The sequence below is a fragment of the Hyaena hyaena genome, unplaced genomic scaffold, assembly GCF_003009895.1.
Source record: "Hyaena hyaena isolate Hyena2069 unplaced genomic scaffold, ASM300989v1 scaffold_169, whole genome shotgun sequence".
Classification (NCBI taxonomy): domain Eukaryota; kingdom Metazoa; phylum Chordata; class Mammalia; order Carnivora; family Hyaenidae; genus Hyaena; species Hyaena hyaena.
The window spans coordinates 324,848-469,026 of record NW_024080801.1 but is presented as its reverse complement, the minus strand read 5'-3'; the positions used below and the strand labels follow the sequence as shown (position 1 = coordinate 469,026).

The window sequence follows — 144,179 nt, the reverse complement described above, 5'->3', positions numbered from 1 at the left end:
ACCAACAAGGCCATTGGCACCCCTACCTCCGGACACACTGCTGCACCCAACACCCCAGGAAAGCCCGAAACGGTGACCTCCCAAAGAGCAGATCGTCCCAGAGAAGCCCGAAATAAAGCTTAACCCTCGGGTTCTGGGAAACACAGCCACTCCTTCTAAGAGAAAATGCTGGGGCGCCTGGGGCCTCCGTCGGTTGGACGTCTGACTTCAGCTCAGGTCAGGACCTCGCGGTTCCTGAGTTCGAGCCCCTCGTCGGGCTCTCAGCTGACAGCCTGTCAGCAGTGAGCCCGCTCTGGATCCTCTGCCGCCCCGTCTCTGCCCCTCTCCCGCTTGCGCTCTCCCAAAAATTAGTAACTATTTTTGTAATTAAGAAAAAAAAAAAAAAAACGCTTTATTGGGCCCTGTCTCCTGTGCCTGATGCCGCCTGGCTCACCGTGGAAATGCTGCCCTCGGGCGGGGAACAAGCAGGTGCTCAGCACTGAGCCCCGAGAGAAAGCAGGGTGCGGGGCAGACACTCACGCTGGCAGGCGTGGGGCTGGGGCGGCGGTGACAGCCAGCGCCCCTCGTCGAGGCCGCAGAGCAGCGGCGCGGGCAGGAAGGCATTCCGGGAGCCCGTGCGGCACAGCAGCCGACAGCGCTGGACGGCGGCCGCCCCGGGGCCCGCTGGCTCGCACAGGACCGCGCCACCAGCCACGCCCGACGAGCCGAACGGCAGCGGGCACTGGGGACCTAGAAGGAGAGACGGCCGCTGTGGGCACTACCGCACGGGGCGGGGGGCTGATTGCTCCCCTTCCCCAGCCTCCACCCCCCCGGGCGTCCCTCCCTCCCCCCGTCCCCGCAGGTGAGCCCACCTTCCCTGCTTTCACAGACTCCTGCGCGGCCCACTCACATCTCCGTGTCCAGCCTGGGTCCCCACGGCTCCTTCCCAGCTGGAAGTCCAGTCGCCAACGGGCCTTCTCCCCCCGCCCCCCCAGAGCCAGCACATGCCACCTCCTCGCCTGCGCGGCAGGTCCCCCAGCTTCACGACCCCGGCTGTCCCAAGCCAGACGTGTGGCAGCCAGTCCCATCCCCTCTGCCCCAAACCAGCGAGGGCTACAGATGACCCCATCCGACTTTTCTTTCATCTCCGTGCACTTCCTTCCTCTGGGGTCGGCCACCCGTTCCCAAACTGCTACCGGCACCAGGGTCCTCGCCTCGCAGATCAGACAACAGATCCAGTCCCCACTGTCAGCACGGGAGCTGCAGCGAAGCTGGACACGGCTCTCAACTGCCCTCAGGGCCCCTGGCCCACCGTTCCCTCTCCCCTCCTCCCCTCCTCCCCACTCCCCTTCCCCCTCCCCGTCTCCCATCCCCTCTCCCCTCTCCCCCTCCCCTCCCTTCCTCTCCTCTCATCCCCTCCTGCCCCTCTACCTTCGCAGGTCTCTCGTGAACGCCCCGTGCCCTTCCCTCTGTCTGCCCAGCTGCCTAGAGAATTCCTTTGTTCCATCCTCCACCACCATCAGCTCACCATCTCCTGCCTTCTACACCTTCTGTGCTTCCTCAGGGCGGACTTAGCGAGCTCTGAGGCCGCCTGGCGTGCACCTCCTTACTGTCGCTCATTCAAGACGCACCCTCTGCACCCCGGCCTCCCCACTGCACCGAGCCACGGGAGGAAGGAGAGTGCCCCTGCTCTGTTCTCCCAGAACACAAGCCCCAGGAATGTGTGTTAAGCAAGTGGGTGAACGAGTAAATGAAAGAACAGACACACTCAGAAGGACAATTCCCTACCCGACTAGAGTTCATCATCTGACTCCTGGGCACAGCGTTGCTGCCTGTGTGTGTCTGGTTTTAAAATCTGCAATCCCTGGGGGTGTCTGGGGGCTCAGTCGGTCAAGCGTCTGACTTCGGCTCAGGTCATGATCTCATGGTTTGTGAGTTTGAGCCCCGCATCAGGATCTGTGCTGTCAGCGCTGAGCCTGCTTCGGATCCTCCATCCTCCCCTCCTCCCCTTTCTCCCCTCCCCTTCCTCCCCCCCCCCACCCACTCCCCTGCACATGCCCTTGTGCTTGCTCTCTCTCAAAAATAAACAGTAAAAAACATTTATAATCTGTAATCCACATGTGATTCAAGGGTACATGGGGGCCTCAAAGATGGAGAATAACCCACTTTGACCTCTAGGATGCAGCCCGGACATCATTCTAATACCAGCAATGTCCTCTGGCCGAGGTTTTGCAGTCATCAGCAATGGGGGTGTCGAGCCAGCTCTCACCAAGGGCCATGTGGCTGTGGGGAAGGGGAGAGGGAGCCTGGGCCCTGGGGAGCCAGCCTGCCTGGCTCTGAACCCTGGCTCAACCATTTACCCGCTGAGCGCCCGAACTCAACGCAATTAACTTCTCTGTGACTCAATTTTCTCACCCACAAAATGGTGAGGACGGCAAGATAGCCTACCTCCTAAGGATGGTGTGAATCAAGATGAATTAAGGGACATAAAGAGCTTAGAGGAGCTGCTGGCACATGAAAAACAGTCATTAATGTGAGTCCTCATTATGAGGATGATGATTATTAACGACAAGAAGCACACATCACGGCCTGCACTGGGCATTTTAGGATGTGAACTAACCCTTCCGGAGCAAGGAAGCAGCGGTCAGCGCACTAAAGGCTGAGCTTCCTACACCCTTGAGAGCTGACGTCTGCCATGCATTTTAGAGCTTGGGAGCCCTGTCATAATCGATATTTAATTATACCTTATGCCAAATAAGCCTATGAAGTTGGCAGCCGTGGTATCTTCATCCTCCTCTGATAGATGAAGAAATGGAAGTTTGAGGAGTTAGAGACACAGAGCCAGGACTTGAGCACAGGCCCTGCGAAGCTAACCGCTACCCCCAGCAGGCAAGGGCCACACTTCCCCTGAATGTGTATTCATTTTGAGAGAGACAGAGAGAGAGCACGAGAGCAGAAGGGGCAGAGAGAGAGGGAGATGCAGAATCTGAGGCAGGCTCCAGGCTCTGAGCTGTCAGCACAGAGCCCAACGCGGGGCTCGAACCCACGGACCATGAGATCAGGACCTGAGCCGAAGTCGGACGCTGAACTGAGTGAGCCCCGCAGGCACCACCACTGCCTGGTGCTGTTCAGAGATGGGAACACACCCCCCTCCTTGCCCCCTGGCCACCGGCATGTCCTTTACAGAGCCCTCCACGCTGGGTTTTGCCTACGGATAGCTCCAAGGCCCTGGCTCTATTCTGGCTTAGGCAGAGGCCATTTCAGAGGTGGGGACATGGGGGCTCCAAGGGACCAAGTGGCCTTCCCCGGGTCACACGCCAGCGAGCAGAGCGGAAACCGGAGCCCGCCTGCACCCCACCCAACCTTGCTCACACACCCCTCTCGTAGACCACGTGTCACTGCTGCCCTGACTGCCTCCCATGAGCCAGCCTCATCCTCACTGCGACTCTGGGAGGCACCACTGTCACACCCTCATCCCACAGGAGAGGACCCTAAAGCATGGGGGACCTTAACCTTAACCTGACTGTGCTCAGTCCTTGGGGAGCCAGGCATGGCCCCCGAAACCAGGCTCCGAGCCACCAGGTGGCGAAGCTCACAGAGACTATTTGAATTCACCCTAACAACGACTCAAGAAACTGCTACAGCTCTCCCCGTCCATTTCACAGACTGGGAAACTGAGGCTCAGAGAGGTTAAGGGACTAGCCCGAGGTCCCCCAGCAAGGGGGTGGAAGAGCTGACACCCAGTCCATCTGGCTTCCCGCATCTGAGTTTCCTTGAGCACGCTCTGCCGTGCTTCAGGAGGAAGGGCCTTTACTGCTAACGCTGGCTGCCTCGCTTGCTAGCTGTGTGGCTTCGCATGTGTTCAGGGATGTCCGTGAGCCCCGGTTTTGCCATCCATAATATGGGGAGATGGGACTGTCCTTTGCATTTATCGGCATGGTTGGAAGGCAAAAACAAACTAAGGGATGTGAAAAGGCCACTCTCAGTGGGTAAACCTCTGCACCTGTGAGCTGTTGCCATGGAATCTTGCAGGCCCGTGATGAACAAGGTCTTCCCAAACCTGACAAGAGCTGTGCTTCCAGACCTATTCCTGAGGGAGACCCATCGGTCAGGTTCCGAGGTCCCAGGCAGCAAGGGCCACTGCTAGATGCCAACTGTCTTCACGGAATCTAAGGCTGACTCTGTATTTCTGCCCGAAGCTCATGGCAAGGAGCCCCACCTGTAAATGCCCATGGGGCACATGCCACGTTTCCTGCATGGTGGTAGCTGCCAAGGCCCACGGCCATGAGCGTGCCAGGGTCCTGCCTTGGAGCGGGCGCTGGACAGAGGGGCAAACCGGGGCTTGGGAGGAAATGCATGGCGTGAAAGGCACGGGCACAGCATAGAGGGGCACTAGACACCGGTAAAGAGAAGAAAGGGGTACGCTCTTCCTTCCCCCCTTCCTTTACAGGCTCCCCCTGTCTCTTTACAAATAAAAATATAAACTTACAAATACACACAAATCCATTCCTTTTATGTGTATAAACCACCAGGCCTAACTGAACGTGTCTGCAGTTCCAAAATGCTGCTTACAGACACAGAGTTTTAAAATAAAGCAGGGGCGCCTGGGCGGCTCAGTCGGTTAAGCGTCCAACTCTTGATTTCAGCTCAGGTCATGATCTCGCAGTTTCATGGGTTCGAGCCCCGCGTCGGGCTCTGTGCGCTGACCACACGGAGCCTGCTTGGGATTCTCCGTCTCTCTCCATCTCTCTCTGCCCCTTCCCTCGCTCATTCTCTCTCATTCTCTCTTCTCTCTCTCCCCCTCTCAAAATAAATAATTAAAAAATAAATAAAATGAAATAAGGCAAAAAGACAATAAGGACAGCAAAATAAAGGCAACCACAACGAAATCAGAATCATGTAATGTGAGATTTCTCCATCCCACCAGACTCAATGCCCTAATTTGCAATAAAAATTTTGCAACATCATCCTTTACTGTCCTGAAAGGGAATTCACAGATAGCCTAACCTACTTGCTTACATAAATTTAAAAATGACTCTAATGTCCTGTGACTTGAGTACACAAGAGAAAGAAAAGGTAGGGAATTGATAATCAAGTAATGTGTTTTGATACGTAACCGTGTATTTCAATATTCTAATACACAGCTATATGACACATATTTCAATATTTGATACCCAAACAATTTTTTAAACTAGAAATAAAAATAAAAATAAATACATCGACCCCTCCACACATTTCTGAAGCCTCCCAGCTGGGACGGACCCACTCCTCTGAGATCCTACCATCAGACGCCCTTCCTTTCCCATCCGGGGGTGGGGAGACCGAGGCCCAGACCCCCCAGCAGGCCAGCACCCCAGCTTCTGAGCCGCTGGCCCTGGAGAGCCCCCCACAGACCTTCCTTGACTTCGGCTCCAGGGCTGAGCACTTTTACGAAGCAGACACAAGTTTCGGCATCGTGAGAATCCACCGGAACCACAGCCCTCCAGCCCCTCCCCACCTCCCCCCCAACCCCGATCCCCAAGCTCCAGTGCCTCGAGGATCCTTCCCGGCCTGGGTAAAGGAAGAGACGAGCGGCACCCCCACCAGCCGGCCCGGGGCGGCCCCCCGGGGGCCCCAGCTTACTCTCGCAGGCTGGCTGGCTCCCGGCCACGCGGGTCCCGGGCACCTCCTCGCCCGTGTCCAGGACACACCAGCAGCTGCCCTGGGCCGGGTCGCACTGCACTGGGGCGAACCCTCCGTCCTCTGCCCTGCAGGCTGGGGCGTAGCCAGAGCTGGCTCTCCTGGGGAAGACTCCACTCGAGAGCACTTCGCAGAGGCTCGGGCCTGGACACAAAAACAAGCCAAATGGGCCCTCGGCCCACAGAGCTGCCACCACGCCCTGCCACCTGTCACGCCCACCTGCAGGGCCCTCCAGGGTCTGGGGTGCGGGACCAGGACAGGCCAAAGACTGGGCCTTGCCCAAATCCATACTCCCCACACACACACACGTACACGCGCGTGCGCGCACACACATGCACACACACGTGCATGCACACATGCACACGTACACGCACGCACGCACTACCTGCCCTCGAGAAACTTCGCATCTTGAAGGGGATTTAGCGAGTGCAGTAGGGTTAGGGTTGACAGTGATGGGGGCCACAGGCCGCATGCATGGCTGTTTGGGACCCGCAGAAAGGCACTGCGCTCAGCTCTGGAAGGAAGGCCGCGAAGGGGCCCCGGAGGGGCTGACACGCGATCCGTGTAGGGATTGCGGGGGAGGGGACAAGCAGTGCGGGTGGCTGAACCAGAACACGTGAAGGCCCAGAGGGAAGGCAGCGTTCACCTTCTGGAAAAGTCTGGCTGGAGTTTACAACACCCGGGGCCTGAGCGCGAGAGAGGAAGGAACCAGAGAAGCAAAGGAAGGTGCAGGAGGCAGATGCGCAGGGGCCGATGAGCCGCGGGGAGGACCCCAGGCCCTGAGGAGCCCGGGGGAGGCAGAGCGCATCTGCACTTCGGGGATATCATGGTGACTTCCGCAGGGAATCATGGTGCAGGGAGGAGGGGTTGGGGGTGGTGAGGGGTGAGAGTGCAGGTTTGTGCTTCCTGGTTACAAAGCCCAGCCCACTCCCTCCACGTGTGTCTTTCTCAAGAACCCATGGAAGGGAGGGCATATAGTCCCCATTTTACAGATGAGGAAACTGAGGCCTAGGGAGGGTAGAGGCTCCCCCAGCCCCATAAGCAGCAGATCGGGGACCTGTACCCAGTGCTCCGGGCGGGGGTGGGGCAGGGGGAGGCGCAGCTACTCACACGGGGTACTGCTGTTGGTGCCCGGAGGCGTGACCGCTCCAGAGGCTGGGTCCACACACCAGGGGCCGGCCTCTGACTCCTGCAGCCTGGAAAACTCTCCTGTCTGAGACAAGGCCGAGCTCGTGTCACCCCACGGAAGACACTTTTGCAGCCCACGGGTTGGCGGGCACGTGTCCAGAATGTCCCTTTCCAAAACCACTGGGGATGGTTTCACGGAACAGAGAGAGGAGAGGTGGAGAAGACCCTTTACATCCGCTCTTTGAACTGATGGGTACCATCACCCCAGGAGGCCAGCCCACAGTACTTGCGTCCTAGGGTGGGGGAAACTGAGGCTCAGAGAAGGGACACGACAGAGCAGCATAGAGAATGGCAGAGCCAGGCCGGGTCTAAACCCATCCGGCCCCAAAGCCCAGCCGCCATCCTGAACCAAGGTCCCCCCAGTTCCAGAAATGATTTTCAACAAGCGTCCCTGGGAGAAAGGGAACCTTTAGCGTCTGTCACAGAGATTAAAGGAATCCATAGGAGGCAGCTACCCGGACCTTATGTGGCCGGCCCATCTCTCCCAGACTGCCCTGGGACCACCTGGGAAGCACTGAGCAAGGCCAGGGAAGCCTCAGTTTCCCCACTGGAAAAAAAAGAGGCAGGACTAGATTGATGTTTGCACACACTCCTTCTAGGAACTCGTGACTGTAGAAAGTGTTATGTCTCCCGCGTCTGTAACAGAAAATCCTAAGGAGAAGCAGGGGTGCGGCAGGAAACCAGGGGCCCGGCGCTCCTGGCTCATGCTGTTTCCCTGAGCTGCTGCTGGCTGCTCTCATGTCACGCTCTGCTGCGCCTTGTTCGCAGGCCAGAAGTGACAGTAATAACACCCGACGTTCACGGGAACATAACCCCGAGGGCCTCCCTGTGCTAATCGCCCCCATGCTCAGGAGTGGGGAATCCCTAGGAGGCAGGGACCCTGCTGTCCCCACTCTCTGTCCCCAGAGAGACCCAGAGAAATCAGGTGATGCGCCCCTCGTTGCATGGCTTGTGAGCTCTACAGGTAAGACACAAAGCCAAGTGGAAGTTCTGAGAAAACGTTAGGCGATAAAGGCTTAAAACTGAGGGGCGCCCAGGTTAAGCGTCAGACTTCGGCTCAGGTCCTGATCTCACTGCTCATGTGTTCGAGCCCCGCGTCGGGCTCTGTGCTGACAGCTCAGAGCCTGGAGCTGCTTCAGATTCTGTGTCTCCCTCTCTCTCTGACCCTCCCCTATTTGCGCACGCTCTCTCTCTCTCAAAAAAAATAAACATTTTTTTTAAAACGGCTTAAAAATTAGAACATTCTAGTCATCAACTTAACCTTTCCTAGGGAGTTAGGTCAAAGGCACAGCCGTCCAGTTTGGGCTGTGGAAGGCGTGGGTCCCGATCCCTCGCGCTGGGGGCCTCCACAGGGTGTGGGCGGGAGATCACCTGCTCTGAGCCTGCTCAGAATCACTATTCCCTCCGTCAGAAGCTGCGGTCTCCTGCTAGCCAAGACAATAAGCTTAAGAGGCCAATTTCTCTATGAAAATCAGAAGTAACTGGGGTCCGTGTCCACCGTACCAAACAGCAGCAACAATAAAGAGTAATAATAAAGAGTAATCACTTTTGCTCAGTGATTCATAGTCTGACTTCTGCATGGCTGATTTCATCTGCCCTTCAGAAACTTCTGGGGCCTGAGCAGAGATCGCCATCACTCAACACGTAAGTGGTTAAGACTCCAGCAAGAATCCTTCCTTTGGGGGCTTTTTACATCCATTCTACAACCATCCAGCCGTGTAAAGCTGGTAATATTCTAATGCCTCCCATTTACATGCAGAAGCAGATACGGCGGCCGTACATGGTGACCATGACTTCTGGGAAAGTATGCCACCAACTCCCTATGTGCAGATTATTTTGCAAAGAGCTCTCATGGAAGATACTCCTTGGGGCCTCCAAGCAATCCTAGCACAAGGCAGGATCAAAGTGTGGCCCAGTCCCAGGATAAAATAAAGCAAACTGGAGCACAGAGAAGGTAAGTGAATTGCCCAGGGTCACACAGCCAGGGTCTGTCAGGGTAAAGACAAAAACCCAGGCTTAGAACGACCTATGAGTTTTTAACTAAAACAAGTGTACTGAACACTAGAAAAATCATCCTCGGTGTCTGGGGGAATGTTCCGGCCCCCCCTCAAACCCTCCCTGTGCTCCTGGAGCCTTACCTCTAGGCAGGTGGGGACGAACAGGTCTCTTGGAGATGGCTTTCCCTGGGACCCAGCCTGTTTCCAGCTGGAAAGCAGCCCAGTGGCCCGAGCTGCCTCACAGGTGGTGGGACCTGAGGGAGAGGAGGGGAATCTTAACAGACCGGCCGTGGGTGCCCGGGGAGGGTGGGGAGCCCCAATGGGCCTGGGGTGTCAGAGGTTTGAGCCGGGGTAGGTGGAGGTGCCCTGCACAGACAGATGGAGGTTCAGAGGAGGAGGCCACGATTCAGGGGCAGAGACCCATGCAGGGCGAGGCTGGCCTGTTGGGCAAGTGTGAGACAGTTGTCAAAACTGCAAAAGGGGATGAAAAGGCCCTGGGGGCAGGCATGAGGAAGGGGACCCTGGGCTCTTTCGCCATCGCGGGTGATTCTCTGCACCTAGGAAGCCAGGTGCACAGATCAGGATGGGCCAAGATCATGGGAATCTTCTGGGCTTGGGAATGCGGGAAAGCCCGGCCTGGCTGCCCTGGGTGGGTGGCCTGAGGGCACCGGGGTGCTGACTCACGAGCCTCCCCCAAGGTGGGGTGACAACAGCGGGCATGGCCAGCCTAGAAAAAATACAATGGCAGCTATACGCAGGGTCAGGCGGGACAGTTCCTCAGCTTCACTTACACCGGGGGGTCAGTGGGGAGCGAGCAGCCAGCGAGGCAGGGACATATTCTCCTGTCTGGTCCACACACCAGCAGTACCCTGGGGAAGAGCACAGGTCAGAGGTTCAGGACGTGCACCGATGGGCGGGGGGCCTGCTCCCAGGGTCTCACACAAAACTCTCTTCTGTGCACCCACAGCAGTGCCTGCACATCCTCCACACAATCACTCGCCCCCAATCCGCCCAGCAACCACGCACTTGACCTTCAGGATGGCAAGGCACAACTCCCACAGATGGGAAAAACCAAAGTCCAGAGGAACTAAGGCGTTTGTCACCAGCTGCCAGAAGGGCCTGGAGTCCAGCTCACTGGCCCCAGGGCCAAGCCCTTTCCTCTAAATGAATAGGAGGATGTCACCCAGTCCCCTCCCCCGGGGTGTCCATGCCCACTCTCCAGTCCTGGCCCCCTTCCCCAGGGTGTCCGTCCCCACTCACCAGTCCCGGCGTGACACTGCACAGGCTCCCAACGCCCCCATGCATCGCACTGGGGCACGTAAGGGCCGGGCCGCGGGACAGCAGACGCTCGTGAGGAATCCTCACCCTGGAGGAAGCCACGTCGTTGGTAGAAGTCAAGGGCTGGAGTCAGGAGAGAGGAGAGTGGAGAGGTGAGCCTCCACCCTGGAAAAGACTCGACGAGCCCCACACGCATTCTTGTTCCAGCATAAGGAGGCCGCCTTCCTGACGCGACAAACAGTGCCTCCCAAAATATGACAGCGGCTCCTTAAACAGGGGAGACGCACTCACCAGGTTGCCCTGCAAAAATAAGAATGTAGGGGTGCCTGGGTGGCTCAGTTGGTGAGGCATCTGACTCTTGATTTCGGCTCAGGTCATGGTCTCATGCGTTCGCGAGATCGAGCCCTGGGACGGGCTCTGCATGCCAGAGGCAGAGTGTATTTAAGAGCGCTCACTCGCTCTCACTGGCTCTCTCAAAAATAAATAAATAAATAGATAAATAAATAAATAAATAAATAAAGTAGGCTGTGGTTTGAAGCGATCTCTGCTGCCCTCTTTCAAATCACTTTCATATGGAGTCGATGAGGTAGGCGACGTGTCCTCTGGCCCATGAGACAGCAGAGCCATAGACAGCATTTATGCGACATTTCCTACATGCCAGGCACAATCCGAATGTAGGCTCCAGTTAATGGGTCCTCACAGCAACCACATCACCCCGGCTGCCCGAGACAGAACTGAGGCACAGGTGTGTTTATGCACCTCCCTCAACCTAGTGGCCAGGAAGGGGACGGAGCGGCTCTGAACGCAAGAAGTCAGGCGGTGACCCCATGCTCTTACAGTCGCTGCTCTAGCCCCTTAAAGGCTTTGTTCCGCACGAACTCGGATCTGGTCTCCCAGCAGCCCAGCTCGTCTGTGCTCTTACCCCAGGGTGTGGGGTGGGCTCAGGGGAGGGCAGGCCAGTGACTCACAGACGCTCACCTCGCCATCAGGCTGTCTCCATCCTCCCTGCTCGGCGTCCCCTGCCCTGCCTGGCTGTCCCTCACCGCGCTCTCCACTACTGGCATTCTAGACGTCATGTGTGTCTTAAGCCCGTTAGTGCAAGGATTTGTGCTTATTTGGGGCGTAGGGCTGTGTCTGCCTCATAGGAAACTCTCAAGACATATTTGTTGAAACTCAGGCAACAGCAGGAGCTGGCAAGGATGCGGAGAAAGGGGAGCCTTCTGCACAGCTGGTGGGAGTGCAGACCGGTGCAGCCGCTCTGGAGAACAGTACGGAGGCTCCTCAGGAAACTAAAAGTAGAACTATCCTATGACCCAGTAGCTGCCCTACTAGGTACGTATCCAAAGGATGCAAGAGTGCTGATTTGTAGGGACACAGGCACCCCAATGTTTACAGCAGCACTATCGACAAGAGCCAAAGTATGGAAACAGCCCAAATGTGCACTGACTGAAGAATGGATAAAGAAGATGTGTGTATACACACACACACACACACATACACACACACATACACACACGATGGATTACTACTCAGCATTCAAAAAGAATGAAATCTGGCCATTTGCAACAATGTGGATGGAACTGGAGTGTATTGTGCTAAGGGAAATAAGTCAATCAGAGAGAAAAACAAGTATGATTTCGCTCGTGGGTGGAATTTAAGAAACAAAACAGATGAACATAGGGGAAGGGAAGGAGAAATAAAATAGAGAGAAGGAGGCAAACCAGATGAGATTCTTAAATACAGAGACCAAACAGAGCTGCTGCGGGGGAGGACGGGCTAAGTGGGGGATGGGCAGTAAGGACACTGGTGGGGACGAGCACTGGGAGTTACTGTAAGAGATGAATCACTGGGTTCTACTCCTGAAGCCACTATTACACTGTATGTGAACTAACTTTAAAAAAGAAAGAAATATTTGTTGTGTGGAAAAGAAAAAAGAAAACAAGGCAGGTATGGGAAGGGGTGGGAGGGCGAGGGGGGAGAAGGGGGGTGGCGGGTGAGACGTATGCCCGCTGGCCCTGGCCTCACGGCTCCCCCTCCCCAGTGCGATTTGTCCCCAGCGCCACCTCCCTCCTGAGCAGCCCGGAACTGTCCCCACACCCTTTCTCACGGCCACCTCCTCCCCATTCCTGCTGGCGGGGTGCGGGGGTGTGGGTCACATAGGTCACCTGCTCCTCTCAGAGATGGGCTCACAGCTCACCAGGGGGACCCCAGCAGCCCACAGTCAGATCCTCTCAGGAGGCCAGGACCCCAGAAAGCAGCCTGGTGGGTGTGATGGGGCTCATGAGTCCAATGAGCCTTTGCCTAAATCCCCGCGGCCCCTCCTGGTTATCATGAGTGATCTTAGGGGTCGTAAGCTCCCCAACCTCTTTGAGCCTCAGTTTCCCAATTGATGGAATGGCTCTGATACTTTGCCAGCAGGGTAAGCATGACATTTATATCATGAGAGCCTGAGCACCAAGCTCACGCCAAGAGCGTCTGGGTGAAGGACTCCTGCGTCCCCTCCCCTCCTTGGGCCTGAGGACACTGCTGCCATGTCCTGCTGGCCCAAGACACTCTGTGACCCTTCCTCTCTTTCTGTCCTGGGCTTTCAATCCCCGGGCCGCCCAGGACAGGAGCGCTACAACACGCATAGCCTCCTCTCCTCAACAAGCGTGCGGACACCTCTTCTCAACCTGAAGGACTCGAGAAAGAAGAGCGCCCCTCCCTGCTCCCCCCTACGGATCCTTCCTCTTTTCACTACCGCCTCAGACATGCAAAACCAGAGCATGTTGCTGCGGGGGAGGGGGTGCGGACTTCCTAAACTTGATGTCTGAAGAAAGTGCCAGCACGCCATTCAATAATGGAATCTCCATGGCGCCAACTTTTCTCCTCCTCTCGCTAACCAGGGGCCACAGGCACAGGAGCATCAACCCCACGTAGCCTCCTGATTACACCAACTCTTGCCCATGGACAAAACTGGGGGGTGGGGTGGGGAGTTTCTTGCCAAAAGCAGAAATCCCCAAGTCTCTGAGGAACAGAGACAAGTGTCTGGGCAGGGAGAGGGGAGGGAGGAGAAAGAGGCGACAGAAGAGGCAGGAAGGATGGTTTAGTGACATTTACAGACTCCCGCTATCTGTCTTCATACCCCCAGGGATATGAAGTTGAATAAGATGTGGTGCCTCACCTTCCAGAAGTGGCAACCGGCGTGAGAGAGAGGCAGGAACGGATGATGGCACTTGGAGAGATTCTCACTGGGGTGCAGAGAACAAAACGCCCTGAGCCCCCACCCCCAGGAGAACCCTTAAAGGGAGAGGCAGGGGGGGCCCTGGCCTGCAGGATGGGGGGTCTCATCTTGGCACCGATGTCGTCAAGGGGAGCACGGCCTTGCTGTGGTGTGACCCAAACCCAGAAAACCCCAGATGCAGAATCCACCCAGATCATCTCACAGGGACCGGGGAGCTCGGGATGCTTGGAGTCCGGCACTGGCTGCCCCCGCCCACTCGGTGTGGGGTCAGTGAGAGACCCGGGGGAGACGTCGGACACTCCTGCCAGAGACGCCACTGGTGGTGGAGGAAGAGCAAGGGGTCCGGGACGAGACAGACGCAGGCTCTGGGCACCAGGGATCAGCTGGGCAGGGGACAGAGGCCCGGGGTCCAAACCATCCAGGCTCTGCTGGCTATTAGCTGGGTCAACTGGGGCGTGTGAACTTGGGCACAAGAGGAACCACAGACGGTGACTGCAGCCTGTTCTCACGGAACCGCTGAAGCACGACACACAGAGACCTGGCCACCTACTCAGCGCGGCGGCGCCTGGCCAGCTGTGGGGCTCAGGCAATGCTGAGCCACCGCCATGGGCTAGAGCACCATCAGCTCTCCGAGGGGCCCTGTCTGTCACGAGCAGGCAGTAAGCCATGCTCTCCCGAGGTCCTGTCACATTTAACTGAGGTCTTATGTGGAAAGTGCCAGAAAGCCACTCGTTCCTTGGTAATAAATGTTCCTCTCCTTTGTCCCCGCTGGAAGCAGAGGGAAGCTTCGGAACAGGCCCTGAGCCTTTCGGGCTGGGGCCCCTCACATTCCAGCAAGCGTGTCTGGGTGCATGGTTGGCTGCCAGCGCCCTCTGCACTATGAGGCATGGGGAGCGGCTCCCTAGGGGCTGTGCTGGTGGATTCGGGAACATACTGGACAGGTGTGCACCATTCTAAGCTTTGGCTGGTACCCAGAACCACTTTGCCTTTTCTGTCTCAGGGACCCATCAGCCTGGGAAAACCAAGGCCAAAGTTCTGAGGACTGAAGAGCAACTAACTCAAGCCCTTGCTTCCCCAAAGAGACGGACCAAGAAACCCGAAGCACACGAGACTCACTGGACTGAGCTGCCAGACGAATGGCATAATCGCCTCCGCTCAGAAACTTTTCTAAGAAAGCGTCTCGGGAGGGAGAGAGCCGAGGAAGGGAGAGCTCCTCATCAGTCAGCCGGATTCCTTTGGCCGCTAGGAAACTCTCCGCTAGAGGGAACCAAGAACTGTTGGAAGCCAAGACGATGTCTTCTGTTTCCTTAATGAACTGCAGGACGCGAAGCTTCACCTCCTCACAGGAGCCAGGACCTAGGGGAACAAAGACATCATGGCTGAATGCTTCGACCCCTGAGGCGCGTGCGCGTACACACATGCACACATAGCTGCCACAGCTGTTTCCTCCACCCAGCTCTTTTTACAGCCTGGAATGTTCCTTCAGTTTCCTCTCTACAATCTCACTCCCTCAACATTTATGGAGGACCTGTTGTGTAAGAAGGTGAGCAATAGCTAATGTCTACTCCACACCAGGCATTGTACTAAGCACATGTTCACAGATAATCCAATTTACTCTATACAACAGCCCACTAAGATACTATTCTTATTCATGTGTTACAGATGAGAAACTGAGGCATGGAGAAGTCCTATCACTTAAACTTAAAGTCATGTAGGCTCCATCCTAGCTAGCAAGTAGTTGATTCAGAATTCCCATCTAGTCAGTATGACTCTAGAACCAGAGATTGAACTAGCTGCCTCCAATGGAAGGATGGACACGGATGGATGGACAGATGAGTTGGGGAGTAGATGGATGGATGGATGGATGGATGGATGGATGGATGGATGGACAGATGGATGGATGGTTGGGGGAGTAAATGGATGGACAGATGAGTGGAGGAGTGGATGGATGGATAGATGGATGGACAGACAGACAGATGGATGGATGGGGGAGTCAATAAGTGGATGGATGGACGGGGGAGTAGATAATTGGATGGATGAATGGATGGATGGATGGATGGATGGATGGATGGATGGATGGGGGAATGGGTGGATGGATAGATATCAAAGGTTGAAGGGAGGCATAGGTCAGTAGAGAGTTACTCTTGTAAAGAGAAAAGAGCATGGCTCTCAGAGACTTCTGGATCCAAATATCAACTTGATCACTTATGAGCTGTGTAATTTTGGATGACATGGTTTGAGCTTCAGTCTTCTTCCTCAGAGGGTTTCTATAATTATTCTATGAGGTGTTCCAGCTGAAGTACTTGGCATATGCTGTTTTTAAAAATGTCACTATTAACAAAAACCACACTGGACATATTTATTTCAACCAATCACTTTGTGAACTCAACAGTGAATGTGTTCACTGGTTCTTCTGAGAGTACAGAAGCAGCAGAAACCCTTGGCTTCTGGGATTCGAAGACTTCACTGCTTTCTGTGGATGATCCTGATCAAATAATCTATTCTATCAATCCCAGGGATTGGGAATTGCTGAAGCAGAAACTCCCATTTAAAAATCTATGCTTGGTATCCATATCTTCCAGAAAAGAATGAAAACCCTATAACTAGACATGTAAGGCTTTTTTTTTTTTCTTTGACACATAAGACCTTTTAAAATCTGGCCCAAATTTACCTTCAGCTTATTCCGTTTCTCCCTCCCAAGATCCCTCCCGTCCAATACACTGACCTTCTCCCCACAACATTCCCAACAAAGCAGACCCTTTTTCAGCTGCCCTAACCTGGCACATGCTATTTCCTTGATCAGGAAGGGCCTGTCCCCCTTTCTCAGCTGGGCAAACATCCTTCACAATCCAGAAGCTGATGCCATGCAAATCTTTACCCAATTCTCCAACCAGGGAGTTAGCCTGGGTCTCTGGGCATTCTTCCTTGGTTTTCTGTGCTCAGACTTCCCCCATTTCTGTTTATCATTTACATGATGACGTGTCAGTTTCCCCTCTGACTGGTCCCTGAGCCCCTCAGAGCAGACACCACGCCTTTCTCATGTCTGCCTTCCCACCATACAGCACAGTGTATATAGTAGTTGTCCACAATTGCATATTAAATAAAGAAAGCAAAATTTCAAAGCGGCCAGAGATCATGATAGGGACAGGACCTGACCCCATGCCCCTGGAGGCAGGTGCCACCTCGCTGCTTATGGGTAGGAAGCTACTGGTCCCTTTATTACTCAGCATCCGTTGGGTTAATACAGCTATTTATGAAGGACTTTCTATGAACCAGACCAGGCACTTTACAGCAATCACCTTGCACAATTCTCATAGTGACCTTTGACGTAGTTCTTCATCCTAACTCAGGCTTCACAGATTAAAACAATGTTGTGACTATGACCCCAGAGGAGTAGGTGGTGGAAACAGGGCTCGAGACCTGGGTAGAACTAGCACCCGGGCCTTGAGGCCAGCCCTCCTCAAGCTTTAGGGAGCGTCAGAGTCCCCTGGGGGCTTGGGAAGATGCAGGCATGAATTCAACAGGTGGGGTCCAACGTTCCAAATTTCGAACAGTTCCCCAAAGTGATGCTGACGCCACTGAACCGCACCTGGGGTATCAAGGCTCGGAGCCCACTGTCGCCATACCCCTTTGATAATATGCCCTACAGACAAGAGCTTGAACGTGTGCCCCCCAAATGCATATTTCTGTGTTTGTAAAGCGAATATATGTACAACTGTGTTAATATATTAGGTATGGTTTTCGTCAGCTGTTAATAACATGTAATTACAAAACCAAAAATAGAACTTTAGACGGAAAAGAACAGACACCACATGCAGGTCGGTGCTCTAATCCTGGCTTCCCAGCAGATTCTCATGTATCCCTGGGTGGTCTCCCCTCCCCACCTCTTGGTACCCATCGCAAAGCCCAGCATATTTTCTTTCTTTTTTTTTTTTTATAAATTCCTTTTTTTTTTTTTTATAGTTTATTTATTTTTGAGACAGAGAGAGACCGAGCATGAGTGGGGGAAGGGCAGAGAGAGAGGGAGACACAGACTCCAAAGCAGGCTCCAGGCTCTGAGCTGTCAGCACAGAGCCCAAAGCAGGGTTCAAACCCACGAACCGTGAGATCATGACCTGAGCCTAAGTCGGACACTTAGCCGACTGAGTCACCCAGGTGCCCCATCATATTCTGAGCTCAGTTCTGATGCTTTGCCTGGCACTCAGGCCAAGATGGGCAAACCTAGCTACTAACGCTACAAAGTGCTTTTGGTCTCTCTCAGCAACTCAGGCTAAAAAGTTGGATCCAAAAAGGACTAACTAACTTTAGTCTTAAAGCATCTGAAATTGCAGGAATGCACCCATGCAGACCTGACCATTGGTATAGAGAATCTCAAAAACTGTGTAACACGTTTTAGACAACAGGTAAGTCGACATCTATGTGTGACTTGGGGGGGATCAGCCTGTTGCTGGGACTTGACACTTTGGTGGAGAATCCCAGTCATGAGTGTGGTGGGGGAGAGGGTCTCCCAGGTCTACTGCTCTTCCCACCACTTGTTCCTATGTCCCAACATCCTAAAAACTCACTTTCTGACATCTGGCTGATGTCAACAGCGTCCGATTAATTTTAACGTTATCCGGAAAGGTGTGGACAGTGTTGAACATTGCAGAGAATGGACTGAGAGATGTCTCTGGGCTTGAAGAGCTATACTATTACCTGTAACATTAGCAACAGCTGGATACACAGGTTTTCTTTTGATAATAACTGTTGAATCTGTCTTGTTCTTTCAAGCTGCCGGCGTGGCCACGGTGTCATAAGCCATTTTGAGTTCAGAGTCAGCCTCAGTTTGCTCCTGCCTCACACGCCACAGCTTTCCTCGAAGTCCACCCACCACAGAACTGAACATACAAACCTCCTTCAACTGCTCCCCAATGAGTCCTGTACTTAAACCCCGCAAATAAAGTAAAGGCACTTTGAAGGCAGGTGCACTTCATGAGGTCTGGAGGACTTAGCAGTGTCCGTGTAAGGAGCATCATAACACGTGTCGGTTAATCAAATGGTGTGCACCGAATTCACAAGAGGGTACTGAAGTGTTAGCCATAGTGCGCAAATGCCAGGCCACACCCGCTTGGTAGTCTTCATCTGTCCTGAGATCATGCTTTGCACACAGACGACATCCAATTAAATTTGCCATGTTGATTAAAATTATGGATCATACGAACATTTAAAAATGAACTACATTGGGGCGGCTGGGTGGCTCAGTTGCTTAAGCGTCGGACTTTGGCTCAGTTCATGATCTCACCGCTCATGAGTTCGAGCCCCGCGTCGGGCTCTGTGCTGACAGCTCGGAGCCTGGAGCTGCTTCAATTCTGTGTCTCCCTCTCTCTCTGCCCCTCCCCCACTCATGCTCTGTCTCTCTCTTTTTCAAAACTAAATAAACATTAAGAAACTGAACTACATTAACCTTGTCAGCACCCAAGTGTGTGGTTGTAGGGATATCACTTGTTTTCTGTGAGCTCTGGGTGTTCTGGTCTGAATGTCCGCGTCCCCACAAAATGGATTGTGTTGAAGCTCAAACCCCTAGGGTGATGGGACTTGAAGGTTGGGCCCTTGGGAGGTGATTAGGTTTCAAGAAGGTCATGAGGGTGGAGTCTTCTGGATGGGATTCATGTCTTTATAAAAAGAGGAAAAAATCAGAGCGCTTTCTCTCACGTGAATGCGCAGTGAGAAGGTGGTCTTCTGCAAGGCAGGAAGACACCTCTTACCGGGAACGCAATCTGCCGACCTTGATCTTGGACTTCCACCCTGCAGAATTATGGGCAATGGCTGTTGGCGAAGCCACCTAGTCTACGGTACTCCGTGCAGCGGCCAGAGCCGGCTTAAGCATCCAGGCACCTCGGGCATTGGCGGGACACGCCCCTGTCCCTATGTGACCTGCACTCCAGCTCACTCAGCACCCGCCTACCAGACATCTTTTTTATAAACGCACAAACCCAGCTCCCCACGTGGCTCAACTCACATGCTGGGACCTTGTTTGGCTCTGTCCGCGTGCTTTCCAGCTCTCGACCTGCCTCATTCACACACCAGCAGCTCCGAAGGTCAAGGTGTGCCGGAGGAGTGCTGAAGTCTGCGTAGGGCCCTGGGTATCGGCCGAGCTGGCCATTCAGGATCTGCCAGAAGACGTAGGGCTCCAGGAAGATGTTCCCTCCAGGCCGGGTCAGGTTCCCTTCTAGCACTGCCAGCGGGACGTCCTGGAAAGAAGGGTATCTCTCCAGCCCCGGGAAGATGCCCTGTTGGCCAGCCTCATACAGACTTTGGATAAAGAGATGGAAGCTTCTGGAAGCTGCTTCTCTGTAGCTTGCAATCTTCATGAGCAGCTCGGCAGGGCTCAGCTCCTGGCCACGGTCGTTCTGAGCTCCCCACCGTTCGTACCACTCGAAGGCCTGCTCCGGGGGCCCGTCGCACTGCACAGGCCTCCACTGCCCACTGGCGTCACATTGAGGGATGTAGATGCTGGAGAAGACGGGCAGCGAGCTGGAGGCAGAGCTCAGTACCCGCACGGCACTCAGGAAGGCCCGCTCGGCCTCTAACTGACAGTTGGTGGGGCCTGGGAGGAAAGAGCAAGAGGGATGTCAGGTGAAGAAGTTCCATGAGTCCGCAAGACCGACGTGCAAACCCTGACTGTCCGAGCCCCCCAGACACCTCATAGAGCCACGGAACTCCCAGCAACCTCCAATCTGTCAATAACCTCTAGCCAGAGAGCATCCCCATTCCTGAATCAGCACTGTTGAGACTAGTGTCAGTGTCACAGGAACCTATGGGGCGGCCCCTAAAAGCCCAATGAGTCTCCCTATTCGATCATGGGAATGGTTAACAGTATCGACCCGCTTGCGGACAATTTTTACGTTAGCCGGCAGTTTTCGCCATGGTGGAAGCAGCCACTTAAACAACAGAATTCGCTTTTTCCGTGATGCACTGCATCGGGGCCCCCAGAGAGAATCGGGGTTTGTCGGACGGAATGCTCAACAGACTCACATTGCTTGGGCTCTCCGAGCACACTTTCAGTTCCAGGAATGGCCTGACCCTCAGCGTCAACACAGTAACACTCGGAGTTGAAGCACTGGACAGGGAGGAACTGCCCATCGCGGGTGCAGGAAGGCACCAACAGGCTGGACCCCGCGGGCTGGCTGCCTGAGAGGGTTTGCATGCGAGCCCTTTGCTTCTCACACTCGGTGGGGCACCTGGGCCGTCCGCCTCTAACCCTGGAGCCAGAAATTTCTTTGCCGCGGGAATCCACACACCAGCACTCTCCAGCAAAGCACTGGACCTCCTCATAGTCTCCTTCCGCCGAGCACAGCGGGACGAAAAGGCCGCCCGGTGTCTGCTCACAGCCCTGGGAGCTGAGCACCATTTCCATCACGTCACCTAAGTCCCTGGCCATGTCTTCTGGCACAGAAGTAGCCTGCTGCAAGAAGAGAAGGAATTCTGGAAGCTCCAGGAGCGACGCAAGGAATGTCAGGGCATTTAGGTTCTCTTGTAAGTTGATCTCAAAGCCAAAGCTGCCCACCATCGGCCTGTCCCCAGCAGCGCCCTTCACAGAGGCCTCAGGGGGTTCCGTGGCAGGATTTGAACCTAAACCCAAGGAGAAAGCCTCAGCAGCTCCATCTGCCCCTCCGTTCTGGAAGCCTGGGAGACCAAACTGCTGGAAAAACTGACTGAAGTTAAATGTGCCTTTTGTGCCAAGGGCTCCAGACAAGTTGAACTGGCCAACGTTCACCAAAAACTTCCCTCCAAAGAGGTTTTGCTGGAGCCGCTTTGGGTCCATGGTAAACTGAAGGGCAAGGCGAGCCAGCTCCCGGGAGGGGAAAATCGCTCCGATGGCTTCTTTGAGGAGAGTTTCTGAGGCAGAAAACTGTTTACCCTGCCCTCCCACCATCGGGTGGAGAATCCCGGAGTCCACAAAGAGCTCCTTGACCACAGGCGGGCAGGATGCGGCAACTCCGGCCACTCCTGGGGAGACCTGGCTTCGCTCAGGAGCCAAGAACAAGCCGCGCCGGCTGAAGTAGCCCAAGGGCCCGAAGTGTAGTCTAGACAGGGCCTGCCTCCTCTCGGAGCCACAGGAACGGTCTTCAGCTGCACGAGACAGAGCAAACGAGAGAAATGGTTTTAACATCAACAAGTGCTCCCAGACCACCCCACAGATCCTTCTAGAAGTAAGATGTCAAACAGTTCAGTCAAGAACACCTATGTGTTGTCGCACTTTCTTGTCTAGCCTTTCATGTATTTTTTCTCTCGCCCAAGCAGGGTCTGTGGTGGCCGTTTGGAGGAGTGAATGTTCCAAATAACGTGACTTCCCTTCCCACCTTTCACGAGAGGGTGACCCCCTCACGAGGCTCGTTGGCACCGGCCCACTTTCTGGAAACCTGAGCAAACGCATGCACCAAATGTCCTGGGCTGAATGCCTCCTCAGCCCAGTACTCGCGTCCACCGAGAACCTCAGAACATGACGTCGTGTGAAAGTAGGGTCTTTGCGGGTGCTATTGGTTAAAACAAGATCACACTGGATTGGGGTGAGCCCTAAATCCAATGATGGATGTCGTCATAGGGCGGCCGCATGAAGATGGGGGCAGAATGCCAAACAAAATGCGGAAAAGAACACCAAATGCCAAAGAAAGCCAAGGTCACTGGTAGCCCCTGGAAACTGGACAGGACAAAGGTGAATCTTTCTCTAGAGATTTCAGAGGGAGTTCAGCCCCGCTAACACCTCAATTATAGACGTCTGGCCTCCAGACAGAGAGGGAATCAATTTCTACTGTTTTAAGCCACCGAGTTTGTGGTAATTTGTTACAGCAGCCTTAGGGAACCCATACACCAACACATTCCTGTTTGTTTCTATTTTTTAAACATATTTTTAATGTTTATTTATTTTTGGGAGATAGGGTATGAGGGGAGGAGGGGTAGAGAGAGGGAGACAGAATCGGAAGCAGGCTCCAGGCTCTGAACTGTCGGCACAGAACCCGACATGGGGCTCAAACCCACGAACCGTGAGATCACAACCTAAGCTGAAGTCGGTCGCTTAACTGACTGAACCACCCAGGCCTCCTATTTCCCATTTGTTTTTAATGAAATGCGTTTTTCTTTCCCAGCATTCCCTTATTGGAATTTTTAATGGATTTTAATGTTTCATCATTTGCTCTTCGTGCAGCTGCCTAATCCCTCCTTGTGCATAGGCTTGTCTAGGCTAACGAGTTGATAGTCTCTTTGAGGATAAGAACCATATTTTAAATGCCATTAGTATTTTCTATAACAGGAAATATTTTCCTATGTTGTAATCTATAACACTACAACATACTGTAGGAAATATATTTCCCACAATATAATACAGTAATGTCTACGCAGCAAACATACTTAGCATGTTTTTTCTGGGCTTCTTGACCTTTCCTTGAAAATCATTAATTAAAGGGTGATCAGCTCAGTCAACTCCCTGCTTGGTCAGGTCATTCTGTCCAAATATTCTAGGTTGACAGTAATCACATGAAGAAGCAAGACTTTAAGTTCAAATTCGAAGCGTCTCCATCACACAGGTGGAATTAAGTGAGCTGCACATTTCTCCACAAAACCATAAATCTTGGAGGTCCTTCTCCACCACCCACCCACCCCCAACTTTTTAAAATAATTCCTTTCCTTCAGCTCGCACAGATGCCAGAAAGGAAGTCGGCCAATTTCCCTCTGTAACCAGGCAACAGAGAAAGAACTGGAACATGTGGTCCGAGAGAGAAAAAACACTGGCAAGATCAGAACGCGTAACACATCCCTCAACCGGGCGTGGCCTCCTTGAATGGAAGGTATTACAGGAAGGTATGGAAGAAGTGAAGTTCACTGCTTTGCTTATTCTGTTTCCACGTGAAACGCCTGTCGCTTCCATTCATTTGTTATGCAGTGTTACCAAGGCAAAAAAAAGAAAAAAGAAAAATCAGATACTGGTTCCATGTGGCATTCATTTCCACGGAAATAGGACTGATACTCCAGAGGGGAAAAAATATAAATCTATGATGCACGCATTTGGTAACATTCTGGTTTTAATTTGGAAAACCATAGTTCTTCATTTCCACCTGGAAATTGGAGGGCACCATTCTCTCCAAGTTTTAAGACAACGACAACATAATCACAAATACCTTCAGGGCAGGGCTTGAAACATTTCTTCTCCTGCATCCTCACACCGAGCAGATTGAATACTACCAAACGCCGTGCAGAATACTCAAAATGGTGAAATCAGTGACTTAACAGGAATGACTGAATGAACATGAATGCTTATCTATTTTGAGGCAATAAAAAGACCTGCCCTCCTTCTTCACTGTTTGAGATCTTGAGGGATCCATCCAGCTCACCCAAGTGGGAAGCCTGCAAGCGCTCCTGGACTCCATTTCGCTCACCCCTAACTCCCTTCAGGATCTTACTGGTGAGATAGACTAGCCTTACTGGAGTGCCTTGTGATATTTCTCAAGTCCGCACCCTTCGCCCCAGACCACTACTTCTACTATAGTACTGGTCCCTGTACTGGGTTGAATCGTGTCTCCTCAAAACGCACATCCTTTCTGGAAACCTCCGAATGTGACCTTATTTGGAAATAGGGTCACTGGAGATGCAATTAGTAAAGGCGAGGTCATCCTAGGGTACAGTGGGCTCTTACTTTTCTATTACCGGTGTCATGGCGAGAAGAGAGGAAGCAACACAGGGAAAGACACACAGAGGGAAGACAGCCGTGTGATGACAGAGGCAGAATTTGAGGCTTCACTGCCACAGACCAAGGAAAGCCAACAACTGTCGGCAACTACCACAAGCCAGGAAAAAGGTGAGGAAGGATTCTCCCCTGGAGCCTTCAGAGGGAGCATGGTCCTGCTGACACTCTGACTTTGGACTCACTTCTAGAGTCCAGACCTCTAAGCCCCTCAATCTGTGGTCATTTACCACAGAGGCTCTGGGAAAGTCATATAGTTCCCTCACCTCTCTTCAGGACATTGCGATGGCCTTCAAATTGGTCCCGTGGCCTGCAGGCTAGTACTGCCTTCAGGCTCTCCTTCAAATGCCCACATGGTCTCTCTCACACACAGAACCCACCGTGGAACTCTCCAGCATAAAACCTCTCAGCGTCTTCACCTGGCTTCCAGGAGGGAGTCCCCAAGCCTTGGCTTCGGCATGAAAGACCTCACAGTCTCATCCCCGCCATTTTCCCCTACTCTTCACATGCAGCACCCCACACTGACCACACTACAGACTTTGGCTCAGGTCATGATCTCACGGTTCATGGGTTTGAGCCCCACATCGGGCTCTGTGCTGACAGCTCAGAGCCTGGAGCCTACTTCAGATTCTGTGTCTTGCTCTCTCTCTGCCCCTCCCCTGCTCATGCTCTGTCTCTCAAAAATAAATAAATGTTAAAAAAAATTTTTAAAAAGAAGACTGTAATCAAACTTCACCTCTTCCATGAAGCCTCCTGGAACATCTCCTCTTCATACACTTTCACAAGATCGAGTTGACCCTACCCTGCTTTGCACTGCTTCAGTTACCAGCACACACTTCTCTCATGGCACAAGTACACATAATTCTCTTTTTTCCCTTCACCCCTGAGGCCCCCAATATCCTCTGAGCTCCCTGAGGAAAGAAGCGACCGTGAGGATGAGACACATGTTGGAAGTTAATGGTAATTAATGGGTTTTCCGTCATGTTGGGCTTGAAGGGTCTCTGGGGTACATTCAGGGGGCAGCGGAATTACTGGGCTCGGGAGTAGCTGGTCTGGGGACACAGTTACAGTAATATGGCCTGACGGGGACCAAAGAGGAGGCTCACCACAAGATGGCCGCTCCCCCGACCGCCGAGTTCCATGGATCTCCTGTCCCTGGGCGTCCACACACCAGCACGGGCCTCCCCGCTGGCACTGCACCGCCTCGTAGTCCCCGTCCTGGCGGCAGCTCGGGATGTAGGGGTGCCCAAAGCTGGTCGCTGTGTAGCGCTCCACTTCACACTTGGTGGGGCCTAGGACAGAGCCAGGCAGAGGAGAGGACAGTGTGTAAACAAGGCCGCGGGGTCTCCAGCACGCACTCTGCTTGCTTGTACAACGTGCAAATCCGCGCAGCTCCTGGGTGGCTCAGCCGGTGAAGCAGCCGACTCTTGATTCCGGCTCCGATGATGAGGTGGAGCCCCGCGTCGGGCTCTGCACTGATGGTGCAGAGCCTGCTTGAGAGTCTCTCCCTCCCTCCCCCTCCCTCTCTCTCTCTCTCAAAATAAAGAAAACATAAACATAAGGGCGCCTGAGTGGCTCAGTCGGTTCAGTGCCTGACTTCGGCTCAGGTCGTGATCTCATGGTTTGGGAGTTCAAGCCCCGCGTCGGGCTCTGTGCTGACACCTGGAGCCTGTTTCCGATTCTGTGTCTCCCTCTCTCTGTCCCTCCCCCACTCATGATCCATCTCTCTCTGCCTCAAAAATAAACAAACATTAAATTTTTTTTAAATAAATAAATAAACATAAAAAAATCAATGGAACTACAGCAACTCTAAAACCCAGTGGTTTCCTCCAAGCAGAAACACGCACGGCTTCTGTCGGCTTATTACTTACATCGGAACCGGCCAGAGATGAGGAGCCGGACTGCGAGGAACCGCCTCTGCAATATTCGGTAGAGCGTGGTTTCAGCGAAGGTGGACGCAAGGTCCAGGCCAGCAAAAATAGTGTCATAAATTTCATCGAGTAAGAGTTCCAGCCCTGAGCAAAGACAGAAGTGTTTTAAGAGATGGGTTCATTCAGAACGGGAAGTCCTGACTTGCCGTCCAACCAGACCTCAGGAGGCCCACAGCCTTCCCGGCCATCAGTAGGCATCGGCCTGATCAAAGTTTTACTAGTCTCCAAAGGCAGGGCTGCCATGTGCGGTCGGGCAGGTTGTTCACTTCACAAAGGAGCGCTGCTGAGGGAAAAGCCGTCCAGTGTCCCAGTCTCCAGGGTCGGAGCTGCATCTGCCCAGAGCAGGGCGCCTCTTTCACACGGGCTCAGAGGCTCCGTACCGGCCAGCAGCTGGGCACCAGGCACCAGAGACGAGCATTTGCAAATTGTGCGGATCAGCCAGAAGCAGCCAGGCACTGCTCTTTGTGCTTGGCAGGTAACAATACTTAGGTTTTCAGGTTCGCAGGGGGCCTCTCTCCCCACTCAGGTTGCCTGAGGTGCGCCTACCTGTCTCAGCCAGTTCTCGCCCTTGACTGTCCGCACAGTGACAATACCCAGACACTTCGGGGAACTTGTTCCGGAAGGCACTGAAGGTCACGAATGCATCTGGAAACCTAAGAGAGAAGGAGACGTCTGCTCCCTGCCTCATCAAATCCTCGCGGGCTCTTCTTGCAAAACAAATACGTGTGGCCTCATCTCATCTATGGAAAAGGAACATCTGCTTTTTGTTACCACATGCCATTGGCTCCGTGTTTCTTGTGGGAAATGTGTTTCTTTTCTAAACCGGGTTTCTACCTGCCTGGCTGGACAGATGGAAATAAAGCTGTGCCCAGCTGTCACCTCCTAACTAGTCACTTCTCCCACGTATGGCATTTCACCAACTCATACCCACGCATGGGTCTCAGAGGATCAGGCAGAAAACAGGTAATGACGTCACCACGCCAGAGTCTGACTTTACTAGACTATAACTCTAGGGACTAGAAGCCAAGTTTGCTGTACACACACATGGTACACTGTAGATGATCTCATCTGGGGAGGTCAAACAACTTCAGAGCCCTTTACGACTTTTCCAGAGCCTGGAAAGAAGCCAGATTCCACCACAGGAAATGCTGAAGGACACTTCCCAGCTCCGTAGTTGGACAAAACACACAGAATCAATATGACACCACAACAGGGCTCTGCATCCCCTCTCTGGAAGTGCAGGGAAACGGTGCCCAAGCCAGATCGGACCTGGCAATTTTTATAAGGCGCCAATTGGCTGGGTTTCCCATCCTGGAAGCAAGATGAAGCGGAGGTGATATAAAACCTTATTAAAGACTTCTTCCCGTGTGCAAGGATTGAGCAACCGGAGAGGCAGTTTTCATCTTTATGCAACACCGATAGATTTGTTTTCACACCCTATAGGGTTGGTGCACCTACCTATGTCCGGAAATCTACCCTCAAACAATGAGTTAGCGAAAGCAGCAGCCCCTGCACAAACAGAGACATTGCTGCGGAATCTATTCCAGCAAAATTCTGAAGACAACCTTGATGTCCAGTGATAGGAAAATGAAGAAGTAAATTAGAGTAAATTTCCTCAATGGAGGCATGCATCACATTACATAGAGAGGATATGCTGCAAAATGGCCTGGACACACACCGCAATTACCACAACGTAAATGAATCGGGACTAGAAGGCAACGGACAACACAAGAATTGCTCGGAGCCTGAACGGGGACGCAAAAAGTATTAGCTAATTTGCATGGGAATGAATATGCAGCAAGCCTACAAAATCACTGTGGGATTATGGTTTTTTTTTCCATGTTATTGGTCTATCATTGTGTATCCATAAGCTAAATAAAAAGGGGTATTATAGTAAGTGAGTTATGCATAACAGAAGCTAAAAACTGATTCACTCAGTTTCATGGATTAGAGGTTTATGCTAAGAACTCATGAATTGAAACCTGAGATAATTCTTTTTTTTTTTTTGACATTTACTTATTATTGAGAAAGATAGAGAGAGGGAGAGACAAAGTGCAAGCAAGGGAAGGGCAGAGAGAGAGGGAGACACAGAATCTGAAACAGGCTCCAGGCTCTGAGCTAGCTCTCAGCACAGAGCACGATGTGGGGCTCGAACCCACGAACCGTGAGATCATGACTTGAGCCAAAGTGGGACACTTAACCACCTGCACCACCCAGGCGCCCCTGGGATAATTCAATTCTAAGAGAGCTAATAATAGTATAATAATCACTTCCATTCATTGCGCACTATCTTGTAAAATCTGCCAAATGTTTAATACACATTGACTTGTTTAACCCACTTTAACACTCCTAAAAGGCAGGTGGTCTTTTCTCGTGCCCATTTTAGAGGTTACGAAGGTGGAAAGTATGTTGGCCACCATCTTGAAACAGCGGTGGCAGAGAGAGTGTAAACCCAGGCCTTCGCCGCCACGTGCTGCCTATGGCCGCCAGCGGAGTGATGCACTGCGTGTTGGCTGCACCTGGCTCCTGTCGCACATTCTGGAAGGCACGCGTCTCCGTTCTGTTCTGGCGCGTTCCCCTGTGTGCACTTGCCCGAGAGCTAACAGACGCTGAGCACCTGCGTGCTGGAGAACACAAGGACGGGCCACCTGGCTGGCTCTGGGCTCTGAACCCGTAACAACACGAGACACAGGAAGCTCCAATCCCTCTAGGCCCGTGTTCTGCCGACTCACCCCAAAGGCCCACGTCAGCGCCACGACCCGGGGCCAGTGCCAGTAGCAGGAACTTTGAGCCGTCTTCATTCCACTACTTTAGGGACAAAGTCTTCCTGCTCGGGTTTCCGGTCTTAGAAGCTACCCGCCTCCTGGGCCTCCATGTGCTTTTTGCATGGACTTCACTGTCGCCATCCCCGCCTCGCATACTGGAGACCGCTGTGGCTTCAGCTGTAGGGGGTCCTCCCGGGAAGACCCCCCGCGCCACCACCTGTAATCCCTCCTTGCCAATTCTGTGTGCACTGAAAAGAGCTCAGGGTCTGGGGGTGTGTGGTCACTGCTGTTAATTACTACTAATGAAAATAATGATGGGGGACACGTACCAGACGATCCGACACTGGACCAAGCACCCTCTTCGCTTGATCTCAATCCTCACAACACTTACAAAGCCGCACTTTGCGAATGATGATGCTGGCACTCGGAGTGGTGGACAGACTGGGTTAAGATCACCCAGCGCAGGCCCAGGCCCAATGCCCAGCGGGCGCTCCAAGCCCACCGACACTCGAAGCTGGTGGGATGGGGGGGCCGCCTCTGAGACAAAGCCCAGTCCTCGGGGCACCTCGCACCGCACCCAACAGGAAGTTCGAGTTCTGCATCTTCCTCCATCTCCTTCGTTCCCAGAGTCCAATTTGATATAATCTGATTTTCGTGGCTGATCTCTGAAATGGCATCCCCGCTACAAACTTCGGACTCTCCCCCCAGCGGAGCAGGTAACACAAGGGTGGCTTCGTGGCTGCTTCGCTGTTGTCACTGGTGCTTTGGGCCTTGGCCCCACTTCCCACCTCCTGCTCACTGGATTCCCAGCCCTTCTCTGCCACCCCAGCAAACGTCCAACCACGAACACTGAACCCGAGGCTCATGGGAAAGGGAGAAAGGCATCCTAACACATGGGCCAGCTAGTTTGGAACCCGGTGTAGGGCCACAGAAGGCTCCGGAAGACGTGGGTCTTGAGTGGGATGGCAAAGCTAAGAACGATGATCTGACGAGGAGAGAATGGAGAACATGTCTGCAAGGATCTTTAGCCCGTCTCCAGCTTCAAAGCAGGGGGCAGAGGATGGCAGCGTGGGCAGAAGGAACAGCTGAGAGACTGGCAGTCGTTTGGGGGAGGAGGCACAGGTCTGGAGGAGAATCTCGGGACCCAAGCATCTCTGTCATGGACACACTGTTCCTTAAAGTGCCCTGCCCCCTCCCCTTCTGGCCCCGCGGCTGAGGAAACCGACTGTCATGTTGGCATCAGGACGTGGTCAAGTCACAGAGGACCCTCTGGCACAGGGCATCACCCCCTTTTATGAGGATCCGAGGAGCAAAGCGTCGCCCATCGTCAATAGAAGAAAAGATTGTGTTCTGAAAAACAGGTTTACTTTCATCTGGCGGAAACCAAAGGACTTAGACTGCTTTCTCTTCTTCTGGTTCTAAGACTCTCAGAGCTAAGTACACAGCACCTCATACTTGTGACAAGAACACTTTATAGAATGAAAGGTACATGCAACCTTTGCTGTGGCTCACTCGTGTATTCTACCTTTATTTGCCTCCCCTACGGTTTCCTCTCTTTTCCTTTTCTCTCCAGTTCCGGGTGCATCCGAAGAAAGGAGGAAGCAAAAATCAACACGGGACTTGAAAACCAAAAAGGGCATAATTCATCTAGTGGAAAAGGACGTGTCCCTCTTGTTAAATAAAAAGCAAAAGCTCAGAATGACCGTAAGCTCGGCGGGGAAAATTGCAGTGCAGGGGAAAGGACAGTAGGCCTGGGCTTATGCTCGCATCCAGAGTTAGAGAAACCACACAGCTGAGGCTCAGTGGAACACGGAACGTCAGGCTCTGACAGGCACCTGGTCCTGGTCGAGTACAGAGCGGCCTCCAAGCCCTGGGCTCAGGTAGCCGACCCCGCAGCTCGATCAAGTTCTCCACGCCACCCCCAGACAGGCCCTCCAGAAATCCAGCCATCCGGTAATAAATCAGCAATTCGTTTTATTTTCTCCTGTGCCGGAAGATCGCTCCTTGAAGTAGGAGCCGTGACCTAGCACGGAGGTCTCCAATGGTCAGTCTACAAGGACTTTTCCATATATTCTGGTTGTGATGCCCCTTTGCCACGCATTAAGATGTATCTGATCCGGGGCGCCTGGGTGGCTTAGTCGGTTAAGCGTCCGACTTTCGCTTAGGTCATGATCTCGCGGTTCGTGGGTTCGAGCCCTGCGTGGGGCTCTGTGCTGACTGCCAGCTCAGAGCCTGGAGCCTGTTTCGGAGTCTGTGACTCCCTCTCTCTCTGACCCTCCCCTGCTCACGCTGTCTCTCTCTCTCTCCTAGAAATAAATAAAAACATTAAAAAAAAAAAAAAAAAAAAAGATGTACCTGATCCTTCTCACTGACTAGAAGGGGTTATGTCCTTGGGTAGTCTGGCTGCTAAGGAAATTTGAGTTTGCTTAGTCACTAACAACAAGGCCTAAAAAAAAAAGTTAACTGAATTTGAGCTCGGACCACTAAGGCCTTGACAATGGCATCAGCTTTTATGACCTTTACCTACAAAGCATTTCCCTACTTAGTGATTGGATGAGGGGAATAGGAAAGGCAGGTAAGGGGAGCCTGGGTAGCTCAGTCGGTTGAGTATCCGACTTCGGCTCAGGTCATGATCTCGCAGTTCGTGGGTTCGAGCCCGTTGTTGGGCTCTATGCTGACAGCCAGCTCAGAGCCTGTTTCAGATTCTGTGTCTCCCTCTCTCTCTTACCCTCCCCTGCTCACGCTGTCTCTCTCTCTCTCTCTCAGAAATAAATTTTAAAGAAAAACATTTAAGAAAAAAGAGGAAAGGCAGGTAAGAGTCAGTGAACTAGCAAAGCTTACTCATCACCATTCGTGGTTTTTCTAAGTCACCATCAAACAGGTGTAGTTAGCCGTGGCCTTCAGGAGGGAAAAGGGCCTCTTCAAATGAGCAAGCACTACAGCCACATTCAAGCACGCGTCATTGCCCAGCACATTTAAGAACCCACAGCAGTTAGCGGACAGGCTCCCCACAGGCTCCCAGCCTCCCCTCCAGGCCCCATGCCAGCAAGTCAACTGCTTCATGTCACATCTGCACTTGACTTTCCCAAAGAAATCCTCTCAGATTCAATCTTCCAGAGTCCAACTTGTGACTTTCCTTTTCCAAACTCGTCCTCCACCATCCATCTAGAAGCCAGACCTTGGTTTGACTCCTCTCGCTCACCCTCCACCTTCAAAAAGTGCTGAAGATTCTACCTTGGAAATGTTTCCCCAGCCACCCTGTCCCTCCCCCCCCCCCACCGCGTACACATACACATACACACACACACACACACACACACACACACACGCACAGCCCCCTTCATCACGTGCTCTAGTCCACGCCTACATCATCTCTTACCTGGACCAGGGCAGGAGCGTCCAGGCTCACAGAGCTCCCCCCGCCAAGCACCCACTCTGCTCTTCCCCAGCCAGTCCATTCTATCCTAAACTCAAGATACACCGATCTCCACACCCAGGCTCAAAATTCTTGATGCAATATTGGGGACATATTATTACTAAAAAAGTTACTCCTTGCTTTTCTGAAATTCAAATATAACTGGCCGTCTTTTATTTTATCGGCAGCCTTAGGTACTAAGTCTAGACTCTCTATGCAGCCTCTGTGGCTTCTACATACAATCGTGCCCTGGCACTGCCCCGGTCAGTGAGAAATCCCTGACTACGGCTGGGCTTCCAGTAACCAACCAGCCAACCTTCCCAGGACCTTCGTAAATCGGGATTCCCCCAGAAACATGCTGGCTTACATCAGGGAAAGGATTCCATTTCGGCAGTACATTTTTTCGTGTTTGTCTGTCTGAAACAATGGATGTTTAGTCGTGAACGTTTGCATTTAACTCGACTGCCCTCTTGTGGAAGGAGCTGTGAACTGTGCCTCAAGCTGGCACACAGGCTGACTACAAGCACAGACTGCAGGCCTACTGGGCGCTATGCTCGGCAGGAAAGAGAGTCGAATCAAGGCTGTGTGGGAGAGCGAACGGAGCCAGACAGCTCTGGCGCCCACTCATTGAGCTTCCCGGGGTGAGCGCTGTCTTTCAGACTCCTCCTCTGTCCGATTATTTTTTGTAAACATTGAAGTGGGCAGAAGACTGTCAAATTGCCTGCATATAATAAGCACTCAGCTGAACTTGAACTGAGCACACACTAGTTTGCATCAACCAGTAGCAGTAATTCAGGCTGTTTGGAAATTCTTATGTGCACACAGGAAGGCCAGACTCTCTAAACCTGGGAAGGGAAACACCCTAGCTCACGTTTGCTGAAGCTGGGTGCTACGTGAGCAGTCCCTCTGGGGACATTTCACATGGGGACACTGAAGCACAGAGACGCAGAGAGGGTAAATGCTCGGGCCATGCAGCCACATGGTGGCAGAGTTCAAATGGGGGTCACAAAGGCAAATGCTTTGGGGCCAGGCAGGTGATGCGGATGGAAGAAAGGGACAGGACGCCTCGAGGGACCCGGAGCCTTGGACTGTGTGTCCATCCAAAAAGAAAAGTTCAAGGCCAGCTTCTTAGGGCCATGGGAGAATTCAGGAATTCAGACATTTGTGTATTAACGTGAAACGTAAGAAATTGCATATGGTCAACTCTTTTTACCTCCACGAGCAGAAACTGCATAGCGTTAACTTGAAACTCTCTAGTTCTTAAAATAATATGCAGTTCAAATAACACTTCTCTAGGGACGGTCCTTGTGCCCAGGCCTCTAGCCTGTGACACCCCCCCCGCCCCGCCCCAGCACAGCCTCTGGGGATTCTCTCTCTTGCAGAAGGAAAGAAACACGTTATTTTGGAAGCCAGCCACATCAAGGTTCTCCCAGAGAATTTCCATCAGTTTTCACAGCCTATCATGCTTACTGCTTTTACTCAGGACGTTTCAGTCATGTCTGAAGTCTTTGCTGGCCCTTTCCGGTGCGAAAGTAGCCATCTTGAATAACCAGAAGCTGTCTGATTATTCGGGCCAAAATCTATGCCGTATCTCTCTTTTAACATTTGTTATTTAAATCTTTAAACTTCTATATAGGTCAGGGCACCTGGGCGGCTCAGTCAGTTAAGCTTCCGACTTCGGCTCAGGTCACGATCTCAGGGTTCAGGGGTTCGAGCCCCGCATCGGGCTCTGTGCTGACAGCTCAGAGCCTGGAGCCTGCTTTGGATTCTGTGTCTCCCTCTCTCTCTGACCCTCCCCTGCTCACACTCAGTATTCTTCCCTCTCTCTCTCTCCCTCAAAAATAAACATTAAAAAATTTAAACTTATTTAACAGGCGCATATACACACACAGTTTACACAACTGCACGAATACAGTCCTATCCGTGCTTGCAACTGTGATGTCTTTTTCCCTCTTCTGCCCATTCCCTTCTCCCTACTCCTGCTTCTCCACGTCAACCTGACCAGCGACGGCCGCGAGAGCCGCCCAGCGAAGGCCGATCTGTACGATCGTCCGCGCTCGGCCAGTCCTGAACAGGCCCTGGCACCATCGGGTCATAGTACAGGCACATGAAAGGGTGTTTGCTTGTTTGTTTTCAAAAAGGAAAATCACCCAAGGGCCCTGTACCTTTTATCATATTAGCATAATCCATGCTGCAGCATCCATCCAAACTGACCGGTTTATTGCAGTGCGTTCTATCTAATGGCCACACAAACGCTGCTGGGGGTACACGCCCCTGCAGCTACCCACCCTGGGCTTCTCGGTCACCTGGGCCCCAGCTCCCTGCTACAGTGACACACAAGGCAGAAGACATCCACTGCCTACGTCTTCACTCTCAGGTCTGTATATTTCCCTGGGCTGCACGGGCGGGAACGTCCGTGTATTTTTACTGCCAATGGCTGTCGCCCGCTTGCTTTGTTAAAAATACCGTCGTCCTTCAGGCATCCAGCAGCTTCCTGCTCCCAGCAGCCTGCGCACATGACAGCCAGCGTGAGCCGTGGCAGGGGACAGGAAGAACGCCCAGCAGTGGGCCTACCCCAGGGGCCGGCTCCCTTACCTGTTGTAGCTATGAAGCAGGTCGAAAATCATCATGTCTGTGGTGTTGACAAACTTGCACTGGACGGGTAGGAAGCGCCCATCCGGAGAGCACTGAGGCGGTGACTTGTCTCCCACCCCGTGGAGGAGACGGCGGTTTCTTATCTCACAGCTCCTGGGACCTAAACATGTCAGAGGAAAAGCTGTAATTCTTACGTACGAGGCACGCCTGAGTCGCTCAGTCGGTTGGACATCTGACTTCGGCTCAGGTCATGATCTCATGGCTCGTGGGTTCGAGCCCCACATCGGGCTCTGTGCTGACAGCTCAGAGCCTGGAGCTGCTTCAGATTCTGGGTCCCCCTCTCTCTCTGCCCCTCCGTGCTTGTGCTCTGTCTCCATCTCTCTCTCTCTCTCTCTCCAGGTACAGCCTTCCTAAAATGCGCCCATTCTCTGTCCTGAGGGCCAGGTCCTCTGCCTTCTTGCTGGCAAAGTCTTGGTGACACGTGGACAGCTGAACACCCTGCGGCACGTGCGCGACGCTGGGGTCCCCGGGGACTTACATCGCGCGGGCCTCCCCGGCTGGCGGGTCCCGTACACCTCCATCCCTTCTGCATCCACGCACCGGCACTGTCCCCGCCACGGGTCGCACTGCACGGGCGCGTACTCCCCCGAGTCCCGACACCGAGGGAGGTAGGACGTGGCCGTGCCGTTCACGGAGCCGCTCAGCAGGATACGCTGCCTCTGCAGCTGGCAGAAAGACAGACCTGAGGGGGCAGAGAGCAGGGTCAGAGCTGCGCTCGGGGCTCCCTCCCTGGAGAGGGGGACGCGTCCTTCCCCCCGCCCCCCTCCACAGCCACCCGGGGGTCACCAGAGCAGGCCGCCGGCCCAGGCCCAGCGCTCCGGCCGTCCGACTTTATCCCAGGATTTCTCCCAGCATCCTGTGGACCAAGCGAGGGAAGGGCGGGCTCCACGGTGCCCCGTCAGTCAACCAGCCCCGGGCACCGCGGAGGGGAGGTGGGGACGCACTGTGTTCCCGCGGCCCTGCCCGCTCATTTGCTGCGAGGCCCTGGGGAGCCCCTTCAGCACCCCGGGTCTCTCTCCTCATCTACACGCGTGAAACACAACTGCTCTCCTCCATGTGCATGAGGAGGATTAGCGACCGTGACAATCAGCACCCCTGCTGAATACCTACTGTGTGCCCAGTGTTTTACACACGCTTTACACCCTGTGAGGCAGAGCCTACGTTCCTGAACCACAGCCCAGCGAGGGTTGGGGACCTGGCCAGGGTCGGTCAGCCGGACAGCACTGGGGAGCCAGCCTGCCCCCCGCCCCCACCTCGCAAGGCTGGCCGCGAACAACCAGCGCCCAAAACGGACGTTTCCTCCTTAAAGGAGACCTTTGGTTCCAGGCTCAGTTGCACCACGTTAAGACGACCAGCCTCGGGGCGCCTGGGCGGCTCAGTCGGTTGAGCGGCATCCAACTTCGACTCAGGTCATGATCTCATGGTTTGTGGGTTCGAGCCCCGCGTCGGGCTCTGTGCTGACAGCTCAGAGCCTGGAGCTGCTTCAGATTCTGTGACTCCCTCTCTCTCTGCCCCTCCCCTGCTCACGCTGCCTCTCTCTCTCTCTCAGAAATAAATAAAACATTAAAAAACAAAAACAAAATGACCTGCTTAAACTAGGCTGTCATCTGTTATCGGGCTTTGCTACGACATGCTTTGCGGAGGGGCGGGAAGGGCTGTGTTTCTTCCACCATTCATGATAATAATGACTTTAACAGAAGTGTTCACCTAAGTTGCAAATTTTCAAAGCAAATTTTCAAAGAAGCCGAAGCTGATGTGAGCACTAGGCGTATATGGCCTAATCCTGCCTCAAGGACCCCGTCGTCTCCTGAGCACCAGGCAGCCCACAGGCCAGAGCAGGGGCGGGTGCTGACACTTAATCGTCCCACATCCCACGGGATTTTTCACAGCAGCCGTGCAGGAAGTCGGGCCTCGGGTGCAGGACTCCTGGCCTAACTGGAAGAGGGCCACCCAGCGACCCAGAGGGAGAGTCGCCTCGTCACAGGGACCCTCGTTCTCTGGGGCAGCGCCTTCTGCACTTACAGGCCACCGGCCGCCCGGGCCGCCTGCTTCCAGGCACCTCCCTGCCGTCGGCTTCCACGCACCAGCAGGAGTGGCCGTCATCCTGGCACTGGACTGTCCTGCGGAGAGACAGGCCACCCGCAGACGGTGTTAGTGGGTCCCAAAGCCACACCCCAGCTTACCTGTCTTCTCCCTTCCCCTTCTTTCAAATTTCAATTCAATTAAATTAGGGAGAGACTGGGGGTGCCTGGCTGGCTCAGTCGGTTAAGTGTCCAACTTTGGCTCAGGTCATGGTCTCACAGTTTGTGGGGATGAGCCCTGCATCGATAGCTCAGAGCCTGGAGCCTGCTTTGGATTCTGTGTCTCCATCTCTCTCTGTCTCTCTCTCTCTGCCCCTCCCCCTCTCATGCTCTGTCTCTGTCTCTCAAAAATAAACATTAATAAAATTTTTTTTAAAAAAAAAAGAGGAGGTGCCAGGGCAGAAATCACTCCACCACCTACTCCCCACCCACACTTTTCATTAAAGCAAACAGGCTGGGACACATGGGTGACTCAGTCGGTTAAGCTTCTGACTTCAGCTCAGGTCATGATCTGATGGTTCGTGGGTTCGAGCCCCGCGTCGGGCTCTGTGCTGACAGCCAGCTCAGAGCCTGGAGCCTGCTTCGGATTCTGTGTCTCCCTCTCTCTATGACCCTCTCCTGCTCATTTTCTCTCTCTCTCTCTCCCTCTCTCTCTCAGGAATAAATAAAACATTTTTTTTTTTTTTTTTTTTAAAAGGGGTGAAAGTCTGGGCAGGAAAAGAGAAATCCTTGGTCCTGGCTGGGATGAAGCGGGAACCGGGGAGCTCAGGGGTCACATTATCCAGTGTCCCTTAGAGAGGTGAGCTCTGCCCAAGTGAGAGTGGCCACCTGCCACGTTCCTGGTGGGGGGGGGGGTCAGGTGAGGGCACAACGAGGGTCCTTACGTTCTCTTGGGGCCCCCCGGAGGGCACAGGGCTGGGGAAGTCTTACTTGTAGCTGCCGTCTTCTGCACACTGAGGAACGTGGTCTGCGCGCTTCCGGAAGGCCGTCTCCCTCTGCAGCTCGCAGGGCCGCAGCGGCTGCGCGTCCACCTGGTATTCTGGGGAAGGGAAGCAGGTGATCAGGGAGGGGTGTGCATGGGATTCCCGTGGCAAAGATGGGTCCCCTGAAGCCCGGGGGCTCTCCTGGCGACATCATCAAGAATTACACCCTACCGGGCACCGTCTCTGTGTAGGACATTAGCTCTCTTAATCCTCAACCTCTCCTGGGAGGTGGCACCTGCAATTTACCCACGTGGCCCTCACACTGTGAAAGCAACCCTCCTCGAGGTCACAGGGCTGAAAAGAGAAAGATTCAAGGTCAACCCTCGGTCTCCACGTTCCCCCAAAGCATAGTGGGGTGGCGTCCAAGTGCCAGAAAGGAGGTGTTCTGGAATTTACTAAGCCACTGGCTCTGGGCAGATCACCCTCCCTGCACAGGTTGGGAAGGCAAATTAATTAGTAACCCCGCATGTTGTGCTATCTTTTGAGAACACATGTGACCTGCAGGCACGCGCTCGGAAATCACAGCCACGTCGGGAGGCTGGTGTCACTGTCTTCCTTTTGCAATGAGGAAAGGAGAGCTTAGACTTTTCCCAGGTCCCACAGCCTCTGCTGGATCGCACACCTATTTCACCGCACTGGTGGATTTGGGTTTGGGGGGTTTCTTTTTGGTTTTTTGTTTTTTCGCCACCTGCTGATTATTTCTCAAATGCCTCACATGGATGACCTCGGCCCGAGAACAGGTAAGGGGATAAAACCAAATATCCATGCCAAGATTCAAGGATGGGGAGGCCTGAGCCACAACTGAATTGGGAAGATCTGATTTCCCACGTCCTCCCCACCAACCACCCGCTCCGTGACCTCAAGAAAGTGATTTAGTGCAGCTCTCTGAACCACTGTCTCTTCATCGGAAAACCTTCCACAGGACATGGTGCGGATTAAACGAGATCACAAATGTTCCAAGGCGCTGGGGCAGAGCCTGGCTGACCTCGGGGCTGTGGCCTGAGGGCTCCCTCCAGACCCCCAGAGGCTCCATGGCCTCCGGCTCATAACTCACCAAAGATGTTGGCCGACACCAAGCAGGCTGAGCCTAGCAGGCTGAAGACGCACAGAGCCAGGGCCATTGCTGTGGGCCCTTCCCGGGGTGAAGGGGTCGAAGCCACTGCCCGCCCTCGGCTCTGGCCAGGGAGCCTTTATAGAGCCGCTCTGGCCCCGGCCCGCCCACCCGCGGGCACTCAGGGAGCCCATGTTTTCTCTGCCTGTCACAAGGGGCTCCTCCACCTGCGCCTGCTCCTCCAAGGACACTCATGTGGCCAGTGGGGGACGGGAACCTTGTTGAGGCTCTGTGAAGCAGAACCGGGTGGCGTGACTTTGAAATTCATCTTTGCAGGTGAAGAAAGTTCGATGGTTTTCTGGGCAACAGGCTCGGGCCTCCTGGGAGCAAAGCATTTCTTTCGTCTCCTCCTCCTTCCTCCCTTCCTCCCTGCCTGACTCTCCTTTTCTTCTTCTCTCCTTCCCTTTCTCTCTCCTTCCCTCCCTCCCTTCCAGCCCCAGCCCCAGCCCCAGCCCCAGCCCAGGCCCAGCCCAGGCCCAGGCCCAGCCTAAATTGGTGGTTAAGCTCCAGGTCCCCTCTGCCAGGATGCTCTGCAGACATTTCAAATTCAACACATCCCCAGAGACAAGCTCCCCAACCCTTCCTGCGACGCCGCACCTCACTGTGCCCGTGTCTCTCTAATGGCAACCCGAGCGTTCGGCTACCTCTGCGCTCACAGCTCGGCAGCCCCCAAGCCCTCCGAGCAAACCGTCATTGCCATGCCTCGGGCCGCCGCCTCCTCGCAGCACCGCCGCCTCCTCGGGCTGCCCTGCCCTGGACCAGCCGCCGCACGGCCTCCCGCCCCGGCCCTCACCAGGCCGCTTCTCCAGCTGCAGGGCTGGGGGGCGACGGTCACTGCACAGGGCTCCTGGAGGTCAAGACCGTGGTCCGCTCCTGAAAACCACCGGCCGGGGGACGACAACTAATAATGAGACTTCGATTCTAGGCAAAGAGGATTTGCGCAGGCAGGTGTGCTGGCAGTTACCGGAAAAGGAGATAGGGGAGAAAGAACTCCCCCACCGGGCCCTGCCCCCCTCACCCAGGCCAAGTGTCACCCCTCCGTGTGGGGAGCCAGCAGCCCCTCCTGGTGACACAGAGGCGCCTCCTTATCTGCGGGGACCCCTTCCAAGACCCGGAAGGGACGGGGGGACCTGGAGACGAGACCCAGCTCTGCAGGCACTGGGTTTGCTCCTGTTCTTACACAACTCTGATCAAGTTTAGCTTCCAAATTAGGCACAGAGAGCGATTAACAACTAATGACAAAATAGAACAGTCACAGCAATAGGGTGTCATGAAAATGTGTGAGTGCGCTCTCTCCCTCTCAGAATATCTGATTGTGCTGGACTCCCCTTGCCGTGAAGATGCAGGTGACAAATGCCCAGGGGATGGGATGGAGTGAGGGGGCGGGGGGTGATGCAGCACCCTGATGCAGCGTTAGGCTGCTCCTGGCCTTCTGGAAGCACTGCTGACCTGCCCGCGGGGGCTGAACCCAGAGAGTGAAGGGTGGATGAGGGGCTACTGGGGGCCATGACCCACGCCCCGAGCCCCGGAGCTCTGGCTCCTGGAGCCCCGGGCTGAGTCACTGCCGCTGGCCACCGTCCTGCTTCGCAGGCTCTGGAACCTTGCAATGCAGGGGGTTGGGGGAGGCGTGAGGGCCCCCCAGGGCTGCAGGGGTGCTCACAGAGAGCTCAGGAGAGGTACTTGTCTCCAGTGGGTGGCAGAGCATGGAGCTGGGGCCAGCGCCGGGCTGCGGCTTCTCACCGTGACTCAGCAGCCTGCGCAGCAAGCTGAGCTGGGCGACACCCAGGGACCCACAGCAAGCTGAGCTGGGTGACACCCAGGGACCCGCAGGCCTCCGCCGTGATGCCCCCCTGGGTTCCTCTCCGACCCGCTCCCTGCTCGAGCCTAGCACGCTCAGACTGGCCCGACATTCGAACACAGAACCTGCCTCTGATCCGTCCTGCCCCGATCTTGGGTGCTTAGCGGAGATTTGGGGGAGCGGAGAAGAAATGGACTAAAGAGGAGGAAATAGCTTCACAAGGAGCGTCCTCGCCGGCTGGACCCCGAGACCTGACTTGATTGTGCACCTGCTTGGCCTCACCCACCTCCGGCCCCATTTTTCTGAAGCCCCGTGTTTCCAGCTTATCTCTCATCTCAGGCCAAAGACCCCAGGCCAAAGCACCTCCTGGTGGGAAAAGAAACTACTGCCCAGACCACCCAGCCCACGCTGAGCTCCACCCCCAACTTGAGCCTGCGCAGAAGGGCCACGGAGTGACCCCGGAGTGACCTGTAGTTCCCACTACCTCGTTGTAAGGCTAAACCCTCCACCAAAGAGGAGCACAGCGCCATTACCGTAACATGCGATGTATGTATAGGCATGTTTTTTTAAGGCGCACCCACAACCTTGTGCCCGCCCCTGCGGACAATGACAAGGCTGCCCTATCTAAACGATCATCCTAGGGGTGCCTGGCTGGCTCAGTGGGAAGAGCATGCGGCTCCTGATCTCGGGGTGGTGGGTTCGGGCCCCACGTCTCGCTGTAGAGATCACTTACAAAATAAAATCTTAACAAAGAAATAAATAATCATCCTCACCCTCAATAACAGGAACCTATTCACCCTTGCTGGGGACTCATGACTTTGGAAGCTCCCCCACCCCCTGCCCCTGGGGTCTCCTTATTTGCTGGAAATCATTCCCTTTGGGTGACCACTCCTCCTGATGTCGTCTCTAGCTGTCACTCACCAAGGAGCAAGCTCACATCAGTTCAACTACAATGTCAGATGCCACCGTTTGTGACATCCGTCAGCTGTCGCCCACCACGGGGAATTGCTTCTCAGCCGCCCCTCCCCTAAGCCACCCGCTGCCCTCTTGCTGGGTCCCAGGCCACTCCCCACCTCCCCCATACCCAGGGACTCCGAGCCACACCCCTCCTCCTGGGCTGCCATGGAAATCAGCAGAATTCCTGGAACTTGAAGTCTGCTTCTGGAAAGATGGAAGAGACATAATTTTCCCCATTTCTCTTGCGAAGCACAGCTAAAGCCCTTGGATGTTATGTGGAAAACAAACAGAAGACGACCCTGAAAGGCAGGAAGAAGACAGCCAGCTAGCAGCCTCAGGACAGAGGAACACTGTGGAAGTCAGCTCCCCAGACTTGATTCTGCCTCATCTCCCACAGACCAAGACAAGGCAGCACGAGAGATGCCAAGAAGCACGGACCTCAAAAACAACGACAACAAAAAGCCCCAAGTAAAGCTTCTTGAGCCAAAGGTCCAGAAAAGGGACAGCGTGGCAAGATGAAAATGAAAACTTTTTCACCAATACTGTCTCTCTTCTAGCAAACCTCACAGTAAACACCATGGCTCCACCTCCACCCATGCCAGCAAGGGCCAGCGGGGGACCCTAGAATCCCCCCCACCCCCCCCGCCAAACTGTAGGGAGGCTCCCCTGCCGGGATAGTGCGGGAAATGTCCCCTGGGGAGCGGGGGTGTCACCGTGGCGGGGCAGGAATGAGCCCCTGCCCTCTGTGGGGACAGTGGCTCTCAACTGTTTCTGGTCCCGTCTCCCTGCACGTCTAGATTCTCTGTAAGCATCCCATCCGGTAGCCCATCCAAGCGGCTCCCGCACTCGTACGTGCGGCTCTCCGTGTGTGGCTTTTAAGGTGAGCTCCTCAACTGTCCCTTGATCCTAGTCCTGTCTCTCTTTGGAGAAATCGAGAGCCAAGATCTCAGAGTGCAGCCTGGTCCAATCTTTTCACATCTGTTCTGATTCGGTAACAGTTAAGAGGCATTTGCCTTCTCTAGCACCGCTTTTCCCAGCAACTGTATCTGACCCCCCAGCTCTGCTTCCTGACTGATCGGCCCACTCTGGTCCTCAAAGCCCTCATGTCTATTTGAAATCTGGCCAGTTGGCCTTCTAAGAGCTCAGCCTTTCTCCCACACCATATTCTCATGTTCCCCTATCTTTCAAAGTTTGTTTTCAGTACCCCAAATGCTCCTGTGCTGATTTTATCCAAACATACTTTTTTAATGACTGCATTTCCTCCTTGATTTCCTGTGAGTCTGACTCCTAGAGACAGAGTATTTCAAGGGTGGAACTTTATTATTATTTTTTTTTAACATTTATTTTTGAGAGACAAAAACAGAGCTTGAGCAGAGGAGGGCAGAGAGAGAGGGAGACACAGAATCTGAAGCAGGCTCCAGGCTCCGAGCTGTCAGCCCAGAGCCTGATGAGGGGCTCAAACTCACGAACCGCGAGATCATGACTTGAGCCGAAGTCAGCTGCTTAACCGACTGAGCCACCCAAGCCTTCCTGAAGGGTGGAACTTTAAATTACCTGCATGTTTGTAAGAATTTCACTGAATACTATTTTTCAAACTACAAAGATAGCATATTATAATTATCTCCTCATTCTTTTCCCTTTAACATTTTTAAATTCATAAGAGATTTTAGATTTATAGAAATATTGAATAGAGAAAGTTCCCTTATACCCTCCTTCACACAGTTTCCTCTGTCACTAACATCTTGCCTTACTGTGGTGCGTTGTTACGATTATTGAACCAATATTCATACATTATTAACCAAGTCTATAGTTTGCATTAAGATGCATTCCACCTTAACTTTTTATTTTGAAATCATTTTTCAACTTAACCAGAAGTTAAAATAATGGTACAGAGTTCCCTCTCTGATTTCCCTGAATGTTAACATCCTGCACAATCATACTGCAATTGCCAAACCAAGAAACCATCATCAATATAATACTATTAACTTCAGATGTCAATGAATTTCACAAGGTTTTCCATGAATATCCTTTTTTTTGTTCTAGGATCTGATCCAGGATCTTACTTTCATTTACCTATAGAATTTTCTTAATCTCTTCCTTAGAAACTATTAAGTAATATACAAATATTGTAGGGCTCCTGAGTTTAACCATGCCACGAAATATTTAAACAATCAATTTTAGTTATAGTCATTAAACATCTGAAAATAAAATTGTAAAAAAAAAAAATCCATTGCAATACCAAGAATTAAATACTTGGAAATGAATAACAAAAAGTACAAAATCTAAACGCTGAAAACTACAAAATATTGCTGAGAAAACAGATATCCTGAATCAGTGGAGAAATACACCATACTCGTGCATCACAAGACTCCATACTGTTAAGATGGTAATTGCTCTGTAGATTCAGTGCAATTTCTGTCAAAATCCCAGCGTGTTTTTTAAAAGTTGACAATCTGATCCTAGAATTTTTACAAAGAGGCAAAAAACTTGGGACTGGCAAAAACATCTAAGAAAGAACATAATTAAGGGCACCTGGGTGGCTCAGTTGGTTGCGCATTCAACTCTTGATTTCTGCTCAGGTCATGATCTCACGTTGGGCTCTGTGCTGACAGCATGGAGCCTGCTTGGGATTCTCTCTCTATCCTTCTCTCTACACCCCTGCCCCCTATTTATAAAAGAAAGAAGATCATAATTAGAGGAATCACACTGATTCCAAACCTTACTATGAAGCTGCAGTGATCAAGACAGCGTGGTATTTGCTTAAGGATAGACATACAGAGAGATGGGAAGAAAATCCAGGGTACAGATAAATCTACATGATCATGGTCAATTGATTCTGGATAAAAAGCATGTAGGTAATTCAAAGGGAAAATATTTTCAACAAATGGTGCTGGAACAGTTGGATATCTACATGCAAATGAAAACGAGATACCACTGTACACCTGTCAGAATGGCTAAAATCCAGAACACTGGCAACACCAAATGCTGGCAAGGATGGAGAGCAACAGACTCTCATCCACTCAACTGCCTGTAGCTCTTCAGTAGGTCTATTCTTGGATTCTCTACCCTGTACTATCAGTCCAGACTTCCATCTCTTGTTCATCTCTTCACCACCTTGATGACTATGGCTTTATAATAAGCCCCTAAATCAGAAATCATCCTTCTTCATTCTTCTTTTTCAAAACTGGTTAGGCTATTCTAGGACCTTTGCAATTCCATTTGGATTCTAGAATCAGCTGGCTGATTTCTGTTTCAAAAAGTCTGTGGGGATTTTACTTGGAATTACACCAGTTCTGGGAAAACAGAGCTGTAACTATGTTGTATCTTCCTATCCATGATCATGGTATGTCTAGTTGCTTAGCTCATTTTTATTCTAGGCATTATTTTGTCATTTTCTGTGTATAGGCTCTGCATATACATGCACTCAGATTTACCCCTAAGCATTCATATTTTTGATGCCACTGAAAATGGTATTTAAAAATCTCCAGTTTCTGGGGCGCCTGGGTGGCTTAGTCGGTTAAGCGTCCGACTTTCACTTAGGTCATGATCTCGCGGTTCGTGGGTTCGAGCCCCGCGTCGGGCTTTGTGCTGACTGCCAGCTCAGAGCCTGGAGCCTGTTTCAGTCTGTGACTCCCTCTCTCTCTGACCCTCCCCTGCTCATGCTGTCTCTCTCTCTCTCTCCTAGAAATAAATAAAAACATTAAAAAAAAAATCTCCAGTTTCTGACAGTTTGTTGTTAATGTGTAGAAATATGAGTCCTGGTAGCATTTTGGTAGATTCCTTGTTTTTTTTTTTTTGTTTGTTTGTTTGTTTTTTCATGGGCAGGTCACTTGCAAATGTTTCTTTCTTCCTTTCCAAGCGGTATGCCTTTTATCTTTCTTCCTTTTATAGCTCAGTGACTTATTGCACTAGCAGGACCTCTGGGCCAGCATTGGATAGAAGTGGTGGCAGTGGACATTCTGGCCTTCCTCCTTATCTTAGGGAAGAAAGTATTCACTTACCATCATGACATTAAGGGTAATTATCTCAGAAGACGCCTTTATAGTAATGTAAATTCCCGTCTGTTCTGAGTTTTTAATCATTAATAAATGCTGAAATTTAGGAAATTCTTTTGCTTAGCTTATTGAGACGAACAGATTTTCAGTTTGATGGTGTATTACATTGATTTTTTAAAATATTAAACCAAATTTACTTCAAATCCAAATTCCTGTGGAATACTCAACATGATCTTGATATATTATCCTTACCATAGGTCATTGGCTTCACATTGCTAAAATTTTGTTGAAGACTTTTGTGTCCATTCAAGAAGGACCATGTATTGGTCTATAATTTCTTCTCCTGTTGATGTCTTTTCCTGGTCTGGCATGAGGTCAAAGTTGATCTCCAAAAGTAACTGCTCCTTTCTTCTCTGTTTTCTGTCTGTTCCTTGTGCAAAATTGAGATTTCCTCCTTACATGTTTCATAGAATTCACATTCAGGCTGGAGTTCTGAGGGAACATTTTTAATAACAAACTCAATGTGTTTAATTTCGAGTCACGTTTGGTAATCTGTCTTTTGAGGAACTTTTCCATTTCACAGTCAAATGTATTGGCATATCGTTTTTCATAATATCCCTTTTTAAAAATTGTTGGCCACATAGTAACATTCCCTCTTCCATTCTAATTTTTATCAGTATCCACAGGAGTTAACCAATTTTATTAGTTATACCGCTCAAAGAATCATTTTGGTTTATACTGTTTCACGATTGTTTGCACATTTAGTACGTCATTGATTTCAGCATATTTCCATTTGTTTTGTTTCTCTAGTTTTCAAATCTTAGAACTGTGATTTTGTACTATTTTCTATTTCCAATGTGTAAGATTAAGATACAATCGAGAAATATTAGCTTTAGGTGTACACAATTTGGTATCTGTATATATTGTTAAGCGATCACAATAGGTCTAGTTAAAATCCATGTTACCTTTCTTTTTAATACAAGCATTTCAAACTGCACATTTCCCTCTACTATTGCTTGAGCTGCAGCCCACAAATTTTAGCATGTCGGTTTACTTTTCATTCAATTAAAAATATCTGCTAATTTTACTTGTAATTGTTCTCTTTGACTCATGGTTATTTACAAGTATGTTGATAATTTCCAAACATTTGGGGGGTGGGGCGTGGGTGGTTTCCAGAGATCCAAAATTGACTTCCAGTTTAATCCCATCATTGTCAGAGAAGATATTAGGATTTCCATTGTTTTAAATGTTTTGAGACCCATTTTACAGCCTAGTATACTGTCCATCCTTCTGAGTATTCCATATGAACTTGAAAAGGAAATTTCTACTCTCATGTTGTTGGGTCAAACATTCTGTGTCAATTAGATCAAACTGAACATTCACATTTGTTCATGTCTTATGTCCTGATTTTCTACTTATTCTATCCATTGGTGTTAAAGGAGGGTTGAAATCTTAACTATAATTGTAGATTTTTCCATTTTCTATTCAGTAATATTAGTGTTTGCTGTATTTTGATACTCTATCAAAATACATCCTATAAATACACTTTTATTATAATTTACTATTCTGTGTGTGTGTGTACAAAACACCTGTAAGAAGACCTATAAGTAGATATGTAAGTATAAAGGAAGATAACATTCTATTGGGAAGCGAAATGGAAAGGCAAAAAAGAGAATATAAATATACCTGTAAGTTCCCAGTGTCAAGGAAGAGCTTGTGTTTTGAAAATAGATGTTGGTATATAGAACAATTGCTTTATTGCATTTAAAAATAACAGGTTGATTTCAACATGCCAATGTTTACAAATTGGAAATCACACCCTTTGCAACTGTTTACACTTAAAATGGCAGAATCAAAGCTCCACCACCCATAGCAGTGTCCTCAGTTGTGCACATATTGGCTCCCTGCCCCTCCCCCAACACACACTTCCCTCTTCCTCACTCCAACTTCCTTGGCTGATCACTTAAATACAGTAAGTACACTTAAGTCTGGTCTTCAGATCCACTTTCAGAGGTACCCAGAGACAGAAGAACAAGGAGTGGATTATAATTTTACAGAAGTCCAAAAACCTCCAGAGACCATTTTTAAATTAATGTACATATTCTATTTATCCCAAACCCCTCCACCTACAAATCTAATTATCTTTCGTTTCTCTTTGCACTCTTTGATATCCCCCATCTCTTTGAAAAATAGGCTTTTTTAATGTTTCTATTAGCCTGTAGACTAGGACCTTACTAATTCTGTATCCAGCCACATAACCTGATGGCTGGACCACGGATGACACTCAAATTGTGACCATTACACTTCATTTTCAACTCCACTATTTAGTAAGAGCTTCTAGGTACTTTATTTGCTCCACTTAACCTCAAAGCAGTTCTGTTAGGCATTGTCCAATTTATAGACAAGGAAAGCCAAGCTCAGAGACAGCACTGCTGGCCAGCTGCCCGAGGGAACACCTGAGTGGCAGACGGCAAAGCTCACGTCTGCCCATGACCACCAGCTCACCACTCGTGGACGCTGCTCCTCAGCAGCGGGCCCAGCGCGGGGGACTGCAGGACGGGGGTGTCGGGTATGCAAGCGAGACCAGAGCTTGGACACCTGTCTGGGTTGGCAGAGACACAACAAAGGAGTATCTTCTAGAAGAGGGAAATGTTAAGAAGGCCGGACATGGAAGCTGGCAGTCTACTGGTGAGGCACTGCTGAAATGAACTTGAGATCCAGATCGCACAGAACAGATTTGGCTTGAAACAGAGTCACCAGTGGCTTCGGAGAAGGAAACTGAAACCCCCCCGCTCTGCGAGGCAGAGACCATGAGCTCTAATAGCCTGGGATTTGCGTCTGGAACCTGCCACGGAAGCCTCACCAGGCCAGGTGTCTGTGTCTGTAGGCCGCAGCTCCGCCGTCCTGAGAATATCTCGTTGGCCCCGACCACACAAGCCTGAAACTCAATCGTGCAGGCAACGCACAACGCCGGCACGAAGCAGGCACCCAGGGAGCCTCGATCCTCTGGCCTGGCGGTGGCCGTTCTCCTTAATTACGATGAGGACAAGGTTCACACTCGAGGAGCCGGAAGTAAGCCTCCACAGCAGAGGTGCTGGAAGCCGAGGGGGATGCAGAGGAAGACGGCTTCTGCTCTGAGCAGCCGGCACAGGCGGGGGTGGGACGGGTACGGGAGAGGGGGGAACCCTGCATTTCAAGGGGGGCCGGGCTTCTCTCGGTGTCATGTCATCACAGAGCGTGAAGCTGGAGGAGGTCCAGCGGACTGGAGGGAAGTGGGGTGCTTCGTTTCAGACGTGCAGACCATGCACATCGGCGAGGAAGTGAGTCAGTGAAAACAGGAAGTGTGTTAGGACAAAGGGCTTTACCTGAAATGAGGAATCGAGTCCCTTTAAGGAAACAAGAAATCAGAAGGACGGCACACAAGTACGGGGAAGCAGATCCCACTGATCAGCACCTTGCGAGGGACCCCTCCCACCGCCGCTCCCTCTGGTTTGTCTGGGTAGCGGCAAGAAAGTTACCTTTCCGAGAAACAGCCTGTCTAGTTCACTGCTTATACATAAATACGTAGATTTTTAAATCAACTCATCTGAGACCTCTCACAAGGGGCTGATTTCGCAAAAGCAAATTCATATTCTTTAACAGGGAAAGGCTCGGCCAACTCGTTGCTAGCTAGGATGTCAACCAATTGTTGATATACTCAGTCTTGAAAGGGCATGTGCATGGAAGCAATCTGACGTAGATTTACTTTAAAAATCTAACCTAAAATATTCAGACGTTCAATCCATACACATAGGAGCAAAGCCGAAACTGTGTGATCTAGGTATTGACGGGCAGCCCTCTGTCTGCTGGCTACAACAGTTAGTAGAAGCGTGTTAGTAAACGGATGTGATTACAATGCGCTAGAAGAACAAACACACATCAATTTAACTGTGGCCCCTTCCCAGGGACTGAGAGGACGGGTGTCACCAAGTACAAAGGGTCTTCTGTGTACGTGACAAGAACCTAGGCCACTCTGCTATTCTTAAGTTAAGGATGCTATTTGCTCCACTCTGGGGTGCGGGGGAGGATACAAATTCAATGTCTGGAATTTAACCACAACAGAGAGAAGATTAGAGCCATTATTTTCTTTAAAGCGAAAGAAAGACATGGTTCTCAATCTGGAAATACAGACATGAGCAAGTTTACTCCACACATGGAATACAGGCACTATTTTTTTTTTACTTTAATATGCAAATTTCAGCGAGTATCCCAGTCACCTCTACGAAAGCTCTTCACTTCCCATGAAGCTCTCTGACTGAGTTAAAGCGCACGGACCGTCTGGTATATCTGTGGGTCTTTGGCACATTTGTCAAGTTGGAAAATGTCAAAAGGCAATAAAAAGTTCAAATGACTGCTTTGCACATTCTTTTAATCGTCTTTACATCAAAATATAAGGCCACAAAAAGGCAAGCTGAAATTTCAGGATATGTGGAATAGTTTTAATAAAGGGTTTTCCATACAGTACCTTACATATAGAACAGTGTGTTTGCAAATTTAAATAATATCTGAATGTACAGTGGCATGTATTCTTATCAAAGATAAATTCAAGTTTCCTGTGTGTCAGTTCCACAATGCATTTACACCGATCGCTAGAACTGATACACAGATTGAGGCATAAAATATTCAAGTGTTATGTCATCAAAGAGCCTCCTCTTAACAGTCTTTTCTCCCCTTTTTAAAAAAGTTTCAAAACCTGTACATACATTTTTAATTTTTAAAAACAGTCTGTTAAAAGGTAACATTTCATGTTAACCACCAACTCTTATAGTCTATAGTAATAAAACTAGAGATGTGTAGATATAAATATGTGTAGACTATGTACATATATACGTTGAGTGTTTGTTTCAAACAAGCACACGCTTGCGCAAACCATCGTGTGGAGCGCGGCGGCGGCACACGACCCACGAGGGCGCTGGCTGTGACAGGGGGACCTGGGCCCGAAATCCAGCACGAGCTAACTCAGCAACTCAGAGTTGCCTTTGGTTTCAGAAATGTGTCCATTTGTGACCAAAGCTAAACGTTTTGGGTGCGCATGTATTTTTTAAAAATAAAATTCATCTTCAGAAATGAAGCTTTTCCAGTATTCCACTACCAGCAGTTAAAAAACTCCACAGCCACAAATTATTTTGACAGTTTTGTCACTCCTCATCCCAGCTGAGGTGGTTTATCTGAAGGCCAACACCAGGCACACTCGGGATCAAACTGTGCTGACGCCTGCACGCGGCGTCCGACAGCTCTCGAGGGCACGTGTGTAGTCTGTGGGACACCGCGCTGCTGAGGGGCGGACGGCCTACGTAAGACGTGGAGGAGGCCTCCCAGGGGAGTGAACGGTCCCCCCCCCGCTCAGTGTCACTGTCATTTGGCACACTGACCCTTCTGCGAGCCATTCTGTTTATAATGAGCTTAATGCCTGCAAAATAAATTCCAATTATTTGGCATTTGTGTTTAAATATGTCATCATAATGAAGGAAGAATCCCACAACTGTCTGCCTCGCAAGTGAGGCGCTCACTCTGTCAGTTTTCTGATTAAGGACATTCATCATCTAAGAGACAGCTCATGATCCTCTGAAAGTTTAAGTACTCTAAGCTTCGGTGCAGCTGGACCAACTGCAGAGAAGACAGTTCGTATAAGCGACCTTACAGAACTCTCCAGATTTTTCACTTCCTCCACAATTTTGCATTTGGCCAAATGCTGGTTCATAACATGGACCCTTCTACTAAAAATTGCCTAAACACGCCATGTTTCTTTCTACGGGTATCTCGAGCTTCATGTGAGCCACTATTCAGAAAGCCCGCCAACTCGATTTCCCCGGTATCCGTTGTATTCCACTCCACTGACCCCTGGCACGGATCACATGCTCATCTGCAGCTCGCTCATCAACTTTTTTTTTAATATAAAAGTTGTTCTTCCTCTTCCTTTCCAAGGTGCCATCCTATGGGTGTCACAAATCAGTAAATGACCAAACGACACTAAGCTTTTTAAAACTACCCACTTGGCAGTCACGTGGATAATAAGGGTTATCAACTGAAGAGACCCACATTCTCTGCAACGGTTCCTGCTGCCGTCATACAGAGCAAAGAGCTGCTATCTGCTGTACTTTGCCCATGTCGATTAGGAGCTGTCTGACGTGGCGTTTAAGCTGGGGCAGCCTTGCAAGGGGGTCCGGGGGCTCCAGCTCCCCTGTGAAATCAAGCCAGCTTTCCAGAACTGCAAGAGAGAACAGAACGAACACATCGAAATAGCAACTGGCAAGAGTCACGAAGTGGTGTAGTTGGGAGGCCGGGAAAGCGCAGACTGAGATCACGTGCCTTTCTCTAGACGGGCCCACATACCCGGCCCTGTCTGTGGGTGTCGCACCCGCTACGTCCCATGCCACACGAGTTCTAGTCTTTCTTGGTGACTTTTCTCCGTCATTATTTTAGAGAATTCTTTCCTTTACAGGTATAAACTAATTTCATTTTGAACATCTCCTTCCACTCTCTTCTGGAATGGGAAATAACAATTCCCTGTGCCTGCTGAACCTTTCTATTATTTTAGACTTAAATCATCACTACTCCATTTTCAATGAAATTTAGCTACTCTCACCATTTTTTTTTTAATCAGGGAGTTCTTCTTAACAAAGGAAAGGAGGTGGCAATTTTTCAGTGTCCTTTTCAGTCCCACTATTTTATCATTACTTTTAAAAATACGCAGGCACATTAGATAGTCTAGGCAGACCACAATTAGTTACTCTACGCTTTTTATTAATAATAAGGGACAGTGTCAAGTTGTACTATTTTTCCCTTCAAACATCTACTCGAAACATTAAAGTAACAAAAAGCTAGCTTAAACTCACTGGAGGATGCTTTTGAAATGGGTTTCCATTTCCTCTTTTCTCAGGGAAAAACAGAGCAGCAGGAGCCCTGATTTGGTGTGGGGTTAAATTTAAAGATGGGAATACAGTCTATATAGGAGGTTAGGGGAAAAAACCCAAAACACTGGATTAGGAATCAGGTCACCTTACCCTATTTTCTCAACTGTAAAATGGGGATATAATATCTTTCCTGTCTACCTAGGGTCCTGTGTGCTAAAATTAAAATATAAAAGAAAACCACTGGAAAATGTGTCTGCACACTTAAGGTTTACCTACTCGAGCTTGCGGGGTGGGGGGGTGGGGGGGTTCCTATTGTTAATTTCACTTCGTAGGTACCAAAGTGATAGCAAAGATACAAAGTGTTTTCCTCCATTATTTTAAATATGCTTACAGTCCCTAAACTGACTCCCCTACCGCCAAAAAAAAACAAAAAACAAAACAAAACAAAAAAACCAGTTCAATGAAACTAATATTCCGTATGCACTCTATATTGCACCCAGCAAATGGGCAGTGTTTAATAAATATCCAACTTTAAAAATACAACTAAGATAATATCCAGTCATACTGTCTTCAGCCTAAAAGACCCCAAATGCCGGCTGTGTTACGTGACATGGAAAGAAACAAGCGGCCCGTCGGAACGGCCACCCTCTACAGTTCCCACCCCGTGACCTAAAACTCTTCACATATCGTCTTCATAACAACAACGAACACACATGACATACTAAGGTCACTGCATTTTCGTTCGTTCTTAGAATTACCATCGACTTCTTTTTCTATGAGGTCCATCCTGCTGGTGACTTCATTCTGGACATCCTCTATGTGTGTCAGGAGATTGAGCTGCCACTGAAGATGTGAGTCGCCTGGGTCTTCAGGGCCCTTTTTATCGTTATAAACAAACACCGTATTCCTTTCAGCTGGATTCTTCTCCAAAGAACCATTGGGAAAAAAACAAAATGGGGCGAAATGTAACGTCATAATGGGAGAGAGAACACGAAACACCTCGTTACCACAATGGTTAGTGAAATCCAATCAGACTCCCAGAATATTCTTAAAGTAAGTGCTAGCATATAATTAAATTTTATCCAATGGCCCTTAGAAGGGCAGAAACGCCTGCCATATCGCTCCACAGTGCATCGCACAGGTCTACACAGGGTGGAAGTCATTCAATAAAGCAGGCTAAATAAAGGAAGTTGCTAATTATACCCTGTAACTAAAAAACCCAGCTAATTTAGACTAACCCCTTCCTCCAGTAATCTAAACGAAGGACCTAAGTGGAGTAAAGGCAGCAAGCGACAGAAAAATCATGAAAACTGGCAAAGGCCAGTTTAAAGTCTAATTACCTAGAGACTGCAATTAACTGTTGTAGTTAAATCAATGAGGCAATAGAAAGTTAAAAATCCTTTAAAAACGTAGAAAGTGCAAACTGCTTCACACACACAAAAAAATGTGAACTGAGACTCACCAGAAAGAATTCATTTCATAAAAGGGACATTAAGCTGACAAAATAATTTGCCACAAAATCCAGGAAATATAAGCTTCCCCAATTTATTTATTTACTGGGATTTCTTGATCAAAAAGGCCAGAAAAATAAAGGATTAATTTTAGTGGCACTGCTCACTGAAAATCAATGAAAAATGAAGAAACAGCATCTCTAAGACAATTCCTATGAATAGTAAAGAAGTTTAAAAATATTCAATGTACACAGAGCTATAAGAATCCAGTGTATTGCATAATGGAATTGATATGCATACACAAATATGCTACAGTTTTATAAAGAAAGGTTAGGGCGCCATCTTTTATCTGAAACACACAAAAAAGGCAGACAAATTATATTAACATACACACACCCACACGCACGCACATTCTCACACAGACATCTTCATTTGGAAAAAAATGTGGCTCATGATTTCTGGAGGCATCCAAGTATGCTTACAAAACTGAGCCTTTGGTTAGGGCAAAAGTTTACTGAATCTACAATTCTGAACTAGGAGATAACTAAATGTTCAAATGGCCGGTATTTCTTACAGAGAAGCAAAAGATGTTTTTACGCTAACCAGACACTCACTGCTAACTTGGAAATGTAAGCGTAACTGTACTGGGAATTCGGCTGTTTTATTTTATAAACTTGTCCTGCGTCCCCACCCTGTTCTCCAAGCCAAAACACATGAGCCAGTTCTACCTTTTCAGGCATCCCGTCTTCTTTCAGTGAACACTGTGAACGGTTTTTTTCCTTCACGTGGAATTCCTGTTCTTCTTCAAAACTACTAACATCGTCGTCATCTGAGCTCCCAGGGTCTGCGAGAGTTTTGCAGTCTTGACCAAAATTCTGTGGCTTTTGGTAGCTGTGCTCACTTGTTATATAAGTGCCCTCCATTTTTAGGGGCACACGAGGCGATTCTTTATGGTTCTGCACATGGTATTTCTTCTCCTCCATACTCCCTGTGTCTTGCGCTGTTATTTTTTTCTCTACCCCCACGATTCCTTGGTCTGGGTCTTTTCGCTTCCCAGAACAAGCCCAGAGATGAAGGTCGGGATGATGTTTATTCCTGCAAACAAAGTTGAAGAAAGAGCAGTTCAGGACAAACAAGTCTCGTGCCATAATGTCAGCACTTAAAACCATACGGGTGATCCTTCGCCCTCCACGCCTCTTTCACACCAAGTGTGCTGTCTCGGGCACACTGACCCCACTTCGCTGCTCAAAGACCTAGACTCGTACCCAGGGAATCAGGTTAGGAAGAGGGCAGGGACTCAAGACACAAGCAGAGGTATTCTTTGGGTTAGCCTGCCCCAGAACTTAATCCAAAGTGGCATTCTCACAACTTTACAGAATTAATACTCAGGTGGAAGAAAAGCTATGGTAGGTGTAATTCTGTTGACAGTTCACATCATCACTTGATACAGATGTACCTCTTTTTCTGATCTGCCACTGGAGTTTTTTAAACTGTATGGCATGAAAAACGTTCATGTGAGCCCATCTTAACATCTTCATTGAATCAAAAAGTGATACCTGCTCCTGATAAAAAAAAAATCCAGGCAAAGAATGTGTACGAAGCAAACACCTCACTGCGTGGCAATCGTAAAAACGTGAGCCACAACCTTTCAGCCATTTCCTACACATATACGATTACTTTTTAAATGGGTAAGCATACACCTTTGCTTTATACACAGATGGGGCTCTCGATGTGCCCTCTTCATATGTAACACATGTGGAAATCTTGCCACATTAGCACACAGACTGTTTACTCTAGTACCTGGACAGTATCGGCGTGCCACAGTCTGGACTCGCCGGCCAATTCCCCACCTACGCACATGTGTGCGTGTTCGTGTGATCTCTGCACACAAGTGGGGGGGATGTTCCGGTCAGATATGGAGCGGATGGATAATGGGTACACGTCTTAAATTTGGTAGGAGCTTCCCAAGCAGCCTCCAAAGAAGTGGTACTAACCAACCCCTCATGAGCAGTCTATAATAGTGCCTTCTGACCCCATCCTCACCAACCACGGGAGCACGTGACAGTGTGCAGCTAATTCTAGTCATGAAAATTCTGCAGTGAGTAAAACAGGAATTCTCTCATCAGAGCTGGTAAGAAAAGAGGATCATCAAGAGGCATAAACAACCTTTCAGAAGGCTCAGTAATGTTTGTGAATTAATTATTTCTAGACTAGATAAATACCCGGGGGTCAAATTAGTTTTCTTCTAATACCCAAGTATTATTTCTGAAGTTATAAATGTTAACTTTTGGGCCCTTAGTAATTTAGTATCGGAAAACACTAGAACTCTTACCCAGCAAAAGGCATGGTAGAAAGCTGGTTTTATAGTCTAACAGTCCACCAGGTGGAATCCTGAGGAGCCTAGACAGGCTACATAACCTCTATCTTTGACTCCCATCTATCAAATGAGGTAGGGTCTATTTTTCAGGCTTATTTTAAGGATGAAATAAAATCTTATATGAAAACACTGATTTCTGGCATGAATTAGACTTTTGTTTTAGACTTTCAATAAATAGCTAATGATAATAATTTCTATTTTTAGAAATATTAACATACAGAGAAGCTACAGACATGCAGCAAAACTGGTCCAGTTTAAATCCTTATTGCAAGTATGAATGCACTGAAATTCAAATTCCTATCAAGGATGACCAGGCTTTTTTTTTTAGTAATCCCTACTACACCCAACATGGGGCTCGTACTTACAACCCTGAGATCAAGAGTCACACGCTCTTCAGGGGAACCTGGGTGGCTCAGTCCTTGAGTGTCCAACTCTTGGTTTCAGCTCAGGTCATGATCTCACAGTTCAAGGGTTGGAGTCCCACATTGGGCTCCATGCGAACAGCATGGAGGCTGTTTGGGATTCTTTGTCCCTGTCTGACTCCCTCTCTGTCTGCCCCTTCCCCAGCTTGCACACAAATGCACGCTCTCTAAATAAATACACTGAGCAAAGGAGAGTCAAGATGGCAGAGAAACAGAGGAGCCGGAATTTCTCTCCTCCCTCAAACACAGCAGCATTGAGGTCAGAACGCTTGGAACCCCAGGAATGCAGGCTGCAGAGCGACAGCTTCGGGTACCAGCCTGGAGGGACAGAGGGGCGTGTCTGCGACCCGGCAGAGAGAAAACAGGCAGCGTAGGCACGGAGAGGGGAGCCCTTGATGGGGAGACAAAAGGAAGAGAAAGAGAGGCTGTGGAAGAGTGAGGCTGTGTTTGGACAGGAGAAAACCGTCTCCAGAGCACGGACAGAACGAGAGGCACGGAGAGAGCCAGCCTGCATCCTGCAAGCAGTCTTAGGAGAGAAGATGGGAGTTTTCAGGGTTGCACGACACGGTCCGCACCGGAGCCGCCCTGTGCACACCCCTGGGGGGAAGGGGAGCCAGCCTGGGCTCGGTAATGCCTGGGGGCGCGCTGGGAGAGGGCAGTCCCCTCCCTTGCGAGCTGTGGGAAGAGGGTACACAGCGTCAGGACACAAGACCCTGCGCGCCAGCCAGGGCCCCCCCTCCCCCGCCACTAGGGGGGCGGCGCCACGGGAGGGAGAGCCTGGCCACGCAGAGCGGGATCCTTCAAGATGTGGGGTTTGAGTCGCAGCCGGGCACCCGGGAGTCGCGGAGACCGTGGCGCGGGCCTAACAGGCCACCCGCACCCAAGGCACCGGGAGCACTGCCTGAGCAGTGTGGTTTGGGATGCCCGGTCCAGGGAGGGGAGACTGGGGTGTGGCCGGTTTTCTCCCCGCTCCACCAACATGGTGCCGTTTCGGGAAACAGGACGGCGGCCCCCAGTGGAGGTGGGCACCTACTCCGAACTCCACCCCTCCGTGCCTGCAAGCGCGCAACTACCTGCGTGAGAGGGACAGTGACCACACCGGGCGGCCCCTCCTCCAGAGCAGCACAGCCAGCAGTCCCAGATGGTGACACACAACTGCCCTGCAGTCTTCCATTTTCCGATTTGATTTCTGGTCAATTCTTATTATATATATATACACATAAATTCTTTTTTTTTTCTGTTCAGGTTTGTTTAATCAGGCATTTGTACTCTATTCTTTTTATACCTTTTCTGTAACTCCTTTTTCTTTATTTTCCTCTCTCTCTCTCTGGATTAAGTCTTACAGTTTCTTTGATTCTCTGCCTGGTCTTTTTTTCCCACCTTGTCATTTCTCTCTTTGCATGGGATAAGGCTTCTTCCAGCCCCTCCCCAAACTTTTCCATATTTTCCAGGGTTACTTCAACAAACAAATCAAATCACAGCTGGTGGAAGGTCCGAACCACCTCTACGAGTAGGGAGATAAAGCAACCAGAGACACGACAACAGAGAGCACACAACACACTCTAAAAACACCTCCTGGGGCGCCTGGGTGGCTCTGTCGGTTAAGCCTCCGACTTCAGTTCAGGTCATGATCTCGCAGTTCGTGGGTTCGAGCCCCGCATCGGGCTCTGTGCTGGCAGCTCAGGGCCTGGAACCTGCTTCGGATTCTGTGTCTCCCTCTCTCTCTGACCCTTCCCTGCTCACACTGTCTCCTCTCTCTCTCTCTCTCTCTCTCTCCCTCTCTCTCTCAGAAATAAATAAAACATTTAAAAAAAATTTAAAAACACCTCCTGACAGGCCCGGCCCTGGACAGTGTATGACCCCTTTTTAATATAGTAGTGCTCACAGGTGTAGTACACGTAACAAGCTATTAAACACAGAAAAGACAGAAAATTCACCAAAATGACGAAACGAAGAATTCTCCTCAAACGAAACTCCAGGAAGAAATGATAGCCAGAGAACTGCTCAAAACAGGCAGAAACAATATATGTAAACACGAATTTAGAATAACAGTCATAAGACTAATAGCTGGGCTTGCAAAGAGCATAGAATATAGCAGAGATTCGGTAGCTGCGGAGATCAAGGACCTAAGATATAGTCACGATGAATTAAGAAATGTTAAATGAGATGGAAACTAAACTAGATGCAGTGACAGCAAGGATGGAAGAAGTAGAGAGGAGAATAGGTGAAACAGAAGATAAAATTATGGAAAATGATGAAGCTGATAAATAGAGGGATAGGAAATGACTAGACCACGAAAATTAGAAACCTAAGTGATGCAGTGAAACATAGTATCTGTATCATAGGAGTTCCAGAAGAAAGAGAGAGAGAGAGAGAGAGAAAAGGGCAGAAGGTTTATTTGAACATATTATAGCTGAGAACTTCTCTCATCTGGGGAAGGAAGCAGACATCCAAGTCCAGGAGGTGCAGAGAATTGCCTTCAAAATCAACAAAAACATGTCAAAACCAGGACATATCATAGTGAACCTGAAAAATACATAGATAAAAATTCTGAAAGCAGCTAGGGACAAATGGGACTTAATCTACGAGGGTAGACACATAAGGGCAGCAGCAGACCTGTCCACTAAAACTTGGCAAGCCACAAGGGAGGGGCAGGAAATATTTAATGTGCTGAATAGGGAAAATATGCAGCCAAGAATCCTTTATCCAGCAAGGCTGTCATTCAGAATAGGAGACAGAAAAAGGCTTTCCCAGATAAACAAACACTAAAGGAGTTCATGACCACTAAACCAGCCCTGCAGGAGATACTACGGGGGACTCTGTGAGTAGAAAGCAGCAAAGACTACAAAGGACCAGAGACATCACCACAAGCACAAAACCTACAGATAACACAGTGACACTAAATCCATATCCTTCAACAGTCCCTCTGAAAGTACGTGGACTAAATGCCTCAATCAAAAGACCTAGGGTAGCAGAATGGTTAAAAAACCAAGATCCATCTACATGCTGTCTACAAGAGAGTCATTTTAGACCTAAGGACACTACAGATTGAAAGTGAGGGGATGGAGAACCATCTATCATGCTACTGGAAGTCAAAAGAAAGCTGGAGTAGCCATACTTATATCAGACAAACTAGATTCTAAACCAAAGACTTTAACAGGAGATGAAAAAGGACATTATATCATAATTACGGGGTCTATCCATCAAGAAGAGCTAACAATTATAAATGTTTATGCCCCCAACTTGATGGCACCCAAATATATTAATCAATCACAAAGAGCAAACTTATTGATAATAATACTGTAACTGTAGGTGACTTTAATACTCCACTTTTACCAACGGGCAGATCATCAAGGCTGACAATCAATAAGGAAATAATGGCCTTGAATGATATACTGGACCAGATTGTCTTGACGAATATATTCAGAACTCTTCATCCAAAAGCAGCAGAATTCACATTCTTCTTGAGAGCACATGGAACATATTCTAAAACAGATCACATACTGGGTCACAAGACAGCCCTCAACAAATATAAAAGGGCTGACATCATACCATAAGAAAAAATTTGGAAAGCCTCCAAATGCATGGAGATTAAAGAACATCCCACTAAAGAATAAATGGGTCAACCAGAAAATTAAAGAAAAAAAAAACATATGGAAGCAAATGAAAATGAAAACATGACAGTCCAAACTCTCTGGGATGCAGCGAAGGCAGTCCTAAGAGGAAAATATACTGCCACACCTATAACCAGACCTGTATCAAGAAGCAAGAAAGATCCCAAATACAGAACCTTACCTCACACCTAAGGAACTAGAAATAGAGCAGCAAAAAAAGCCCAAAGCCAGCAGAAGAGAAATAATAAAGATGAGAACAGAAATAAACATTATAGAATCCAAATATACATATAGAACAGATCCATGAATCTAAGAGCTGGTTCTTTGAAAGAATAAACAAAATTGATAAAACCCTAGCCAGACTTTTAGAAAAAGATGAGACAGGACCCAAACAGATAAAATCATAAATGAAAAGAGGAAGGATCACAATCAACACCACAGAAGTACAAACAGTTATTAGCAACTATTATGAAAAATTTGTCCACAAACTGGACAACCTGGAAGAAATGGACAAATTCTTAGACACCCACCCACTACCAAAACTCAAATGGGAAGAAATAGAAAATGTGAACAGACCCCATAACCAGTGAAGACACTGAATCGGTTACCAAAAATCTCCCAACAAATAAGAGTCCTGGGTCAGATGGCTTCCCAGGGGAATTCTACCAGACATTTATTTATTTATTTTAATTTTTTTAAAAATGTTTTTTGTTTATTTCTTAGAGAGAGAGGGAGTGTGAGTAGGAGAGGGTCAGAGAGAGAGGGAGATACAGAATCCGAAGCAGGCTCCAGGTTCTGAGCTAGCCATCAGCACAGAGTCCAATGTGGGGCTCAAAGCCACAAACCATGTGATCATGACCTGAACAGAAGGTGGAAGCTTAACCGACTACCATTATTTAAAGCAGAGTTAATGCCTATTTTTCTCAAGCTGTTCCAGAAAAATAGACATGGAAGGAAAGCTTCCAGACTCATTCTATGAAGCCAGCATTACTTGATTCCCAAACCAGACAAAAAACTCCACTAAAAAGGAGAATTACAGGCCAGTATCCCTGATGAACATGGATGCAAAAAAAAGTTCTCAATAAGATACTAGCAAATCGAATTCAACAGTATATTAAGAGAATTATTCACCACGATCAAGTGGTATTTATTACTGATCTGCAGGGCTGGTTCAATATTCACAAATCAATCAATGTGATACATCACATTAATAGAAGAAAGGATAAGAACCATATGATCCTGTGACAGATGCAGCAAAAGCATTTGACAAAATAGAGCCTCCTTTTTTAATAGAAATCCTAAAGAATGTTGAGATAGAAGGAACATACCTTAGCATCATAAAAGCCATATATGAAAGGCCCACAGCTACATCACCCTCAACGGGGAAAAACTGAGAGCTTTCCCTCTAAGATCAGGAACATGACAGGGATGTCCACTCTCACCACTGTTGTTTAACACAGTGTTGAAAGTTGCAGCATCAGTAATCAGACAACAAAATGAAATAAAAGGCATCAGAATTGCAAAGAAGAAGTCAACCTCACTTTTCACAGATGACATGATACTCTGCGTGGAAAACCTGAAAGACTCCACCAAAAAGCGATAGAACGGATCCATGAATTCAGCCGAGTCACAGGATATAAGATCAATGTACAGAAAACAGCTGCATTTCTATACACCAATTATAAAGAGAACTCAAGGAATCGATCCCATTTACACCTGCACCAAGAACCATAAAACACCTCGGAATAAACCTAACCAAAGAGGTAAAAGATCTGTATGCTCACAACTATAGAAAACTTATGAAAGAAACTGAAGAAGACACAAAGAAATGGAAAAACATTCCATGCTATGGATCGGAAGAACAAATACTGTTAAAATGTCCAAACTAGCCAAAGCCATCTACACATTCAATGCAACCCCTATCAAAATGACACCAGAATTCTTCACAGAGCTAGAACAAACAATCCTAAAATCTGCATGGAACCGGAAAAGACCCCCTAATAGCCAAAGTAATATTGAAAAAGAAAACGAAAGTTGGAGGCATCACAATTCTGGACTTCAAGCTGTATTACAATGCTGTAATCAAGACAGTATTGTACTGGCACAAAAACAGACACATAGACCAATGGAATAGATAGTGAACCCAGAAATGGACCACAAACGTATGGCTACCTAATCTTTGGCAAAGCAGGAAAGAGTATCCAGTGGAATAAAGACAGTCTTCTTTAGCAAATGGTGCTGGGAGAATTGGACAGCAACATGAAGAATGAAACTAGGCCACTTTCTTACACCATACACAAAAATAAACTCTAAGTGGATGAAAGACCTAAATGTGAGACAGGAAACCATCAAAACCCCAGAGGAGAAAACAGGCAACAACCTCTTTGACCTCAGCCGCAGCAATTTCTTACTCAACACGTCTCTGAAGGCAAGAGAAATAAAAGCTAAAATGAACTATTGGAACCTGATCAAGATGAAAAGCTTCTGCACAGCAAAGGAAGCAATCAACAAAACTAGAGGGCAGCCACCAGAATGGGAGAAGATACTTGCAAATGACATATTGCATAAACGGTTAGTATCAAAAATCTATAAAGAACTTACCAAACTCCACACTGGAAAAATAAATAATCCAGTGAAGAAATGGGCAGGAACAGGAATACACACTTTGCCAAAGAAGACATCCAGATGGCCAACAGACACATGAAAAGATGCTCAACATCGCTCATCATCAGGGAAATACAAATCAAAACCAGTGAGATATTACCTCATACCAGAGTGGCTAAAATTAACAACTCAGGAAACAACAGATGTTGGCGAGGATGTGGAGAAAGGGGAGCCCTCTTGCACTGTTACTGGAAAAGAGTATGAAGGTTTCTCAAAAAATTAAAGATGGAACTACCTACTCTACAGCCCAGCAACTGCACTAGCAGGTATTCATTGAAAAGATACAAAAGTGCTGACTCATAGGGTCACATGTACCCCAATGTTCATAGCAGCACTATCAACAACAGCCAAATTATATGTCCATCAACTGATGAATGGATAAAGAAGATGTCTCTCTCTCTCTCTCTCTCTCTCTCTCTCACACACACACACACAGGAATACTACTCAGCGATGATAAAGAATGAAATCTTGCCATTTGAAAAAACATGGATGGAACTGGATAGTATTATGCTAAGTGAAATAAGTCAGAAAAAGACAGATATGATATGTTTTCACTCATATGTGGAATTTGAGAAACTTAACAGAAGATCATGGGGGAAGGAAAGGGAATATAAGTCATAAACAGAGAGGGAGGCAAACCATAAGAGACTCTTAAGTACAGAGAACAAACGTAGGGTTGATGGGGGTGGAGGTTGGGGGGACGGGGAAAATGGGGGACAGGCACTGAGGAGGGCACTTTTTGGGATGAGCGCTGGGTGTCATACCTAAGTGATGACTCACGGGAATCTACTCCTGAAACCAAACCTACACAGTACACTGTAGGTTAGCTACCCTGACAACAGATTATTTACAAAGTCAAAAAATAATAAAGAAAAAAATAAAGTAAACTGAAACACTTTAGCAAAGGACAAAAATAGATGAAATCTGTGGCAAGATATGATGATTATTAAACTTAAGTTATGAGTATATGGGGGTCCGTTGCACTGCGCTGTGTGTGTACATTTTCATAATCACAGAAAAGTTCAATACGGATTACCTAGTAACATTAATCATAAGTAATGATAAAAATAAATAAACTAAAAAAATTTTTAAAACTACAAAGGAGTCACATCCTCTTCCAACTCAGCCCTCCTGATGCCCCTACAATTGGGCTTTTAAACAAAAGCTTGATTAGTTTAATAAGTTCGTTCCTCCCTTGAGTTTGAGCATTTGCACGGCCTTTTTATAAAGAAATCCACACCAGATTCAAGACACACAACAGAAGCAATTACAGTCAGGGCACGAGCACAGAGGACTCCCTCCCACACTGGGCAGGAGGCACACGCCGATGAGCAAGGCGCACACGCCACCGTAAAGGACCCCTGGCTTAGGGAAGGGGCACAGGCACGAGGAGACAGAGCACGGAAGTGCACGCCGACGCCAGCGTGCGGGCAGTTTGCCAGGGGCGTGTGATCAGCCCCGGCCGGGAGGGGACCGTGAAAAGGGACCTGCCAGAAAGACAGCTGAGGGCTGTCCTGGGTGTGGGTGCTTAGAGGCCGTGCCAACGGAAAGGCAGGCCTCACCGGGGGCCTCACCGGGGACGATGGTTTGGGGGAGCTGCGCGGTTTGGGGAAAACTGGGGGAGGGATGACCTGGCAACAAAACTGAGCAGGATCAGGAAGGCCTCGGTGCTTGCTGGGGAGCTCAGACTTCGCCTCCTGGGCAGCCGGGAGGCACACTGGGAGCTAACGCTCAAAGGGAGACAAGCTCGCGTTCAACTTCTATAAAGCCCACACTGGCAAGAAAGAGTAAGAAGGATGAGCTCAAAGAGTGCAAGACCGGAGCCGCCGGGAACGAAGACGTGTGACAACCGTGCAGGTGAACAGGACGGCCCGGGCTGGGGTACGAAGAGGCACAGGGGACGCACCGAACGGCGCGAAGCAATTACAGTGGCTCGGCGCCCTTGCCGCAGGAAGCTGAGGTGAAAGGTGCCTGGGCGGGGAGAAGAGGGGTGGGGAAAGGCCAAGTTTCCGGCCCAGACAGGTGAGTCAAAATGAAGACAACCGTGTGAAGAACCAGGGAATCCTCCTGTTTTTACATAAAATTCTTTTGTTTTTGAAGGAAGAATTCTAACCACGAAAACAAGGACTTCGAGAACACCCTGCTGTGACTCGGGGAGGCTCAGGCGTGGGGGTGCGTACGGGAAAGCCGGCCGGGGTGACACCACCACCTTCAGTGCCCGGCGCAGGGATGCAGTACGTGCCCTGCTGCCTTCCGAGTCAATCCCGAGGAAATTAAAACATACACTGTTACACCTACTTCCTCCTGACACCATTCCCGAAGGAGGACACAACATGAAGGGTTCAAGCGACTGCATTTCACGTTGCGCACACGGCGAGCACACGGAACAGCGGGGCAGGGCCCACCGTCTGTTGAAATACTGATCGGTATTCGCTGTCAACCATGTTTGTTCCTGAAGAGGTACTACGGCTATTCATCCAAAAGGTTATTCCTCTTTCCTTTTTTTTTTTTTTTTTTAAAGACAAAAACGTATTCAAATATCTCCTCCGGCCCCCAAACCGTGCATCTGAGCCCTGGAAAGGCTGACGACCACCCTGGGCCAGGATGCGTGCCGCCGGGGGACCCCGGCTCCGCTCACTCACTTCAGAATTCCAATCTTCAGCTGCAGCCCGTGCAGGACTTCCGTGACTCCGTACACATCAGCAAGCAGGTGGTGTGTGGAAACTATCTTTTTGGCGTTGAGATGAGAATAATTTTCTTTCAAGAACGACAGCCCGCACATTCTCCCGTTATCCAGCCAGTCCTTATCATAGCGGTATTTTGCACTCCACCTCTGACCTGCAGATGAAGGGGACACTCAATGGCCAGGGATTGCACTCACTCAGACTCCCCTCCCGCTGTCATCATTCCAATAGCATCCTGGGGTACGCAAGGTGAGCTCTAGTACTAGGAACACATTCGAAAGAAGAGCAGGACAGAGCTGAGGAGCAGGCGCCGTGAGGCGCCTCCCCACTTTCAGATTTCCTGCCCACTGAGGAGAACACAGCCCATTAAGGATGTGGCCGGGGGCTGACGATGCCTGCGAAGAACCCCGAGTGTACTGCGTTCCACGTTTTATGCATCCGTCATCTTTTTTCTAGAAAGGTCGAGAGGGCTGGAGAGAGACTAGATGGGGTGCTGTTTCTCTAACATTTGTTTCGAACTGGACGAAATACAGAGTCCTGCTTAAGTGGAGGCGGACCCCTTGCAGGATCTCACAGGGGCCTGCATAATCCTGTATTTCCGCCATCAATACTAACTCTATCCCGTTAGGTTAGTTGCTTAAGTGTCTGTGGCCCCTACCGCACTAGGAGACAGAGGCGGCATGCTTAGAACCGATCATCTGACCTCCACCAGCATGTGGCAAAGAGAAGGCACCCAGTAACTGCTGCTGAATGAATATACAGATGTCTGCACTCACGCAGGTCTGAATCATTCTGCTTCTTAATGCTCCTTTTTTTTTTTTTTAAAGGTAGATAGGAGAACAGTTTGGTAAGTTTTTATTTGACAGTATCTGTTATTTTCTGCTGGGGCAGCTGAAAGTAGGTATAAAATGCAAAACCTTGCTACTCAAAACGCCTCTGGCATGGAGGAAGGCATGGATGGGGGGGAGCAAAGGGCCCAGGTTTTCATCTCAGTTCTGTGCACACGGCCTGCTACCCTTCGAGGCCCTGCTGCCGCATCAGTAAGCTACAGGGACAGAACATGATAAACTGGGATCCCATCTACTCGAAATTAAATGCTGGAGATGCAGCACGTTCAGGAACTTTCTTAAAACCACGTCATGAGGAGTGCATGCTCCAATGCGGTCCTATTCAGAGTCACACATAAACCCATTTAGGAATCAATACACAGGGACACAGGAAGGCGCTAATTCTTCTCCAGGAAAAAGCCGTAACTCTGCCCTTCCAGTAAGGCAATAGGAAACGAGGCTAATGTTTCGGCCTAGGTAATTAACACGGAAATAAGACTCTAACAAACAGCGAAAATTATTTAAAAATGTCAACACAGAGCAGGACGCAAGTGGCAAAGTGGCAATGGTGTCCTTCGGCAGCAGGGCCACCGCGGACTCGTACCCAGGTCCCGGGGCGGCCGGGGCTCAGGCTTACCGGGAGGGTCCCTGCAGATGTAGCAGACGTACTGCTCGGGGATGCTCTCCTCCAGCAGCCCCATGCACACGCTGTGCTGCCAGCACAGGCACTCCTCACACTGCAGGGAGAGAACACAGGGCGGCGGAGTCACGGCTGGCTCTCCAGGATGAAGCCCCGCCCCCCCTCCAACCCGCCCCTCCCTTGCACTGCCCACACTTCGGGGTCTTACTCTACGTGAGGACCCGTATGCTGATTTAGGATGAATTTTATTTCTGAAACACTCAACTACTTCCAAAACTTCCTCTTGCCACAGTTATTAAAATATGCCTTGATATATGACTTAAACCACAAAAAAATCATAAAACCAGTTGTCTCATTTATTTCCCACTAGTTTTGAGGCAATTACATCTTTAAAGCTCTTAAAAATAGCCTATTAGAGTGCACTTTTTTAAAATGGCAAGTTCGTAGGAGAGCCCGTAGCAGTGATTTCTTAAAGTATTATCGGTGTGGTGCCCCTATAATTATCGGTGTGGTCCCCCTATACATTTGTAGTTTCCTTATTAGAGAAAACCTTTGAAAAGGGGGAGAAAAAAGATTACTCTTTCTTCATTCCTATAGCCAACATTTCCAAATCTCCTAAATGTCATCACAAAACATGGGCTATGTTTCTCCTTTTTCTTAAAGATACCCTCTCTACAGGGACACACCGGTGGCTTGTAACCCTTAATCCTTGCAACAAACTTGGAGAAGAGTGAAAACATTTGTTTCCGTATCTGCAGGTTGAAGGGCCACGAAGGTGACCATATAATGTACATCAGTAAAGAGGGACCCAGGCCAGGAAGAGAAGGGCTGCTGTGCTCTACCCTTCAATGCAGACACTCGCCATCCTAATGGCTTCCAAGAACGGCTTCCAGAATTTCAGCCTGGAGACCTCAAACTCAACACTAGCTCTCCCAGGTGAGAGCGCAGTCTACTTCCTCTGAGGAAGAGATTTCCCCATCATTACTACTGGGACTTCACACGTTGTGGTAAGTTAGAAACCTCTGTCTTCAGTAGGACAGTTAGTGACACACACGGAAGCCCTGATACACTCGCTGAGCGCCCGAGACAAAGGATTCGGACAGGGAAGACCGGTTACCTGGATCATGAAGCCGTTCTCCTCATCCATTTCACAAATGCATCGCACTATCTCATTAAGAGCATCATCTTCATCCTGAGATTCCTCAAAATTGGTTGAATCAAAATCCTGATTGTACTCATCCCCACTCAGAAGTAAGCTCTCTGTTGAAGAATCATCCAGGAATTCCACATCTGATAAGTCTAGAATATACACAAAAGTAAACTCAGCAGGTACTTTTCCACATTTTTGTCATCTTTCCAGATAGAAAGGAGCTAAAGGAAGTGACTATAAGCTATTAAATATTTAGGAAGGAAAGGCAAACAAATGGAAGTAGAGTATTTGTCCCTGAACAAAGAAACAAAGGATTTTTGAGCCTTAGTAATTATGCCTGACTCGGCATCTTATCTTATACACTATTACAAGTAATTTGGAAAGTATCCCCTAGTGTTGGTGCTTACACTTTATGGCCAAGGTTGATATTAACAATTTAAATATGCATAGTTTTCAAATGCTTTCACAAACATTAGTCCCTTTGATACTCCCAAGAACCATTAGTTGTAAGAACGGATTTCATTATTTGTACCACAGCCGTGGGCATTTCAGCGAAGGGAAGGAGAGTGCCTAGAATCTACTATTAGTGCTACTATTCTTAACAGTATCAGGATCATCAACCACGGCACTTAATATGCACCACACACTACACTCAGCACTTCAAACATAAGATCTATCACTTGCTTGGGAAGTGTAACCGGCTCATGGTGAAACTGACTGCGTACCAGGACTACCTGACTCCAAAGCCTGTGTTCTTAACAATTTCACCAGTATTTCTTCAACTGGGATCTTGAATTCCCCAAGGAACTTATAAAGTTTTAAAATTTCACTTTGATAAACATCTTTTAAAATAAGTAAGTATACTCTAGAAACTAAATGGGTGACCACTACACAGAATTTGACTTAAGTGCCAGATTTTAGGTTTGTATTTGTGCCAGCATTGATGTCAAAGACCACGACTTAGCTCAGGCTATTGAGCGGAAAAAAAAAAAAAAAAAAAACTGAGGCACACACAAGGAAATATTTATAACAAAGGGCAAGAAAGGATGACAGGGCACTAGAGGTTCCGCGGGAGTGTGGATGGAGATATGAGGGTGCTGAGTCATGGCGTGACACGAGGTGAGGACCTGACCACTGCGGGGGGCACCTGGTAGCCAATCAGCGGAGCACCGCAGTGACTGATGGTGCCTTGTGCCTCAGTGTCCTGGCCTCTGGTCTGTCTGCCCCGCCCCTTCACCTGCCCATTGCTCCCCTCCCTCTGTGAGGTATCAACAGGCTGTGAGAGCAAGGGCTTTGCACTACTGAATGCTCCACACCTAGTTCTTACAATGAAGCCTGGTCTATACTGGTAAGGCACTCCAGCTTCCGGAGGAGCTAAGGAAGGGAGGTCTATATAAAGAGAAAATTCTCTTCTCAGACCTTAGTCAGACCAGAAAGAAGTTGGCCCAATTTGGAAAAAAAAAAATAATCATGTTATTTATAATTTTAAATATTTCATGACATAGTGTTTCTTTTATCAGCTTCTAATCTTATTTTTTTCCCTGGCTCTGTTATTGAATGGTTTTTAATTTACAAAAAGTTGATGTGCTACAGAAAAATGTCTTCTTTAGGATCTTAGGACATCTCGGAGAAAATGAGGTCGATGGGAAACAATGGTAGAGAAATACATGAAAATTTTCAAGGAGGAATAAATCTGTTATGCATTATAAAATCCTAATAATAATATGTAGTTTTGAGAGCCTAAAGAGGACATTTCATTCATTCATAATCTTGCTAGTGTAAACCCCAGTTAGTATTTTCTCTCAGGCCTTCCTGAATGCAAGTTCATGTTTCAAAATGGCAGACTGGGGCATGAATAAACAGTTCAAATACTGTTGCAGCATGGAGGTGGCATTATATGGATGGCAATCGTAACAGAATAAATTTAAAACTATTATCATTGAAAGGAATTAGTGTAGCTCACATATCCTTTCATGGTCAAAATAACCAGGTTTTATGATGTTCGAATGGAAATTTAACATAATGGCCAGAAAACCTAGTTTGACCAATTCCCAAGCATCAAACATATGTTTGGCTGAATCCTAAGGGCAGAGTGAATGGGTCCATGGGTTGAAAGTTACAAAGGCAAGTTTCCTCTCCCACTAAAATGGCATCTGGATAACAGCTCCAAGTGAGTGTCCACAGAACCCCACTCTCTTCCAACTGCTACCCCTGGAGCTATCGCGATTTTCCCAGACATGTTCTCAAAGTGTGGATTCCAGAGCAGCGTCACTAAGAAACTCTGAGGATGAGGCCCAGAAAAGCGTTTTTAACAAGCTTTCCAGGAGGTTCTGATACCTGCTAACACCTGAGAGCCGCTGCCCGGTGACCCGCGCCCTGCAGCATCCCTTCTTCCTCACAGGTCAGGGCTCGGGCATACATGGGGCAGAAGACGCGGCAGAGCGGACAGCACACCCCCAGGCCGCTCGCTGCACCCCCTCTCAGGCGTCTAGTTCCGGCAGCACTGCCAGCCCAGACGTAACCTCCATTCCCCCATGCTCTGTGTGAAATGAGGGCTTCCAGACCCTGACAGCTCAAACGGAGGCGTTCCTGTGTGACTTCCAACCCCTGCTGCCCTGCCCCAAAGAGTCACTCAGAGACCTTCTCCACCCTTCCAGAAACCTCACTTGTGCTCTTCAAAGCACTACAGCAAAAATTACCATGTACACCTGGGGTTAAGAGCCACTGGACCAAAAAAGGAACAGGTGACTTGTGTTTGTTAGAAACGAAGGGGGGTCTTTTTCCTAATTCTGTCTCCCCTCCCCCAATATTTTAAGACTATAAATCTCTAAAGTGCTGTGTGCCTATTTTAGGAGAAAAGGAAGAAGACACTCTTCTCCAGAGTGGGCTCCAGAGCAGTCGGGTCTGGAAGAAAGCAGCTGGTCACAGTGCAGGGGGAAAGCGAGGCACCAAGTACCGACCACGCTGGGCCCTGAGCAGAAAGGAAAAGACAGGGAGTGAGCTCAGCCCTAAGTGTCCCTGTGGTTTCCCAGAAGACGAAGACCCTGTCCCTCATCCTTCATTCCCTGGCTGTAGTCCTCAAGCCACTGCCATCAGAGTCTCCACGGGAATGTCTCCCCTAGGACCGCTGAGAGCACTGGCAGGGAGGAGTCCTCAATGGCCCGCTGTCAGGGCCTTCAGGGAAACCTGCCAGACTCCAAATACGCACGTAAAAATACCCATAACCAGTACGCAGTGGACACCAAGAGTTTCTTTACCATCTGTCCTACGATTAATTACAAAGGCCATTTTACTTTATAGGAGTTTAAAAAGTAGCTCAGATTTCTAATGCTGTGATGTTCTTAGTAGTTTATGGAAGAGCTTCTGAAACAGCACACCCTGCTCACATAAGCCCTCGATAAAGTATGTTTTTATCTCAGTTCCCCAGTTAAAGATCTCAAGACTTGTTTTAAGCATAACATAGTTACACATACTTTCACCACTAAGATCAACTGACAAAATTGCCCTTGGGTACTGATATGTTGTGTTTTTCTCCGTAAACATGCTTCGCAGAGCCAGAGAACTCCCAGAAGATCGAGTTAGTGGAGAAGAGCACCTTTCCAGAAATTCTAGAGAACTGTCTTCATAGTCTGAATAGTCTGCAACATAAGATACATAAAGAAATATTAATAAAGGGTCAGGTAATCAAGAAGAGTCACTATACAAATAACGAGAGAGCCATGTTTTACTAGACATCAGATAACCATGTCCCCTTTCTCCCCTTACCCACGAACATCTAGATCGTGGTGTAGCTGATAAACTGGGTTTGGCAAGAACACCTGGGAAATACACCGGGGCAGTATTTGAATGCCAGGGAGCACCGTGTTCTAGCTGGTGCCAATCAAGTCCTGTTAACCAGTGCAGAAGTGAGAAAAGATGATCTCTACAGCTTCTCTCCATTATAATCACAGCTATGTCTGCAGTAAGGTGCGCAAGATAGAAAATTAACCTTTTTTTTTTGCAATTGTAAAGAGGTGCTCATAATGTCTAGCATGTCATTTATTACACTGACAATTCAATCAACTGATACATTTTTCAGCAGAAAACCTCTGAATGAAATTAATCCCGTCCTGTCTTCCTCAGCTTAGCAGGAGTAGTGCAGACAAGGAGAGGGAGCAGCCACCGGCAGCTTCGGGGACAGCCGGCTGTGGCAAGGGGACAGACAGACAGGGGAGGGCAGGGGCCGGGCCCTGGGGAGGCTCTGAAGTGGGGGAGCATCTGCCACAGGCGACAACCGGCCACGCGTGGGACTGTGGCTGCAGCACAGTGGAGGGAGACATGAGGCGGGAGCGGCAGGAGGTCAGGTTAAACATGTTTTTCTTTTTAGGTTTTACGCTAAATGCGGCAAAGAGAGTGTGCCCCAAGTCCGACTCCGGCTCTGAGAGCCCGCTGGAGCTGGGATGAGAGAGGGCCCAGGGAGGCCCGGGCAGGAGGCACCAGGGCCTGGTGGGGGCGGAAGGCGGAGGGCTGGAGACTGACAGACAGATGCTGAGATCTGGGACTGCAGCCGAGGGGCTGACGCAGGGTCCGAAGGGCGATTTCCAGGCTTCAACTACCAAGGGTGAAAGCAGGGCTCGGAGACGGGGCTGAAGAGTAAGACGGAGGTGGGGAAAGCAGAGCAGGAATGTGGGTTCAGAGGAGGGCTTTTTAAAGACTGGAGATCCTACACATCCTCTACAAAAGTCTAAAGGCGAGGGGAGGCGGGGTAATAAGTGTCAGCATCTTAAGAACAGAAGACAGACACTGCCTCCATTTTAGTAGAGGCAAAGGGGGAGAAAATGGGTATACGCAGCTAAGTACACAGTTGTGGGTTAAATCAGCAAGTTCTCATCCAGTGGCTTCTATTTCCTCAACCGAGTATGAGGCAAAGGTCACCTGAGGCCAGTTAGGGACTAAAAAGAGGGGGAACAGAGAGGAAGAGGTGGAGGAAAGGTCAAGGGTAGGAAAGCAAGTCCCAGGAGAAGGGCACTACCAGTGCTGGTGTGCCCTGCGTATCCGTTCGACGTTGGTGGTTGTGGCCGGTAAAACAATTGTCCCCAAAGACACCCACGTCCTAATCCCTAGAAACTGTGAATGTGGTAGGTTCTGTGTCAAAGGGCAGTTAAGGTTGCTAATCAGCTGACCTCAAAATAGGGAGATTACCCTGGATCACCTGAGTGAGCCAGTGTAATCCTAAGGGTCCCTGAGGTGAGGGAGAAAGGCAGAAGAGTCAGTGTCATAGCGATGTGAAGTGAGAAAGACTTGAGTGGCCGTTGCTGGCTTTGGAGACGGTAGGGGGACGTGAGCCACGACACGCAGCAGCCTCCGGAATCCGGGAAAGGCAAGTAAACGCTTCTCCCCAAGAGCCTCCCAAAAGGAATGTGGTTCCACCGAGGCTCACTTTGGACTTCTGACCTTCAGAGAACATCCATAAATTCCTGTTGTTTTATGTCACTGAATGGTAGACTTCTGTGACAGCAGCAGCTGGACACTAATATAGTGGTCACCATAAATATTACAGCACAGCCACATTTGGGGGGGCACCCCTTGTGTGCCAAACATGATTTTAAGTGCTCCGGACGTATTTCCTGTCTCAATCCTCGCAGCCATCCAACAGGGAAGCTACAGAGACTGGTGCCATTTTACAAGCGGAAGAGCAGAGGCAGAACAGGTTACAGAAGTTAAATCACCCCGAGTACGTGCCTCTCCACGGCGAAGCCAGCCTCGAGCCCCAGAGTCTGGCTACAGAGCCTTACTCTTAACCACAGAGTGTCACCAGTGGACTTCAACACTTAACGTATACACAAACCAGCTTGTCAGAGCAGATTCCTGGGCCTCCCCCCAGCGGGGCGGGGGCGGGGCACTCACGGTCACTGCAGATGCTGTCAGACTGCAGAGTGACCTCGGAGAGGGGCAGTGTCACTGTACCTCTCTCATGGCCTCCCGGTGACTCTACACAGCTTACCCAACGCCGGGTCACCCGGGCGCCGGCAAGGAGAGGCCACCTGCTGAATGCCAGCTGGCACTGTGTGAAGTACTTTACAACGACTCCCTTACTGAATCCTAAACATGAAACTGCACAGTAGACACTATGATTACCATTTCAGAAGTAGGGAAACGGGACGTTTAGGGCCTGAAGAAAACTCGCCAAAGGTCACGTAAGCTATCGACGCTGCCGTGGGGAAGTGAGCCCAGTGCCCTGCTTTGAAAGCTACCCTCGTACCTACTCCATGCTATGCGGCCCTCTCAGCAAAGCAGCAGCAGAGTCTACTGTTTACACTGGAGCGTAGAAACAACGGCAGAAATCTCCATTTGGTGTTACAAATAAAACACGCTGATATACAATCTCTCAGTGTGGGATCGGCAACTGAACAGAACTCGGCAGTCTACACCACACCTACATCTCGCATTCCAGTCCCTGCCGGCTGCCGTGAATAAAGGTTACCGCCTACTCCGTGGTTCTTTCAGCTGCAGCCCTCCACGTGAAGCCCCTTCCTCGATCACCCCGGCTCCTCCACACTCTAAACAGAACTTACTTTGTGTCACTGCTACCTTCCCAGCAGAGAGCCGCGCGTTGTTTCTTACTGCTCTCTCTCTGCTGACAGGCTCGCTCGCAAGCTCCGGGAAAGGAGTTAGCTTTCACTACATACTGTTCTCGATTCTCTTGGCATTTCTCATTCTAGTTCCTTTCCATCTCTATATCCCTTCGGTTTTCTCATACTTACAGATGTGTGAAAAAAAGAGAGGAAGCGACTGGCTCAGAGTGACAAAGGTAAAAATTGGCAAAGATGTCACTCTTAAATCCCAACACAGCGGTTGCTCTTATGGACAAGCAAACACTTCCTACAGAGAAGACAGCACAGCTGCCAAACAACCTCCAAGGCACAAAGAGTACTGTAACAACAGAGCCTGATGGTTAAAGTCAAACTTGACACTGAACAGACTGCCTGGGTCTGAATCTGCTTTTCACCACTTAGTAGCCACGTGAGCCTGGACAATGCTCTGCTCGGTTCACTGTTTATAAGATGGGGATGAGAGGCCCCACTGTAAAGAGTTAGTTAATGTGAAGATGAAACCAACCACTGAATACAAAATGCTTATATCATATACTTAATAGGCACCGGCAAAATAACATTCAGTGTTAAGGAAGAATTTTTAAAACTCCCTGGTGGTAGGAACTGTAGAATAAAATATGTATCATATTAGGAACCTCAAGTAGGAATGTTTTTGTTTTTGAAATAGGCTCCATGCCCAGAGTGGGGCCTGAACCTCCCCCCAAGACCCTGAGATCAGAAGTCCCATGCTCCACGGACTGAGCCATCCAGGTGCCCTGGAATAATAACGCGAGTGTTTTAAAATTAAGATGTCTTTAAAAACCCCCTATTTCCAGCTTAAAGATCACTCTTCTAATTTAATCCGGAGAAGAGTGTCACTTCCAAGGGGAATCTAAATGGCCCAGAATAAAGTGTCAAAGTGACCATCAATTGTGAGGATGTCGGTGATTACCCAACACCACACCTGCTGAGTGCAACATGTAAAAAGAGCAATACTTCTGTGCAGCTTTAAGTACTTGCCAGGATTCTATTTGCAAAGTTAAGATTTTCATTTGTAGGTCTGATTTTAATACATGAACAAGATACAAAGTTATTTTCTTTTTAGTTAAAAAATAAAAATATGTTAATATGTTTTCCAAGAGTACTTTTTAATGGTTCTATAAAGCCAGGGTTAGTGGAACACAACTGAGGGGTGCAAATTTTCTGTCCGATTTTTTCTCTCCATCTAACTAATCCCGACCAGCCTCCCCTCCTCCCAGCCGCCACTCCCTGCGTCCTCATAAACGCTCTCTCACTGCATACCCAAGGGTGGCCCACTCCTCATCTGTTCTCTGCCGGCCCCTCCCTGGAACCTTCCCCCCACTTTCTCGGGACGCTAGCACATTAAGACTGTGTGTCTGCTCGTGAGTCCCGGAGAAGACCTGTTGCTGACACGGTGTACAGGGACCTGAACAGCTGGCCCTTCCTGTCTGAGCACCTCCAATCCCCACTGCAGTGCTGAAGGCCACCAAATGCCTGCAGCCTCTGGCCATTCAGGAGTGCAGCTGGCCGAGTTCCCCGCAGTCTGTAGCGTCTCACACCTGCATCAGGATTCACCCTCACGGGAGGGCACTCCTGAATCGAATGGGTTTGTGTTTCCTGGGTTTTGTTTCTGAAGCTCCAGAATTTCCTGACTTTAAAGTTCTCTGGAGTCCCGGCCCCACAGAGCCCTATGTGAAGGGGTGGGGTGAGGGGAGCAGGAGGGGGCAGTGCTCAAGATACTCTCTGCAAAGTGGTGTCAAGCTTTTCAAGTCCACTTGATTCTGCGTCCTCCCATTTACTCTGGCAGCTTTAGAGACAGAGAGTATAGAAACATGACATCCTGTGGAAAACTCAGATACGATTTTGGGCCCAGAGGGAGAGTGAAAAGTCTGAAGAATTTGCCCTCAATTAGTCACTCTGAAATTTCCCAGTTGGCTTTATAGCTTTTTAAACTGGTTTTTAAAAGTATTTCATAAATAGGGGGAAAAAAAAAAAACAGGCATGACAAACACATCAATGACACAAAATACGTGGGTGTCCATCGTGCAGTTTCAGAGGTCATCGTCACCACCCTTGAAGGCACCTTCTGCAATTTGAACTGATGAATTTCCTTCCCCAGCTCAGAGGTTACCAAGGTCCTGAATTTCTGCTCACCATTCTCTTGCTTTTCTTTACGCTGCTGCTACTTTTTCCAAATTTATGCTTTTGCTATTTTTGCACCTCTAACATAGTTTTCACGTTACAACTTTTTGATCTTTACATACATATCACATGTTTTCTCCAATGACTTGATTTTCAGCTCCTCATTTTATTCCTGGGATTCCTGTGGATATAATTCCTTTACTTATGAAGTGATACAGATTCCAAGGAATGGATGTGTGATTTCTGATGGACTCCTGGGCCGATGCCACTGTGGCTATGGACATTCTTGTAAATGCCACCTGCTGGGTCACGTGAGCTCAGGGAGGCATTCATTGGAGACCACATGGCAGGCACAACTTGCTGACGGCTGACCGTTTCCGGAAACACAGTAGTTGTACAGTGGTCTTCAGCAATACCTGATACTGCCCACCTTGCAATTTTTGCCCAACAGCTGAGAAATAGAGTCCACTGGGTTTTAAAAATTACATTATTCCAGTTTCTCATAAAATGGGGCATCATGTTATATATTCACTTTATCATTTTAAGAGTTCCAATTCTGTGAAGCATCTGTTAACATCTTTTGCCCGTATTCATACTGGATATTTTTCTGTTTGACCTGCAAGTTTGAAATGTATTCTGATCCTTTGTTAGGTATAGGTGTTGCAATGTTTTCTTACGGTCTGTGTTGTCTTTTCACTCTCTATTTAAGGTTTTCTTTTTTTCTCTGTAAGGAAATTTTTTTTTTTAATTTTTTTCTATCTTTTGTTACCCTCCACCTATTTCTCCCATCCCCATCCCCTGCTTTTTTGACAACCAACAGTCTGTTCTCTGTATCCTTTTTCTTATTTTTTAAGATTCCACATGCAAATGTGATGACATGGTATTTGTCTCTGACTTATTTCACATAGCTTGACGCCCTCAAGGTCCATCCACATTCTTACAAAAGGCAGGATTTCCTTCTTTTCCTAATGACTGACTTGCGTGTGTGTGTGTACACCCCAACTTCTTTATCCATCATCCATCAATGGACACTTGGGTTGTTTCCATATCTTGGCTATTGTGAATAATGCTACAATAAATATGGGGGTGCAAATAACTCTCCAAATACTGTTTTTGTTTTCTTTCGACAAATAGCCTCTGGCAGAATTGCCGGACATGGTAATTCTATTTTTAATGTCTTGATGAATCTCAATTCTGTTTCCCATAGCGGCTGCACCAATTTACATTCCCACCAACAGTACACAATAGTTCCCTTCTCTCCACATTCAAATTAACACTTTTTTCTGTTTGTTTGTTTTGTCTTTTGACAACAGCCATTCTAACAGGTGTGAGGTGATACCTCATTGTGGTTTTGATTTGCATCTTTGTAATGATTAATGATGTTGAGCATCTTTTCATGCACCTTTTGGCCATCTATCTGTAGGTCTTCTTTGGGAAAATGTCTTTAGATCTTCTGTCCATTTTTTAATTGAATTGTGTTGTTGCCATTGAGTTTTATGAGTTTTCTATATATTTTGGATGTTAGCCCCTTAACAGACATATGACTTACAAATACTTTCTCCCATTCAGTTGGTTGCTTTTCATTTTGTTGATGGTTTCCTTTGCAGTGGAGAAGCTTTTCAGTAGAATGTATTTCTGCTCACTTATGTTTGCTTTTGTTGCTTTTGCTTTTGGTAGCAGATCTGAAAAATCATCACCAAGACCTATGGCAAGGGGAGTACCACCTATGCTTTCTTCTAGGGCTTTTATGGTCTCAGGTCTAATGTTCAAGTCTTTAATCCACCTCGAGTTAATTTCTGTGTTTCGTGTAAGAAAGACAGTGGTCAAGTTTCATTCTCATGCATATGGCTGTCCAGTCTTCCCAGTGCTACTTACTGAAGAAACAGCCCTTTCCCCACTGTATATTCTTGGCTCCACTGTCATAAGTTGACCATATATGTGAGAGTTTATTTCTGGGTTATTATCTCCCAGTAATTTAGGTGTCTATTTTATGCTACTACATGCTGTTTTAATTACTGTAGCTTTGTAGTATAGTTTGATATCAGAGAGTGCAATGCCTCCACCTTTGTTCTTTCTCAAGGTTGCTTTTGCTATTTGGGTTTTTTGTGGTTCCAAACAAATTTTAGGATTATTTATTCCATTTCTCTGAAAAGCATCCTTGGAATTTTGATGGGAGTTGCAATGAATCTGTAGATTGTTTGCGGTAGTATGGGCATTTTAACAAGACTGATTCTTCCAGGCCACAAGCACAGAATATCTTTCCATTTATTTGCATCTTCTTCAATTCCTTTCATTAACATCTCGTAGTTTTTTAACATACAGGTCTTTCACTTCCTTGGTTAAGTTTATTTCTAAGTATTTTATTCTTTTTGATACAGTCATAAATAGGACTGTTTTCTTGATTTCTCTTTCAGGTAGTTTGTTATTACTGTACAGAAATGCAAGATTTTTGTATAATGATTTGTATCTTGCAAATTTGCTATATTTGTTTATTAGTTCTAATGGTTTTTTGATGGAGTCTTTATAGAGTTTTCTATATGTAATATCATATCATCTGTAAACAGTGACCGTTTTATTTGTTCCTTTCCAATCTGGACACCTTTTTGTTTTTTCCTTGCCTAACTGCTCTGGCTACGACTTCCAATACGATGCTGAATAAAAGTGGCAAGAGTGGCTTTCCTTTTCTTGGTCCTGATCTTAGAGGAAAGGCTTTCATCTTCCCACCACTAAACATGATGCTAGCTGTGGGTCTGTCATATACAGCCTTTATTATGTTGAGGTATGTTCTCTCTGTATCTGCTTTGTTGAGAGCTGTTATCATAAATAAATGTTGAATACTGTCAAATGCTTTTTCTGCATCTATTGAGATAATCATATGATTTTTATCCTTTATTTTGTTAATGTGGTATATCACACGGACTTATTTGCAGATGTTGAACCATCTTTGTATCCTTAGAATAAATTCCACTTGATCACAGTGCCTTATCCATTTAGTAGATTACTGAGTTTGGTTTGCTAATATTTTGTTGATGATTTTTGCATTAGTGTTCTTCAGGGATACTGGCCTGCAATTTTTGTAAAGTATCCTTGTCTAGTTTGGTATCACCAGGGTAATGCTGGCCTCACAGATGAGTTTGAAAGAATTTCCTTCTCTTCTGTGTTTTGAAAGAGTTTGCAAGAGTTTGAGAGAAGAGTCTTGTGTTAATTCTACTTTTAATAACTGGTAGGATTTACCAGTGAGATTGTCTGGTCCTGGACTTTTCTCTTTTCGGAGGTTTTTGATTACGATTCCATCTCCTTACTAGTAGTTGCTCGATTCAAATTTTCTATTTCATTATGATTTAGTCTTGGTAGTTAGTAAGTTTCTAGGAATTTATCCATTTCTTCTAGGCTGTCCAATTTGTTGGCATACAACTGCTCATAGTAGTGCCCAACAATTCCTTAAATTTGTGCCATCACTCATAACATCTCCTGGTTCATTCTACTTATTTGATTCCGCTTTTTTCCTGGTAAGCCTAGCTAAAGGCTTATCGATTTTGTCTGCTTTTTCAAAGTACCAGTATCTCAGTTTTGCTGATCTTCTCTATTGTTTTTTTTTACTCTCTATTTCATTTATTTCTGCTCTAATCTTTATTATTTCCTTGCTTCTACTAAATTTGGGCTTTGTTTCTTCTATTTCTATTTTCTTGAGATGAACAGTTAGGTTGAGACTTTTCTTGTTCTTAAAGTAAGCATTTATCCCTAGGAACACCTATCTTACAATTGTTTTAGCTGTATCCCACAAATTTTGGTGTATTTTCATTTGTCCTGAGGCATTTTATTTCTCCTTTGATTTCTTCTTTGACCCACTGATTGTTCAGGAGTATGTGGTTTTATCTCCACACATTTGTGAAATTCCCAGTTTTCTCCATGAAATCTATTTCTACTTTCATACTATTTATCGTGATCAGAAAAGGTGGTTAGTAAAAATGACATATCAGATAAAGGGTTAATATCCAGAATCTATAAGGAACTCACCAAACTACACGCCCGAAAAACAAACAACCCAGTGAAGAAATGGGCAGAAGATATGAACAGACACTTCTCCAAAGAGGACATCCAGATGGCCAACAGACACATGAAACGATGCTCAGCATCCCTCCTCATCAGGGAAATACAAATCAAAACCACACTGAGATACCACCTCACGCCAGTCAGAGTGGCTAAAATGAGCAAATCAGAGAACTCTAGATGCTGGCGAGGATGTGGAGAAACGGGCACCCTCCTACACTGTTGGTGGGAATGTAAACTGGTACAGCCCCTCTGGAAAACAGTGTGGAGGTTCCTCAGGAAACTAACAATAGAACTCCCCTATGACCCAGCAATAGCACTGCTAGGAATTTACCCAAGGGATACAGAAATGCTGAGGCATAGGAGCACATGTACCCCAATGTTCATAGCAGCACTCTCCACAATAGCTAAAACATGGAAAGAGCCTAAGTGTCCATCAACAGATGAATGGATCAAGAAGATGTGGTTTATCTATACCATGGAATACTACATGGCAATGAGAAACAATGAAATCTGGCCATGTGTAGCAACATGGATGGACCTTGAGGGTGTTATGCTGAGCGAAATAAGTCAGGCAGAGAAGGACAAATATCATATGTTTGCACGTATAGGAGGATTAGGAGGAACTTGACGGAGGAACAAGGGGGAGAAGAAGGGCGGAAATGGTGGGGGAAAGGGAGAGAGGCAAACCATGAGAGACTCTTGAATGCTGACAAAAACTGAGGACTGATGGATGTGGGGGGGAGGGGGAATGGGCATGGAGGAGGACACTTGTGGGGATGAGCACTGAGTGTTATGTGGAAACTAATTTGACAATAAACTATTTGTAAAAAAAAAAAAAAAAAGAAAAGGTGCTTAGTAAGATTAAACCTCCTCAAATTTATCAAGAATTTCTTTTGTGGCCTAACACATGACCTAACTTGGAAAATGTTCCATGTTCATTCGAGAAGAATTTGTTATCTGCTCCTTTAGGACAGAATGTTCGAATATGTCTGTTAAGTCCATCTGATCTAACATGTCATTTAAGGCGGTTTCCATGTTGATTTTACTCTGGGTGGTCTATCCATTGATAAAAGTGGAATGTTTTTGTTTTTGTTTTTTTTTATTTCTAGGAGAGAGAGAGAGACAGCTTGAGCAGGGGAAGGTCAGAGAGAGAGGGAGATACAGACTCTGAAATTGGCTCCAGGCCCTGAGCTGGCAGTCAGCACAGAGCCCGACGCGGGGCTCGAATCCACGAACAGTGAGATCATGACCTAAGCGAAAGTCAGATGCTTAACCGACTAAGCCACCCAGGCGCCCCATAAAGTGGAATGTTAAAAATCCCCTACTATTATTGTTTTGCCGTGACTTCTCCCTTTAGATCCAGCAATATTTGCCTTCTGTATTTAGGTGCTCCTACGTAGGGTGCATAAATATTTGTGAACTTCGTATCTTCTTGTTGGACTGACCCCTTTATCACCAGGTGGCACCTATCTTTGCCTCTTATCACTGTCTGTATTCAAGTCTATTTTGTCTGATAGAAGTATAGCTTACTCCAGCTTTCTTCTGGTTTCCATTTGCATAAACTATCTTTTCACCTTCTGGGACCCCTATAATGTGAAGGTTAGTCCGTTTGATGTTGTCCCAGAGCCCCTTAATCTATTGTAACTTGTTTTCATTCTTTTTTCTTTTTGCTGCTCTAACTGGATGAGTTCCAGTGCCTTGTCTTTGAATTCATGGATTCTTTCTTCTGCTTTATCTAGTTGTCACCGAACCCCTCTCACGTGTAATCTGCCAATTTCAGTCTAGTCAAATTTTCAACCCCCTCTTTAGGATTAGCACTTTTTGTTTAGAAATCCTTCCCTACCCAAAGATCATAAAGATGTTTTCCAATACTGCCTTTCAAAGTTTTACAGTTTTGTCTTTCACACATTTCATCATTAATCATCCTGGAACTGATTTCTGGGTATGGGGTAAAGTAGGAGTCCAATTTCATTTTTCTTCACCACATGGATTATAAATGTTCTCATACCAATTATAGAAAAGCTCACCCTTTACCTGCTTATCTAAAAATGTCAGCTTTGTACGAACCAAGGTTTGATGTTTGTATATGCTTTGGATTATCCTGTCCTTCAGCAACATGTCTATTCTTTCAAAATGCCTCAGTGCCGGGGTGCCTGGGTGGCTTAGTGGGTTAAGCGTCCGACTTTCGCTTAGGTCATGATCTTGCGGTTCGTGGGTTCGAGCCCCGCGTCAGGCTCTGTGCTGGCTGCCAGCTCAGAGCCTGGAGCCTGTTTCAGTCTGTGTCTCCCTCTCTCTCTGACCCTCCCCTGCTCACGCTGTCTCTCTCTCCTAGAAATAAATAAAAATATTAAAAAAAAAAATGCCTCAGTGCCTTAAACTGTTGTGAAATAGTAATTCTTCTCTGTATTCTTCTTCAAGATTGGCTATATTATTTTTGGCACTTTACCACTGTAAGTTTTAAAATCAGCATTGAATCTGTAAATTTATTCAGCATCAAGGACAACTTCTCAATATTGAATCTAGTAACCAATGAACATGTATTATCTCCCATGTATTTAGTCCTTCTTTAATGTTTCTAAATAAAGTTTTATAATCAGCTAGTCATAACTTTTTTGCTAAGTGTGGACACACGGATGTATCAAAGGGCTTTTCTACATATATGAAGATGGTAATGTTTGTTGTCCTTCATCTGTTACTGTGGTGAATTTCACTAACAGATTTTCTAATGTCAAACCAACTGTGCATTCCAACCCTGTGTGGTCACAGGTTTTACTACATTGCTGGATTTAATTCCATAACATTCACTTGTGAGTTCTGTATCTATGTCCACAAATGAGAAACTCCTATAACTGTCCTTTCTCATACTGTTCTCTTCCGATTTTGAGCCAAGTTATTTAAATAATCTAAAATGAATTTGGAGTTGTATTTGTTTCCTAGGGCCACTCCAACAAATCACCACAAATTGGGTGGATTAGAACAACAGAAGTTTCTTCTGTCATAGTTCTGAAGGTCAGAAGTCAAAAATTCAGTGTCAACAGGACCCTTTCCCTCTGAAGTCTCTAGGGGCAAATCCTTCCTCGCCCCTTGCAGTGTCTGGTGGCTTTAATGCCCTGGCTTGGGACGGCATCACTCCGATTGCTGCCTGTGTCCTCGCATGGCCTTCTCCACTGTGGATTCCAAATCTCCCCCTCCTTTTCAAGACACTAGCCGCTGGCTCTAGGGTCCACTTGAATCCCAGACAATCTCATTCTTAATCACATTGGCAAAGGTTCTATTTCTAAATATAATCACATTCACAGGTACAAGGAGATTGGGGGCTAGACATATATTTTTAAGGGACACTATTCTACCTACTAAATGAGTGTTCTTTTTCTAAATTCTGAAATAATTTAGTTAAGTTTGGATAATCTATTCCTTTAACATTTGGTAAAATTTGGCAGCAAAACTTTTTGGGTCAGGGCTTTTTCTTTGTGGCAAGATTTTAAAATACTAATTAAATTTCCTTTCAGGTTTGAAGACTATTCAGGTTGGTACCTCTCAAGTTCATTGGCATATAGTTGTTTACATTTTCTTCGTTTTATGTCTGGAACATCTGCGGTATATCCCTTTGGTTTCTAATCTTATTTGTGCATTTTGTTTTTCTTCCATAACCAGTGTTCCCAGTGGTTGGCTGATTTTATTAGTTTGTTTTAATTAATTAATTTGGGCATTTATTTCTTCCTAAAATGTTATTTTTAGTTCACTAATTTCTACTCGAATGTTTATTATGTGCTCCTACTTTTTTTGAACTTGCTCATTTCTTACTTCTTAAGCTTAAGGCCTAGCTGACTTCTAGCCTTCTTTTCTCATATAAGGATCTTTGGCAAAACACATGCTTCGAAAAGTGCCATCTTAACCACATTCTCATGTTTTGGTACGTATTTTCATCATCTCGTAAGTTCTTAATGTCTTATCTACCTTCCTTCTGGCACTTTTCTCTGATCCATGAATTATTAAAAAATGTGTGTCATGATTTCTAGACATACGAGGTGTTTCTAGTTACCTTTCTAATACTGACTTAACTCTACGATAGTCAGAAACCGCAATCTGTGCTACCCCATCTTCAGTGTGCCAGCCTCTGCTCGGGGCTGCTTCATGCAGCCATTGTTCATACATGTTTGTGTCTGAGAAAAATCGTCTGCTCCGCAGCTGCTGAGGTCAGCATCCTTGACAGGACAGGACCGCGAGGTCACCTGTGCTGCCGCCACCTTTCTTATCCTCACAGAATGCCTCTGAGTTCTGTTCATGAATGACTCAAAAGGTACTATGAAATTATTCACTTGCAACATGTAGAAATCCTATGTCTGGGAAGATATAAAGTGAACTGAACCTTTCTCATTACATAGTCACCTCTCTCTAGAAATGATTTTTCCTTTATTGACTATTTTCTTTGACATGAATCGATCTACTCCAACTTTCTTTTGGGCTTGTATTTGCTCACATTTTATTCTGCGCTTTGTTTTTTCCCGCAACGTTGCTCTGTCCTATCCTGATACTTAGATTTGTCTCTTAAAAATATCCTTTAACTATATTTTTAAAATCAATTATGATCATCTCTCTTACTGTAATTACAGATATATTTCAATTTATGTCTATCCTTTTTGTAATTTGCATTTTTCTTTTTTTACATTTTCCTTTCTGCATCACCTTCTTTCAGATAGTTTTCTCATTACATTTCTCACTGTTACTTTGGAAATTATACCCCATGCTTCCGTTCGTTTAGTATTCGTGTTAGAAACTCTACACTGTAGATTTAAGTTGTTAAGAGTCTAAAAGCAATACATTTCTTTTCCTCTGTCAAAACAAGATTTTTAAAACACTGAAACACAAATACGCCCCTCTCAATTTAAAAGCTATTATTATTGGTACCTATTTTTGTTCCCTATCATTTTGTTTTTTCCCACAAATCAAAATGATTTATATCATCAATGTTCAGATTTATGCACGTATTTACATTTTCTTTGCTTATCATTTCTTCTGGCATCGCAAACCTTCCTCTGTCATCATTTTCCTTCAGCCTTCAAGTACAGGATCAGGAGATCCTTTAGACAGGCTATTAATTTAAAAAAAAAAAATCACTTTTTTTTTTTTAAGGCATAAAAAATGCCTTTATTTAAACCCCATTTCTGAAAGCTAATTCAAGGAATGTAATTCGAGACTGAAAAGAATTCCCTCAGTACACTGAAGCACACCTGACGGGGTATCCAGTCCACCACAATGCTGGAAATGAAAGTCTCCAATCAGCTGTGATGGCTGGTGTACAGATGGATTACTTTACAGACTACGGTGAACAGTGTTATAGATTTTCAAAACCGGCAAGACAAAGAGGATCGACAGGGACTTCTCAAGTTCTCAACAACATGAGGATCCTGTCCTATTTCCATTTTGGCAGAAGAACACAGAAAAAGGGTGGAATCTGAGAATTTTAAGAAACATGAATCCCCATTTTTGCATACTTACCATGCTGCTTGGATTTCTTTTTCTTTTTCTTTTTCTTCTTCTGTTTTGGTTTGTAGTGATCTTTGTCTTTCTTCTCTTTTCTTTCCTTATCCTTCTCTTTTCTCTTACCTATGTGACAGGAGTGAAAAGTTAACCATCATGATTGATCCCAAGTCGTTGCTCTGTGGTTAACCTAAAAGCAGCATTTATGGTTTAATCAGCTATTCCAGTCACCTGCCCAGTGGATGGATTCAATTATGGGTCTGGAACTCCTGATTAGCTTATTGGGCTCTAAGAGGGGGTCTTCATTAGCAGTGTTGAGAAATCCCAACTCCTGACACCTTGAAGTTAACACAGACAGTAGTTAAAATCTTAAATGAGTTATATACTCAGTTCCCTGATGTGGCAAGAAATAAATTCCATAATTTAAGAAAGACCTGACTGAGGAGGCTCAGCATTTCCACATAGGATTTAATGAGAAAATATATTAGATTTTTAAAAGAAGGTAATGAAATTCTTTCCTTTGGAAAAATTAAATCAATCTGTAAGTAATTCTTTCAGTCTTCCAATACCTCCCAGTGTGTACAACAATGAAGGCTAAGAACACAAAGCAAAAACGTATTTAATTAAACTGAGTTTTCCCCAAATTTTAAAATACCCCTTTTTCCAATCATATGTACTTTAAAGTAAAGAAACAGATGCTAAAGCAGTATCCTAGGGTGTTTTACTTAAAATTAATTCATCACAAATACTCAACTATTGCTCCAAATCAGAATGACGTAGTCTATAATTTATCAAACATATTTAACCCACTTTCAGGGACCCAACTCCACGTGGCTAATCTATAGAATATTTAAGACTATCATCCATTACTGTGTAACTTTTCATCATTATAGCAAAGAAGATAGAGGAGAAAGCAGAAAATTCAATAACGTTTGTATGAGGTCAGTTAAAGAAGAAAGCCTGAAAAAAATGACTATTTTAGTTCAGTGTCCATTCCCTAAGTCTCAACGGTATAAAACGGTGGCCTATTTTTAAAAAGCCATACTACAAAGATGTTCAAAAACACAAAATTCTGAGAGAAAGCCTTAGACTCCCTCAACAAAAAATACACACAATACACTGAAAATGTGTATTTAATACCCCCCATGTGTGGAGCTGAACAGCACTGATAAACACTAACACAGATGATCACGGACACCAAAAAGAGCGCTAACAGGTAAAACGCAAGGGACAGACTGTCTCCTGCCACTGCCAAGCCATCTATAGTCTTTTGCTTAAAGATTACTTTCTGTTCATACCAAATGTTGTTGAGCTTTTTTCTTCCAATTTCACTTTTTTTTCTGTTTTCGATAGTCCTGCAGGTTTAGGGGAAAAATAATGTTAAGTTTAGTCAGAAGAGGTTAAAAGTATGGGACAATATTTTACATTACAAGTGCTCACAAAACTCTACCTAACGCTCTTTTCTCCTAATGGTCTACATTGTTTTATTGCCTGAACTAGTAACAAAGAAGTGGGAGCTCTTATTCCCCAAAGCGGATGGATGAAGGAGGATTTTTGTTCCTGCGGACCACCCACATTAAAATCCTGGGTCCACCATCTGCTAACTGTTTGGCCTTGAGCAAATCATTTAATTTCTCTGTGCTTCAGTTTCCTTATCCATCAGAGTGGAATGACTATCTCACACTGTTATCAGTATTATGCAGGTCAAAATCCATAAACTGTTTAGACCAGTGTTTGAGTAATAAGTGCCTTCTCCCCCCCACCCCGTTTCTCCTCTGTGGTGGGGTAATAATTTAAGACTACATCTTTTTTAGAAATAGCACAACCATGGATCCAAATATTAAAAACGAGAGACCAATGCACTAAGCAATCAGTAAAGATCTCCTCTGACATCACAGCCTTTGGCAATCCTGATGCTGAAATGCACCCCAGTGGTAGGTCCATGGAACATTTCTGCATCTGTGATCATGAAGATATGAATGCTCTTTAGGTTATCCAAATGAAATACTAAACTTCTTAATAAAGTACACTGGTTTTCAACAAATCTGTTTAAAATTCTTAAACTAATATTTAACTTCTGCTGCCTAAAATAAACTTGTACCTTTGAACTCCATCATGAATGTATTGTTAGGTAATGATAAAAGCCAAAACAGTTATTTTACAACACATTTTTGGTCTTTCTCTAAGTGTAAAATACAGAGGCTTATTTGCACATTAAAAATACTCAACCTTAATGATTTAGGTGCTATTGATATTCCAAAATTTTTTTTAAACCAGTACACCTCAATAATAGTGTCGCTGACACATAGACATTTAGCTAAGCTTCTCAACTTAATATTCAATTGTTTCCAATGCTAATACCTTATGTGTATCTGCAGTTAATCTAAGAAAAACATTATAGTACACTTAAAATACAATTTCAGTCTATTATGCTTTAATATCACCCATTACAAAGTTTGCTGATTTTTCAAATCAGAATCAAAAAAAGCTAGCATTTTATTCACCTTACTTCAAATATTTTATACAATTTAACAACTTAATAGAAATACAAAAATACCACTCAACTTGAATTAAATGTTACTAAGACTCTAATAAGTTTTAACTTAAGTAAGAATACTGATAGTCTCTGTGACCCAAAAAAAAAAAATCTCTCATAAGAAAAGAAATGAAAGGAACATCAGCACAAAGAGAAATACGATTACGTTTCCTTATTGTCAAGAGTCTTGAACAAACCCATCACTTCCTTTAATAATTACTGTTTTTTAAACCACTAATTACTGCACCGTAAAAAGTCTATGTATTTGATGTGTTTTGCGTGAAATAACGAGACGTTTACAAGACCAACAATAAGAAAGAAGCTCACAGCGTCCTCAGTGACAGCACAGACATGCTCAGGAGCAGCACTTGATCTTGATTCTTGCCCCACAGCGCCCACCCCCCTGGGGCAGTGAATCCAGTGACTCAAAGGAAAACTGCCTTCCTGGGCCGCCCGTCCTCCCTGGGGTGTGTGGGAGCCGTCAGGTACTCAGAGGACAAGGGACCCCCCCAGGACGCGGGCCGGTAGGCCAAACAGTGCTTCCCGCAAGCCTAGCTCTACTTACACTTTCCACCTGTTCCAGTGACTCCCAAACCTTTAGATTCCCCACTGATACAATTTCAGAAGTAACACTGAGGGGTTGACGAAGGGATGTTGACATCTTACGTAAGTAAAGATATTAAAATACTCATATATGCAGTAATAATGACAAGACTTCTAAAAACACGCCTACATAGAAAAATAAAATAGACCTATTCTAGAATTCAAGAGAAGAAATTGTTTTATGACAAGTTCACTCCCTCATCCTTGCTTTCCCCGTGTGCTGGAATCTGGGAACCAAAGAATGCGGCCATCAATTTATTGAACAGTATTTTTAAACTGAATGTTTCCAACAGAACATTTTCTTCAAACACAATATGACAGGACAGTCCAATACTTAATACAAAAACCAAAAGCATGAACAAAAAAGCAGATGGGGCTGTTTAAGGAGGGGCAGGTCTCTGACCCATGCCTGCCTGCACACAGTTGAAAACCCAGCAATGGAGGTGGTTTCTCAAGCCACGTCCAGGAGGCTAAACATCTGTAATTCCTCTGGCTACAACACTGGGCTACCCGAGACTCTCCATGGAAAGCCCAGGCTCCCACAGGAGCCGTGAACATCTGGTGTGAGAGGGGAAGGAGATCGTGAAGTCCCTAGTGGTAATTTTTGTTTTGCACAATTCTGAAAAAACAAAAAAAGTTTAACCCCCCCCCCCAAAAAACACAAAAAACAGAAAACAAAACAAAACAAAAAAACGGAAAAACACTTAAAAGCAAAGTCGATGCAAGGCACTGGACTAGAACTCCTCTCTTTAAGGAGCCAGCGGGCGCCACAGCCCAGGCAAGTAGCCCACAAGTCAGAGATTCTGTGATTAGCACTGGTTCACCCCTCTGTCCGCGGAGCTTGCACATCTTATAACTCCTTAAAGCGGTTAGAGTGATTCAGTGTTTGTACACATACATTCGGTAGGTAAATGAGAAAATGAGCTAACATTTCCAGACAGTAACAAAACCAAGGCTGTACCGTAACATAAAGCTGGCTGGCTCTGTTAGATAAAGCATGCTAATAATAAAATGGAAACAAAGGCATCAGTTTTTACCAGGGTACCAATGATGTCTTTTGGCAACGTGGGCGGCAGTAGTATTTTTACCCCAGGCTAGCCATAATGTTGGCAGACTCGCCCGTAAAAGAATGTAGCAGGATGAGCTCAACCTCATTTATCTCTACCATTAAAAGTAAAATTTGGGGGCCCCTGAGTGGCTCAGTCAGTTAAGCCTCCAACTTCGGCTCGGGTCATAATCTCGCGGTGAGTTCGAGCCCCACTTTCGGCTCTGTGCTGACAGCTCAGAGCCTGGAGCTTGTGGCTGTGTCTCTCTTTCTCTCTGCTCCTCCCCTGCTGGGGCTCTCTCTCACACACTCTCTCAAAAACAAATAAACATTAAAAAAAAAAAAATAGTAAAGTGTTAACCTTTCGGAACAGGTGTACGTGACAATTTGCATAATCTCATCAATCCTTTACCAGGACTGCGAAACTCAGCAGTGTGCACACTGCTCGGACACATCAGAAATAAAAATCTAAGGCTGTTCAACTGTTTCACAGCTCATGACCAACATCCTCTGATCCTCATCATCCTCAACACCCCCAGAGTTCCACTCTGACAAAAATACCCCAGAAAATGGCTTTGACTCAAGTTCGAGTAAACAATGCTTTCTATGGAAGTTTTAAAATTCCAAGGTAACAAAATTTACTTTTATAATGAAGATGGCAACCAACCAATCAAGCAAACACGTATTTATATATATAAATTATATATATATAAATATATAAATATAAATAAATAAATATATATAAATAAATATATATATACATATTTGAGCCTACATGAAAGACTACGGAAGTCCCACAAGACTGCAAAATAGTTGAAAGAAGGTAGGAAACAAAAATGGTAAGAGAGAAAAGCGTGTGAACAACTCAGAATCTCAATGCAAGTCCAAGAGGCTCAGGAAGTTTTAATAAGAAGGGGTGCAATTAGAATATGACCTGAATTCCACTACTTCCTCCAAAAATAAAAAATTAGAGCCTTCATCATGTCACACTCGAATACCGTGACTGTGTTCAACCCTCTAATAAAGGGTCTTTCGGTAATTAACATTTAAACCACGTATTTCCTTGATTTAACTGATGAAGGTTGCCAGCTGTCTGCACACCCAGAAGATCCTCACCCTTCAACACATCTACAAATTCATCATCTTAAAAATCTGAACTCCTCTCTACCATTCACTTTTCCAGGACACTGTCTTACTACTTCGACTTTCTCAAAGTTACCTCCAAGACTTAGAAAGGAGAAGAATATTATGCCTTCCCTGCCCCCAAACTATTATGAGAAACGAGAACCACACCCCAATAGTAATTAGCAGTTATGTCTCCAAATACGATAGAAACTCTGAAAAAAAGACGAGGCTAATACTCTGGTTAGATGCAAAGCCATTTCAACCAAGGATCTCCACTTCATGTGCAATCACTACTTTGCCATTTTAGGATATATAATCTAAAATCACTCTTCATTATTAGATAGCTCTCTATACTGGTCTATGTTCCAGTCACGCTACGATTAGAATATATACATCTATACTTACTTAAAATACAAATATTATCAAAGGCACATCTGTAAATAATTTCCCCAGTGGATACAGATTACAACTTTAACATACTTTTCATACAGTCAGTTCTGCACAAAAAAACCCTCCAGATTATCAAACGACTGTGTAAGCCCTTCATCAGGAAGAATATCTCAAAGAGTCAACGGTAATTCAGAAACTTGTGAGAAAAGGGAAAAGAAAAACAAGCCTAGGGATCAAAGGGGCTTGGAAAAAAGAGTCAAAAGGCAATGGATCAGATTTGGGAAATGACAAATGTTTCAAAAACCTATAAATCTTCTTATCTGGGCGCTGATTTTCTAACACAAAATATGGAAACAAAACAGCTTCCATCTTCACTGACAAAATCAAACTAGAAAGCTGTGTATTTCATATTACATTTTTACTTTGAAAGAAGGTAAAGACAGTGATCTAAAAAGTAAGTAACTTCAATCATTTTACTTTCATATGCGTCACCCCAGAAAAGAGCAAGCTCTACTTCACACCTCATCTGACGAGCTGGTGGATAAAGTGAGTCCCGGGCAGGGGCCAGTAAGACAATCAGCCCTCACACTCTGGGCTACAGTTCAAGAAACAGTCTTAACGCCTTCCTCCAACTCTGAACTGGCTCAATTCAGACTTCCTTCATCCAACTATCTCCAGATTAATAATTTACTAGAAGAAGATGTGAAACTAGTATTTGTCTTTTTAAAACTATATACACTCTTTGGTTGAGGTTAAAATTTTATAAAACTTCCAAATAAAACAATGTAACCTTATCATATGTTACAGTATCGTAAAATTGTCTCCAAAATGTGTTACCGGCTGATTTTACACATTAGACTCCCCAAATGACACTGTAACAAAGGAATTTAAATTCGGGAGGGTCTGCCTGCAATAGGGGATTATATTTAAGGTATATACCCTTAAATTTAAGCCACGTGCTTCTTACATGTTAAATTCTATTCAAATCCTTAAGCCTGGATACTGATTCCACTAAGTATTTTCTGGGTTCAAAACCAAGAACTTCTGCCATTATATTTAGCTCTAACAATTCCTAGTTTCAATACTACTACTACTATTATTAATAATAATAAACAGGATATAAGAAAGAAGCAAGGAGAAGGAAGTAGATAAAGTGACAAAACAGGAAGCCAGTCCAGGGAGGGTGATGGTAAATGAGCTCACAAAAAAACTTTAAGCAGAAATCCTATACCCCACAGACATTACGTAAAGTATCTATGAAGAGGAATGATGTATTAAAATAATGTAATTAAACATCAGAATATCCATGCCCTCAAAGTGCAAGCCTAGCTACTGGCAAAATACATTTTTGTTTTGTCTGGTTTGGTTTTACCTGCTGCTGCTGGAGGTCCTCTTCCATCAGCTATCGCTTTGGAAGAAGGATTCGTAAGCATCTGTGTACCATCCTTTTCCGGCCTGGGACATTCGTTAGGGTAAACGGGATCTGGGGCTAGCGCTGCTGGAACTTCTGAAGCGCGACTTAAGTCAAGAGGGAGACAGGGTCCCAGCTTCTGAAGTGGCAAATGTGCAACATCGGGCACTACACAAAATAGAGGATGTAACAGAGTATTAACAGAGGTCAGCTGGTTCGGTATCAACGTGGATTAAAATGTTATCTAAGGCAAATCGCGCCCAACGTAAAGGCACTCGATACATATTTGTAAACAAAGTGCTTTTAAGTCCAAAAGGTGGAAGAAGGAAAAAGAAGCAATGTCTTAATATGCTAATCATCTTTATCTCTTTTATGTTTGGTTCTGTAGGAAATCAATATACGTTACCCTCTGGTACTGAAGACTCTTGCTGAGTTTGAGAACTGATGGAGAAAACTTTCCCATCAGTGGCTGGAGAGGGAGGAGAAACCTTTTCTACGGAATCATCAGGCATGGGCAAGGTGGCTAAGCGCTGAGATCTTCTTCTCCGCTCACTATGCTTGAAAGGTCTAGGGGGGTTCACAGGCTGTGAAGAACCTAGAAAAAGATCTTCAATGTTCACGAAGCAGATACATGCCAGGATCATCTTATAATACTTAAGGAGGTAAACGGGAAAAATTATTCAGATTCTGCCCTCTGGCGCTGTTAGGTATCCACAAGGAACGGCACGTTCCAAAAGGAATCATAGGCAGAAACTGTGCCCTCGTTCACAAGAAAGCTAACCAAAACTTCTAAGGTCTAAGGCCTATTAGAACCAAAAGAAAATAACATGGAACATTGATTTCAGGTAGTTTCCCAAGTGACAGTCTACAGTTAATTCTCTAATTGTAGATCATTGTGTTAGTTGCCATTCTTCCTTTGGGAAAATAGTCTCTGTATAGCTGAGATTTTTTAAAAACTTAAAAAAAATATAGATAGAAAGGTAGATCCCTTTTGCTACAGTACAAATCTAGAAACTCTAAGGGACAAAAAGGCAGGGGGCATAGGTGACAAAAACCTGACATGCATTGTAGAGCCAGTGCTTTACTTGCCAAAATAAAACTAACGTACATAAGTTTATCCCACCCTCACTCCCACAAATGGATTCTTAGAAACATTTTGGGCCTGATTCATTAAAAAAAATTGAACACAAACAACTTCAAGTACTTATTATAGGCAAACAATGAGGACTTTAAAATACAACACTGCTTTCGCCCTCATGTATTTTTTATTTTTTAAGTAACTAACTTGGTGGGCCAGTTAGGCGTCTTCTAGCTAAGGTGACACGAAAGGATGGAAACCTGTGGGTTTGTTTTTTTTTTTTTAAACTTGAGTTTTCTTCTTTCTACGTGGCATGAAAACATGTTGAAGAATTTAGAACAGGCAGGAATACATAGGCTAATCAACTCACGTTAACTTAGAAGGAGGAAATAAGAGTGGCTGATGCTTTGGGTATTTAAAAGTCATATTACAAAAATCAAAATAAAAAGAGACACGGTGATAATTGAAAAAAAAATGAAAGAATAAAATTCAATTGCTGTAACACTGTGGCTATAATACCAAAATACCAAACGATTTCAAAATAAAATACTTATTAATGCCACGTGACATTGTGGTGACTAACCGTGTTTCGTGGTAAGTGCCAAAATGAAGCGAAGCTGATGAGGAAACAAGGGAGTTTTTCTGTTCCCATTCTTTCTACCCATTCGTTAAAAAGAACAAAACCAAACAATGCCACGGCCTGCTCAAAAATTCAAAAATACAGTTTGGTAGAAAATATGGCAACTGAACTGGGAGAAAGAGACTGTATTTGGCTGATCAAAGTGTCTTCTCGATGCCAACATTTTTAATTGTTGTGGAAAAGATATGATATGGAAGAGTTCTGAAGATAATGTGTCCTATTCACTCACTGATCAGGATACCAGCGCACTTGCGTGAATTGCCAAAGGGAAGTTTCTTTTATCCAGAGACTTCCCAGGTCAGAGTTTCTCGAACTGTCTCTGACTTAGAACACTAAACCTACCGGAGAAACACAGCACCCACACAAGTCTTTTATACATCCAGACGCATGCTGGACGGCTATTTTTAAAAAGACTAAGTTAACTCTTGAAAGACTGGGTGACACTGAAACAGTAATAACCTTAAAAATAAGATGAGGGAAGCATTCTTCTCCCTTCCTCAGTAAGAATACACTGAAGTCTGAACTCCAAATCCCAGAACACGAATGAATCAAACCTATGGCAGGATAGAGGCAACTGGGAACAATAACTAAATCTACCCAGGAGATCAGTCTTAGGATTGGCAGAAAAATAGCCAGCGTGAGTCTTTTTGTATCCCTGTTTCGGTTTGGTTTTTTGTAATGAATCAGGCCTCTCATTGTGCTCGGATTACTATTAATTGAGGACAGTCAAACTACAGTAGAATTTGCGTTATTAAATGTACAGTCTCTGTACAGTAAATCAGTCAGAAATGTAGATGGTTTTTGCCCCTGAAATATAGTTTGAAGCCTTCCCTGTCATATCCACTTAAGTTTGAATTGTTAAAAAGCAACTTCATAAAAATACAATATAACTACAACCAAACTGTTTTTAATGTATCTTATAGGATAAGTAACTATTTTTTAAAAATCTGTGCTCACTAGTTTTATTTATCACTGAAGAAGAAAGCTGAGATACAAGCGTCAAATCCTCGACTTGTATTAACTCTGGGGAAAGTGGTGATTTAGGGGGTTTTATACACCCAGAAGAATCTCCAGATTCATGTTTGCATTTCTTGCTGCGAGCCTTCCCTGAAGACAAAGTTGAGGATAACAGTGCAGGTTTCTGAGTGTTGGCAGAACTGCTAATGTCAGCTTCATTTTTTTTCTGACTTTGAGGTTTAGGTGAAATCGCCTGAATAAATAATAAAAAATTGATATTTTTATTTTGGTTTCTTCATTTTTGTTCTTGTATTCTATTTTGATTGTTAAGCAACTTTAGTATCCAAAAACATTGTTAAGCAACATATAACATTTCTATTACAAATGAAAAACCAAAAAGAACCCCACAAATTATTAACTAAAAGTTGAATAGGCTATCTTTAAAGGGATGCTGTCAGCTTTCGGTCTAAATTTGATTTTTTAAAAAAACCACATTATTCAGAAAATTCTAGGAATAGAAAAAAAAAAAAAAAAGGCTATCGTGCCGGGCAAATATTTTCACGGTATTATACTGAAATATACCTCTTTCGAGACTGTGATTACCAACTAACTACCTTGATAACAATTAGGTAAATGAACAGCATTTCCATGGTTTGGAGCATTAGAGGAATACATTTAAGCTTCTGACTTTTAGATGTTTGGTCAAAAAACAATTTCCTTCATCAAGTTGAATGAAGAGGTCAAAGTAGACAGCTTCCCTTTAAAGAAAGATCTCAACAGGAAAACAATGACCAAATTAACGAAACATTATCTTTAACTCATTTTAGTGCTGAAAGCTAGACTTTCATAAGCATAGTGCATCATGAAATCAAAGCCACCAGCAATACAGAGTTAAAAGACTAAAAAACAATACAAAACAAGCAACAACAAAAAAAAGGAACAAAAAACCAAGGAGTAAAACCAAGTGTAAGTTAAAAACATTGGATTTAAAAACAAAATACGTCGCATTCTTAGATGAGAATTTTTACCTTCCTCCTGCCAACTGATACTTTTAAAAAAAAATTAGAACTTTTGTCAGTTCTCTCATAAAGGATATCTTTATTCATTTGGCAGTACAATTTCCTACCTACATAGAAATCTATGTGAATGTGTCCAAAGACCACAGAATAGCCACAATGGATGGGCCTACAGTCTATGGTGCTGGAAGGCCTGGGCTGTATCTCTTTCTGACACACGGATCGGAGAGCAAAATGGGAGATACGCTTTTTAAAAAATCGAGGCCAACATAGGCAGGCCTCTCTACAGAATTAAGTTGCTAACACTACGAACAACAGGCTTGTCCCCAGGAAACCTTTTTACTTCCTCATCTTTTAGGCGGGATGACCATCAGGTCAGCAGCGTGCCGTTCTCTGGAACGTGAAAGAGCATCGTCTGGGGACCATCGGGCGTGCTGCCCCCCCGCTAACATACAGGGCGCTCCAACTCTGCCGGGCATCTGCCATTAAGCAGGGCACCTGGGGGTGTGCTGGGTGGCCTGCCGGACACGCCACATAAAGGGCTGGTGTCAAGGACCCCCTTCGTTCGGTTGTCATCGTCTCTAGTCTTGAATTTACTCATTATGAATGTGTATAAGTGCGGATTAATCATTTGAAAAAGTACTCCACAAATGGAAAGGATTCCTAAACTTCTCATAAAAGGTGTTGCCAGAAAAGTAATTAGAGCCATTACTTGTAAGTAAACAATTTTATTGTTCATCTTCACATACGTGAGAGACATCACTACAGCATCCATTACTCTCAAGTTACAAAGTTATAAAACAAGATTTTAAAACTTAAATTAGTATCTTGATAAGGTGCTTAACTTCTAAACAAGGACAAATTAACATTTTTAAAAACTTACTGAATTATGCATCTAATGCAGGTTTTATCCAAAAGTAAATATAACATGACAATTCCCTAATACAATTAAATAATCTATAATTAATATCTGAGAATTGGGGTTCAAGACCACAGTCTGAATTTTTGTTTTAAGTGTAAATCCATTAGCACAGTAAGTTCTGGCTGTCGGCCTGTGATAAAACTGTCACGAGTGACATTATTTTACTCATTAAGACAACAGAGGTTAGTGACAATCGATACCTCTCCTTTAAGTCTATAGTTATAGATACCAATACTTGTAACTAAGAGTTTTATAACTCGGCTTTTTAACTTTGAAGCAGGGTAAACAGCATAAAAATTAAGAGTCTGGTTACAAAACATTTTCACAACGATTTCCATGTGAATGACAAAAATGAGGGAACGGCAGCATGTTCCTTAAGAAGCTAAAATAATTTACAAACTTTTCAGTAATGACTATTGGTCTCTTTGTTACAAAACTGGCAAGGACTCTCAAAATGACTTAATGATACGAACAGAAACAGCCGAGTTACTCGATTTTTCCTTCTTTTTTTTTATCAACTTGATTTCAGACTGTTGTTTTCTGTACTTCTCTCTGAAATGAGCCCTGCCCTCTCCACTAACTTCCAGACATAAGTAATCTTCACAATCACATTCACCGCAGCACGATTGTGCATCATGAAAGATTGACATTGTAATGAATTTTCCAGAAACATTTTATTACCCAAGTCCCTGATGTATTGCATTCTGAGAATAGCATAAACAGTGGTGAAAATACAAAATACTGTTATATATGGGACGCTGAATAGAGTCATACACAGTAAAAAAAAAAAAAACTCACTTCAAATTTGGTTGATATACTGACAGTAACGGCAAAGACTTAACCGCCTGATGATCACAGAAAATCAGAAGGGATGATTCGCTGACATATTAATCAATTTAAAAGACCATTGATTTAATACAACATTAATGGAGGCACCAAAACAATGCACTGTTATCAAATCAGGCCTAAAATAACCCTGAAAAACTCAATACAATATCAATTAAATTTGGACTCTTTTTTAAAACGCATATAGAGAAGGGCAGAAGATACTCAATTTAAAGTCTTCTTGATTAGGCTACTAATAAAGAAAAACTCAATGAATACAAAAAGGATATATTAAAACTACATTAAGGCTCAGATTTTAAAACAGGAGAACCAAGGAGATCCAGTTATGGCTATCACTGTGTCCTTAGAGTCTTACAGTGCCCCAGAAGTTAAGCCCTTAGAGAGTGTGAAAGCATGCACAGTTCATTATGTACAGGTACTGTGGGGACGTGAAGGTAGCCAAGGCAAAATCTAGCAAATGCCACCTTCACTTTTAAATTCCTCTATTAGGTGGTTTAAAGACAGACCCTTAATAGTTTTTTAAAATTCTTTTGTAGTTACTAAAATATACATCCTGCAAAAATGTATGGCTCACGGATCGGTTCATAAAACACAGAGTCAGTCTAACAACACCAATCGTTACAATATAAAAGAAACTTCTTACAAAAGAAGCTTTATTAGATGTCAAAAACCCTGTTTTAGCTCACAAATGAAAAGTACTTGCGGAAGGGTCTTTTCGTAAGCTAGTTACCTAACTAACGGTGAGCTAGCGGGAGGCTCGGACCCTGGGAGGCCTGTCCCCAGGCCTTCAAATGCTGGAGACAAGGGCGTTAGTGCTGGTCTACTGAAAACCAACACGAGCAAAGTCGGTAGTTTATCTGTATGCCTTGCAGAAGGCCGAGTTAAAAATATAGCATCAATTAATCAGCTTCCTAGTCCCATATCCAATCAAAAGGGCAATTTTCAATTACGTGGATACTATAGCTCCGTGATCATTCCAGTTGGGAACCTTGAAAAAAATCAAATGCTACCATTTCATACCTGCTCCAGCATTGGAGCCGTTTCATTGAAGTCTTCCTTTTTTTCAGCACCATCCACCCCAACAGCTTTGGATGCCAACAAACCTTGAGGAAAATTGTACAGAAATTGCTCATTAGAAAAAATACTGGCTTTCAATCTAATCAACTTCCCCCCAATGTTAGCAGTTGAAGCCCCCCATCCTTTTTAATACACAGGAAGCAAATGGTCTCAAAGGGTTACTTGACAAAAACAAGTACACCCGTTATGACGACTCAAGGGACTGAATCACAACTCGAGTTTTTTACACAATTCGTTTTCTGTAAAAAACAAAAAAAATCACTCCTAAAGATATCCTTAAAAAAACACACACATATACATTTCAACTCTATGATGTACTATCTAGAAACCTAAGGTTGGTTAGATTAATACTCATACTATGGGCTTTGTTTATACAACTAAAATACAGAGTTAATATCAAGATCTGAAAAACCCTTCCTAGAAGACTCTGTTGTTGTTCTATTACTAGCTCAACAACTACTCCCAATTTTTAACTCCACATGGATCCTTTGACCAACACTTTATGGGTTTATCCCTATGCCCCACTATACCTTATCTTCTTGCAAACGTGCCCAAAACACTGACGGATCTGCCTTATGTCAACGGGGGGAAAAGTGCAGGTCCTTCCTCCATTAGGACTGAATACTATAGCCTCATTCTACAAATGGTGAAATAATTTAGGAATCCCAGTTTTCTCCAACGTGTATCGCTAATTCTCAATTTTCAAGGACAGAATATTTTATCTACAGCACATAAATTAACCTTATAAGACAATAAACCTCTGCCTTAATGTATAAATTAAAGGCATTTACTTGGTCAAGCTTCTTTGCCACACACCTGACAAGTATTATCAGTGTAGCCAAGTTTAGAACGCTTGTGGAATACAACAAGTATGTCTTTCCTTATGACCACTGAGCACATAAAAGGTCACCAAAAATCATTTCTGCCATTTCAAACCTGGCTACATAAAACCTCTGTTTCAAAGAAAGCATGATTTAACAATCAACACCATAACAGTCAACTTACTACAGCAGTTATACCTCCTAGACTACTGAGGCTGTCTAGAGTATAGTCAATAGGAGGAAAACAGTGCCCCACAAATGCCACATGACATTGATCCATCCATGTGGCAACATCTTTGGACTTTTTCAGGTAACTATCTCGAAGATGTTAGGTAATCTAAGTAGGAATTCAAAAATTAAAGATGTATCCTTAAAGTAGTACTACAGCCAAGTGTTAACTTAGGACCAAAGCAACCTTTCCTTTATTAGAAAGTTGAATATCCAGCACCCAGAATTGTTAATTTAAAATAGAAAAGGCTGAGTGTAAAATAGTGATTTTGACAAATCAATGACTGGTATTAAAAATGTATCTGGTCCGGTTGAGACAACAATCTACATAGTTTGCACACACAATATTAAGTGTGGATTTAAATGGGGGTGGGGGGAAGCCAATACAGAAATAATTTTACAAAAAGCTTACAAACCATAAATTCAGTCCTGATTATGCTAATATCACTTCTGAACATATTTTTAGATGACTGAAACAGATGTAGCACGGTGTGCTTCCTTAACATTTAAAACCATGTTCACTAAGTTTTTCTTCTCTAGCTAATATTTTTGAGAATCACTACTACTGAAATGAAAAGAAAAATAATTAGGGAATCAAGTTCTTTTGCAGGGAAATGAGCAGAATTTCCGCTTTACTCAAACAGGACAAATATTTTGCTATTCAATCTATTAAATGTATCTTATATTTTGTTTCCTTTCATAGAGGTGGTAGAAGTACTTTTCAAATCCCGTTAATAGAGAGCAGAGATCCCAAATTACAAAAATAAGGTACTACAAATTCTAAAAGAAACAAAATAATTCAGACACTCATAAATTTAAATTAGGACATTATAGACCCAATTAATTAAAAGCATTCCCACCCAATGGTTTGTGATGGAGAAATAAAGCATTGTAATGTTGTTATAAAAAGTAATGGGGCATTTAATAAAAACTACTCAAAATTAGATTAGAAGATACAATACTTGGTATTCAGTGAATTCAAATGCCTCAAATATGATCGAGAAAATCTTTTCATACTTTATATAACATGCTATCTTACAAAAGAGGTACCAGATACAAACAAGGGGACAAAAATAAAAGTCTCTGAAAGGTCTCAGATTACTGCTGCCCCTGAAGAGTCTGTCTGAAATCTGTTCTCTTGGCCTGTGAATATTCTGGGTAAAAATGCAATATCCTTAGTGAATGGAAACAGATACAGAAGAAGTTAGTTTTACTTATTTGTAAATGCTTATTAATTATATGTCGCTAACAGGCCCACCTCCAGAAGAATGTATCTGTGATTATCTTGACAGTACACATCATGCAGCTTCAAGATGTTATGTAAATACGATAAAAGTAGAACATCAAATATTCATAAGTCCCGCCCACAAAGTTACAATTTCTCAATACTGTACTTAAGCCACAAAATCACAGTTGTCTGCCTCTGCTAATAGGAATGAACAGTACAGAGGCCAGAGAACCCTAGAATGGCAAAGGGGAGGAAGGCTGGGCTAAGTAGTTAAATCTGTGCTCTAATCACCGGGAATTCAAACAGAGGATTCAAACACAACATTCTTGCTGGGAGAAAGTACTGAATATTCTTGAAATTATCATCAGTAGCACATACTGCCCCATTCCAACCTCTGGGTTTTTTCAAATTATTTTTAAAGTTCCTTAAGCTGCACAAACATATCTAAGCTGGCTGGGATTCTGGGAACTCCTACAACTGGCAGAATCAGACCATGCTGCTGTTTTTTCTTTTGCTCCCTTGACAGACAATTTGTATGTTATCATCTACTCAAATTTGCTTGCAGTCTGCTTGCAGCTTGGGCCCAAGCATGGACTCTTGAATCTCTCTGTAAAATTGTCAGTTCTAAATCAGTATGCATAAAGTACACAACTATCAATAAGGTACATCACATAAAGAAAAATAAGTCTCCAGAAGGGCATATATACACTGCGCAGCTACTATTTCAGTGTGTACTTATTTGGAAACTTCAAAAAAAAGCCATCCTATACCATCCCCTAACCAGAATTCAGGTTTAGAATCTCTACAGGCTGTGGCCATCAGGAAGGGAACAGAGAGTGAATATAGGAATTAAATGTATGCAGTGGCTGGTCCGCTTATTTCCAGCTAGAATGATTTCAAAGGTAAATAAAGCGTGGAGTGGGGGGGAAACATGTCAGAGCAGCCAAGATGCTACTATGATCGGAGCCCTACTCCTCTCAGTAGCAAAGGCACGAACAGATACCATAGGTGAGCTTGATAAATTTAAAATTTATCACCAAAATCCCATAGCAAAACCACTGCTTTATATTATTCTCATCTGTTTTTATGGCCTGCAAATGAAATTTACTACACAGAGCAAGCCCGAGTTTCAACCGCTGAAAACAGTCTTATAAAAGATCTATTCTCTTTATGTACGATATAATTGCAACATGAAAACAAAAACAGGATTCAGAGGATTACCATACATTCAAATCTTCTGAGTAAATAAAGGGAAAAAATCTTAACAGCTTCGCATCCGTGAAATCTTACACTTTTCTACTGCTGCCACAACTACCAGGGAAGTAAGGACAAAGTCCCTCCACCTTGTGTTACTAAGCAACCAGTATTAGAACTTCCTTGAGACACCAGGTAAAATGATTTTCTTTTCAAGGCCACATGTAAATAATACACTGTTGTTGACTGAGCTATTTTCTTCTTTTGTTTCTTTACATGTCAGGGGCTTGGGCTCGAACTGCTCAGGAAGGCACATGTAAGAATATACTGCCTGAAACTAAAAGCAGGTTATCCAGACTGCAAGAAAACCCTCGAGGCTGGTAAGCTGGCAGGCGCACCGCGTCAGCGTCAGGGTCCCAGTCACGTCCGTCTCCCTGGGGCTCGGCCCCTGCGGGAGTGCTGCTCTAGTCTTGGTAGCACCGGAGTCGGAAGCGCTCTCCTCTTCTGCCACGGCCCGCAGCCCTACTTGCCATCCCGCTAGCGCCAACCTGAAGTCTCAAGGTGCCCTGGTAACCACCACCCGACAACATCCGGGCTTGCTCCAAAGCTAAGAGTGTCTGAGGAAAAGGGAACGGATGAATTAATCTGAAATATCCCCTGTCCTGGGGCCGAAAATTTCCCTTACCAGCAAAAGGCACAAAAATAATGTTAACAAATGGAGAATAACAAATATTCTCACCTGTTGAAACCAATTACCATCACTTGAGATGAATTCTACGATAAAACAATGGTTCTAGACAACACTCAGCTGCAGAGTCCTTGTTCAGCAGGACTCTACTCCTCAGGAAATGGTCTGAATGCTTAATTTACATGTATTCTTTGATCTGACAGCAAAACCAAACATCTTCAAATTATTTAAAAGAATGCCAACAAAGGTTTGTACAGCTTTATTAGGCCAAAGACACTAAAAATAATTTTGTCCTTAAAAGAGGAATAATTAAAAGTATCTTAACTCTCTTTTTAACATATACTCAGAAAAATTAAACACGTTTACAATTTCTTCCAAAGATTAGAATCGTTCGGCTGAACAGGCCCTGGAAGTGATGGGGTCCTCATGTGACTGACCCTCCTTCAAATACTTAAATCCCTTTTCCTGTGAACACTAACCATGCTAGGATTGCCAGTTTTCAGTGTCCTAACACCCTACTTCCTAAATTAAAGCAGGCACAGAAAAATAAGATGGGATTCTAGGAACCAACCTGAAGATAAGAAATGCAAGAAACTTCTGGAAGTACTTTTGCTTTGGGAGTACACAGATCCGGGAACTGAATTCAATGGAGCGTTCATCTTGGCAGCCATACTCGCTGCCGTCTTTAATGAGCCCAGCCAAGGGGAGGAAGGTTTGTGTAAGAACACTTAGGACCTCAGGGGCTGTGTCCCCAGCAGACGGACAAAAGCAGAGAATTCAAGTCTTAATAGAAACTGCTCCTGCCACCAAGGTGATGTAAAAACTACGGAATGTTGTCACATTTGATCCTATCAACCCTCACAACATCCCTGTGAGGTAGGCAGAATGGGTGACGGTTTTCACATTTCACAACAGAAAAAGCTGACAGCGCTGAAGGAATGTTGACCTTGAAGAGCCATAAAGTACCTGTCTTCCCTGTTAACCAGTTTGTCACACTAAAACAAAAGATACATTTTGCTTTATTAAAAACAAACTCATCTAAAATCAAACCCTCCATTCCCCCCCCCCCCCACAACCAAAAGAATCATTGTAGTTTACCAGTAATCTTGTTAAGTCGAGCTCTCTTGGCCTGAAATGAGTTGCCTTGATTATTTTTCCTCTTGTTTGATAATGTGCTCTCTGGCTGTGGAAAGACCATCTTTGGAACGTTCTCTACATGAAGTCCTACTTTTAATAGAATACATACATGAGAGTTTATCTAGAATCCAAAGTTAAAACACATGATTCGTTTTTAAATAGCAAAATAGTAAAAATGCTTCACGCTTATTTTTTTGTTAACCCACTGCTTGACACAGAACTTCAAAAACACAAATTGCTCCAGAATGATATATCAGGAATAAAAAAACTACCTAGTAGTTATTCTTTAGGAAAGAAAAGCAGCAAGAAAAGGACTCCCTGCTTTTCCCATATTACGTCTCAAAACACATGCATTTAAAGAAGCAGCATTTTAAAAAACTTAAAGAAAAAAAAAACGCACACACGAAAGAAGCAAAAACCCCAAAGCCTACTAACAAGAACTTAGAAGTCAAGATCCGAATTCATCTCTGTTCAAGAATACCGCGGGCACCCATCATCCAGTACCCACACTGGACCAGTTACATCTGGCTCTGTCACCCACTACAAAAGTTACCCACTTACACTCGGGAAGAGCCCAACCATTTAACCACAGCCCCGAATGACAGGTCGCCAAAGGGTCTGGCTTACTCACTATGTGAGTTCACCCGCCATAGGAATGAACGTAAGAACAGATTTTGTACCAAATGGTTCACTAGACGTGGGCAGATCTTCCTTCTTCTCAACTTCTGATGAAGCTATAGAAGCTGAAGTCTCTTCCTTCTTTGAAGGTACTTTAAACCATTTCCTCTCATCTTTGTCTTTATCTTTATTGCTGTTAGCACTGGTACGAGGTTTGCTCCCTGTTTTATTCTTGGCTGCAGCTGCAGCAGCTGCTTTGACTAAAGCTATCCAATCCTCCAAAGGAAAAACACAAAACATGTGAAGTATTAAAAAATTAATCAAAATTTAACTACACTAATAAAAACATGTATCACATTTTCAAAGCGACAAAACCACACACACACACAAAAACAGAATTATAGTTACAAGATAAATCATCAACACAGTAATTATCAAATTTAATGATCTAATGGGTTAGTGGGATCATATAACCTTACATAAAATAGGTAAATATTCAATAGCAAATATTCCTTTGCTATCATTTTCACAGGAATAAAATCTAAAATAAAGGAGGGGTCCCTGTAACAACTCTAGAACACTACATGGCATTCTGCCTCAGTACTTTAGATTTAAATGGTAAACTGCATTTCTTTTCTGAGCACAACAAATCGTGGAAGAAATGAGTGAAAAATGCTTACGTTGCAATTCTGCAAAGATTAAAGAAACGCATTCTCAGTGAACAAATTACTATTCCTTGTTAGGAAGAATTAACAAAGTATGGCCGATTTCACAGAATTCAAGATATGATTTAATTAATTTTTAAAGCTTTGACATTCTGGACACCAATGTATCAGAACAGCTTAATATTACTAAAGAAAAAAGAGCCACATGATTTGACCAAGGTGTCTTACATACATACAGTCAGGCTCCAGACTAATTTCCCTCACTCTACAACTTCTGGATTTGTGCTGATTACCATTCTTCTGCGATCCAAGTATTTATTCTTCCTGTGCTTATATTTAAAGTTAGTTGCCACACAATTTTTCTCAACTAAAAATGCTTATTGTAAAAAGTATGGAGGGGCTCCTGGGTGGCTCAGTCGGTTAAGCTTCCGACTCTTGATTTCAACTCGAGTCATGATCTCAGGGTCTCAGGATCAAACCCGCATGAGGCTCTGCACTGGGCATGGGGCCTGCTTGAGATTCCCTCCCACCTCCACCTCTATCCCCATCCTTCCCCCATGCTTGCTGTCTCTCTCAAAAAAAAAAAAAAAAAAAAAAAGGAAATACGTAAAAAAGTAAAAGAGTGGTGTTAACATTTAAATCTGTACAACCGAAAAGATTTTCTTAAAACAAGTATTTGTAGTATCTCTACAATTACTCTTCCGCTAAGGCCACTAAGCTTCAAAGAGGCCAGCTCAAATTCAACCAAGATGGGCATACACTAACTGCTTAGTCCAAGTAACTACAACTACTTCTCAACATCAAATACATTTACTTCACAAGTTACATAACAAACCTCAATCATTAGTCAAAAGAGGGTGCTGGCTGCTCTTGAAAATATATGGTGAAGACAAAAAGCCCCTAAAAATAAACCAACAAACAAAACCTGTGTTTCTTTCTCTCCCCCATGACTGAAATGAACTAAAAATACCACGTGACTGCACCGAACTATTCACTCACCAATATTCTGCTAAACACCTTGCTACATGTGCCAGGAAGCACGCCAAGCAGTCATGAGGCAACAATTTATAAAAGACGCTGCCTGAAAGGCCTTAAACCGCGCGGGCCCTGGAGCGGCCACATCTTTGTTCCCGCCTGGAAAATGCCCAGCATCTAGCTTTCTCGGTTTAAACTGTGTCCCCCCAGTATATGTCTTATTAGAAAGCAAATTAAGACACAACTGTAAAATACAGATTTATGTCTCTAGTTTGCAAAATATCAAAACAAAATAAAACAAAAGCCCTCAAAAAGAAAAAAGATAAATCAGTATTGTCCAACCCCATGTTTACTCGGAACCACGGTTTTTGGGCCTACCTATAAGGAACCGAAAGGCAAATAAAATTAACTATTAAGACAATGTGACAGGAGAGGCAGTGGAGGAATAAACGAACACCATGGAAGAACAAAACCAAGTCCTGGCAATCAGAGGGTGTTTGAGTAGACACAAGCAGCAGGAGGGGGCTGGGGAGCCCAAGTGCCACGGCCACGGCCACGTGGAACCTTGAGACTGACACTGAAGTACTACAGAGAGAAAGCACCGCTGCAGTGACCGAGTAATCCACAAAGCAGAAAGAGAAACAAAAGTACCACCAGACAAGCAAAGTGTTACATTCCACAGGGATCAGCCTTGTATAGCCTTATTAAGAGCAGAGTGTTTAAATCTGGGTTCCATGTTGTGGGAAAAATTTTAGGTCGTTACAGAAATGCTGAAAAATGCTAGAGGTGCATTCCACTCCAGCTCTTTTTCTTTCCAATGAACAGCAAACTGGAAGAGATTCATGTTGTACCTCTTGAAAGTGCAATTAGATATTTTTTAAAAGTGCCTGATCATATGACTTGTTAATCATGGCATCAATGCAGTTGTGTCATTAAAGAATTCTCCCATTATTTTGCCCTTCTATTTGTTATTTATTTATTTATTTAAAGAAAGGTAGCACACATGAGCTGGGGAGAAGGGCAGAGGGAAGGAAAGAGGGAATCTTAGGCAGGCTCCATGCTCAACACAGAGCCCAACAAGGGGCTCAATCCCACAACCCTGGGATCATGACTTGAGCTAAAATCAAGAGTCAGACGTTCAGCCAACTGAGCCACCCAGGCGCCCCCCCTCTTCTATTTTTAAATAGGTAAGATTCACTATTAAATATAACTGGTGTGATTCTTCCACGAATTAGAACTGATGATATGCTGCAAAGTTCCCTGTAGGTAACAGAGCAGTACACAATACAGAGCATGCCAGAGGTCACATGGGAGCTCAGAGTCACCCTGCACACTATGTTTATGTGAAATGTTAAGTCAGTCACTCCATTCTCTAAGTTCTGAATTCCTCAGATGTGAAACAGAAATATCAGTCACAGCTATGTCAAAGGATTTGCTACGGGAATCCAATTCAATAATGTGTGCAGAAAAATGTTTCATAAATAGTAAAGGGCCTTATGAGCAAAACTTTACCACTAGTGAGCTTTATAGCGGCACGTTTGCAGAAATACAAAATAGAACGGAAAGAGCCACAGGAAGTTTAGAGAAGAGTATTTCCACATTGCATCTATTTATCCTTTGTTAGTTGAGTAAATTTACTGTTTATCTTTACAAGGGACTTCCCAAGATACTGAAAATTTAGAAGGTTCATGCAACCTGGATTCTCTCAGCACTTGCCACACAACAACTGAGTCTATTTCCTACATGAAAACAAGTCAAAGCCTTTTGGGAAACAAAGACACTTTGAAAAGAGAGCATTTTATAAAAAAACAAAAAACAAAACTCTACAAATATTTTTAGTGTGCTTGTAATTTAAAATTATGAAGAAAAATGTAAATTAAGGATACAGTGCTACCCATATTCTCTTCCAATAGTTTGTATTCTGGCACTGACTTTAATGTTCACACACATCATAATGTAACTACTTATGTAAACACCCAATAACACCCAATGAATTAATTTTTATAACTTGTACTTTTACCACAAACCAAACTGCCTCAGAATCTCACTTTGGAAAAAAATGAAGTTTTAGAGTTAGTGCCATCTCACAAACACATAAATAACCAGAAAAATAAATAATAGCCATAAAGGGAAAAGAGAGAGAGAGAGAGAATTTTGTTTAATTAAACAGCTACGTATTAAGTTCCCAATGTCTTCATCAATTTTCTATGCAGTAACCAAGAAATCACACCACTGAATGCTTAAAGGAAACTTTTATTGACACATACAAGTAGGAATACACAAAGCAATTTCCCAATCAAAAGCATTTCCATTTTAAACTGCATTTCCATATTAACTGGGGGAAAGACTGCGAGCTGATCACTACAAAACTACATTTTTGAAAACCAGGTGATTGTAAACGATCACACTTCTCGGAAGAGATCAGGAATCATTTTTAGGGATCTTACTGCGGTGATTCACATTTCTAGATTACTAAATGTACACTTGGCTCGAGCTGACCAGATCATCTCAACACAATTCTGAAGGACACTTTGCACCGCACAGTATGGAGCACATATGTAGCGTATTTCTGTATTAGACACTTTTACAGGTTACTTTCAATTCCTAAAATTAATTGTAGGTCCAGGTGCTGAAAATCCCAAATAACAGCAGAACATAAAAGAAAATATTTTAAATTTCTAGCGGCACCTTTTCTTTCCAGTATTTCAGGAAACATATTCGACCAATAGAATCATGGTTTTAACTTCATCCCAGACTCTCCTTCCAGTGCTTACCGTTCATCATTCTTGCTCTGAGCAGTGACAAGGCATGTAACTTACATCCTGTGACTCACAGAGCCCTGCCTGAAACAGCCTACAGAGCGTCAGGTAAGCGCCTTTTAAAAGAAGATTAAGGACTATGATTTATAAAAGGAAAGAAGATAAGGAACTCAATATAAAATTTTATATGAAAAATTAACTTTCTAAATGATACTATATACCAGGAAGAACAAAGCAAAATTAAATAAAGGCACTTACCTCACTTCCCATAGACTGGCTCCACGATCCAGCTGGGTCGAAAGGACAACACCAGCTTAGTGGATGCTGGGGTTGCACCTGGAACAGAAACTAGTGACCTATAACTTTAGCAGGTCGAGAGCCAAAGAAGCAAAAATCAAGTGTATAATTTATCTTACATTCTAAGCTGCTTTTTCTTGCTGCTATTTGGGGCTATCAGCACATAATCCTACAATTAGTTTACTTTAAAATACAGATATGTATCTTTTTTTTTGATTGGTCACCGTTCCAGAAGACATCCCTTTGGGTAGCTAGGAATGCCAAACTCTCTTACCTGCCCCTTAGCATCCTCGGGCATGGCTTTAATGTGCATTCTTTTTAAACAACGAATTACTCCATCGTAAAACTGAACTGTGAATGTTCCTGAAACAGGAGCAAGTCAGAATCATTAGAAAATACAACTGGAATCTTATAGCAACACTTGAAACCTAGCAAGCAATGCCCTGACAGAACTAAACACACTCTGATCGCAGTAACTGCATGCACACACCTGTTAAGAACTGCAGGAAGTTGGGGAAGTTTATTTTCTTTCCTTCTAATAAGATCATTACTTACAAACGGATATAAAATTTCTATAAGAATTATCACTTGCTCTTTTTGGAAGTTTCTTTCCAAGTAACAGAGAGAAAGAATTGATATGGGGGAAAACAATCATTTGTTCACAGAAAGATTACATCCTTTCACCATGAACTGGTAAGTAAGAATCAGATCCGCGGGCTTTTAAGCCAGAAAACACTCTAGAGACCATCAGGATGAAAGTGCTCCTGAGCAGATGAGATGGCTGACTTCCAGGGAGGCGGAACGCTGCGCCGGCAGCCGAACAGCAGCTCAGCTCTAACTAGCCCCCAGCCCTACCCGCTAACTCCACCTGCCTTTCGGACTCAAAACCCTGCCTGCCTGACAACCACAAAGTATACTCAGGTTTTGCTACTGACTCCATGCTTTCAAGTCAAAAGAAGTCAGTATCGCCACAGAACATAAATTACATAGATTTTATACTTAAGAAATTCCAATGCTTTCCTATCATGTCCTGTACAAATGACGGCTGAGAGGCTCTTTAAGAAAACACGTACTAGACCTTTACAAAATAAGTAAAAAGGGTGTCATCATTGTTATTATTGGATTTGAAGCTGGCACCAAACCAGATGTATATCTACGAAGACTTTCCTTAATTTTGTAATCTGAACATCATTGGATTTCGTATTTCCCGTGATTAGCATAATTCACCATGTTGCAGATATAAAGCTCTAGACCCAAGTTACTGAAAAAGACTGGCGAGCCGAGTGGCGAGGCTGTGAGGACACGGAGAGGGCTGAGCCAGCACGGCACACGTGCCCCTGGCCCGCCTGCGCTCTGCACCTGCCCCAAGTCCTCCTCCTGCGGGAGCGGCCTTCCGGAGAGCAGGCCCCTCCCCGCCGCCGGCTACATCGGCCCGCTCCTGTGGTGCCTTCCTCCTTTCCCCCCTCTGGCCTACTCTCCACCGATCGGCTCCTCAACTCCCCCCCACCCCGTGACATGAACACTCCCCTGTTCCCTCCGGTTCACAGATGCGCCCCTCCTCTTCAACTTCTCTGAGACTCACTACAAACACCTTAATGTTCATCTCTGTTAGTTGTTTAGCTTTTACGGTGACCAGAAGGCCTCCTGAAGGCTTCCTGTGCCTTTGCCTTTTCTCGGCGAGGGGCCGGGGTGTGGAGGGTGACATGGGTGAGCAGGCTCCTCTGCCACGTGGGGCGCACAGAAATCACAACATATAGACCTCGAGTGGAGATGTTTTAAAAAGAAATTGTGTCTGCCACCATTTCATGAAGGGTGCACTCAAACTGCTCCTAAAACGGCAGAGACTGCAGTGAGTGCCTCTGCTCTTCTGCCAATACAAGCTTAATTTTCTGTGTTCTCTGCCCGTGGACAGATGGGATGGGACAGAACCAGAGGACTGGGCTTCTGAGGGCACCGCACGCGTGGGTACCCACGCACCTGTACATGCTACACTCCTGAGGAACGTTAGGCACGGAGGCAAGATCTCGGAGCTCTCCACACTCAAAGAAACCGCTCTTAATCAATATAGAGAGGGAGGGGGCACCCGCGTGGCTCAGTCGGTTAAGCATCTGACTCTTGACCTCGGCTCAGGTCGTGATCTCACGGTTCATGAATTCGAGCCCACATCAGGCTCTGTGCTGACCGCACGGTGCCTGCTTGGGGTTCTGTCTCACTCTCTCTCTGCCCCTACCCCACTTCCTCTCGCTCTCTCTCTCAAAATAAATAAAAATGGACTTTAAAAATATAAAATAAAATAGAGAGTTTTGTTTCATTTTCCTTCGTCTTTTTTTTATTGGGGGTGGATACCTATTAATTATCCAGCAGAAATGATCTGTTACCTCCTGCTTTCCTCCCACAACGTGTTGGTGATGCCCCCATGCTGGGCCCTGCACGCGACCCTGGAGAGCCCAGCCCGTGCGTCTTAGACACAGGAATACGGGCTCCATACAGAGCTCTCACGAAGCTAAGTGCAGTGAGGTGAAGCACACCAGGAAAGGAAAAGTAACCTGCAAACCTAACAACAGAGACGTCCCTCAACTCCTCCAGGAGGAAAGTGACGGGTGGCAGTAAAATCTTAGCCATATGTTATTTCAGTCCCTTAAAACAATACGCTGGACTAGGCCTTTGTAAAAGTGTATCATAATTTTTAAGTAGACAACACTGATTTGCTTTTTCACACTTAACATTAATACATCTCTTTTGAAATGTTTTCCTCTTTTGTCTCCTCTTACCTCCCATGTTTTCTAAAGTTTGTTGTTACTTTAAGTCTTCAGCTTAAATCCCTTCCATGTTTCCTTCCCATCACCTCCAAAAAAGAATTCAAATTCTATAGCAGATTACAAGACGTTCCATACGCAGACCCCTGATTCTCTCTCCCATCCCTCCTGATATTCTATCAGAGGTCACAACGGGGTCTTGCGGTCCCTAACAAGTGGCAGGCCTCTCTTCTCTCCCTCTGCGACATACATTTCATTTCTTTTTCAGAAGTCTTTCATTCCCTCGTTAGCTGACCTGTTTGTCTTTCAGGTTTAAAGTGTCCCCTTACTTAAATGCTTCTCTTGCAAAGAAGCTGTCACTCAATGTGTGTTTCTTTAGGAAACAGAACGGATGAGTGGTCATGTTTAAGAAACAACTGTTAGAGAAAACGGATGTATTCCTGACTTGGAAATATACTTACAAGTGTCTCACAGCTTATTAAAATGAGATTTTAAAGAAGAAATTTTAAAAAGAAAGCATATCTCCAATACTAATTTAAATACTAATTATCATGCTTTTGCAAATTACTCAGTCTTCAAGTTCTGTTTTTTTCAATACATTGTCTGCCCAACAGACTTACTCATCTTTGGCCACATGAACACACCTGAGTCCGGTGTCATTTTCAACATCACTGGTCAGTTCAGTAACTTCTGCTCAATACTGATGTTTAGATGCCACAAAGGCTATCGGAAAATTTACCTCTCAATTATTCACAGAAACTAAGAAAAAAAGGGGCAGCGGAAAAAGGCAATAAAGGAAATCCTCACACTGATAAGTTTCCACACTCTTTCCTCAGAAAACACTGGACACTGGACTGTATTTTACTTCCAAGTTGAACTGATTTGAATTTTCCTGTATCCTTCACCTTCCCTAACGCTCTGGTTGAGTTGCTCATAAAAATAACTTAGCCGCCAAACTGGAAACAGAGAAGGAAAAATAAAATGCATATAACATAAGCCTATCGACCAAAAGCTGAACAACTGTAACCAACTTTCACACTTCCCCTAATGTAAACAGTGTATTTAGGTGCTAAGCAGATCATGTATCATGTCATTCTATACAATATGCAACAATGAAATGTTTCCAGAAAAGATTAGCAGGAAATTCATGAAGTATAAAACAAAGAGAAGTAGCAGCCGTAAGTAACAATTACAAGACTTTAAACTAGAAATACAGTTCACTTTTACTATCAATCCCATTTTAAATCTGAGATCATTTCAAATGCATACCTTCTTTGTTAATTGCTTCAATCTTGGCAGGGTAATAGCGACAGTCTGTCCAACGAGCCAGAACTTCTTCTCCAGCTTTAAAATCCTATTTTAAACAACTTTTAAGATCAATACCATGTATAATAAATAAGCACTTCCTTTATAAAAATAAGCTTTTGTAATATTTAACAGAATTCCTATTAAAATGTATCATTACACATCTAGCACACGGCGGAAGTTTGCTACTTACAAAGAAATCTTCCTCATCTTTGAGCCCTTCTTTTCTCAATGCAGGTCTCTCCAGGGGTCGCAACCGATTGCTATCCCAGTAAATCCATTCATCGTAACGATGACTCCAACGCTCAAAATGGACCAACATCTTGCCCTCCTCATAGTCGATTTTTTCAATCCGTGACGGATACCTCCAAGATAAAAAGAAGCTTTACATCAAAATCTTTACATTTGTTTACACAACATATTAAAAGGATACTTTAACTGAAACACTGCTTGCCATTAAACCCATAAACAGAACAATACAGGTCCATATTTTTAAATGATTGAACCAACGGAGTTTGCCTGATTATTGTCAGGCAAACAATGACTGGTTTTGACACCCAATGAGATAAATACTTCAATACATTCCCAGTGGAAATACAAATTAGCTGCACAGTTTGGGGGAGTATCTGGAAAACACGCTTTAAGAGCCTTATACACGTTACTGCTTTTTAAATTATTTTTTATGTTTATATAGTACTGAGACAGAGACACAGAGCATGAGTGGAGAAGAGGCAGAGAGAGAGAGGGAGACACAGAATCCGAAAAAGGCTCCAGGCTCTGAGCTGTCAGCACAGAGCCCGACACGGGGCTCGAGCCCACGAACCGTGAGATCATGACCTGGGCCTGAGTCGGACGCTTGACCCACTAAGCCACCCAAGCACCCACGTTCCTACTTTTTCACTCAATCATTACAAATCCAGAACTATACATACAAAACATTAATAAAAAAATAGAACCCATCTAGAAATATGGTTAGAAAAACCGAAGACTGTCTACAGCTATATAAACAATGGTATACCCATTGAATGGAAAATTATAGTCTTTAAATGTGGTATTTGCAAAAAATTTACTTAGGAAAATGTAAAGTAGCGGCCCTGTATTCAGTAGAATCATAAGTAAAACAAATTTGTCTAGCACAAGATTCCAATGTGTACATTTGTCTCTTTATGACACAAAATCACTTTGTTTTTTCTATTTCGCTGTACTTTCCAATATTTTAAGCAGCACATCAATGATAGGAGGGCATGCTCAGTTCAACTTTAAACTCTAAAATATAAAAATAACATCGCATTGTTCTGTCACTATGTGTGATGGCTCTCCTACGTTAAATTCTAAAATAGAAATTAATTAACTTTAAACTTTCAACAAGGAAAACTGCCGCATCGCTCCTAATGTACTCTAGTAAATGGTCACAGAGGACTCAAAAGTTTTTAAAAACTATCATTAAATAACCTTAAGAATTCAAAGCAGCACATAGATGATTCAACCCTAATAGTTTATTTCATATCTTTTGCTAGTTTTTGATAAATCTGCAATTTTTCTTCTCCCTACAGAAAACTGGCTTTCAGTATAAAGCACGACAGACCTTACAGAAGGTCACTTAGGAACCATCTACTACACGCTTTATACCACCCGAGCTATTCAAAGCTTAAACATTTGGAAGGCCCTGAATCCTTCTCTGCTGTACCTCCTTCCCCATTCTGGTTTCGTTTTCCCACTCGGGATTTCCTCAAAAACACCACGCTAGGTCAAACATGTGTGTCTTTGTCCATTCTGCTCTTTCTGCCTAGCGCTGGGCTGCCTCCCCTCCCCCTCTTCTACTCCTCCCTCCAGACTTGGTTGAAGGTGTCATCACGTGTGTAAGGACTCCCCCACCCCCTCCCCCTGCAGGCCTCGCTGCACCCACCTGGCCACGGCTGTCTCAGGGCAGGTTCCCAAACTGCGTGGCACAGAGGGCCTACAGCCCTTGCGACGCAGAGACACGTGACACACAGAAGGGGTCTTATGGTTAAAGAGGCTGGGAAAACACTGGCTAAAAACTTTAACTGTTTTCTTTATTGAAAGCCTTCTTGCTTTTGTCAACAACATGGAGGTAACATTTACTATCACCAAAGTTAAAGAAATATGTAATCCTTTCATCACAGAACATTTATTAACATTTCTTATGATAGCAGACATCTAAGGGACACGATTTTAGAAGCTACTCTGGCCTGTGAGCTTCAAGGAACAAGAGTCATATCCATCTTTGTATCCCCAGCACCTAGCCGAGGGACAGACACACACCAGCCATTCAGGGAAAGCTCAGAATAAGGGACGTTAAAGACAATCTGTACATTTCCTCATAATTAAGAAGGCTGTCGACCTTATACCCTTCAGTTAGAGCTTACTCTTAGTCTTGATAGGGGGAATGGGTGTGGATGGGGAAGCATTCTATTGAAGAAAGGCAGAAGAACAAGAAAACCCAAAAACCCAGGGAACTCACACTCTCCCCAAGGTGAATGAACATACTGAGCCCACCACGCAGAATTAAGGCTGGGATGCCGGGTTCCTGCAACACTGCTCTGACTGTATGTCTTCGTTCCTCTGGTTTTTACAACATAGAAACTGTCAACAGCGCCCAGGGAACCTAGAGGTAACGGCGCCCTTTAGTGTATCTTCCAACGTTCACCAGCCACTTCACCACTATAAAGAGATTTTCTATCAATTACAAAGTTGAATAAATTTATACTTGCCACATCTTTTTTATTTTTGAGCAAAACATTAGAGGTTTATTCTCTAGGTTCCTTCAAATTCTAAATGTAAACAACTCCACATATTTAAAGCATTTCTCAAAGTGAAAATGGTCCATAGGAACAGAGTCAAGCACATCTTGATTTTCGTAACATGACTAAAGTCAGCAAAGAGTCAGCATCTAAGTAACTTCATGTAAGTTAAATCTGAATTGCACTTTTAAGTAACTTAAAGTTTTCCTAAAATATTTCAAATTCTGTATCACTAACAGGATGCCTGATGCAACAACGAGACTTTCAGGGAACTGCTTCAGGGTAATTTATAGTATATTATACTCTTTACATAAATATCCAGAGACGTAGAGGTAAACTTCAGATGAAGGCCAAGAATTAAATAAGTAACACAAATACCCAAGATTTGTATCTCTTTTCAGTCTTACAATGTTCACAAATCAAATTTTGATTCTTAAATAGGAGCCATAAATATTACTATTATTAAGAATGACTGAATTTCTGTTCATTCACTCAACATATATTTGGGCATCCAATACGATTAAGGAACTTGCTAGGCACTAGCAAGTTTGCAGGTAAAAAGGAAACACAATTAACAGCCACCTTCAAGAAGCTTAGCTTAGAGTCAGACAAGGAGATGAATCAGAATATTTACATGTATGTTAGGCTCTCTGTTCTTTCCTTACTGAGTGCCAGCTGCTCTTTATATACCTTTTCTCCTTGGATCCTGGTAACCATCCAAGGTATAGATAACACAGTCCCCATTTAACAGATGACTGTCCAAGAATACACAGGGTAGAGCATTCGCAGCCAAAACCAACTGGCACAAACCCTACAGGAGAAGTGGGATAAGGCCTGTCCCAAAGTAATTATATCACACATGGTAAACTGCTAAGTATATACAAAACTTTTACATAAGATGCTATTAGTAGCTCCGAGAAACTGGGGAGGGCAGCGAAGGTTCCCAGGATTGGTAAGGGACTTCCAGGATTTAGACGTAATGAGCTTGGTCCAAACAAAGGTAAAGCATACACACTCTCAGATAGTCAATCAATGTCCATTTACTTAAAACCAGTCAGGGAATCAGCCAGATGATGAGGATTCAGAGACAAGCAGAGTGACGTTTCTGTCCTCAAGAACCTCGTGATGAGAGACCGGAGGGGCAGTTCACGGAAACCACTCCTTCTGGCCAGACTACAAAACAAGCCATACGGTGAATACAGGAGAACAGTGGGACATCGGACTGGACTTGTCAGCTAGGTTCAAACTGATGGGCTCTTTAACAGCAAAGTTAATGGAATGCTCCATCATTCTAGAAACAACAGGCAATCCCTTACTTTGGTTATCAGTCACACCTTAGGGTTAAAAAAAAAAAAAAAAAAAAAAAAACCTAACATCAAGATCTTTGCTATGGCAAATTACCATACAGTTCTATACAGAGAAAGGATTTTCCTGTTCTAACAAATGGCCCATAGTAATAATACTTTGATACACACAGTGAACTGAAAAATAACATTGAAAAAAATGTATTTACAAATGCCTATCTTGACCTACAGCACAATTATTTTAACGTACAATTTAGGCTTTATTATAACTAAGTGTGAACGGAACATGAAATTTTTCTAATGAATTTGGAAGATGTAGTGACAATGGTTTTGTTTTGTCATTTTTTAAAAGGCAAAATCCTGGAAAAGTGTCACGAACAGTGATTAGACTGAGTCCCAGACATTTATCAATGATTTGGAAAAAGTTCTGAGAAGTGGAACTGGACTTTCAGAGTTAAAACAAGGAAGGATATGAAGAAAACACCATGGTTGGCATTTCTTAAGGGTTCAAAAGAAAAAGATGTAAGTATTATTCCTTGCTGCCAAGATTCTGCATAGAGCTCTCTTACCCCTTATCCTGAGTTACTGCACACCACCATAAAACTTCCACTATCTACCTTCCCTATTCTAACCCCACTCTGAAATGCCTGCATTGCTTAAATGATCTTTACTTGTGTGGAAAACAAGGGATTGCCTTCATTGCTCTGGATCTGCCTCGCCTTCATGTGCCTTTTACATTTGATTCCTAGCAAATATAACACACACACTTAACAAGAAACATGATCCACTCTAAAAATGGTTATTAGGCTTAATGGAAACAAATAGCATTCAGAAATTCTGAGAAGATTTTACAATGACCTTTGCCGAACTTAGCAGTATTTTCATGCATACAATTCTACTACCATAATCCATCAGTAGATTTCTCAAGACCCTCTCTGAATTAGTGTTGTCAAAGACTTCAGTGGTCAAGTTAAACCATAGCTATAACTACAGAGTAGAACAAATCTATTACCAGGAATAAAATCATTATCACCTTTTCTAAATGCTTACAATATTTTATTGCCTCATCTGAGAATACCAATATTTTAACACTGTTACTGGTATCTCCCACTTACACTAGATAGTTCAGAGGAGCAGTATCTGTGGATTCTGGACCAAATCTGCAATCCATTAAGAACCAAATAACGATCAGACAGGTTGGCTATACACCAAATACACCACATCAGTTCCGTACAGCATCAGCTCTTGAGTGCGGTCACAACACACAGAGACTATGAGAAATCTAAGATGGGAATTACCTGTACAGACGAATTCCTATACGCTGTTAACTGCTTAACACGGGTAGGTCCTGATTCACTCACTGAATCGGGAGACCATGATGCCCTGAGACTGTACGCAAAATGTTCTTTGGTGTAGATATGTACCAATATTCTCTTGAGGTGGGAGTTCCCAACTTGACTCAGATTTTCAAAGGGGTCCATGATAAAAAACAAAAAGTCCCTCTGGAAGGCAAGATTATCCATTAACACTCATACTATAGTTGCTCCATTATCCTTGGTATGAAAAAGAAATAATGGGCTTGCAGCTATTAAATATATATATATATATATATATATTCATTATATTAACAGTAAAACAAACTTTATGTTAACTCATTCTGATTTGTCATCTAGTTTTGTAATATCCAGATCTTTACCTGTATTGATAAAGAAAGGCAACCATGAAGAAATGACAAGAGAAATTGCTTGATACGCTTATGGCTGAGGATCTCCTGAATTTCAGCCACAGGACAGAGTTGTTAACTACTCATCGACACGTACAATCCACTGAACAAGGCCAGCCAACATTAATGAATGTCCTTAGACCAGAAGAATTCACTCTTGGATTTAACAAATCATTTGAATAAGCACCACATTCATCAAAAAAGCAAAGGATTTTAAAATTTGGCCCAATAAGTTTTTCCAATTATTTTAAATAATATTTTTGTTCATATTGGCAAGACAATAAAATGTCTAAGTTACATAAATGTAAAAACTGACATTTCTTCACTCATTTCATTGAACTCCACAAACACAGAGTCTCTAATTCACTATGTGCCAAACACTGAAGTGGAGTAAAGCTACAAATAAAAATAAGGTATTATTCCAATCCATAAGCTCAAATTCAGGAGGGAAGGAAAAGAAAACAAGAATCAAATAAGATAACACAATTACAATACAATGTTATAGCTCATATACTAAAGATATATTACAGAAGCACAAAAAGAAAACCTAAATGAGATGTTCTCCTAGATAAAGTAGGTCTCTAATTTTTTTAATTAATTTTTTAATTAATATGTAAAAATAATTTCTACTTTTGTGAGAGAAAGAGACACAGAGTGTGAGCGAGGGAGGGACAGAGGGGGGAGACACAGAATCCGAAGCAGGCTCCAGGCTCTGAGCTGTCAGCACAGAACCCGATGGGGGGCTCAAACCCACAGACTGCGAAATCATGACCTGAGCCGAAGTCAGATGCTCAACTGACTAAGCCACCCAGGTACCCCAGGTCTCTAATTTTTATTTTTTTTTCTAATTTTTAAGAAATGAAACACACTTGAAATATGACTTACACATAATCTAAATATTAGCAGAAATTTAGGGAGTTAGGATTAACAACTCCAAACAGTTTGGTGGTTTCATAAGCAAGTTTGGTTTCATAAGCAAGAAACTCTAACATGGTGTCATAAAAAAAAATAACTGCAACATATTAGAAGAACTAGAATTACAGAGGTAAGAACTTCCTTACATACAATTGTTAGGGGGAGGGTTATTTGCCAAATAATAAAAATTAATAACCTTCTAAAATTTTATTTTATTTTCTTAATGTTTTATTTATTTCTGAGAGAGAGAGACAGACAGAGCATGAGCAGGGGAGGGTCAGAGAGAGGGAGATATAGAATCTGAAACAGGCTCCAGGCTCTGAGCTGTCAGCACAGAGCCCGATGCGGGGCTTGAACCCACGAACCATGAGGTCATGACCTGAGCAGTAGTCGGATGCTCAACCGACTGAGCCACCCAGGCGCCCCAACCTTCTAAAATTTTAGCTTCTTGGGAGTACTTTAAATGTATTATTATGTCTTATAATTTTCAAATGGGCTTTCCCACGCATTCAACTCCCTGATTAAACTGTAAGAACAAAGTCACTTAGTGTTCTTTATTTTTAGATGAAGTGCTTTCAGATACTGCATGTTAATTTGTTTCACACTTTATCAACACACTGAAAACAAAACTCTTTTTATCCAAACTTGACATTCCCAAATGAAATATAAATACAAAAGAATCCAGACTTTCCAAAGCATTCAGCTAATAGCTTATACATTAAACTCACATCTTCCCCAACAACGAATTCTAAATGCCTCGTCACATCATCCCTCAGGTCTTTTTTTCAGAGGCAGCTACACCCAGGACACAGGCGCAATGTAAGCTGCGGGACCGCCCTGCTGCCTACCTGTCCACACCTCTGCCAGCAACAAACAGGTAAGATCAGAGTTAGCTCTGGGTGTGTTCCCTTGGAACTCTGATGCCGCCACCTTTCAAATTAAGATTTCATTTCCGATCCCTGGATGTAAAGTCCTCCTCCTCTACCTCCTTAATCTCTTGTTGCGCTGACATTCATCCACAGTCACTTCTAATCAATCCAAATGCCTACTCCACGGCCTTTCTACTTAGGACCAGCTCCCACCATAAGAATCAATTAGACTATCAAGAATTCCTTTCCTACTCTACCCAAAAAATGCTACCAGCACCGTATCCAAAGTCTTTGTGCTTTCTATACTTTGTTGTGACTAACAGGACCAAACTCCTTTTTACTTCATTTTGTCACAAAATTCAAAACTCTAGCAGGTTGAGGTCCACTCAGTTTCTACGTCTTAATATTTAAGACTTAAAAATTATTTTACTACTCTAGGAAATTATATGTGTTTATAAACCTACTGATTCAAGTTTTAAAGATTTACACTCACTCCTCTACCACTAGATTCTACTTAGATTATTCATGCTGTTACTATAATTAAAGCTACGTTTACTAAGTGCCTACCATGTGGCACAAACCATGATAAGCTTTTAATACGCACCCTCTTGCTCAATTCCCAAAAAGCCTTGTTGAGTTAGGTGCTAGTATTGCTCCCAGTTCTTACAGAGAGGTCACAGAGGCCCTGAACCGTGAAGTGACTCACTCAAGTACAAACAGGTATTTAAGCGGCAGATCCCTGAACTGAAGTTTATCTGACCTTAATGACTGTACTTCCATTCGATATATACTCTGCATCTTCCCAACTGACAATTTTTACCTCCTATCACACTTATTGCAGTTTTAAATATAGGGGGCTCTTACTAAGAAGTACTGAAAACAAAAATAATAAGAAAATCAGCTATTATGTTTACTCGTTCTTGTAAATTCAATTTCAATCTTCTGCTTTTGATACAAAATGCCTAAAGTTGGTCTTCGTTAGCCCAGAGTACATTAAACAGCTTTTACTACCCCCATGCATAAAATGGCTCTTTTGTTTTATTAAAATTATTCAAAAGATGTACGATACCTCAATTGTGCCTCAGTATGAAACATCACATTAAAATTAAAGAGTTTGAGAAAAAAAAAAGTGGTTTAACTTAGAGGATGTTTCAAAATTGTTATAATATAAATTTTAAAATTAAGATAGGAATTATGGGAGTGATTTGCTATAGAACTAAAAAAAAACAAAACACTAGGCTGACTTTAAAAATAAAATTTACTACTCTAGTTTGACAAATATAATCCTATGCTTAGTTTTCAACTGGTTAGTCACAACTCATTTGCCAAAATCTTCTGGAATAGTAACCAGATGTCATGATATCCCCAAAAACTTTGGGGTTCATTCTTTACCAATCTGTCAAAATTCAATAAACTTTGCTGGGTATCTTTAGGAGTAAAAAGGGCTAATCCTTGTACATATATATTATTTTATGTACCTTATACTTTGGTACCTTTCCCAACCACAAGGTACTAGGAACATACTCATTTTTAATTAAAGAGGGTGAGCTTTCTGGCAATGAAAAACAGACTTCTAAGACACATTGAATATTAAATAAATATCCACATTTTTCCTTCAATTTCACTGCAACAATTCTCTCAAAGATGAGTTAAGTATAGTTATTGAAACAATATATAACACTTGCATATCAATTTCCAATCTACTAAAAAGAAAAGTTCTACTTGATGACTAATGATGTATGAGAGGCGACAGTAGGGATGGTCAATAGTTCTTCAAAATAAAAAATCATACATACTGAGCGCCTAGGGGGCTCAGTTGGTTAGGCACCCAACTTCAGTTCAGGTCATGATCTTGTGGTTCATGGATTCAAGCCCCACACTGGGCTCTGTACTGACAGCTCAGAGCCTGGTGCCTGCTTTGGATTCTGTGTCTCCCTCTCTCTTCCCCTCCCCTGCTCATGCTTTGTCTTTCTCTCTCAAAAATAAACAAACATTAAAAAAAAATTAAAAATTAAATAAAAATTAAAAATCACATACAAATACTAAAACTGAGACCCTTATAAAGAATAGCAAAACTGCGTTTTCAATATCATGGTAATTTCTTTTTAACAAATTATACTGATATTTAAAACTTTGTATTTTCTCCCTCACTTAATCAGTTAAAAACAAAATTAAAAACTTTTCAGCATCTATAGATGGCAGTTCTGTCTCATCAGCAAAACTACAATTGCCAGCCATTCTTTCTAGTAGAGTTGACTACCACCACAGACAAATTATTTCCCAACTAGTGGCTTTGATCAACTCCCTGTTGCAAATGCAATACCATCTAATTTGATGTGGCAAGTGTTAAGTCTCACAGTACATAATGATATTCAGCAGCAATGATGTAATGAATAGAGCTGGATGCACGTGATCTACAATGGCTGACCTTCAACCAAATGTCAGGTAAGCAAATAAAACGGTCTCTCTTTCAGTCCACTCTTGCCATTATATGAACACACACGCACACACAGAGTACAGTACAATAAGCCCAAGGTTCCTGGACTTTACTATACATTTGTGAAGAAAGCTAGGAAATCATCAGCTTGAAGGCTCCATTCGAAGGTAAGCTTGGGAAGGAGAGTTTCTGGGACATTCAGGGCCTGAAATTAACCTACCTTGTAGAAGACAATTCCATGGAACAAGAGTGACACGGGCATGCCGGACTCTCAGGGCCTTTCTAAACACCACATACAGATCACTAGAGAAAGTCAGGAATTAGGACAGCCCCTCACTGCTGAGCCCATTCATTCCCCTAAGCTGAGGCTCAAACTTCAGGGTGTCCATAGAAGAGGCAATGGGTGATAGTAACAACATCATGAGACTAAGTCAAAAGAACCTGGGAACAGGATGACTTTTCCAACTAGATGAACTGGAATAAAACACTTAATATCTCCAAACCTCAGATATGTCAGTTCTAAAGTGGTAAAGATCGTCCCACACCTGATAGGGTCCTTGTAAAATTCAAGTGACATACTGAATATTCCCCATAAATCAGTATAGAAGTTATCATAACTTCTATCACAAAAGCAATCCATAATTAACTATAACCATGGACAGTCTTTTTGCCCCTTAGCAACAAGGACCTAAATCCCAACAGTCTAGCCAGGTCACAGTGGAGATTACATAAAGCAGAAAAAAGCAAGAAAGCTGAAGCACTTTGTCAAAGCACGTGTAAGTCAACATACTGTACTGGAAAACAGCAAAAAATGATTTCCTAATCATGCATCATTTTTGCAATGTACTTGCATTTTACTTCTTCCAACTAACGTCAGTAAATAAAAACAGGCTATAAATTCAAGAATAATCCCGGCCATTTCCATTGCTATCCGCCTCATGAACTTTACCTTTGGGCTAACAAGTCCATGTACCCTGGGCCAGCGGACCTCTCACGTGGTCTCCAGCATCAGCGGTAACTAGCATCATTTCAGAAGTGCAAACCACTGGGCCCTGCTGCAGACCTGCTGACTCTGGACTATGGGGGGCAGCCCGGTGATATATGCATAACAAACCCTGTAGGTGAATCTTCAGCCGCTAAAGCTCACTCTCACTTTCAGAACTATAGCACCCAGCACTTGTGTAAGAGAATCAATTAGTGAATCGTTACCACATGGAAAGTTAGGAAGTTAGGGCATCCTACTGGTTAAATACACTTACATGCTTTTCTAAGCCAATAGTTATGGTTCCAAGCAATTTCAAAATTACACAATGAAAAGTATTTAAATCAGTGGGAGAGCAGGTTGGAGAAAGGCCAACTGCATGCCCAATAATACTATCCTCCAAACTTCAAAACTATTATTTTTGTACCAAACTAGATTCAACTTTCTCCACAGTTTCAACTCATTTTTATCTCTTTTAGTGACCAGCAGTTTTGAGCAAACAATGTAGGACTTTTACTCTGTCTTACTTTTGCCTCAAGTCTATATTATTTACTCATCTAAAAGTGAGATTACAAAAATCTATCATCCCTGAATAGATGGAAAGTAGATCAAAGAAATTTCATTTCAAAGTCAAGGGACCTGAACGTCACACCCTCATTTTAGGGACATTAAAGCAGAAAAGGAACTCTCCAAAGTCACACAGTTCATGGCAGAAGAGCACCCAGAACTCACATCTTCTGACTTCCAGTTAAATTCACTTTTTCCAATATTCCTTTTCTTTCACCTTCCAAGAAAACTAGAGCGAGCAAAAAGTCTGAGCAGAAAACAAGAAGATCTACAGGAAATCAATCAATATAGTGAGAAGAAGAACATCAGAGTAAGAATAACAATAAAAAATACATCTACTCTGCCGCCACGTCTGACCTTGCTTTCACCATTTTTTGAGGGGAGAGGACGGAGAAAGAGATCTTTACCTTTAAAAGTTTACAGGGTTTTGGTGAAAATTTTAAAAACTAAAATACTACAGTGTGCACTGATGCAGACCTATATGATGACAAAAATGAGGACTCACTTAGATCTTAAAATTCAAAACTTGTGACTTTCTGAATAGAAAAATCTTAGAAATAAAAAAAAAAAATCACATAGATTTCAATTTGAAAGCCTCTGTAAGAAGAGTCCTTAATCTGGAGTCCCTGGATAAATTTTCTGTGACCACCCATCCGATATAATTCAATGTGGGTGGTATATAAATGTCACTGTACATTTTGCTGGGTCTACAAGCTAAAATTAGGTTTTCAAAAGTAGGTAGTGACTCAAAATAAGAATCAATCCTTTTCACATATACAGAGTTAGGGAAACCCAATATACAAAAGAATTTATTCAAATTAGCAAAAGACTTCCTATTTTAAAACTATTCACCTAAGGTTTCTACAAACTTCTAACTCACGTAATATAACTTAAAAATGACTTGAGTTTCAAAATTGGATCTACATTACTACTTTTCAGGAACATTCTCCTACTGCAACATAGAGATAACACAACTTACTTCTACGAACGTTTGCCTTTGAATAACTAAATTCAATTAGAAAAAAGCAACCCTTTTTATTCAGAAACTATGTCCTTTTGTTCAAATTAGTAAGCATTTGTACTTGCTATAATCTATATTTCCTCAATTTTCCCACTCGATTAAAATTCTGTTTGTGAACATTTTAAAAACTCACATTTGCAAATGTTCCATACAGTTCAAAAAAACTCCCAATGTGTTTTTTTGTGTGGAAATGGCATTTGCCAGTTCAAGTTTACACTATTCTATCAAACTCTGATACCTGGAGATATCTCCACATTTTTTTTTTCATTTTCCTTTCCTTTATATCTAGAAGAGAATAGAAAGATGCCAAAAAAAGGTCAGAAAACCATTAACTCGTCTGAATATTTTATTTTACTTTTTTTTTAATGTTTTATTTATTTCTAGGAGAGAGAGAGAGAGAGAGAGAGACAGCATGAGCAGGGGAGGGTCAGAGAGAGAGGGAGTCACAGACTGAAACAGACTCCAGGCTCTGAGCTGGCAGTCAGCACAGAGCCCGATGCGGGGCTCGAGCCCACGAACCGTGAGATCATGACCTAAGCGAAAGTCGGACGCTTAACCGACTAAGCCACCCAGGCGCCCCTCGTCTGAATATTTTAAATTAACTCTACATTTCAGATTTTCAGAGCATACTTAGTTTTCGTAACTAAATCACTTGCTACAGAGTAACTATTTTAATTTCATTCAAAAGACAGAAGTTAAATCAGTAGTCCAAACCTGTTGATTTTATCACTTTTCTTCCTGACCAATACTCAAAATGATTAGAAATTACAGTATTTGCAAGGGTGCCTTATAAACTGCAAAGCTCTGGAGAAACAAAAAGACTTTATTATCACCTCAAAAGATGGTTTATAGCTGGTTACAATAACACGATTTTCCTTCTATGATCCAGGCCATTCTCATGTCAATACTAAAGTTACATTTAAAACCTTACATCCTTAGGTCTTCAGATCCTCAAAGATTGATTTTTCAACATTCCCTCTTCCTTTGTATTTACTTCAGTGCTTTATAGTTATGCACTATTTTCCAGAATTTGAACCAAGTTTAAATACATTATTTGACCCTTGAAATAATCCTCTAAGTAAAAGGCAGTAACCTTGCTTCCATCATACTGATACGCCGACTGATGCCAAGGACTTAGCCATATTTACAGGATCAGAAAGTGACAGTCTGGCTTTGAACCTGCCTCTTTGGTCCTCAGAATTCACTTCCAGTATCTCTAACAGAGCTTCAACTCTGATCTTTCCTTCCCCAAACACATTCCTATATCAACAACCTGCATCCTTTTTCATTCTTGTGACGTTACTACATTCAACAGATTATAAACCTGGTATGCCATGGTTTGAATGTATAGAGGGTGTGGTAGAAAACATGATGGAGGTAAGACAGAAAACGGTTGTGGGGGCACCTGGCTGGCTCAGTCTGTGGAGCATGTGACTCAATCGCAGGGTTGCGAGTTCGAGCCCCACAATGGATGCAGAGATTACTTAAAATATTAAAAAAAGGGAAAGAAAAAGAAAATGATTGACTCTATTAGCTATAAACATTACCACATTAAAAGTCCTTTAAATTAAAAGGTTGTTGAGAAAGAAATTAAATGATGTTTTAAGTAAAACTATAATAGTAATTAAGCAACCCTCCCCCCAAAAATGAATTAAAAATTAAAAATTAAATAAAAATTACGCAACCTAACTACTCAGCAGGAGTTGGGTTTAGTCAGTATAGGAAATCCAAAAATCACACACTGGAACTGAAGATGACTGGCCTCTCCTGGCTTCTTAGGGCCTGCATTCATTAGTGTTGGTAAATAATCAAACCAGCAAAGAGTTTCCTACTGTAGCTCTAGAAGGACTCTGAAAACAAAAAGTAACAAATCACTACTTTAAAAAATGCAGACTATATTATCAAGGATGAAATATCTTTCTGAGCTTTAAAGGATATGTAATACGGCTTGTTCAAGCAGTAATAATGTACTTTTCATATGAAAAGGACTGTATCTTCCTATGAAATCAAATCTACCCCAAACCTAAAACTGGACACTTAGTTCAATTTCTTTCCGCCCACTTCATTTAGAATTTATCTTTTTATTGCTAGGGCACACAGGACACATCTTTCACATACAGGACACGCTGATATTTTGGGTGCCCACTGTCACACTTGCCCTTTGCCCTTCTCTATCAACACGTGATGTTATTTCCTTCATAAGAGACACGTGGCTTTACTGGAAGCGTTCCGTGTGCAGAGACAGCAAGCAGGGTCTGCGCTCCTGTGTGCCCCTCCCTGTCCAATGCCTGTAATAGTTCAAAAGACATTTATGCCAAATAGGAACCCAATACTCTTCCAACTGTAGTGAATGAACAGGAAAGGTGAAGCCCTCCATCTGGATGCAACAAAACAGCATGGGAAAGAAAACAGGGAGGGAGGGGTGAAAGTGGAAAGGGAATCATTTTGGTAAATTTTCAGCACTTAACTATTTTGCTCCTCACAAAAATATTAAGGTTGCTCAACCCTCAAATAATAATCCTCCTACGCTTTTACCCTAGTATTCAAGCAAAACTCTGTAACATTTATATGAAATACAGACTGACCCAAATAGAATGATATGAAGACTAAGGTTTACTGCCTCATTTAAAAATGAAGCCTGCCCAAGAGCACTGCGTCTCCTACAGCTCCTTTACGCCCATCTAAAACCCAGGAAGTCTTCACAGTTAGTGGTCTTACAATAAAACACTTTAATACTAAATGACAGGGGTCACCCAAAGCTCCTAGTTCTTGAGGCTACCAACATTAATAAACAAAGTCACAGTAAGAAAATGATTTAACTACCTAGAATATGTATATACAATACTCTCAATTAAGGAGCCAACCGGAGCAGAATGCTACAGCCTTCATATACAAGAGCTCATAAAAATCAAACTGATGACATGCTTCACTGATTATCATATAGGATTATTCTGGCTGAAGTTTACTTACTTTAAAGACACGATTACTACTGGAGCCATTAAAATGAAAACTCAACTTGATCAATGAAGACGGATGCAAGTTACCACACTACCAAAGCACTCAGGGATTTCCTGGTGCGAAGCAGAAGACAACTAAAACACTTAGCTACAATTATCATTTTTTCTCTCAAATTCCAGGTACTCTCTCAAAGCACGTTCAGGCTTGACTTTTAAAGTAACTGTTCTTTATAATCTTTTTAACTACTGGATCATCAATTTAACAGCTGTTGAGTTAGAAAACATTTCACCACTGAAAGCAAATTTCTTACTAAAACTGAAATGATGTTCCTATCCCTGAAAACCTCTAAGAAGGCTAATAAACTGTGTGCTTCTCCAAAACCAGAAGCTATTTCAATTGCAACTTTGTCAGTTTAGAAGCCTAAGAAAATATGTTAGTATGACTTAACTAGTGAGTCAAAAGCTAATGACTTTAAAAAAAAAAAAAAAACTTAAAAGATTAAAATTACCATCAAAGAAAAAGTTTCACTTCTCATACCACAAGAAGATTTAACAGGTGCTTTCAGAGTAAAAAGCTTCTTTGGGTCCAAGGAGAACCAGAGAGGGCCAGTTACTGACTAGATGGGTGTCTTTTGTTATTTGGTCTGACGCAGCGCTTCTCACTCAGGAGCGCGTGGGCTCCCCCAGTGAACGCTCACCCTGCTCAGAGATCATTTTTAGCTTCACGTCTACATGGGCTGCTACTGCCTCACCCAAGTGCTTCCCAAACCCCACCTGAGAACTACTACGTTCACTCTCCACCTGATAAGAAATAACACTCAAGTCCCCTAAAAAGAACTACTTTCTGAGATGCACCTTCTAGGCATGGGGCCAAACAACCTACCGCCTTCCCACATCAGGCTGCAGTTGCAAACTGTCCTAAAGCAGGGCCTACGACAGAGCCCCTTCCCCTGGGAATCAGGGACGTACAGAACTGTAAAGCCAGATACTCAGAGACAAAAAGCCCAGACGGCTCTGAAGTCAAAACATCATGACTGAACAAGATTTCTCAGCCTGCCATTTGCCAACTCAGGAAGTTGGCTTAATGCAAGTCAATCAAAAGCACATTTATAAAATGCCCACTGTGTTTCTAGGGGAGTTGCGGTGCGCGAAAATGTCAGAAAGTCCGGTGGACCAAGTCCCGGAGCTGCTAAGCCACTAGGCCCTCATCAAAGCCTCAGCCTTCAAGAGAGCCTGACCACCGCCTTCCCTGCAGAGGAGCTCTCAGGTGCCCGGGCCGGGGTGGGGGACGCCAACGACGGGCAAGAACAGACCCTCCCAGGGAGCAGAATGAGGGGGCAGCTAGGAGGACCGAGGAGAAAGCGGGAATCCTGGTCATTCCTCCTGTGGCCTGGTGCCCCCGCGTGCTGTCTCCCCTTCTCTCTTTTCCAGGTGATGGTTTTACCCCCTGCCGCTGTTTCAGGGGTGCGGTAGGGGCTTCAATTCACCACTTATGACACGTGGTCGGAGCAGAAGAAATCCAAAAAGGTCTGAAAGTGCTGCCCATTTAGTGTGGGACAGTTACAGCCTGCCTGTAGTCAGTGCTGTCTGGGGAAAGAGGGTGTGAACTGGGTTTTGATGTCAGATGGGACCGGGAACAAACAGCGGCTGTGCTCACCGTCAACACGGTCTGTATTCTGAAAGACGGCCTCTGACATCGGCCAGGAAGAGAGACCTACATCAAGTTTTATCCAAATCGTGAGTTATCTAAACTAGTCCCCTCCCTCCCACCACCAACACGGCTCAGACTCAGTACACAAGGGTGCTGCCACTCACTCTATACTTCCTATTCTAAATTATTTCCAGTTCTGTTCCCAAATACCTAAAATGACTTTGACTTAAAACAGCTTTGAGATGCTAAACCCGCAAAGTCTGTTGAAGTGCAGGAAAACTAAAAAAAAGCACATGTTTCTCCCACTGTTAAAAGAATGGCAACCAGACAACATCTGTAAGGCCACCGATCTCGTGCTCTAGGTCAAGGCCTCCGTGTTTTCCATACCATTTTTGTAAGTAGTCCAATGCCTCCAAACGCGCACCAATCTCAAAAGTGATTCCAGGACGATTTGGGGGCTTTTTACTCATCTTGAGATGCTATTCTTCAGTGTTCGCTTTTCACTACCTCAAGAGGGAAAAAAAAAAAAAAAGAAAAAGGAAAAAAAAAGTTAGATTCCGATGCACAAAATGCATAGGGAATAAGACAGAATTTTAAAAATGCTGCATGAGAAGTTGAGATAACTGCCAAATTTTAAAGAAACTGGAACGCTGAGTACCAGTGTCTAGAGGTGAAGTATGGTGCAACTTGCAGGCAACCTTGACAGTGAATTAGGGAAAGGACATAAAAAGGAACCACTTCAAAAGAACAAACAGGTGAGCATTAAAACTTGCTAATGGCTAAAACGCTGTAAATTTTAACTTGAAAATACCCACGGAAATTCTCCACACCAGCTGAAAACGGTTTGTCTTGGAAAACAATCAAGATGCCGGAGTGTTCTGGAATATGGCTACTGAAATTTATCTTAAGGGTAAAAATGAATGACGTTTTCCCACCACCGTGTGAGCGCCTCAGAGTCCACAGCACTAGATAAGACACTGATGTGCACACAGAGACGGAAGAAGCCGTGGATGCAGTCCTCTGCCAGTGACAATGTCAATGCTAATTCCTGTGATTAGGACTTTTCATTACCCAGGGTCTCCCACTTTCGTAGCAAATGAGTCAGTCTTTTTAATCTAACCCATAAAGTTGCATCGGAAGTTTCTTCCTGACACTTCACATTCAATAAGCAACAATGATATGGTTGTTGTTGTTTTTAACTAAAGAATTGATTTCTGCTCTATTTCAATAGAGTCAGTGCCCACACTGACAAATCAAGGTGGCCGCAACGTTTACACAAACGACAAACTACAAAGGAGTCCATTCGTCTCCAGACCATTGACTTGTGACTCTCTACTCTCCCTTTGGCCACAATGGACAATCAGAACGCCTCACAGAGACTTTGTCACTCACTAGTCCTTGAGGAATATGCACGCGCTTTGAGCCAAGCTAGACCTAAACATCACAGGTAATCAGGAACGCAAACCTACTACTGGGGGGAGGGGGGGAGATCCTAAAACCTATGTGATATTTAGAATTACTAACAGGGCGATGCTCTCTCCCAGGTTAAAAAAGAAAACACACAACTGGATCTCTTTTTAATGATGTGCTCACAATTCAAAAAAGATAACAGTAAACACAAAAATGGATTGTCCTTTCCTCTTTGAAGGAATCTAATAGGTAAGGGTTGCAAACAGCATCAATACTGGCCATAAAAAAAATGTAAAATCAAACCTGAAAACTCATGGGGAGGGAGAGGAGACTATCCTGTGTCCTGGCAAGAACAAAGATTAATACATGAAAGTTAACAGCAAGCTAGGCCAGAGAGTATTGGGTGTAAAAGTAACAAAAGCATGATTTGTTTTTAAGTCTGGTCGGTATGCAACATACAAGGCAGTTACTTAAATAACTGTGTAGAAATCTAACCTTTTCTACTGTTGTGCACAAGAAGTTAGCATGGGGTAGTTCCCCAGTTACACTATTTTCTACAATCAAACTCCGAACCCATAAAAGTGATGCTTTGGGATGAGGCACGATTTCCTCTTCCCTGGGCGGAGAGAGGAGGATGGGGAGGGATTCGACTTAAGGAAAAGACAAAGTAAGACAGTCTGTGGAGGGGGAGGGGGTACGTTTAGCAAGAAGAGAAAAGGGGACAGAGGGAACGGAACATAAACAGGAAAGAGAGCGAACAAGAATGGCAAAAATGTATCTGGATGGTTAAAGTTGTAGGAGATGACAACTGGCAGGGAAAAGAAAATGAGCGAGGAGATAAAACGCCGGGAAAGTGAAGCAAAGGTCAGAGAATGGCCGCGGGGCCACCGAAGCTGGGGGGTCGCTGCGGGGCGGGAGGGGTTGGCAGCGACGGACTGGAAGGGCTCGGACGGCGCGGGCGACGAGCGGGAGGTGCCTCCAGGTTTGACAGCCGTCCGGCCCGCGGCAGGGGGGAAGGAAGGGAGGGGGAGAGGGAGCGGCGGCGCCCAGACAATAGGGGCGGCGAGCTCCGCGGAGGGACGCGAGAGGGGAGCGGGCCGGAGAGAGACACCAGCGCGGGGGCGTCCCGGGCGGCCAGACGGGATCCAGGCGGCCTCCAGGCCCCGCCACCGCCTCTTACCGACTCGGCCTCCTCTCCGCACAGCAGCCGGGCCGTCCGGGGCCGAGCCGGGGCACGAGCAGGGCGGCCAGCCCGGGCCTCCGCCTCCGCCTCCGCCCAGGCAGCGGCCGGGGAGGAAGCAGGAGGGGAGGGAGCTGGGACCGCAACGCCTGGTCGGGCCCGAGGGCGCGCGGGAGGGAACAGATCCGAGCCCTCAAGCCCGCTCAGTGTCCACTGCCATCGCCGCCTCCTTCTCCGCCGCCGCCGCCGCCGCCGCCACCGCCACAGCCCCCGCCGGCCAGCCCTGACGCGACGCCGGGCCCAGCGACGTCAGCCGCCCGCGACGCGCCGGAAGCGGGGCTGGTCGCGTCACGTGACCCGCAAGGGTTGGGCCCAGGCCTCGCATCCGATTGGAGAGGAGCCCTGGGAGGCGGGGCTTGGCGGCAGTTGGCTGGCGGCTAGCGGGCGGGGCCGTGATTAGCCAAAGAGGGAAGGCGAGCTCCCTGAGCCAATTAGGAGTTGGCAAGGGTTTGACCTTTTAGAGATGAGGACGGAGCCCGTTGAGTGTTATTATATATTGTTGATTCGGTAGGAAACAGGTTGCTGAAACTCCTCAACCCCGGCACTAGGGCAAACTTGTAAATCCACTACAGGTTTTCTTAGATATCCACCCCCCTCCACAATAGGAATAGAGCAAATGTTTACTCAGTCAACAAACAGCTATTGTGTGGACAGTTTGTGGCAGGTTCTATGTTATCACTACGTTACATGACACTTTCGCCCAATTGTATTGCTATCTATTGTACAGGAGATCCTTACAATACAAAAGGCAGATATTAACATATGTGTGTTGTGCAGATAAAGAACCTAGGACTAAAATTGACGTGACTTCCCCAAGTAGGAAGGGGAAGGTAATGATTGCACGACTACCCAGGTAATGATTGCACGACTACTTTTATTGTGTATCAGACATGTACCCAACTCTGTCCTAGGCACAGGGGAAAGTGTCTCCACTGTAGGAAACCAACCAGTGAACACATTCAAAGCGATGTTGAGAGGAATATCTTTTTTCTCTCTCTTTCCAATGTACCACTCTGGATCTCAAGCTTTCTAAATGCACCATTGCATACTAATAACACTTATATTTATCATGCTTTACAGTGTGGAGTTAAAATAGCAAAGTATCCCTTTAAGCTTTAATTATAGTGAGATTTGGTAATTCAAACAACTATATTCATATCCCTTTATTCCAAAGACATTCATTCAGTACTTACTATGTTACTAATAGCTACTGAACTAGACTGAGCATGGCAATATATAGAAAAGATATAAATAAGACAGTCTAGTGGACATTTGTCTTGTGCGAGGGTTGCCCAGCATCTGAACTCCCTATCCATGTTTGGAAAATGTACCATCACGGTTGTCATTAATACAGTGTACCATATATTTCCAGAGTTCTGGATACATAACAGGCTTATACTTTCTACCCTCCTTAGAATTATGTGTGCCCACTTGGTTTGCTTTGGCTAATAAAATGAAATTGGAAGTGAGCTTTGTCATGCCTAGCTGTTAATTTTAAAAGGCACTACAGCCAGATTTCTGTCTCTGGCACACTGGTAAGCAGTATTTGAGATGGTGACTGCTCTAGCCACCCAGATTCTAGACAGATCGTGGTTAACTCACTGCTAATCTGCAACTGATATGTAATATAAGGAGAGAAATAAAAATCTGCTGTTTTAAGCTTTTGAGAGTTTGGGAGCTGTTTGTTACACAGCATAACCTACGCAGGGACCAAACTGATTAATACACCCCCCCTTATGAGTCTTTGGAGGCAGAGCCAACCTCACACCAAGTAAGATGAAAATGTCGGAAATTCCCTTCCCTGTCCCCCTTCCAGTTAAAGTGCTATTCTCAGCTCCACTTACTAGAGTCTCACTGAGGACTATGTGTGAGAAGCTGCCAGTGATGTTCAAAATAAGGAAAAATTTCTCCAGCAGCCGTGGCAGTACCAGGGACCAAATATCTGACATTCAGGCTAGAGCTAACTAACTGAAACCTGCCAGAACCCAGGCTGACCCACAAGCCAGGAGGTGAAAAACAAATATTAGTTTGCTGACATCACTGAAAACTTGAGATTGCTTCTAATTTAAATAAAATACATAAAGTATAATATAGACTCTATCCACTCTCCATTGTTTGTTGAGAATTCATCCATCTACCCTGAAAATATGATTATCCCATTTTATTTTTTTTTTTAATTTATTTCTAGGAGAGAGAGAGAGAGAGACAGCATGAGCAGTGGAGGGTCAGAGAGAGAGGGAGTCACAGACTGAAACAGGCTCCAGGCTCTGAGCTGGCAGTCAGCACAGAGCCCGACGCGGGGCTCAAACCCACGACCGCGAGATCATGACCTAAGCGAAAGTCGGACGCTTAACCGACTAAGCCACCCAGGCGCCCCAATTATCCCATTCTAATTGGGATGTAATAAGGGACAACTCCAATAATACAGCTTGAAAGAGGAAAAAATGGAAGAGATCTTATGCAAATGATTCCTGGCTTGTGAATTGTACAGCTGAGTATTTTCAATGAACTTAATATCATCCTCTAAAGGACACTTTGGAAATGGATAGGGGACTTTATTTTTAGTTGTCACATGATTGAGGTAGGGCACAACTGCAATTTGATGGGACAGGCAAGGGCTGTTATACATCCTAAGATGCACAGTGCAGCCCCATACCTTGAAGAATTGCCCCAGGTCACGCACGACTTTGAATGTCCCTCCACCCATTCATGTAGGTCAAAAATCCTTTCCATAATTGCCTAAGCCTAGAGCTCAGTTTTGCACCAAAGGACAAAGTATTTTGCAAGGTGTTTTTTTTAATGTTTATTTTTGAAAGACAAAGAGAAACAGAGCATGAGAAGGGGGGAGGAGCAGAGAGAGAAGGAGTCACAGAATCTGAAGCAGGCTCCAGGCTCCGAGCTGTCATCCCAGAGCCCGACACAGGGCTCGAACTCAAGAATCATTAAGATCATGACCTGAGCCAAAATCAGATGCCTAGCTGACTGACCCACCAAGGCGCCCCTTGCAAGGTTTTAATACTCAATTTTCCCAGAATGATGCAGCCTTATAATATGAGGGAAGATTGTTCTTTTTTATGAAAATATCCAAGAACGTATCCCATTCTTAAAAATCATGCCACCAATGCAAAGCTACTCATAGCATTTGAGACACTGAGAGAATATACATATATCACTCTGCATTCTTAGTTGTTACATTGAAGGTAAATGTAAATTTTGATGCTAGCACTTGACTACTTCATTACGTTTCTCTGTATATCATGGCTCAACACTTGTATATTGAAATATAGGTTACTTGTATTATAAATTATTTCCCCAAAGTTTGTTCTCATGCTATTGTTGTGTCATTATATTAAGTTTTTTTAATGTGTGGAGCTTGATTATACCACCTGTGAATTTCATTTCAGAAAAGGTCAGAGGGTATTACATAATATTCACTCACAAAGGTGGCATTAGGTCTGATAAAGCTGAGGAAAATTCATATAGGCTATCATTGCCTCTTCTGGCCATGTGGAGTCAAAGGTCAGGATCGGCGCAGGGATGCACCATGTAGCGAAGTCAAGAGATAACTTCCCAGCCATGCAGTGAAGCTATGCATTGCCGTGTCCCCTCCCCTCTCTCCCACCCAGCACACCCCTCATCCAGATGGTTAATGTTAGCCATCAGTCACTTCATCTCCAAATATAGAAAGAAAGAACTTACAGCTGTGTTTGAGTGGAGCCAAACAACCAGTGAGGAAATTATCTTGAAACAACAGTCCTTAGGCAGAAATCACTGAACTAAATTCCTACAACATTAAAACTATAAATATGGAGCCGTTATATTTCCTGGAATATTTGACAATTCTATATACCTATTTTAAGGGAGGAAAAATGTTACTACTGAATATCACATATTCTTTGATTACATATGAAACACAGGAAAGCCATTTTTTTGTGTGTATTTTACTCTAATCTTATCATCCGCACCAAGGAAGAAAATCAAAGCAATTCAAAGTTGATGTTTTTTTAAATATACTAGCTGAACAGGGACCTGAACTGTTACAAAAGATACCTCTGACACCTCTCTATTCCAGGTGCTTTAAAATTTTTGAAAATGGCACTAACCTTGCTTCCTTCACCTGCTAATGAAACTGCCTATCTTGCCTCTCCGTCACTCTGTCCCTTTTTCAACTGAACAGAGGCGATAACTGTTCCAGAATTAATCTCTTAATTAATGGACCTCTAGGCCATGTGTGAATGGACTGGAAAGATACAATCTCTCCCATACATCCACACAGCACTCTGCTCACATTTCTTTTTTTTTTTTTGTAATATTTTTTAATGTTTATTTATTTTTGAGAGACAGAGCATGAGCATGAGCAGGGGAGCAGCAGAGAAAAAAGAGAGAGAGAGACAGAATCTGAAGCAGGCTCCAGGCTCTGAGCTGTCAGCACAGAGCCCCACGTGAGGCTTGAACCCACGAACTGTGAGATCATGACCTGAGCCAAAGTCAGACGCTCAACCAACTGAGCCACCCAGGTGCCCCCCCCACCACCGCTCACATTTCTAACGCAATTCCCACTGTGATGTATGGCTGTGAATCCTGCTTTCTTACAATGAGTCCACCCTAAAGATGATTGGAAATTATAAACCACGTTGCTTTATTTATTTGCTTTTACTGGAAGTTCATATACTCCTCAAAAACTATCTGGCTTTCTGAGGTTTTTGAGAATTTTTGACTCAGCAGTGATGATTTTGAGCGATCAGTCTCTGCTAGTAAAGGTCATAAAAGATGGAAAAAAATGTTTCACTCAGCAAAAGCTTAGAAATGCAGCAAAAGATCTGAATGATAAAGAAGTCCTTTTTGTGCAGATTGTCCTGAAACAATGGAGTGACCATAAATTTGTCATCCAAGCCTGGACACTTAAAAGAGCAATTTAAAAAAAAAAAAAAGCATTATTATAATTATACCGGAATAACAAGTGTATTCCCGGGCAGTCCCAGACAAATTGAGATATACGATCATTCTACCTAAAGCAGGAAGAAATAATAAAGAGAAATAAGGTAAAGTTCCCTAAATGCAAACAGATGAATATAGAATCAACACTTGATTCCCCAATGGATTTTTCTCCCTTGTGATACAGGACGAGGGATGGTTTGTTTGTTTGTTTGTTTGTTTGTTTAACTTTCAGCTTCTACATTGATTATACCTCCTCTGATTTTGGTTGTTGTTTACTATTATTACTTCCATGAACTATATCAGTATTTTTGAGCGTTGCCCCACCAATTATCTGCATTAAACCTACGTGGGCTCCTGGTTAAAAATGCAAGTTTGGGGACCCGAACCTGCATAGTAGGTTTGGAGATTAGCAATCTGAACTCCAAAAGCCATCCTCCATGATTCTGACATACATGAAGTTTCAGAACTACGTTATGCTAGTTTTCATTTGTTGCATGTGACAGAAAATGTAATGCAAACAAGTATAAGCATAAAGGGAATTTATACGTGTGGAATCAAGAAGGGTAAGTCAGCCTTCTCGGGCAGTTTAATTCAGGGATCAAATCACAACACCTTTTGTTCTGCTTCCCATGGGTTAGCTTGACTCGCAGAGTCCGCACCCAACCCTCCAACAGCTTAACCTTGTCCTTACAACATGTTGATAAACACGAAAAGGAGTCCTGGAAGTCATTCTTTCAGTGGCCTAAATTAAGTCAGCTGCTCTGCTGTGAACCAAGCATCATGGCCATGGGAGTGTTGGACTGAGATGAGGTAGATCTGCGTCCCACCCCCAACCAGGCAAGTGGGAGTAGAGATTGGCCCAAACCTCATAGGCTGAGAGATGGGGATGAGTGGGTGCTTTAAAGAAAATTAGAGTCCTGCTACTTGAAAGAAAGAGAATAGAAGCCAGACAACAAAGCAACTGAGATTCATCTCAACTGGCTTATACCGACTGCAACTCCAAATTACAACTTCTAGCCATGCAGCGAAACTGACAATGCTTGTTCTGGTTTGCAAATCGAGTAAGAGATTGACTTAACATTCATTACCTGATTCCTTAGGTGTTTGTTTTCAGAGGCAGTCTCTACACTGCAGAAACACATTGCTAGGGATTGTTGTGGGTTTGTTTTCCCCTAAGCTTATTTATTTTCTTTGAGGAGTTAGAGGAGGAGGAGGAGAGAGAGAGAGAGAGAGAGAGAGAGAGAGAAACAGAATCCCAAACAGGCTCTGCACTATCAGTACAGAGCCTGACATGGGGCTCAATCCCAGGAACCATGAGATCAAGAGTCAGACGCTTAGCCAACTGAGACACCCAGACACCCCCATTGCTGTGGATTGTTAAAACAGGGAAAGGAGGGGCGCCTGGGTGGCTTAGTCGGTTAAGCGTCTGACTTTCGCTTAGGTCATGATCTCGCGGTTCGTGGGTTCGAGCCCCGCGTCGGGCTCTGTGCTGACTGCCAGCTCAGAGCCTGGAGCCTGTTTCAGTCTGTGACTCCCTCTCTCTCTGACCCTCCCCTGCTCACGCTGTCTCTCTCTCTCTCCTAGAAATAAATAAAACATTAAAAAAAAAAAAACAGGGAAAGGAGAGGGGTGTCTGGGTGGCTCAGTCAGTTAAACATCCGACTTCAGCTCAGGTCATGATCTCATGGTTCGTGGGTTCGAGCCCCCTGTTGAGCTCTGTGCTGACAGCTCAGAGCCTGGAGCCTGGTTCCAATTCTGTGTCTCCCTCTCTCTCTACCCCTCCCCTGCTTGTGCTCTCTCTCTCTCTCTCTCTCTCAAGAATAAATAATAAAAAAAATTTTTTTTAACTGGGAAAAGAGAGGGTGGGAAACAGAATGTAGCAAGGGTACAGATTAATAGTAATCAAATATCAAACACTTTTAAGGTCTTGCTGATCATTATTTTCCTTGAAAAGGGAGCAGCCTACAATTCAGTGGCATCGTCAGATAAGGCAGATGGCATGCATGCATTGTTCCATTGTTCACTTACTTGTTTAATCACTCAACTAACTTTTACTGAAATTCTACTGAGTGCTAGAAACCGGGTAATGCAGAGGGAGAGAACAGGAAGAAAAATAAAACTAGGTATCCAATTCTTAGGTGACTTGCCATGATGGGGACATGGATATAGAAACAACCAAGCACGGTATCAATATTAATATCCTATTAAATATTAATCCGTTTGAAATAGACATATCTTAGTGTGCTTCTTCTGACTCAGCAAATCAAGGAAGATTGCATAGAGGAAGTGACATTTGAAAACTGCCTTGCAGATGACTAGGCTTCAAACAAGAGACCTGTGCAGATTCTAAAATTATTATTGCCTTAGACTTCTTTATAGTTTTGTTTCAAGCTCTGGCAAGTAGAAAATGTCATTCTGCTTCCATTTCCTTCCCACAGGCATTTATTGAACTTCTGCAGTGTGCCAAGTACAGTGTTAGGCCTGGCCCTAGGAGCATAATGACAAATGAGTTTAATTCCCCATCCTGAGGCACTGAACAAGGTGGTCAAATAGACTCACAAACAAGTGATTTGGGTACAGCGTTAAGTGTCAGCGTGCAGGAATGTGCAGGGTCAGAATAGGTGCTCTCACTGGTCACTTGCAATTAGTCTAAGTGTCTGCTCTCTCGGCTGGGACCAGAACACAATCCCAACATCTCCAAAGTAACCGCCTGACCTGCAGAAGAAAAGGTTCCCCTCTGGGGGAAGGGGTGGGCAGTGGGGAGGGGCCGAGAACTTGCCTGTACAAACATTGCCACAGTTCACCGGTTTGCCTCAGAAAAAAATATTGCCGCAACCCCGCATTGTGGTCAGGTATTGGATTACTTCCTCTTTTGTATTTTTGCAAAACATTCAACAGAGTTAGCTTCCCCGGGATAAGGGTAAACACCCTTCGATTTTCTTTCTTTTCTTTTTTAGAACTACGGGTATCATGAAGATCATAGGAGACTATACATTTAAAGGAAATCAATGCATTAACTTGTTTCTTGCTATTTTTTTTAATAGCAACTTAAGATGATGAAGCATATTAGAGCCAAGGGTTTGGAATAAGACCAGGGGTCGTAAGTTACACCTGACACTTTTACCAGAGTGTTTGAGAACCAGACACTTCTCTGACGCTCCTTTCCTCACATAGAAATGGGAATTGGAAATCTCCCTCACAGGGTTGTAATGAAGATCAAAGTCGATAGAACAAATCTTACGTGTTTTGCAAATGATAATCGATATACCAATGCCAGGTATTTCCTGATGTTTCTTTGTCACCAGGCACAGGGACACATATTGCTAGTCATTGGCATCCCTGGGGGTAGGCGTTTCATGTTCTGTGACACAAATACACACATCGACTGAGGACTTGCTTTGCATCAGCCTTGTGTTTTTGCTGCTAGGATTACAGAGACGAGGCGAACCCTGTTCTCGCACCAAGAATGCAAGCTCTTATTTAGACTTTGGGGGTTTCATGTCTCCATCCTCCCTATGCCTGACCCCCCCCATTTCACAACCTGTCTCTCTCCCTTTCTCTCTCTTAAAAAAATTATTTCCACCATAATTCAAATATGAACACTGAACAAACAGTAAGAACATATATAGAGCATTTTTGAGACAGGAAATCTACCTACAAGAAATCTTGTATAAATGCAAAAGGAAGGAAGGAAGGAAGGAAGGAAGGAAGGAAGGAAGGAAGGAAGGAAGGAAGAAAGAAAGAAAGAAAGAAAGAAAGAAAGAAAGAAAGAAAGAAAGAAGAAAGAAAGAAAGAAAGAAAGAAAGAAAGAAAGAAAGAAAGAAAGAAAGAAAAGGGGAAAGCACATGTTACTGAATTCATTTATGAGTTCTGTTGTTTTTTGTTGTTGTCTTCAGGGTTTTCTATATATAAGATCACGTCATCTGCAAATGGATAATTTTACTTCTTCCTTTCTGATTTGAATACCTTTTATTTATTTTTCTTGCCTGGTTGCTCTGGGTAGGACTTCTAATGGTGAGATCGGGCTCAAATATACTGCTACACTTTTCCCCTTCGACACAGACACCCTCTGATGATAATGGAGGATTGAACATTCTGGGGAACATTTATTTTTTTTAAGTCATTTATTTATTTTGAAAGAGAGAGAGTGAGGGAGTGACAAAGAGGGAGAGAGAAAGAATCCCAAGCAGACTCTGCACCTGTCAGGACGGAGCCGGACAGAATCCTCCATCTCATGAACAGTGAGAGCTTGACCTAAGCTGAAATCAAGAGTTAGAGACTTAACCGACAGAGACACCCAGGCGCCCCTGAACATACTTTTAAGAACACCTGAGTGGCTCCG

General features: G+C 44.9%; 2 protein-coding genes across 5 annotated transcripts in view; both read right to left on the bottom strand.

The window, feature by feature from the left end:
- TG (thyroglobulin) overlaps positions 1-39,012 on the bottom strand; it is a 254,014-nt gene extending 215,002 nt beyond the window's left edge. Inside the window, exons 1-17 of the mRNA XM_039240195.1 lie at positions 38,946-39,012; positions 37,839-37,947; positions 36,850-36,947; positions 35,306-35,509; positions 34,768-34,927; positions 26,539-26,645; positions 25,933-26,076; positions 25,168-25,353; positions 20,359-21,456; positions 19,343-19,930; positions 14,461-14,700; positions 10,104-10,244; positions 9,635-9,712; positions 8,985-9,097; positions 6,769-6,871; positions 5,602-5,802; positions 520-729 (exon numbers count right to left, since the gene is read on the bottom strand). Coding sequence (XP_039096126.1) covers positions 520-729; positions 5,602-5,802; positions 6,769-6,871; positions 8,985-9,097; positions 9,635-9,712; positions 10,104-10,244; positions 14,461-14,700; positions 19,343-19,930; positions 20,359-21,456; positions 25,168-25,353; positions 25,933-26,076; positions 26,539-26,645; positions 34,768-34,927; positions 35,306-35,509; positions 36,850-36,947; positions 37,839-37,947; positions 38,946-39,012 — 3,847 coding nt within the window. The remainder of the gene's footprint in view (positions 1-519; positions 730-5,601; positions 5,803-6,768; positions 6,872-8,984; positions 9,098-9,634; positions 9,713-10,103; positions 10,245-14,460; positions 14,701-19,342; positions 19,931-20,358; positions 21,457-25,167; positions 25,354-25,932; positions 26,077-26,538; positions 26,646-34,767; positions 34,928-35,305; positions 35,510-36,849; positions 36,948-37,838; positions 37,948-38,945) is intronic.
- Positions 39,013-50,146: 11,134 nt separating this feature from the next.
- On the bottom strand, positions 50,147-135,107 carry PHF20L1 (PHD finger protein 20 like 1). Of its 4 annotated transcripts, none has more exons than XM_039240204.1 (21): positions 134,840-135,107; positions 132,637-132,756; positions 115,255-115,426; positions 115,026-115,110; positions 111,275-111,363; positions 110,962-111,039; positions 106,367-106,580; positions 105,648-105,773; positions 100,334-100,416; positions 96,530-96,782; positions 94,261-94,449; positions 93,816-94,022; positions 88,043-88,099; positions 86,763-86,870; positions 71,949-72,113; positions 68,443-68,624; positions 67,323-67,422; positions 65,817-66,012; positions 54,825-55,191; positions 53,404-53,566; positions 50,147-51,999 (listed from the first exon to the last, which is right to left on the bottom strand). In XM_039240204.1, the coding sequence occupies exons 2-21, from the start codon at positions 132,717-132,719 to the stop codon at positions 51,857-51,859; spliced, it is 3,060 nt and encodes a 1,019-aa protein (XP_039096135.1). In that variant the 5' UTR covers positions 132,720-132,756; positions 134,840-135,107; the 3' UTR covers positions 50,147-51,856. The 4 variants fall into 4 exon arrangements, with proteins under 4 accessions (XP_039096135.1, XP_039096136.1, XP_039096137.1 ...); XM_039240205.1 differs by having other exon boundaries at positions 132,637-132,752; XM_039240206.1 differs by lacking the exon at positions 110,962-111,039.
- Positions 135,108-144,179: the final 9,072 nt, after the last annotated feature.

Excerpts from the sequence above, each read along its gene's own strand:
- PHF20L1 (XM_039240204.1), bottom strand. The coding sequence starts at position 132,719 with ATGAGTAAAAAGCCCCCAAATCGTCCTGGAATCACTTTTGAGATTGGT. Across the intron at positions 105,774-106,366 it reads CACGTCTAGTGAACCATTTG|GACTTCATGTAGAGAACGTT; the intron begins GTACAAAATCTG and ends TATTAAAAGTAG. Across the intron at positions 72,114-86,762 it reads AAAGAAATCCAAGCAGCATG|ACTATTCAGACTATGAAGAC; the intron begins GTAAGTATGCAA and ends CTTATGTTGCAG.